Genomic DNA, 144,179 nt, shown 5'->3' with positions numbered 1-144,179 from the left:
CACGCTACTGCTTCCATGTTTCCAACAAACAACGGTATTTATTTGACTTCGATTTTTCCGCATCTATGGGACAGCACTTACAATTAAATTATCTTTATTGCTCGAATCTCCCAGCTGGAGCAAAATCAATCTTTTGCTCAAGTGCTAGATTTCTAACCAATCAGATTTAAGGCAGGTGGATCTCCGGTCCTGCTGTCTCATTTATCAATTTCCGGATGCCATTATTTCATCGGTTTTACTCGGTAAAGACCGCCTGTCTTCCCTTCAGATTGGTTTCACGAACTGAAGTAGTCTTGTTTTTAAACAATTTTTTGCATTGAAAATCGATATCTAAGAGATGATATATCTGCTCTGGCTATAAATGTATCGGCACCTTAGAAACAGAAGCTAATTGAATCCGGTAATCAAGACAGTGCATTGGCGCGTCCACGGGGTATCTTTCAGTAGAGATCATATACCGATACATGGTCTGTCTCTGTGAGCTCAATAGCCTTTTAACTACATTAATTGAATTCTGTATCATAGCAATAGAGTGTGCATTGTAGAACATTGTCCTGACATTGGGTGTCTGGGGATATGTTTGTGGGGAGTGTAATAACGTATTGTATACTACCCATGAGAGGAAATCATCGTTGTCCAACAGCAACTTCCTTCACGTGTTACAAGAGTTTACTGACGACCATGCACTGTGTTAACACTATCTACATCTTGAGTGAAAGGTCCTTTAAAATAAGGCACATAATTACCCCTCTTGCTAAAACAGGATGGGTGAGTGAGTGAGTTGGGTTTAACGCCGCTTTTAACATTATTCCAGTTATATCACGGCGTGTCAGCTTAATGTGGGAGGAAATCCCGAAGTGATGCAGGTCTCAGAGTGAGTTGGGTTTAACGCCGCTTTAAATATTATTCCAGTTATATCACGGCGTGTCAGCTTAATGTGGGTCAATCATAGGTGTCTGGCGTGTTCAAGGGACGCTTCTCTGCACAGCGAATCGCGGCGCTTTAGACGACTGGGCCACCCGTGCCCCCAAAACAGGATGGGGGTACATTAGTATATACTGTGGGCTGTTTGGATATGATTTTCCTTTGTTGTGTTCTTTCTTCAATCACAAGAACATGATATGATGTTCCCTCCCAGCTGTTGGATGCTGCAACAGTGAAATGCTCGTACCATAAAATGAATCTGTTGCCGTTATAGAAATATAATAGATGTTATCTCTCGAGAGTTTCGGTGGGCATGCCACGCCTTTGTTTTCAAACACGTCACAAACTGTGATGCTATATTGTTTGCATCTTCCCGTGACAGGGGAGTTACATGACTATGGAGGTCCAGTTTCCACCTTTGACGAACTAGACTGGAATTTCTGGGCTCGATCATAGCGCCACCAGTGGCTATTATGAGTTATGTCCCTTCTATGTCCCTCCTATCACTTGCATTTGCTTCAAACAAAATAGCGGCGCCCAGTCAAGATGATCTGATCGACAGTCAATAATAAAACGGTTCTTACTTCGCGAAGTGCAGCAAATCATGTGAGCACCTTGATTAAAAACATTAAAAGATGTGGGAAATATCTGTTGACGCCCAATTGGCGGTACGCATACGTTGCAAATCCTGCAATCGACCGAAATCTGCACGACAGTTTAGGAACCGGATGTCGATTTCGTTACGAGATTTTGATTGGACTGTGCATAGACTCGTTAGTCCAGCCAAACTTTAACTCTTGAATTCCAGCCTAGTTCGGCAAGGGTGGTCAGTTAACACCCTTGTCTCGGGAAGATGTATCTGTTGAAATACTGTAGACACAGTCATACGATATGCACAAACCCATATTGTGTCAACATTATCACGTTTTCTTGTTAAATACTAAGTAAACTGGGACTGGCGTTGCTTCGTTGCTGTTGTGTCTCTGTGTTGATGAGCTGTGTTCCAACTTCACACGTTGAAGGCAAGGTGTTCTGAGATACATGTAGTTTGGAACGCCCAAGACTGTGTGTCACTTGTTGAGGATTGTTTCTTTATCTCTGGTCCATCAAATATTATACTGGCTCCAGCTTTCAAAGAGGCAGACACTGACTGTTCGTGGCAGTCAGAAGAAAGGATCCCATTAAAGTTTTTTTCAACCTGAAAACATCTCTGCGGATAATTGTTGCTGCCCTAGATAGCATTTATGACTCCAAATCATTATTATGACTTTATGCTTGTTTCACTGTTGGTCCAATATCTTAATCAAGTTCAAATATGAGAACGTCATCCTGTTTGTGAGCTCTCAGATATGGAACTGCGGACAGGATTCGATACTTTTGTCGTTTTGTGTGTACAGTTACATAATTTAAACCAAATCCAAACTAAAACATTACTTGGAATTGATTTAAGCCAAATTTATTTGAAATGATTGAAATCCAACATCTTGGCGGCCATGTTGGATTTTCGTCCCCACCAGCCGGCTCCATACCAGATTCGAATTATACATAGTATTGTTGCAATACATCCTGCATAAATTATTACGTCTGACCAGATCATCATGACATAGTGAGTATAGATTAGCATTAACAGAGATTTCAACCACGTTGGCAGCCATCTTGGATTTTCTACCACCAGGGGCGCTGCTGGACTGGATCCATATCGAGAAATGTTCGGAATGGTTCAATGTATACGTGTGCCCCGCTTGGTGATTTTAACCCAAAGAGCAAAATTTTGACAAATTCCGGCCTTCACCGCCCCGCTAATGTGAACTGAATTATACTGAAATATATTGAATACGCATATTCTTATTTTTGTAATATTTGCCAAAATGGACATAAAAATCAAACTGTTGTTCGAAAGTTGTTCTCTGTATTTGTGCATGAGGTAATCAGACACAACAATGTCAACTTTTGGGTTCGAATCTCATTCGCTGTGTGTCGAGATGGAGCACAAACAGACGTCACGTCTGATGCTTGAACACATGATTGTGCAGATCAGCAGAAATGTAGCCATTATGAAAATAAGCATCACAATGACATTTTGAAAATATGATGCCTTATCTTGTAAAATATGATATTTATACAGCGAAAATTGATGATCATATTTTTCGTGTAGAAATTACTAATCCATTAATTGACGTCAATGCGTACTTTAAGATCGTATGGTTTTCTTTAATAAGTGTGCAAAACACTTCTAAACGGGAAAGTACTCTTATATATCAAGGAAAATCTATACTCTGTCTGAAAACAAATGTCAAGTTTTCAAATTTCTTCACGTGATGTTGATTGACTGTTAACAAAGTATTCTTGTTTCGCAATACATTTTTTTCCAAACTGACTGTGCTGCCGTTCCACTGCGACCGTAGTGCTAAAATCGGTGAAACTCTCTTACTTTAACATAGACTTACAATCGACATAGCGCTAAGATCGCTTTGTGGAAAGGGGCCCTGGGTGTGGAGGATTCGTAGGTTACAGATCTTAAAAGTCAACTTGTTTCTTAATATTTAACAGTTGACATATTTTGGCCATTTCCTGCTGATCGAAGGATGACCATAAGCTCGAAGCCACATTTTTATTGCAAGTCCGACAAGACACAAAGAACGGCCTAATGTTTGCAACCTGTCGGAATCCCGTGCAGAAACGACATTCGACTCGAACAAGTTTCTTTAAGAGGGGCGGTCGGGTAGCCTAGTGGTTAAAACGTTCGCTCGTCACGGGTTCGATTCCCGACATGGGTACAATGTGTGAAGCCCACTTCTGGTGTCCCCCGACGTGATATTGCTGGAATATTGCTAAAAAGTGACGTAAAACCATACACAAGAACACTCCAAAGTACCACATGATTCGCTTTGCAAGTTGGAAGTATAGTTGCACAATTCGGCCAAAGCTCTTTAAACAGGAGCAGAAATATCAGCTGGAAAGATCGTCTACATAGAATATGTACTTCATTAAATATTATATGATATTAATGTAAACTATTCTGAAAATGATAGCTAAATTATGTAAACACTGTCGTGAACCAACTCCAATTTACAGTTATGTCAAATTGTGTATGGGCGGTAAAAGAACTAATGTGTGCTAAATGTCTCTTGTTAATCCCCACGGACCAGGAACGGACTAATCGTAATTCTATTGTCTATACTTGATCTATGTTCAGACATAAGTAATTAATAAAACAAGTGTCATTTAACCCGTAACTCACACGAGACTATTTTCCAAGTAGAAATAATTGCTTCGACCATTGACCATCAAGAACCAGATTATGTTGACCATCAAATACTATGAAATACGCTATCCAGCTATAAAATGGATTGACATATAAACAATACTTCACTGGGAGATATCTTCTTGAAGGCATCCCATAGAATACCAATCACGTAATGGCAGTCACGGCTGCTGTCCATACATCGTTCAGAGTGAGTGAGTGAGTGAGTGAGCTGGGTTTAACGCCGCTTGTTCAGTATTATTGTTATACCAAGGGTTGTCAGCTTGATGCAATAGAATACTGTAAGAAATGTTTACAATTTCTATTTCTTAACATAATGAACTCGCGAGTATCAGTCATCATAACATTGGTCTGGTTGTGTATACATGTAGGTCTATGGCTGTGTTGTTCTGGATTAACGCCCGTTTGAACAGTTTTTCAGTTATACCATGGCGTGACCGGGGAATGTGGAGGAAAACCTGAAGTGATGCACTCGTACCACATTGGTGAAACCCACGAGCACGGGTAGGATGCAGACAAACCTAGAAACACAAATTTCGGATGCGAACCCACGATCATAGGTTTCTGACACGCCAAAGCGACGCTTCTCTGCCGTGTAAATTCCGGCGCCTTCGACGACTTGGCCACCCGCGCCTATATTTACACAATAATCAATTATACTTTGGCGCCATGAAATTCAGTACCCAATGTATGACCAATATCATCTTCATTATAGGGCTATTTCATATTATACTATAAGACCCTGTCAGTAGTACACGCTCCAAGCTGTACATTTTTCTGAGATTTTTCAGTCTTCTACGTCAGTATTGAAAAGAAAAACACAAAAAATTCCACACGCATTCACTGTTTATTTAACAAGTTTTATTCAGAGACCTCAGAATGTCGCCTCTACAACGCCAATGACCGTAATTTGATGCTGCTAAACCCCCATGGAAACATTCCGAATATCGAACCATTTCCGAATCAGCGCCATCCACGACGTCAAGCAACATCTGTGAATCTGTCGCAACAATTAACGCCAAATGGAATTTGCTCAACTCAACCACCTGACGAGCAGATTAAAAGTGTCGAGAAAAAGAAAAATGCATTTTTTGCATAATTATATTAATTCCCACATCTTGGCATACAGCACAAAAGCACACTTGCAGCAGTGGTATTTGGGTAGCACAACTGGAGAAAGAAGAAAAACCGTCATAAAATTGCAGTATTTGTCTCTATCACATCTGCTGCCTAGCTATAAATATTCTGGGAACACACTTTTCATTTTAGATGCACGACAAGCTTGAGCAATAAAGTCAAGCATGCCAGTTGCAAAATAGCTTCCCTGTTGGCAAGATTGTAACGCCACGACTTTTTAAATGTTTATGAATTTATGCATTCGCACTTACTTGCTCTTTGAACTTTCTATTTCGGTCATCCTGTTTAGTCCTTTAAATATGATAGATGAAATCGTTTTTGAAACATTCCTTCTTCGACGCTGTTAGTCTGTGTTTTAAGCAGGAGTGATTGTTATAAATGAGAGTGAATGGGGTTTAACGCAGAGTTTCTCGGGTAGTTCATGGCGTGTCAGCTTGATGTTGGAGGAACGACTGATACGCAGTTCTTAAACGTGTACCACTTTGGTGAAAGGTTCACTTGTAAGCTGCTGACAAAACTAGCAATATTATCACGGCGAAACGGGAATCGAACTCTTGAAATTTGGAGTCTGACACGCATAGGGACACAATAATGCTCAGCGAATTGTGGCGCCCCGTACTCTTTGAAATAAAGAGTGAGTGAGTGGGTATGGTTTTACGCAGCTTTTAACAATAGTCCAGCAATATCACGGCGGGGGACACCATAAATGGCCTTCACACATTGTACCCATGTGGGGAATCGAACCCGGGTCTTCGGCGTGACGGGCGAACGCTTTAACCACAAGAATCCCCAACCTCCCCTTTTATATAATGATTTCAGATCATTTTATTATCCACGAAATCTAGTGTAAGTGGGTGAGTGAGTGTGTCAATTAGTGAGTCAATCAGTCAGTCAGTCAGTCAGTGCGTCAGTCAGTCAGTCAGTCAGTCAGTCAGTCAGTCAGTCAGTCAGTCAGTCAGTCAATTAGTGAGTCAATCAGTCAGTCAGTCAGTCAGTCAATCAGTCAGTCAGTCAGTCAGTCAGTCAGTCAGTCAGTCAGTCAGTCAGTCAATCAGTCAGTCAGTCAGTCAGTCAGTCAGTCAGTCAATTAGTGAGTCAGTCAGTCAGTCAGTCAGTCAGTCAGTCAGTCAGTCAATCAGTCAGTCAGTCAGTCAGTCAGTCAGTCAGTCAATTAGTGAGTCAATCAGTCAGTCAGTCAGTCAGTCAATCAGTCAGTCAGTCAGTCAGTCAGTCAGTCAGTCAGTCAGTCAGTGCGTCAGTCAGTGCGTCAGTCAGTCAGTCAGTCAGTCAGTCAGTCAGTCAGTCAGTCAGTCAGTGCGTCAGTATCAATGAGTCATGTCCTTGACGTTTACAACTTTGATAGCCCTGCACCATGACTTTGAATACATGTATTTTATGAAAACAAAACTAATCTAGATACATGTATATATAAAAGCAAGTCTAGCCAGCTCTATTCCATAAAATCAGCATCAGGAAAATTATTTCAGGAAAATTATTTGTTTTAAGTTTGGAAGAGAGAAATGCATTGTGTAATAAAAGATTTCACAGACTATATGTAAGTCTACAACTTCGATGAAACCCACAACTACAGTTACGTACTGACAACCAAAGTATCTGGTCGAACCCCGTCCAGCGGATCCTGAAACGCCAAAGGGACACAACTCCACATAGCGTGCCTATCCTGTTCACATCTGGACTGTGACAGCCATCATACAAATAAACATACTAACCGCATAATGATGGAGTAGTATTAAACTTTATTAATAAAGCTAGATGTATGAAATCCCGATACATTCCGCCTAGACACCAGCTGACCAAGGCCAATGTACTGCATGCTTACCAGTTACCGCCGACACCTCGGCATTTACTCCAGGAAACTGCTGGGGGCGGTTTGCATCGACCGGGGTGCGGACAGTTGTCGTAGACGATGGTTATTTTGGGGTTTAGCCGACAGCGTTGTCGGACGTCTTGTGAGGAGCAGCTGTTCGTGAACGTACGAACGTGAATTGTTGGCTGGAGAACTGAAGTAGGGGGAAATTGAAATTTAGGGGAGTGTTATATTCTTAGAAAATCGAGACGTATTTTCCCGACCAAATGTTTCGTCCTTACCTTGTCCTTATATTTTATGCAAGCCGACTTTGTGTGGTTTGTTCCTGCTATGTTGATACCATTGGCTGAAGGACTTAAAATTCCATCAAAGCATTTATTTCCTCTACATCAATAATCTTGTACAGTTAATACAAATCGGGACCGACACACACACAAATTTAAATAAAAAAATTGAATGAATCATACAAATGTTAAAATGCTGAAAACGACGACGTCGACAATGATGATGTTGATAATGGTGACATTAATATTTATAAGAACATATAGAGAATAGACTGGATTGCCTAATACACATATTTACATAACACATTGTATGCACCTTGTTACTTAATAGGAGGCTGTGTCAGTGTTTCCACTGTATAACCTTTTCAAGAAGCACCAATATAAGTGAATCTGTAAGCTTGCAGCTTCGAAAATTTTGTAAACGCAAATCCTTGGCAAATCAATATGGACAGAATAATTAGAAATGAAATATTCTGCAGTCTGAAGAAAATCGTTTGTGAAAATTGATAGCAAGCATCGTTTATTCATCATTATCGTTTGCCCCAGATCTGTCATAACAAACATATTTATGCCCTGGACAAACACTCCCTGCCTTCCATCACTGTGAAGAGCTGTGCAGCACGCACCACTGATGCCATGGTTTCTGGAAGTCTGCGAATGGTTCACATCATCCGGCGCCGCTTGCTCTTCCTCAGGGAATGGGATTTGATGAGTCTTTTGAAAACGTATTTATTTACATATTGTCTCTAACAATCTTCAACGTAGAATCAGGGTAGTGGTCCTAGGTAGTTAAGGAGGTGTTCTGGACAGTCAGGGTAGTTGTCCTAGGTAGTGAAGGAGGAGTTCTGGACATTCAGGGTAGTCGTCCTAGGTAGTGAAGGTGTTCTGGACAGTCAGGGTAGTTGTCCTAGGTAGTGAAGGGGGAGATCTGAACAGTCAGGGTAGTTGTCCTAGGTAGTGAAGGGGGTGTTCTGGACAGTCGGGGTAGTGGTCCTAGGTCGTGAAGGGGGTGTTCTGGACAGTCAGGGTAGTTGTCCTTGGTAGTGAAGGAGGTGTTCTTGACAGTCAGGGTAGTGGTCCTTGGTAGTGAAGGGGGAGATCTGAACAGTCAGGGTAGTTGTCCTAGGTAGTGAAGGGGGAGATCTGAACAGTCAGGGTAGTTGTCCTAGGTAGTGAAGGAGGTGTTCTGTACAGTCGGGGTAGTGGTCCTAGGTAGTGAAGGGGGAGTTCTGGACAGTCAGGGTAGTTGTCCTTGGTAGTGAAGGGGGTGTTTTTGACAATCAGGGTAGTGGTCCTAGGTAGTGAAGGGGGTGTTCTGGACAGTCAGGGTAGTGGTCCTAGGTAGTGAAGGAGGTGTTCTGGACAGTCAGGGTAGTTGTCCTAAGTAGTGAAGGAGGAGTTCTGGACAGTCAGGGTAGTTGTCCTAGGTAGTGAAGGAGGTGTTCTGGACAGTCAGAGTTGTTGTCCTTGGTAGTGAAGGTGTTCTGGACAGTGAAGGTGGAAATGCTATCAGTAACATATAATCAGTGAGCTGCTCTCCATCTCAAAACACAACTGTAATTTGAAACCGTTCTTACATGTCATTGATGAAACAAACAAATACAACATTGTAAAAACATCGTTTCCCTGAAATAATGAGACGCAAACGAAAGTGACGAATTTCTTCAACAAATACGACCGTGTCGTTACGAGTCATGGTCACGGTCATAATCATAAAGTTTTGATACAAGTATGTGACCCAATGCTATCTTTTATCATTTTGAAGCGACCTAGCCTATCCATTTATATCCTGGCACGCGCCTGACAATGAAATAAAATTAACCTTCACGGCATTGTTTTCTTTCACAGACTTAAACCCACATTTCAAAATTACTCTCTCTCCCAACCCCTCCCCTCCCCCGCCCGATTCCTTCTCCCACTCCCAACCCGACCCCCACCCCACTGTTACAAACCCATTCCTTATAAAACCGTGCAAAGCAATCAATATGAAAGACCAACGCTCTGCATGTGTAACAGAAATAATTATAGTAAATAATAATAGTATAATTAGAGTAAATAATAATATTCTTTAAGGCATTAATATTAACTTAGTTATTATAGAACATATCAGGAAAATAGCATTGTACAAACACTTTTTTCCTCCACATAAAACAACTTTATCAGATTCAACTGCCTTGTTTTACACGTAATGATTCGCACCTGCACACGGCTCCGTTTCAAAATTATATTTCAAATTAATAACCGGCTGGTGTGTTATCTGGACATCTTGCATATATCCCATATTTGTTTAAAGCTTTATTTCGCTCCCCAGACCTGATTCTGTAGTTCAAAATTCAAGGCAATCACTCAAGTTCGAGTTTTCAATTAGCCGATTCTATCTTTTGTTGGCGACAGATTTAATTACCCTTCCTAACTGACAATGGCCTTTGTCGGAGGCTGGATGCATATGCACACCTGGACAGAGCCACCAGAAGACAAAACCAAAAGTAACGCACGTGACCTTATGGGGTTATTCGCCATGGTTTGGAAATCTCTCACAAAAGCACGCGCGAGGCTCTTTGCAATGCACATGCGCGCTTCATTTCGTTCGCCATGCACCTGGTATTTTGACAACGCCACGCGCACAGTTGGGCGGGGAGGGTGGAGTGGAGGGGTGGAGTTAGGAGGGGTTGGTTGAAGGGGGTCAGGTCTCTCGTAGTAGAATAGGAACCTGTACTGATGGATTTGTACGAATGCAACGTTTTATTCCAAAGTTCAATATCCATATGTGCCAGATGTTATTAACATGGTTACTTGTGTTGGTTGCGCTTGTCTTCATGCGCAAGGGTTAACATTTGTCGTAAACGCGGCCAAACGGAAAATGTGAAAAGTCTTCGGTTGCTGTGACAGATTGACAAAATCGATGTTAACATATTGTAGACGCGGTGTCATATATACAACGATAACATACTGCTCGCAAGTCTCACAAGGATGATGTGTCAACGGAGATTCTTCAAAGCGTGTAATCAATACCTCCATCGTAAATAGGAGAACAAGAAACTAGAGTTTCGAAAATTATTGGAATTAAATGTTCACGATTAATTAAACACGGCGAGAAGGGTACATGAGAACTAGACCCAGCTGGATCGGCATCAATAATGATGACGTTTTGTTCGTGCTCGGTGGTATGAATTTGTTTCCACAACTATACGAGTAGGTCCATTTCATTCAATGGTGTACATTTTCTGACAAATTTGCGATTAATGTTGTAATCAACCAACGAAAACGAAGTTTCTTAAATATGCAACTGTTAATGATGAATTTATAACACGTCATAAGATTTCCTGATATATATTACAAATACTCGTAGACACAGTCTTAATGAAAACACGTTTCTTTTTAAAAAGACACATCCGCTTTAAAAACTATCATCTCAGTATATAACGAACGTTAGGGGTTGTACAAAATCCGTTCGTAAGATCCGAACTTCGCGATTTACATGAACAAAACTAGACATTTGTGGACACTTGGGATATATTTACCCAGATACGCTCGTTTCGGTTTAATATTCTGCAATTCATTTTTAGTATTACCCGTTTGCCTTGCCCGGCCCGACCTGTCCTGGCTTGACTTTTAAGGTAATCCCCTTGTACAATGACACATATGGATCTCTGCTCTGACATTACAACTGAATTTTGTACTTTGAGTGTCATGCTGTTGTGTCCTCAAATGCGTCACAGAGGACCACTTAATACAAAACTAGTCAGTAGAGTGACTGTACATATATATTTATATATATATACCTTCCCCAAATATACATCGTTCAATGGTCGACAATATATCACACAAAACAATCCTCCCAATCATCAAAAAGTAGTAACAGTTGCCGAACCAATTTACGACCGACCGTACAGTAATAATAATGTCGATTTCGTCACTTAACAAGCAGTAATTGTGAGTAATGCTATATGTCTAGATGCCATGTTCCGGGATCACGTGAATATGAACATCTGTGTCATGGAAACTGGAATGGGGGGGTAAGGTGGGGGGGGGGGGGGGGGGGGGGGGGTAAGGTGGGGGGGGGGGGGGGGGGGACGGGCGTAATCACACATTATGATTAATTACCTGTGCGGTTTCAGGCTGGTTCACAGGCAGATGGCCATGATGTCAGCTTGCGGGGCGCCGGGGGCGCGAGGTACTATACTTGGGTATTACATGTAAAAGGCGACTAACGGGATCAGGTGATCAGGCTCGCTGACTTGGTTGACGCATGTCATCGCTTCCCAATTGCGTAGATTGATGATCAATCACTGGATTGTCTGGTCCTGAATCGATTATTTACAGACCGCCGTCATATAGTTGAAATATTGCTGAGTTCGACGTTGAAAAAAAAAAAAAAAAGTGCCGTGCTCATCTAATCGGGCTTTAAACAAAGCCATAGAAGCTGTGGCCAGGGTTCTCATCAGTAGCACGGAGATATTATTCACTGGATAATCGAGGGTACTACGACCGGAGAACAGGAAATAGTTTCAACTGACTTGTGAAAAATGAAACTTATTTATTCTAGTGACAATTTCTTATAGATTTTTTACAATCTAATCAAACAACACTTGTTTGCTTGTAAGCTAGCAAATATTTGTATCAAGCAGCAATTGGCAAAAATAACAAAATATTTGATGTCTATTGTTACGGTATTGTTTTATATATTTACATTTAAACCCAGCCTATTCAGCTTTAAAAAAATGCATGTAATCGAATTTCAACTTCAACATGATTTCGTGGTCTAAATTTGATATTACGTTTCAAAGAGTTATCCAGAAAATATAGGCAATCGATATAACTACGTATCCAATAGCAACGAATCCGGCTTTTTTCAACCCAAACTGTCACATACAAGTACTTGCAATTTAAACACAATTTTGATCTCAGAAATATTTAATTCAGTTATGTGTCGGCTTACATGTATATCATTCGGTTATCACGCTCAAGTAAAAACAAAAAAAACATCAACTAGAGTACACATATGCAAAACAGTAACCGACAGTAATGCGTCATAATGACGCATCACCATTTGAAAGCTCTGAATAATTTATCAACCAGTTTAATACACCAAGTCACATGAAGAAGAATGACTTCTACATGTCTGCTTCGATTATAATCAATTTCAAACATAGATATCTCGTATGTGCGAAACTGTATTGGCAGCCGCTCTCTGGTCGCTCTCAAACAGATCGATCTGTTTTATCTGGGCTGATGGTTGAAGTCTGTAACATGGCTTATGTCAGTCATAATTGATCGACATATTGAAATATACATCGCACGTGTGAATGGGTGATATCTGGTTCGCGTACATTTCTGGTACTTGGCAGATTGCCAGATACTAGGCAGATATTTGTACCGGATAGACAGGTGGCTGGATGTGTAGACAGAAGGATATACATGGCGATGTGTAGACAGAAGGATGTACATGGCGATATGTAGACAGAAGGATATACTAGTAAATAGCGATATGTAGGCAGAAGGGGATATACATTTTCTTTTATTAATCATAGTGATATGTAGGCAAAAGAATATACATGGCGATATGTAGAAAGAAGGATATACATGGCGATATGTAGACAGAAGGATATACATGGCGATATGTAGGCAAAAGAATATACATGGCGATATGTAGAAAGAAGGATATAAATGGCGATATGTAGAAAGAAGGATATACATGGCGATATGTAGACAGAAGGATATACATGGCGATATGTAGGCAAAAGAATTTACATGGCGATATGTAGAAAGAAGGATATACATGGCGATATGTAGACAGAAGGATATACATGGCGATATGGAGACAGAAGGATATACATTGCGGAATAACAGAGAATCACAAAATCACAATCACAAACATAGCTATAGACAGACATAGACAGAGCTATAGACAGACATAGACAGTGCCAAAGACAGACAGAGCTATAGACAGACATAGACAAAGCTATAGACAGACATAGAAAGAGCTATAGACTGACACAGACAGAGCTATAGACAGATCAATGGGCAGACATAGACAGAGTTATAGAAAGGCACAGACAGAGCTATAGACAGACACAGACAGAGCTACAGACAGACATAGACAGTGCTATAGACAGACAGAGCTATAGACAGACATAGACAAAGCTATAGACAGACATAGACAGAGCTATAGACTGACACAGACAGAGCTATAGACAGACATAGACAGATCAATGGGCAGACATAGGCAGAGCTATAGACAGACACAGACAGAGCTATAGACAGACACAGGCAGAGCTATAGACAGACATAGACAGAGCTATAGACAGACACATGCAGAGATATAGACAGAAAAGACAGATCAATGGGCAGACATAGACAGAGCTATAGACTGACATAGACAGAGCTATATACAGACATAGACAGATCAATGGGCAGACACAGACAGAGCTACAGACAGACACAGACAGAGCTATAGACAAACATAGGCAGAGCTATAGACAGACACAGGCAGAGCTATAGACAGAAAAAGACAGATCAATGGGCAGACATAAACAGAGCTATAGACAGACACAGACAGAGCTATAGACAGACACTGACAGAGCTATAAACAGACACAGGCAGAGCTATAGACAGAAAAAGACAGAGCTATAGACAGACATAGACAGAGCTATTGACAGAAATATAGAGTGAGTAAGAAGGTGTTTACGCCGCTTTTAGAAATGTTAGTCCGATTGACGGCGGGGAGCAAACTATAAAGACAGCCGTGCACAACTTATGTCCATCTCATGTTTGGTCTAGACGTTGTTATTAGCGCCACAGGAACGGAGACAGTGTCTCTGTATAATGAGCGTAATCGTGAACTGCTTGATTGACAAACATCACACAGTGTCAGGTAGCAGATACAAAGAGTGCTGTTTGAGGGACTTGACTTAAATTTACTAGAACGGCCATTTTGTCCGAGCCAAGTCCTCCTTCAATGACAACTCTAAAGCTCTTGGTAGATGTATAGCATCATAGGTAAATAGATAGAGATATAAACAGGGCGGCGTGTAGAATCGTAGATTGATTAAGAGAAGAAAAGATTTAAAGATTGATAGATTGTAGACATCTGTCAGTCAGTCTGAGTCTATCTCGTTACCAGCTTTCGGTCGTGTGTGATATAACGGCACTGTGATTATCTGGGCGAGCTGCACGTGCTGAAATAGAGAGGTAATTACTGCGGTGCGCGAATCGCGGCTGAGACAATAGGAGGCACTAGAACTCCTCCGTCATAAATGGATGCTTATGTCCGTTGGCAGGTTGTGTGATCGGAGAGCCACTTGCCTCACTCCGGCCGACACAAGAATCAATGGACATCTATAGAACCACAGTCTGCTGCCAGCAACCGCCAATTCCAAAATGGCGGCGGGTCGATGGTTTTACCGCCAGGTGGCTGTGTACAAGTGGAACTAGCGCGTTAAACCTTGCAATTGATTACAGAATGTATGCAAATAACAGCCCTGTGTTGAGGCGAGTAGAGATGAAACTCAGGACGCACGGCATGGGAAAGTAAACACGAAACGTTGTGCAACACGGGCGAGGGACGTCGACCTCCGCAACCAAACCCGTATGCTCAGCTGCTCTCAGAAATGAAACATCGACCAGCATTCTCGAGTGGCCGAGGCCAGTGTAGCGTTCCCAGACGGCGACATATCGAAAATGAGACCTGATTGAAAGGGCCAACCATAGAGGGCATCGTTGGGGGCTGTCTCTTCTCTCTGAATGCCGCGGAAATGGTCCTCATCAAAACGCCATTGATCAGACGAGCATGGCGGACAACGCGTGCTGGTTTCATCGAAACGTCAATTTGCGTCAACGGGCCAACATGACGAGACTAATGCAGAACAGTTTTTACCACTTTTGTGAAGTCTGTATAGACCTTTGTAACAGATAGCGGTCCTTCGATCATATCTTCAGCGCTGCCAAGCCAGCATTGGGCATGAAGAATCCTTCTGTGGCCGGAAATATTGATCACTCGGCCTAGGCTGTATTGAACAAACCTAAACAAGAACCCGTCAAGGCAAGAAGCGTACAAATTTCAACTCTGATGCAATGTGCTCCTCATTTCCATGTGTTCAATGGAGTGGTGATACACATGAATTTATTGCCTCGGTCTTAAGAATAGGCTTTCCTTCACAAAGCTGTCGCTCCATTACCTTTACTCAAGACACTGAGATTTCAATACGTTTATATTAGAGTAACGTACACGTAAGATATACAATTGGCAGAACATCGATTCCCTGGCATGAACACTCTATACAGGCATTGATCTTTCCTCGAGAAATGGTCAGGCTATGTTTGTACCGAAAGAGAAAACGTCTTTATAGGCTTAACTATTTTATTGGTATTGGTGATGGGGGATATTGAAATTATTTCTCCCCTTGGTTATCTCTGTATAATCGGTAAGTCGGAAACCAATGAAGCTGATTATTATTCGGCGGTGTCTGTATTGTATTGCGACTGCAGAGTTGGCAAATGGGGGACACAATCCCTGGTCTACCCTTAGTGATTAAGAACTCTAGCTGATAAGACCCCTCAACAGGATCCCAAGTGCACAGGATCCATTGCAGATATAGCTCTCAGTGGATAAAACCCCTAATGGACACCACCCTCAATTTACAAGGTCCCACGTGGACAAGGCCTCTAGCCGATAAGAGCCCTAGTGAGCAAGACCCGACGTGGACAAAACACCATGTGGACAAGACCCCGTGTGGATAAGGGTCGAAATGGACAAGACCCACAGTGGACAAGTCCCAAAAGGACCCAACCCTAATGGGAAAGGCCCCGGCTGACAAGTCCCAAGAGGACACAACCCCTAGTGGACCCAACCCCAATGGATAAGGCCCCGGAGGACAAGTCCCAAGAGGACCCAACCCTAATGGATAGGGCCCCGGCTGACAAGTCCCAAGAGGACACAACCCCTAGTGGACCCAACCCCAATGGATAAGGCCCCGGAGGACAAGTCCCAAGAGGACCCAACCCTAATGGATAGGGCCCCGGCTGACAAGTCCCAAGAGGACACAACCCCTAGTGGACCCAACCCCAATGGATAAGGCCTCGGTTGACAAGTTCCAAGAGAACCCAACCCTAATGGATAAGGCCTCGGTTGACAAGTCCCAAGAGGACACAACCCTAATGGATAAGGCCCCGGCTGACAAGTCCCAAGAGGACACAACCCCTAGTGGACCCAACACCAATGGATAAGGCCCCGGCTGACAAGTCCCAAGAGGACACAACCCCTAGTGGACCCAACCCCAATGGATAAGGCCTCGGTTGACAAGTCCCAAGAGGACCCAACCCCAATGGATAAGGCCCCGGCTGACATGTCCCAAGAGGACACAACCCCTAGTGGACCCAACCCCAATGGATAAGGCCTCGGTTGACAAGTCCCAAGAGGACCCAACCCCAAATGGATAAGGCCCCGGCTGACATGTCCCAAGAGGACCCAACCCCTAGTGGACCCAACCTCAATGGATAAGGCCTCGGTTGACAAGTCCCAAGAGGACACACCCCCAATGGATAAGGCCCCAGCTGACAAGTCCCAAGAGGACACAACCCCTACTGGACCCAACCCCAATGGATAAGGCCCCGGCTGACAAGTCCAAAGAGGACTCAACCCCTAGTGGACCCAACCCCAATGGATAAGGCCCCGGCTGACAAGTCCCAAGAGGACACAACCCCTAGTGGACACAACCCCAATAGATAAGGCCCCGGTTGACAAGTCCCAAGAGGACACAACCCCTAGTGGACACACCTCCAATGGATAAGGCCTTGGTTGACAAGTCCCAAGAGGACACAACCCCTAGTGGACACCCCCCCAATGGATAAGGCCCCGGTTGACAAGTCCCAAGAGGACACAACCCCTAGTGGACACACCCCCAATGGATAAGGCCCCGGTTGACAAGTCCCAAGAGGACACAACCCCTAGTGGACCCAACCCCAATGGATAAGGCCCCGGTTGACAAGTCCCAAGAGGACACAACCCCAATGGATAAGGCCCCGGTTGACAAGTCCCAAGAGGACACAACCCCTAGTGGCAAGCACCTCTGGTGGAACCGGTCCAAAGTGGGAAGACTCAAGAGGACACCACTCCCACTGGACAAGGCCCAAAATGGGCCGCTGACCAGCAGTTCGAATCCCAAATCCAACCTAGTTATGACTCTTCCTCTGTTAGCTAAAACACATTTTCAACATGTCAGGTAGTACTGTAACTGAAGTACTCACTCACTCCACCATGACAGGTAGTACTGTAACAGAAGTACTCACTCACTCAACCATGACAGGTAGTACTGTAACTGAAGTACTCACTCACTCCACCTTGACAGGTAGTACTGTAACTGAAGTACTCACTCACTCCACCGTGACAGGTAGTACTGTAACTGAAGTACTCACTCCACCATGACAGGTAGTACTGTAACTGAAGTACTCACTCACTCCACCGTGACAGGTAGTACTGTAACTGAAGTACTCACTCACTCCACCATGACAGGTAGTACTGTAACAGAAGTACTCACTCACTCCACCGTGACAGGTAGTACTGTAACTGAAGTACTCACTCCACCATGACAGGTAGTACTGTAACTGAAGTGCTCACTCCACCGTGACAGGTAGTACTGTAACTGAAGTGCTCACTCCACCATGACAGGTAGTACTGTAACTGAAGTACTCACTCCACCATGACAGGTAGTACTGTAACTGAAGTACTCACTCCACCTTGACAGGTAGTACTGTAACTGAAGTACTCACTCACTCCACCGTGACAGGTAGTACTGTAACTGAAGTACTCACTCACTCCACCGTGACAGGTAGTACTGTAACTGAAGTACTCACTCACTCCACCATGACAGGTAGTACTGTAACTGAAGTACTCACTCACTCCACCTTGACAGGTAGTACTGTAACTGAAGTACTCACTCACTCAACCATGACAGGTAGTACTGTAACTGAAGTACTCACTCACTCCACCGTGACAGGTAGTACTGTAACTGAAGTACTCACTCCACCATTACAGGTAGTACTGTAACTGAAGTACTCACTCACTCCACCCTGACAGGTAGTACTGTAACTGAAGTACTCACTCACTCCACCCTGACAGGTAGTACTGTAACTGAAGTACTCACTCACTCCACCATGACAGGTAGTACTGTAACTGAAGTACTCACTCACTCCACCGTGACAGGTAGTACTGTAACTGAAGTACTCACTCACTCCACCATGCCAGGTAGTACTGTAACTGAAGTACTCACTCACTCAACCATGACAGGTAGTACTGTAACTGAAGTACTCACTCACTCCACCGTGACAGGTAGTACTGTAACTGAAGTACTCACTCCACCATGACAGGTAGTACTGTAACTGAAGTACTCACTCCACCATGACAGGTAGTACTGTAACTGAAGTACTCACTCCACCGTGACAGGTAGTACTGTAACTGAAGTACTCACTCCACCATGACAGGTAGTACTGTAACTGAAGTACTCACTCCACCATGACAGGTAGTACTGTAACTGAAGTACTCACTCCACCTTGACAGGTAGTACTGTAACTGAAGTACTCACTCACTCCACCGTGACAGGTAGTACTGTAACTGAAGTACTCACTCACTCCACCTTGACAGGTAGTACTGTAACTGAAGTACTCACTCACTCCACCGTGACAGGTAGTACTGTAACTGAAGTACTCACTCCACCATGACAGGTAGTACTGTAACTGAAGTACTCACTCCACCATGACAGGTAGTACTGTAACTGAAGTACTCACTCCACCATGACAGGTAGTACTGTAACTGAAGTACTCACTCACTCCACCGTGACAGGTAGTACTGTAACTGAAGTACTCACTCACTCCACCATGACAGGTAGTACTGTAACTGAAGTACTCACTCACTTCACCATGACAGGTAGTACTGTAACTGAAGTACTCACTCACTCCACCGTGACAGGTAGTACTGTAACAGAAGTACTCACTCACTCCACCGTGACAGGTAGTACTGTAACAGAAGTACTCACTCACTCCACCATCCCAGGTAGTACTGTAACAAAAGTACTCACTCACTCCACCATCCCAGGTAGTACTGTAACTGAAGTACTCACTCACTCCACCTTGACAGGTGGTATTGTAAATGAAGTACTATCCGAAGGGAAAGATTACTCAAACTCACTCACTCACACCCTCACTCCCAATCACGTCAAAGCTTCTGATGTCATCATCTAGCATAAAAGGAAATCGTTTTGATATATTGAATCACACATTCACCATTGTCAGTTCCCTACATCACGATGCTTCGAGAGCCTACAACAGAAGAGGTATTCACAGGTGTAACACTGTCTATAAACTGCCTTGGTTGACTCTCCCACGGACCCTTAAACATATATCTGAATACCCCCAGCAAGTATACAATACTTGGGAAAGTCAATTCCTGAACATGAAGACATGATATGGGCACTTTTCTATTATTTTTAAAAAGACGATCTAACATAAGAAAGGATATGTTCATGTCATAGATAAAAGTGCAACTGTACCCGCCCTGGCAGGTCACGTTCAAGATGTCAAGTCCTTTACTTTGTCTCTGAAATTAGCTAAACACTTTTTGATTCTGCACCTTCTCGCAGAGATAAATGTCCATATTAATGTCATCGTCAAAAATGATCACATTCTAACAGACGATTAAAATTACATAACTATCAAGTGACAAGATACACGTCTTGCTTTTCCAAAGGGTAGTCACATTTTAATGTTGGGCCTTACGGCTAAACGCAATGAGGAAAGGGCAAATTTTGCGCACTGATGAATATATATATATATATAGTTATATATATATATATATATATGCTTGACGCTCGGCATTAAGAGCCAATATAAAGAATAGGGCTGGGAGTCAGTATACTATGTCTGAGTGGGTTATTCGTCTAAGGCGCCACGATTCGCTGTGCAAAGTTGCGTACCTTGGGCACGCCAGGAACCTATGATTGTGGGTTCGAATCCCGGTTCGCCCCGATTATGTTTCTAGGTTTGTCAGCACCATACCCATGCTCGTGGGTTTCACCGAAGTGGTAAACGTCTGAGACCTGCTTCACTTCGGGCTTTCCTCCAAAATTAAGCTGACACGCCGTGATATAACTGGAATACTGTTAGAAGCGGCGTTAAACACAACTCACTCACTCACTATTCGTGTTACAACTTGCATGGTTTGTTTGTTTCTTTCTTTGTTTAACGCCGCACTCAGTAATACGCCAGCAATATGATGGCGGTATGTAAATCCAGTGATTGACATCATGAGCATCGATCCACGCAATGGGGATACGATGACATGCATCAACCAAGTCAGCGAGTCTGACCACCCGTTCCCACCAGTCCCACTTACAAGCATGGCTGCATGGGTAGTTCAAGACATATTCAAACCCGGATCTTCACGGTGGGATAGCACTATAAAACATGCAAAAGTCCGGACTACCAAACACACGCACGCACGCACGCACGCACGCACGCACGCACGCACGCATGCACGCATGTACCTGCACGTCACTATGTTAGTGCAATAACGCGACGTTAAACACCATTTCACCCAACCTCACCATAGCTTAGAACCTCAAATTGTAACAGAATTTGTCTTTCTCGTGAGAGTAGTTTCTCTAGATTTCAGTGTCGTGCTGTCCATGTTTGTCCTAAGAGGCGACTAACGGGATCGGGTGATCAGGCCCGCTGACTTGGTTGATGCATGTCATAACTTCCCAATTACGCAGGTCGACGCTCATGGTATCAATCATGGATTATTTACAGACCGCCGTCATATAGTTGGAATAGTGCTGAGTTCGGCGTTAAACAACAAACACGCTGTGCTAATCTAATCGGGCTCTAAACAGAGTTTTGGCAGATATTATGGCCGGGGTTCTCATCAATAGCACGGAGATATTATACACTGGATAATCGAGGGTACTACAACCGGAGAACAGGAAGTAGTTTCAATTGACTGACCACCCTAGGAAATGAGGAGTGAATGAGTGAGTTGGGTTTGACACCGTATTCAACAGTATCTCAATTGTCTCACGTCCCAGAAATAAACGTATCTTTTTTAAAATATTTGTTTACAAAAATATATATATATATATAAAACAACAAATGGAGCCAAGAACGATGCTTAATTTCAAGAGCTGAGGCAATTGAGACATGCCAAGTCATTCGCGACTTGAGTTGGATTTGGTTTTTAATTCTCAAGGGTCTTGGAGAGAGGCTAGTGTATAGTGTAAGAAACTATATTATCATAATTTGGATGTTTATGGGAACTAACAATATTGTGAGTGAGTTCGGTTTAACGCCGCGCTTTTAACAGTATTCCTGTTATATCACGGCGTGTCAGCTTAATGTGGGAGGAAAGCCAAAAGTGATGCAGGTCTCAGACGTTTACCACTTCGGTGAAACCCACGAGCAAGCGTATGGTGCTGACAAACCTAGAAACATAATCGGGGCGAACCGGGATTCGAACCCATAATCATAGGTTCCTGGCTTGCCGAAGGGACGCAACTCTTCACAGCGAATCGCGGCGCCTTAGACGACTGGGCCACACGTGCCCCAGTTAACAATAACGACAACAATTATCAAGAGAGAACGATAATCGTACTCATAAGTAAATATTCATAAGTATGTGTTTCAGAACTCTCCAAATTCCTCCTCCAAAATATATTTCTCATTATTCAAATAAAAGATACACGAGCTTTAATAAATGTGTTAAGCTCCCTCGCATCTTCTTCGGGGTCAGTCATCCAAATCTCTCAGGTGACGCTTCCAGCTGATATGCAGGTATTTTAAGGCCAGCATACCCTGCAGCTAATGAATTCTTGTTGAGGTGTGACATTTGTCAGGTGGCTGGTCTGACATGGGTAAGAAGGTGAGCAATAACGCGAGGGGGGACCTCCTCGTGTCCTGACACGGCTTCAAGGTGTGCACTGCATCAACCCCAGAACTGAATCTTGTAAATCTGCGTGCGAATCTCAGCGGTGAGGGCACGTCACAGATCAACCGGCTTACACAAAAGAATCCCGCCATTGTCATTTGTCGTCTGCTCCATTCAATCTTATCTTGTCCCGAGTGAAGCGTACTCATTGGAGCGATATGGGACACCTCGGCAGAATGAAATCTGGGAAAATCTGTCATAATTTACAACACCATCGGGTGTTGTTCATTGTCATGTTATAATAGACATAGGCATAGACTGGCGCCTGCCCGCCGGCGATGGAATGTTTGCTATTTTAATGTCTAAGCAGCCTCATTATACAGTTATAGAGTGCCATCTCAATCTTACACTCCCTGCTGAAACTCATAGAAACGGATTTGCGGTCGCCTCGGGCCTTTCTGTAGCAGTCCCGGGGTCCTATCCCATCCGACAAGTGTCCATTCAGAAGATTCCCTTACTGTCCCCATTGACTAGCGGTATAGCGAGGTGGTTGTAACGACGCAATCTGCACAGGTGGATCTTGGAGGACACCGGTATTCGTATGTTACCTGCTGGCCAGGTGTTTGTCACCCACCTTGTCATTAAAAGCACAATAGCCCACCTGGCTGTCTCGCTCTCACGCAGTGAACAGTATCTCATATCGGCTGGGGATGACATCTATAGGAGACCGCTCACGGTTGTCTCCCTTTGTCATGTAAGTTTACTGGTTCTTGGATAAGTTGTAAAGATTGTATTTTTTTTTAAAAAAACGTCAGATTTACACAGTGTTGCAGGCTTGTATTATTTGTATCATAACTCAAATTGTGTGATGTGCTGGTATATTGCCATTGCAGTTAATCATTACACGGGGACAATGTCACAGTTCCGCGCAGCGGAGTATATCAAGACACAACGTGGCAATATGCACTCGACTATGAAACATCTGATGCTTTTACAATAACATTGTTGTAGCTAAATACTGAAATAGAATCCTATTAAATCTTTCACCTCAACAGGTATGAATGAAAGACTTCTGTTTGTTGTTTTACGTCGCACCAGCTTTAACTCGCCCGCCTAGAAATTATCGCGTCTGGGCCATACAATCTAGTGACTGATATTACGAGCAACACCCCACGACGTCGGGGTACGTCTTTGAACCCAGTACGGTGTTCAACCGTGTCTGACCACCCCATCCAATAAATCGCCTCTTATGCCAATAAGCACTGGTTGTTCGGTACCTTCACAAGGGGTATGATTAATTGTAAGCAATATATGCTTCTATCAAAGAGGTATTAGAGTGGTCCCATGGTTGTAGGGTTCGCTCGTCACTCAGATAATCGGGGTTCGACCCTTTACAGGGTTCCAACATGTGAAGCCTATTTATAGTACCCGGTCTAAGCACTGGTTGTTCGGTACCCTCACAAGGGGTTTGATTAATTGTAAGCAATATACGCTACTATCAAAGAGGTATTAGAGTGGTCCCATGGTTGTAGTGTTCTCTCGTCACTCAGACAATCGGGGTTCGATCCTCACTCACTCCCCCTGTTGTGTCTGGAATAATGTCATTAGTGACAACGCGTATAATCCCGGGACAAGCCGAATGTTGCAGATTACGGAAAGGGGCGAGTGCTGACGAATGCAATAATCTGTAAGATCTGAAATTCCGGACACCTCACACACACACCTTCGACGCAACTGAATTGAAAGCGTGTTTCATACAGTTTTGGGTGAGATATGAAGCGATAACTTATTCACGCCTCGGACATAAAACCCCAAAGCTGGCTTCACCGCACACCTTTATCACGGTGATTTACAGGGATCTCTTCCTCCAATTGGCAGTAGGTCGGATCTGTTTGTTTAATTGCACCGACACTTACCGCGCACACCGGTGGCCATTATTAAAAGGTGAATGAAGTTCTCGTCTGAAGAGTCAGGAGCAATAGCGTTGGAGGACCTCTTGACGATAGCACTGGATCGCCTAACAAAACTAATATAAAGGAATGGGTGGCGGGGTGGGACGGGGTGGACCGGTTTGGATGGGAGATAGCAGCGAGGGGGTCAGAGATAGGATGCATACAGACTTTATGGCACTGGGAATGAAGAACAGAAGAAAACAGGTACTCAAGAGGGGGAGCGTCTGTCGCAGATAATTCGGCAAAAATTCTTCTCTAAATTATATTTTGTACAATTTTAAATAAAATGATACTATTAATGAAGTCTAGATTCTCTTGATGTCAGAGCTGAAGAATAGATGGGAAAGTTAATGGGAATTTTCTGCAAGAGAGGATTGGGGACAGAACGAGTGGGTGAGTTGGATTTAAGGCATATTGCAACAGTGTGGATTATTATCACTGCGTGTCAGCATAAGTGTGTTTGTGTGTTTGTGTGTGTGTGTGTGTGGGGGGGGGGGGGGGGGGGGGGGGGGGTGAGACTCATATCTAGTCTCTCAAATGAAATATTTACACAAAAACAAATATCTACACAAAAACAAATATTTACACAAAAAACAGTTGTTAAATTGTCTTTGAATATATAATATAGACTTTCTCCATGTTTTGAAATTGCAGTAATCTTGCCAAATATGATAGACTTGAGGACTGTATGGGATATATTTGTTTCAAGATAGAGGTTGTGGGGTGGGGTTGAGGTGGTGGGGGGTAGTATAGTGACATAGAGACACAGCAAGTGGCAGAGAGACAGGGAGATACATTAAAAGTGAGACAGACATATATATATAGTATAAAGTGACCGTGAGTACGTGACAGAGAGCTACAGCAAGAAGCAGACATACAGTACGTAACACGGAGTTTGTAAGTTACAATTTAAAGTGCGAGAGAGAGAGAGAGAGAGAGAGACAGTGACAGAGAGCTACAGCAAGAAGCAGAGACATACGTGAGACAGAGTGAGTTCAAATTGATTTAAAGTGCCACAGAGAGAGACACAGAACGTGACAGAGAGAGAGACGCAGAGAGACATCCAGGAGAATGAAGTGTGTGGAGGAGGTCTAAGGGCGCTGAGAAAAATTGAAGGATTCGGACCCTAGTTGATGTGGGAAGCGGGCAGGGTTCACAGTTGAAGCCTTGAGGTCAAGTCGGACGGACTGGACACAGTCAGCGAGGGGGCGGGGCTGAGAGGACTTGAGACGAAAAGTAACAACTACATGCATCGTGGGGGTCAGAGCAGATACACAGCTGACAATGCTATGACATGGAACAAACGTGTACCTGCAGGGGCAACAGGGAGCGATTGAGCGTTAACTAACCCTCGCCCCCTTCTACTTGTCGTGGACATCTGGTACGCGGGCTAGGTTAATTGTACATTGCCTCGTACCCCCTTTCACGTCAGGTCAAAGTTCATATGCACTTGACACAGCCCAGCACTTACCCGTGAGTCAGAGAGAGTGGAGACGGCTTGTTGATGATGGTGGTGATAATGGTGATGATGACGATGGCGATGATCCAAAACCCCATAACCATTTACTATCACCAACTGACAGTGATCACAATGCTGATCGGGGGTGCGGGTGGCCACAATTCGCTGTGAAGAGTTGCGGCCCTTAGTCACACCAGAAACTGATGAACCTGGGTTGAATCCCTGTTCGCCCCGATTATCGTATTCGACGTAATAAGCGCCCAGGGCTCTCCCAAAATTAGAAATAGGGGTGTCTTATTAGAATATTATTTTGGTGAAAAAAACAGAGCTGAAAGATAAATTTCGTGGTTTATGCTAACAGCCTGAATTGTTTATATACGAGAGATACATTTTTACAGAATTTATATGCCCATAATTAAGGGTGCATATAACACACGAGTACGTATTATACCCGAATATATAAGTGTTGTGTACATTGATCAATCGGAAGGGGTGCTAATTTGTATTGTTCACTAGCCAATATATTAGCAAATATCGCCGTGGGCGCTTATTAGAGCAGGGCGCTTAATACGTCGAATACGGTATATTTCTGTAGGCTAGTTTCACCGAAGTGGTATACGTGTGAGACCGGCATCATGTCGTGTTCAAAGCGACGTTAAACCAAACTCACTCATTCACTCACTCTCTCACTCACTCACTCATTCACTCACTCACTCACTTACAGTGCTGATCATTATTGCCATCATGAAATCATCAGCAAGATCAAAATTATAGATTATGACAATCGAACTGGCAAGTATAAGTGACCAGATTTAAAAATAATATGTCCTGATAATAAACTAACAATATTGATTACAGTCTCTCATACAGATGTATGATATATGATATTATGTATAATAATATCATCAAATATGTAATATTGATTGTTTTGTTTTTGTATGTGTCTACAGGAATGTAAATTATGTATGTCTGTATATATGTATATATGAATCATAATGTCTTATCTTTTAAAATTGCATCTGTCCCGTAATGGAACGTTTCTGCAATAAATATTATCTTATCTATCTTATCTTATCTTACAGAACCTTAAAATATCGCAGGATACTTTGGCAAGACGACCGCCTCCGTGGTCTAGTGGTAGAGAGCGGAATGTCATGGGTTCGATCACCGGCCTCGTCATACCAACAGACGTTAAAAGATGGTGCTTGTTGTTGCCCTGTCTGGCACTCGGCATTAAGGGGCTAAAACAAGGACTGGTCAGTATACTGTGTGGTATTCATGTTCAACTGCAGCATTGTATTTCAGTGGACTAGCACTAGCATCAGTCCGGACTAGTACAAGCAGCCACACATTCACACATGCATGCACGTCGCTATATAAGTGCAATAATCTTGGACGTGACGTTAAACCCCATTTCGCCTCACCTTTAGCAAGACTAGATTGCTTCAGTCTCAGAAAATAAGGCAATTCTCAGGGTTTCTTTCTATTATATGTTAAAACACAATTTACGAAAAACAATCAGTCAATTTATTAGACATTTCTGAGATTAAATGCATATACATATACAATGACTGTGGAACCTCTAATACTAATATTACCATAAACTGCATTCTAATTAGCCATGATTATCATTACTCGAAGAAGACATCCGAAATAAGCATCGTTCTATCCACCATCGATTATCCAATGTGTCATATCTCCATTTTATTAAGATAAATATAGTCTATTATGGAGATATGATACACTGGATAATCGATATCTTAATAAAATGGAGATATAACACACTGGATAATTGAGGACGCGTTCCATCTCTTGCGAGACGACTTGGACAATCAGTAACAGAATGTCAGACCAGAAAGTCTTGACTAAAACAACGCACTCGTTGATGTATTTCGTGGCCATTAGATGCTCAAAGAAACAAAGCATAAAGGGAGAAAAAATTGTGAAATCCTGGTCGTGAAATCTAGATTGGATCCAGCAATATACACTGCTCCCATCCCATACATCACTCCCTAGCTGCATTATATGGTACTGGGCGAACTCGGCGCTGGGAAGTCAGCAGGTTTTAACGATCCGTCCTGCTTATCAGCTTAAAGGTTAGTATTGGCCATGTGGGCCATGTTTTAGTGACATACCGCGTTCCGAGCTGAGTGGGTTGAGGTGCTCAAGAGAAGGTTTAGTGCTGGTTTAACACGAGGCAGGTTGTAAGGCTGATGCAAAATCAATACTGGTATCCCCCAGCGATCAACACGTGCAATGAACGCCAGCAGACACCAAGCTATGTGCATCATCAATCAACCGACGCGTTTAGCAGCATCTCGCCGAGTGATGAAACCACATTGATCCTACTCCAAGTTTTGACACAAATGTCGATACCCGCTTTTTGCTTCCATTGATTTCTGGGCGTGCTTTTCAAGAGATATTTGTAAGAAAAATAGTTGGATTGTGCGCAAAGTGAGCAAATTGCTAAAATTTTAACCTCAAATGTTCTAACCTCGGGTTGATAATAGCATGGTCAAACAGTAGTGGTTAATCCTTTTTGTATGGTGCCGTTCAGCCTTATCGCATTTGAATCTACAGTGCCGTGAAGCAATATCAAAATGTGATTTTATAATTAATTCAAAACTATTAAGGAAAAGTGGTTTGTCAGAGGGGGGAGGGGGGTTCTGGGTTCCACAGCGGTTGATGCCATGATGATCTAGGGATGTTAATAAAACGCATATAGAAGGCTAAAATGTATATGACAAATCTTTCTGTTTCATTACATATCATATCAATGCTATTTACATAACGTGCAGGATCTGAAACACTTTCTTTCTCTTCTTCGATGACTAGGTCAGACCTAGACTAAAATCTAGTCTCTGAAATGAACATATCGTACAGAAAAAGCAGTCGTTCAGTTATCTTAATAAAAATATAATAAAAGGGAGCCCAGTGTCTCTCTTCATGTTCAGATTCTGATACTGCAGTAATCTAGACTTGCCAAACATTATAAACTTGCATGGGCTGTATTTGATATACATTTGTATCAGGGTCTGTAAGACAGACTATAGGTCAGATCGTGATAAGGTTGAATCGGATGTGTCGAGCCTCGGATGTGTCGACCTATTTTTCTGGTCCCAAGGAGTTCGAGACAACGAGTATCTGTAAAATGCCCCTCAAATATAATGATACATTAGGTGAAGAACAATGTGGAAAAAAACGCTTTCTTGATGCACATGGAAAAACTTACCAAAGGTGTTGTCGCAAGATTAAACATAAAACATAGATATAAGTCATGACCAGTTGAGAGGAACAAAGTAATCACAAATTTGCAACAATAATTCTTATTAGAACGAGTTCCTTTAATCATAGCTAGTGCGCATCTGTGGGGGAAATGGATGACCGGATGTTACGTCACATACACCGCCATGTCATATGAATGGCAATTCGGTAGTTTCGAATTTATAATCAAGAGAAAAAATAATCCTAGATTTATGTTCTGCATTTATGATATTTTTATGCTCGCTCACGGGATCTCTTAGATCTATTTTACATGCTGCACGCCCCAAGCGCCCATAAAACAAAGATACATAGAGCATTACCAGTATCGATAGGCACCCGTGTATTTATTTACATATACGTCAATCTCCCATCAGACAAAACCGGCCTGGGTATTTATTTGGGATGCTGAAACTCCATCTTTGGTCGACAACCTTGATCCATCGTATGATTGGAAGAAATAATATTAATTCAAGAGCGGGTTGTTAGGTGCCTATCTTCCCCCGCCACGTGGAATTTAGACGATACGGCACAAATGAGACGGAACACCTATACCCTGTAACGTGTTTATATATAGGTTACATCATCAATTATGCTGTCACTCGAGTTATCTCTCATCTCCAGCGTTGCACTTGCTGCCCCCCTCTCCCGATACGCGCCCCTGGTGGTGATAGAATAACACCAGGCGTTTACTCCACCCCTTGCATCTGGAGAAATACACGGGAATAACATTCCAGCTCAATTTCACGTCAACAAATTTCTTTACAGCTTTATCTGTTTTTGCCGACGTTTTATCAAATATCTCCCTGCAGTCGGCGAAGACTGAAGCAGTGTTCTCCGCAATCTTGCTCTGTGCAGTAAATTCCTGTTCGTCCCGGACGCCGTTTTTATGACGTATGATAGTGTAAAACAGATGGCTGCGATTGGTTCGAATTAGCGAAAAAGTAAAGTCAATGTGATATAGAAGGCAGTGTGGCAGAGGCCACCAGGGGTCGTTGGTGTCTTGTCGGAGGGCGCGGGAACAAGGTGGTGGCACAGCGGCCCAGGTCAGAGGTCATGGTGCCAGATGGCACATAATGGCTGCAACACAGTGGAATTCCAGAGGGGGATGTAAGCTAAGAATCAATGTTACTGAAGAATGCAGATACCGCGAATGTTGGGTGTTCTCGTGAGATCTTGGCTGCCGAATGTGCAAGGTCTCGCCTTTGGGGATTGTCGGAGATAAGTGTGTGCGTGTCACGTGACGGTGCGAGACACATGTGCAGGGTATTGTCCTGGTATGTTTTACTCCATTAGCATCAGATAAACTGTTTATATTGTTCCCCACACTGCAATGACATTTAATATATAATTACACGCCACGCCCGTGAAACCTAGTCTTTATGGAGGTGAAAGAGGCATAAACAGGTTAATACATATCCCCCACCTGCTGATGTGACATATCGGAGTCTCTCACCCCGTGGGTAATGTCCCGGGGGAGGGGGGAGGGGCGGTAGACATTAGTGGTGTTGGGAAGAAGTAGGGCTGAAGAAAGGTTCTAGTTGATTTGAGAAAAGTATGAGTGAGCGAGAATAAGATGTATGTATGTATGTATGTATGTATGTATGTATGTATGTATGTATGTATGTATGATTTCCATACTTAGTATGTAGACCCGTGAAGATCCGGGGTAGAATAGGCCTTCACTAACCCATGCTTGTCGTAAGAGGCGACTAACGGGATTGGGTGGTCAGGCTCGCTGACTTGGTTGATACATGTCATCGTATCCCAATTGCGTCGATCGATGTTCATGATAAATCACTGGATTGTCTGGTCCAGACTCGATTATTTACAGACAGCCGTCATTTAGCTGGAATATTGCGGAGTGCGGCGTTATACAACAAACAAGACAAACTTAATTTGTACGCAATGAATAGAAACAAACATATAGAAAAGTAACCATTATAAAAATAAAATACACTACTTTATATGCAAAGTACTATTTCTCCTTTCAAGAGTTCATCACAACTTTACGATGACATAAACTCTACAACTCTACACGCTTACCGAGAGGGTAAGAAGTAGCCCTGAAACGTCCTTGCAAAGAATAGACTTGGATATTATTCATCGTGTATTCATGTTCTTCCAACTTCCATATGCCTATCAAAGACTGGATTGAACCCACGGCTGAGAACGGCGAGAACGGTCATTCACCTGTATAATATATATGTCAAGCTAGGGTGCCAAACTATAGGATCCAGTCGACTAAGACGTCAGACTTCGTTGTGCAGAGTTGTGTCCCTTAGAGTTGCCACAAACCTATGATCGTGGGGTCGAATCCCGGTTCGCTCTGATTATGTTCCTCCAACGTCAAGCTCACACCCGTGATAGGACTGAACAACTGTTCAAAGCGACATTGTGACAAAGTGAGTGAGTGAGAGGTCGAGTTTAACGCCGCTTTTAACAATGTTCCAGTTATATCGCGGCGTGTCAACTTAATGTGGGAGGAAAGCCCGAAGTGATGCAGGTCTCAGACGTTCACCACTTCGGTGAAACCCACGAGCACGGGTATGGTGCTGACAAACGTAGAAACATAATCGGGGCGAACCGGGATTCGAACCCACAATCATAGGTTCCTGGCGTGCCCAAGGGACGCAACTCTGCACAGCGATTTGCGAAAGCGACATTGAACCCAACTCACTCACTCATTTCACATATACCAATGTAAGAAAGTGTACGTTTTCCAAGCAGGAACTCCCCATAGGGAGTCCAGGGTAAAAGAGACTGAAGCACCAATTCCTGGTAAGAACGGGTGAACGGGTCATTATTATATGCACCCGGGCTAATTGTGTTTCATTGTACGCTTTGCTTGTTGTTTAACGCCGCACTCAGCAATATTCCAGCTATATGACGACGGTCTGTAAATAATCGACTTTTGATGAGACAATCCAGTGATAGACATCGAGCATCGATCTGCGCAATTGAGATATGATGACATGCATCATGCAAGTCAGCGAGCCTGACCACCCGATCATGTTAGTCGCCTCCTACGACATGCATAGTCGCCTCTTAAGACAAGCATGGGTTGCTGAAGGCCTATTCTACCTCGGATCTTAATGGGTTCCAAGTCATTGAGGCTGAATACTTGATTCATTTAGTCTCCTTTTAGGACAAGCATAGGTTGCTGCGGACCTATATAATTATTTCCACGAATCCACACGGGTTTAGCGTACGCCGATACCGTCGAGCGCTTTTGGGATCCGATGGCAGAATACTTAGGGTTGATGTTCATGCTGTCGACCACTTGTTGTTGGCCTGGCCCAGACTCGATTATTCACAGGCAATATACTACTACTCCACTTTTGATTGGGATATTTTTATTCATATCTAATCATGTTGAGTGGTATATCACTGACTGACTAGGTTAAGTCGCATGACATATAGTCGTAACTATACGCATCTGTGATGCCTGGGCATGCGTGAAAGCAGCCTTGATGTTTGTCCGATCACCTGGGTGGTCGAAAGTAACGTTATTTTGTGGCATGGTATTACTCAAACATTCTAGCTGGAACTACCCAGGACAACTAGCAGACAACTAGCAGACATTCCTTGTTTTTAATGCTATAATGCCTTAGTAGGAAATATGCCTCCTGCATGACAAAATTGCAGACATTTGAAATGATATATCACATGTGGCCGCCATTATCACCAATCCTGTACATTTATTCAATGTGTCCTGTGGCGAGCTGAAGGCAACGAGTTTGTTCTGTTGAAAAAATCTATTCCAGTCTAAGACGTTTTTGCTGGTTCTATGACACATAAAATTATGTTCTAGGGATTTTGTAAAAAAAATATGTAATTCTTTGTTAATTGACAACATTATTTGAAGCCTGAAATATATAAGCTTCCAACTCTGGTGACTGTGTATCTATGGTTATTTCTAATCTATCTGAGATAGTTTTCCCCGCCTCTGGTGAGCTAAATCAGACTTTGACTTGGTGCACTACGTTTTTCCACAACAAGCAAGATTAAGAAAGATATCATTTCTTTTCCTACTAAAATATTACAGTAACTATTAAAAATAGAAAGAATTGAGGAGGCTGTTCGAAATAAGTTGTTCAGTCCCTTAACAGAAACTAGATTTCACAGTAAGGCGAGCATCAAACAGTCTTATTGATACGTTTGTTTGTTGTTTAACGCCGCAGACAGCAATATTCCAGCTATATGACAGGGGTCTGTCAATATTCGAATCTGGACCAGACAATCCAGTGATTGGCATCATGAGCATCGATCCTGGCAATTGGGATACGATGACATGCATCAACCAAGTCAGCGAGCCTGACCACCCGATCCCGATAGTCGCCTCTTACGACAAACATAGTCGCCTCTTACGGCAAGCATGGGTTGCTGAAGGCCTATTCCCTACCCGGATCTTCGCGGGTGTCATATTCATACGGAACCGGTCAATACATCATTCACCATACAAGACTCGAATATAGAAATAGTGTTTTCAGTTACGACTTGCTGATGTTTGAACATTATCGATATGATGATAATCATAGAAATTAATTACTTGTATAGTAGTTGATGTACTAATTTATAAATACGTAGGTCTTATCTTTTTATAAAAATACCACCGTATTTAACCTGTATATTGCAGGAACCATTCTTAAGGGGGATGTAGTTTCTCTCTAACCCCTTAATGGCTCTGTTGTCTATTTTAGCTCGATATGAAAATATAATTATAATTGATGTTAATACTTTTTTGTAGAGATCAACAGATCATGAGAATCTGTATCCTATCTTGTAATATTTACAGCAAAGATAAGGCAATGTCGTGTGTGCCCCGTCTATGAAATGAAGCCATTTCTAGTGTTTTACCCATAAGGGGCCACTTAGGTTCTGGAAAATATCTTAAAAATATAATTTGGGCTCAGATTTTACTAAACATGGCAAATAAGTGTTAACAATTCTTTTTGCAAACAGAAGTGTTTACTTTCCTTTCATAGAAAAACAATGTATGCCTGAAGATATAGAACTGGAAGTCTTGAAGCATGAACAGTGGGCCCTCTGTTCCCCATACGTGTCGTAGCGTTTATTTAACGAGTAACGGATGGTAACAATGTGTGACTTGGCCGAGTATCAATCAGTGTGGCCTGACGGCGTGGATGAATATTCATGCCGTTATCCAGTGGTTTGCCTGGCCCACACCAAGGTGTATTCACAGTAAGTCGCGATGAAGCGGCAGTTCCTACAACAAAGAACCAAGCTGGCAGTTGGTATGTGGTAGAGACATGGACGGCGTTTTCTCATCCATGTCAGGTCTCGAGTATTTACGGGCTGCCGAGATATATAGCTGGAATATTACTGACTGCGGCGTAAACACAACATTCACTCACTCACACAGATGTCGAGTAAATCGATTCCTCATCCACCCTGGCCATGCATACGCTCTTCTGACATCTGAAGCCACACTTCCCTGCAAATCAAGGAAATGCAGGTTCATGTTTTAGCATTTGAACGAGACATAGCCAGGGGGCTGTATCTTGTCCTCAGTCGTTGACGTGGTCAGTGTAATCAGTGCTCACTGAGGCAATCAGATTGACCTTCAGCCGTAACGACAGGCCCGATGGTATGGCCGTCGTCTGCTGCCAAATGCAATCACAGTAAGGGGAGATAATCGCGTCTCCTCAATGTCGTAATCAGTGCACACAAATAAAATGTACACTAACTGGTCCCCATCACCGCTTTACATTTTGATGGAATTTGTTTTAATGCATGAGACGACTGTCTCAGGGGACCTATCATTGCAATCTGTTGAACATCGGTTTCATTAGTGGTATGCAAGGCGGTTAGCTCCTGGTTTGGGTTGAGCAAGCAAGCGTGATGTTGGACGTCGCTTGGGAATTGTGTTTAAAGGTTCAATTTCAATTCACTTATTGGCACAATGTGATCAAAACGTTCAAGCGAAACGTGAAAATTGTACAAAATGGTGAAGAAATGTGGAAACGACGGAAATGTGGAAACTTAACAAAGTGGTACAAAAACTGTGGAACTGTACAGAAAGTGGAAACTGTACATTGAGGTAAAGACAAGAAGAAACTGTACACAAATATGGAAACTGACCAAAGCGGTACAGAAATGTGGAATCTGACCAATGCGGTACAGGAATGTGGAATCTGTCCAATGCGGTACAGAAATGTGGAATCTGTCCAGTGCGGTACAGAAATGTTGAATCTGTCCAATGCGGTACAGAAATGTGGAATCTGACCAATGCGGTACAGATATGTGGAATCTGACCAATGCGATACAGAAATGTGGAACCTGTCCAAAGCGGTACAGAAATGTGGAATCTGACCAATACGGTACAGAAATGTGGAATCTGTCCAGGGCGGTACAGAAAAATGGAATCTGTCCAGTGCGGTACAGAAATGTGGAATCTGACCAATGCGGTACAGGAATGTGGAATCTGTCCAATGCGGTACAGAAATGTGGAATCTGTCCAATGCGGTACAGAAATGTGGAATCTGTCCAGTGCGGTACAGAAATGTGGAATATGTCCAGTGCGGTACATAAATGTGGAATCTGACCAATGCGGTACAGAAATGTGGAATCTGACCAATGCGGTACAGAAATGTGGAATCTGTCCAATGCGGTACAGAAATGTGGAATCTGACCAATGCGGTACAGAAATGTGGAATCTGTCCAATGCGGTACAGAAATGTGGAATCTGACCAATGCGGTACATTCTGTACAAAGTGGTACAGAAATGGGAAAACTACATGTTCAGAGGTGTACAGAAATGGGAAAACTACATGTTCAGAGGTGTACAGAAATGGGAAAACTACATGTTCAGAGGTGTACAGAAATGGGAAAATTCATGTTCAGAGTTGTACAGAAATGGGAAAATTCATGTTCAGAGGTGTACAGAAATGGGAAAACTACATGTTCAGAGGTGTACAGAAATGGGAAAATTCATGTTCAGAGGTGTACAGAAATGGGAAAACTACATGTTCAGAGGTGTACAGAAATGGAAAAACTACATGTTCAGAGGTGTACAGAAATGGGAAAACTACATGTTCAGAGGTGTACAGAAATGGGAAAACTACATGTTCAGAGGTGTACAGAAATGGAAAACTACATGTTCAGAGGTGTACATAAATGGGAAAACTACATGTTCAGAGGTGTACAGAAATGGGAAAACTACATGTTCAGAGGTGTACAGAAATGGGAAACTACATGTTCAGAGGTGTACATAAATGGGAAAACTACATGTTCAGGGGTGTACATAAATGGGAAAACTACATGTTCAGAGGTGTACATAAATGGGAAAACTACATGTTCAGAGGTGTACAGAAATGGGAAAACTACATGTTCAGAGGTGTACAGAAATGGGAAAACTACATGTTCAGAGGTGTACATAAATGGGAAAACTACATGTTCAGAGGTGTACATAAATGGGAAAACTACATGTTCAGGGATGTACAGAAATGAGAAAACTACATGTTCAGAGGTGTACAGAAATGGGAAAACTGTCAAATGAAAGGAAATAGAAATGTTGAAACTGTACACACTGTACAACACAGAAATACACGAATTTTAATACAGGACTGATTGGCACTAATATGAAAGAACCGCACTGCACAAAACCTTCAAATTCAGTTCGTTATGTCCGAAGTTAATCATGAACATATATTACCATTCCTAGTGGAGTAGCAATGGGTTCGGTATAATGGACAATATCAGCGTCATCACACTTAGTAACATCCACCACCCTGGTCGATCCCTAGCCGCGTCATACCAAATTACGTTAAAAGATGGTACTTGTTGTTACACTGGCGAACGCTCGGCATTAGGGGATAAAACAAGGACTGGTCGGCTCGGAGTCAGTAAAATAATACTGTGTCTGAGTTGGGTATTAATGTTTAGCTGCGCATGGTATCTCAGTGTGCTAGCACTATCAAATCGGCATAATTCCGAACACGTACAAGCAGCCACGCACGCACGCACGCACGCGCGCGCAATCACATCGCTATGCAAGTACAATAATGTTGAACGCGACGTTAAAACCCATTTCACATAACCTCACCTCGTCATATTCGGAATTAACTGTACATAACTTGAAATATTTGCCAAATCCTTTGTTTTATCATCTGTTCAACTACAGCATGTCTGAGTCATTGTCAGTCAGCTGCACCTTGGGACGTGTTAGGGTCAACCAAGCACCCAGGAACATGGTCGTCTATCGAGATTAATGAAAATCTGAAGTCTTTACCAATTGGAAAAACTCCTCAAATTGTTTGTTTAGACCTGAGTCAACAAGGTTAGCCTGTTCCTGGAGTTACCGTTGGTCCGCTATGTTGAACATTCTCGTTACAAATAAATCCCTCACGGGACTGCCGATGAACACTCGTGAAATAGCGAGATCAACTATCATTTTACGTTAGCTTCACTAATAACATTCAACGATCCGACTGCACAGTCGCGTAATTATTTTATAGAAGGCTGCAAGAGTTAATTCCCCTATCTACGTATTCCTGTATCCCGATCTCTCTCTCTGAGATAAGAACTTTTGATATCAGGCACGGACGTATTTAAGCCGAGGGCCTAAACTCGGGCTTCATCACCATTTCGGACCGGATATTGTATCCAAAATTAAGCGCTTGGCTTCAAAACGTAAATAAAATGAGAAAATTTGCGTTCATATGAGCTAAATATACGGAGGGGCTTGAATACGTGCATTCCTGACCCGTGAAGATCCGGGTAGAGAATAGATATTCAGCAATCCATGCTTGCCATACAAAGACAACTATGTTTATTGTAAGAGGTGACTAACCGGATCGGGTGGTCAGGCTCGCTGACTGAGTTGATGCATGTCATTGTATCCCAACTGCGTGGATCGATGCTCGTGATATTAATCACTGGATTGTCTGGTCCAGACTCGATTATTCACAGACCGCCGTCATATAGCTGGAACATTGCTGAGTGTGGTGTTACAAACCAACAAACAAAACAATACGTGCGTTCCTGCCAACATCACAGGATAATTATAACTAAAGTAATGAAAGCACGACTATTTACGGGTGACGCTTTTTCTCTACAAACAAACACATGTACGCCTAACAGTATCATTGGGAGGCAACGGGAAATAATGGCACCCACGATCATACGAATAGGTTTCTTGCACAGAGGAACACAACTCACAGCTTGGTGCGGCGCCTTGCACGACTGGGCTTCCGTACCGCAGAATACAAAATTCCAAACCAGACTGGCTCTTTTTAGATTTAAATTTACTGACGCTTTGGTGACTTTAATTATCATTAGATTAAAATAAAATATAAAACGTATCTGATGTTCACTGATTGCCTGGCTATCAAACCACATTTTTGAGTAACTGATAATAGCCACTAGGGCTGGGACGGGTAACTCGGGTACCCGGTTCGGGTGGTACTGAGTAGGACCCGGGTACCGACAGGACTATCCGGACCCGTCGTTAGTCAAGTGATATATTGTTTAATGACAAAAATTATCTAGAACTCTATGGTTACACTACAAGTCACTAATGTTCGCATTTCTTTCTGACTATGCACCCATTCCTTCTGAATTTTCATATGGTTGAATAAAGATACAACTTAATTCAGCTTCAGTGTATGAATGATCAGATTGTTTAATACATGTATCTAAATACGTTTTGCCAGGGCTATGTTCAAAATGTTCTCAATCGGACATCTTGAGACATCTCCTGAGACCTACAGTGGGTACCCGGGTAGGGTCGGGTAATAGGGGAGTGGGTACCCGGATAGTAAAATTGGACTCGTTCCAGCCCTAAAAGACAGATTCCATCTTCGACGTTTCAAGTTATGACCTGGAAATCACAGTCAGGCTACATTTTACTAGTGATCTTCAGCCTCCTTCATATATACCCTTAAAAAAGGTAGGGGATCATGAACTATAAATGTTTAAACCAAGTATTATAACAAAGATAACTGTTGACGACAAAGGCCCTAGGCAAGAATGTTTATGTCTGTAGAACCAGAGACCATATAATAGATATTATATGGTCTCTGGTAGAACTAACACCAAAATACATCCCGTAGTTTGCATTTGCCTCCAGCAGTAGCTCCACACACGAGCGTGTGGTGTCATTCCGGAGTTGAACACTTTCAAGGAAGGTCGATTAATCCCCGTGGAACATTATTTCTGTCAATCTTATTGATTCTGCTTATCATACAGTTGTGGTTACTTGGTTTCATTCCTTGTTTGTGTAAGAACGAGCGAAGCGGCGTCTGTAACTCGCGGAGCTGTCCAAGGACCACTGGCATGCGGGAAACTGTTGGGAATCCGAGTGCAGTGGCCAATACGTGCAATGTGTCCCGGTCTGTTATTAGCAGACAATGCAACAGGTACCAACAGACCAAAAACGTTGACGATCGATCCGGTTCAGGGATTCCCGGGTTAAGGACATGAGTAAAGGATCGATTGATCCGAAATCAGGCTCTACGAAATCGAGCTCAAACGGCGAATCAAACTGCTGCAAACTTTCATCACTGAGTACGAGTTACTGGTCAGACGATTAGAAATCGTCCACATGCAGCTCATCTCCATGCTCGACTCCCACGTAGTGTGCCGACCCTCACAAATCGCCATATTGCCAACAGTCGTCAATGGTGTACACAGCTTCGAAACTTGGGTAAGCGTCGCTGGTCACGTCATGTTTTCAAAAGAGTCCCACCCGATTCACTTTGCACTTCTTTGATAGGCGTGGTCGAGTCTTGGTACGTCGAAATAAATGTCAAGCCATTGTCATCCCGAGACATGGCGGTTGTTCGGTTATGGTAAGGGGTGGCATCATTGTGACTCAGCGAACCCCACTCCATTTAAATCCTTGAAATTACCCACTTCAAGTACTATGTTGATACAGTAGGCTTCACCTTGAAATTATCCCCTTCATGTACTATGTTGATACAGTAGGCTTCACCTTGAAAATACCCTCTACAGGTTGTACTATGCTGGTACAGAAGGCTTCACCTTGAAAATACCCTCTACAGGTTGTACTATGCTGGTACAGTAGGCTTTACCTTGAAATTACCCCTTACAAGTTCTACTATGCTGGTACAGTAGGCTTCACCTTGAAATTACCCTCTACAGGTTGTACTATGCTGGTACAGTAGGCTTCACCTTGAAATTACCCCCTTCATTTTATAATATGCAAATAGAAGATGGTTCATGTAAATCTCTTAACTGATAGAAAATTTACTTGAAATGCCAACACAAAAACATTGGTAAGAAGAGTGAGAAATATTTATTGTGTCAGTTTCTAGATCCCTGCAAACCAGGTATAAGCAGAGAGTTCAATGTTACTGATCTGATACTCATGAAACACATTCCTGTAACAAAGAAGTTGTTTCCAGGGTACAAATCAAACTTCTGGTAACTTGTCTTGAAGCATTATACAAAATGAACATTTCTGGCATAAGTTTGCAAAGAACATGCGGGAGATCTAACAGCTGCTTCCATTATACAATATACAGCAGCACAAGATTAGTGGTTGTACAAAAATATATTTTCAAAATAAAAATACCATTTTCTTTGGCTATAACACAGTTTGGTTCTATAGTTTTGATTCCAGAATGATGTTCCTACAGAAAACATACTGTTGTAAAATGCCTACACAACAATCAAATGCTGAGATACTCAACTTAAATACAAATGCTGATAAATATCTCAAGATAAGTATTAAAGCTTAAAACTCTTTTGACTTCATCAGTAGTGTTATAATGCTGATATAAACAATTCATCGACCTACTGGTATGCTGCATCACACATTACTGAGGGCGCCAATCCTCTCTAGACATCCGGCATACCACTTTATTTATCTTGGCATTGAGTTCTTCAGTCATACCAGCGTACACAGCTGGTACAAGTAGATTAGACTGGGATTTTCACACAGAATGCATGACCGTGAATGCTCATAACCTTAGGGCTAAAAATATACTACACAACATTTGCTAAGGACCAACAGTCATCTTTACAGGTGTGATCCTTAGCAAATGTTGAGTAGCATATATTATTGATTTGTAACTCTTTGCAAGACAGAAAGTCGAAAAAATTATTTCAAGATTGAAATATTGGCACCCTTGTACCAGATAAACATTCTGTGGCATCCGGAATACAACTTAACAGGAAATAGGGTTGGCACCCTCATTATTTTAATACCCATGTTGAAATAAAACAAAATGTCAGACCTGAAAAGATATGTTGTGGTTCCTATTTTATACCGTCCCTTTAATGATTTGTTTTCAAGTCTAATGTGTCATAACTTATCTTTGGTGGTGGTTGTTTTTTTCATTGATATCTTTTGAATTAAAGGTGTGTATTGCCATCACACAAAAATGAGCTCCGAGTCATCAACCCTTGTGTTCAAACTTCCAGGACAAAATGCCGAAATAAAGTACCGGTAACTCAATACACTTCCTGGACCTAATGGAATTAGATACTATGGCCATTTATTCCACAAAAATGGCTATAAAATGTATAGTGTCAGTTCAAACAAAAAGGGGCAGGACATTGGTGCCACAAGATCTTTTCAGCTTCATCTTTGCAGATCATCTGATGCTGATTAAAACAATTGAAATGCATGAAATTAGTTTCACCTCAGAAATAAGCATGCATATAAGTCACTATGACAGCAAGTGCAACATGCCAGGCCAGAGTACTTTCCACACACATGGCAGTTTCCCACTGTCAGCAAGGTAAACAAATGACAAGGATATTTGCAAAAACAACATAACAGTACCTCAAACCCTGTATGGACCAGAATGTCAGGCCAATCTAATGTCTTGTTTTACATATGTCCTTGGTCAGGATTCACATGGGGTTAATGTCCTTTAAAACAACCAAACTCTTTTGATATTTCTTTTTGACAAATGTACAAACTTGAAGACGTAAAAAAAGCATAGTTTTTGGAAACAACAGTTTTTTTTTAATTACCGTATTCGACGTAATAAGCGCCCCGCTCTAATAAGCGCCCACGGCGATATTTTTCAATATATCGGCTAGTGAACAATCCCAATTAGCACCCTTCCGACTGATCAATGTACACAATTCGTGTACATTTATTCGTGTATAATACACACTCGTGTGTTATATGCACCCTTAATTACGGGCAATTAAATTCTGGAAAAATATATCTGTCGTGTATAATACGCACCGACTTTTCTTTTGTATCATTTCAGGCTGTATCATTTACGATCTTTTGACTCTTTCACCAAAATTATATTCTAATAAGAGCCCCCTATTTGTAATTTTGAGAGCGCCCTGGGCGCTTATTACGTCGAATACGGTATTTGTGAAAAAAGGTAGGCTTGTTTGTAAAACTAGACAATAAATTAATCTGGATTATACAGTATAACCATGCAGCAGTTTGTCACTTACAAAAGCAGCTCAATGAAATTAATGCAGGCCAAAATACACTGATTCACTCCAAACCAAAGAAGAACTTCATGAACTCTTTCAAACAGATAATCAGTGTTGGGTGTGCATATAATCTCTTTCGTTTACTTCAAACTCTCAGTTTTGTAATGTTTATATGGAGGGTTTGTCAGATGTTTATGAAAAAAGGTTTTTGAATCAGAATAAACGATCTGATTGTAATGTGGTTAGTAAATGCTAACATCTTCACAGTTTGGACATGTCTACATGGCTACTGAAAAGAATCATTGATCATAATCATGATCATTTTCCCAAACCTTTGTACCAGTTTCATAGTCTATCAATTCTCACACTCAAACAAATACATATATGTAAACTAGACATCTCACACACATGTATTAAACCTGGTCCATTCGGCGCAATCAAGACAATTTTAAGAGATGATCATATCTCACATTAATACCTACGAGAGCAAACATAAAAATCATATGTGCGCTAGGGTCATTTATCATCCAAAACTGTCTTCCACAGGAGATATCGCTTGGATGAGATCAAGCAATATCTACACTGTAGATATCGCTGCAATGAAATGACATCACTAATGGCTCTGCTACTGAAGCTGTTAGCAGTACTTTTTTCACTAAAGACACTGCTAATTACTCTCTACAAATTGAAAAAGTTGGAAGAATGATGTTGGATGATAAATAAAATCTCACCCTCGTGTCTTTTGATATCAAATATATCAACACTCGTTGATAAAAGTGGCAAAAAACCTCGGCAAGCCTCAGAATTTTTCCACTTTTATCAACTCGTGTTGATATATTTGATATCAAAAGACACTTGGGTGAGATTCTCTATATCACATCATGAGACAACAGTGTATTGTTTCAGCCATCTGGACTGCATTGTTGACGTCATTCGAATCTTATTGTGACGTGAGGTGGGAATGATGTCACCCTAGAAACGATGTCACAGCTGAAGATTGTTGACGTTATTCAATAAATTGTGGTTCCATGCTCATATGAACACTCATTAATATCCTCTATTAACTGGTACATTACGACTGGGTTGATCTCCAAACGTATCTCAGTGGTGGTGATGACTGTAGTCTTGGTTGATGTATTGTGTTTCTTCTTCTGTTGTAATGATTATTTAGGTCTAACCTAGGATCTAAGGCTAAACAAATATTCATTGTTCTCGGGCACTGGTGCAGCCAATCTTCCACATGAGGCCTAATAAAAATAATTTTGTAGTTTTGATGATTAAAAATAAAAAAAGGTAGGTAGGTAAAACAACCCTGCAACATGGTTGATGAACTACTGTAAAGTTAGCAATGTTTGATATATATTTCATGTGTGCTCTTCGTCATGAACAGTGAGTACCACTGGCATCTGCACCGACATTGGGGCGACTTGGGTAATTCTAACACAGTGCAGACCACTTTCTCCTCCCCCTCACCCTCCATAAACAAGAAGACCACCCCACCCCACATGTTTGTATTTCAAGTCATTAGTAATTATTTAGACTTAGTTCTATCCAAGTAAGCACATACAAAACCCATCATGTACACGGCTGATAATAGATATGATATGCAATAGTATCACAGTCTCTGGTTGCATAGTGGCCAGTTCCTATCACATGTCTTTTTGTCCATATATACAATACACTAGAGATACAAACAAATAAACTAACTCTGTAATGGGACATAAAACAACACAAGAGGTGAAACAGATTCAGTGATGACTCTGACTTGACTACTCTGCAGCCTCATCCCAAGCAAGACAAGCTCATACCATGGCGGCCCATCTCTGTCATCTCTGATCTTCAGTCATGAATATTGATATTCTCAAAGTTTCCAACAGGACATATTAAAAAAAATATCATTTGTATGTTGTGGGCTGACAAAAATCAACAAATGACTTCATCTGATCAAAAAAGTGACTTAAAATATCTGGTTATAAGAATCAGTACAAAAGCTCAAAACATAATGCATAAAAGGGACAATGGGTAAACAAAATATTGTCTGACCAAAAGATTATCACAGAAACATTTGTACATGTCTTTCTTTTGGCACAGGTCATCCAACTTGACCTTTCTTGGTCTTAAAAATTCAAAACCAGATATACTCAGAAATATGAAGGAAAACAGAGAGAAACAAATAGCAATGGAAACAAGTAATAATACTGTCAGGAATATCAAACTCAAGAAACACTATATCATAGCTGAATATAAACAGATTGCACATATCATAGCAACAAAAGAATAAGGTAACAGAACAAAACATGAAATAGATAAATACTAATGATTACGATACCTGCCATTGCATACAAGTTGAATACTGTTTGAAAACACACGCAGTAGTATCATTTTCATGATCACACTTCACTACAACTAACTGTCACTCAGGTTGTATATTGCATGTACATTTCACGAGTCCGCCTTGATTACGAGTATGTCCTTTATTGCAGTAGATCTTCTACGACTGGAATATTCCACACTGACCAAGTATTCATGGAGCCATCAAAAATAAAAAATGATTAACATCTTAAATAAACAGCTAAAAAAAATATTCAATTAAGTTTTCATCAGATCAAGATTTACAAAACATATGCCGAAATTACCCTCATAAAGCTTTTCATCCTTTTATGAAAAAAATTGATGATTATTTTCCTGTTACTATATCAAAATTCCTAAAAATCAAAATATTTTTCCATATTAAAACTAAAATATTGCAATAGACTCATAGTCTTAGCATAGCAGAAGGGTGCTACCATTGATCAAATGCATCATAGCAAACCAGATGATGATTTAATAACTTACATAGTATGTTTCCTATCTACACACTGACAGCACAAGATACATCCCTGATATTTAACCCTCTGTCTGTTCCTCTATCATATCAGGTGTAGGAACATCAACCCGGATAGCTTCAGACTCCACAGTTATCTGCCCTTGAACTGTTGGGCCGCCATCTTGTAGCATTGGGTCCTCTTGGCAGGGCGTTGTTCTGGATGACTCCAAGCCTGACTGCCCAGCTGACGTTGGTTGGGTAGATTGTGGCCTTGATGGAACTCGCCCTGAGACAGGTCTGGGAGATGCTGATGCTCGGGCTGACATTGGCCGTCCTCTCATGCTAGTGGGAGGGGTGGGAGATCCTCTGACAGGGTCAGTTTCCAGCCCAGGTATTTTACGCAGCGTTCTTGGGGTTGCAGGTGATATAGGGGCGACCTGTAGTCACAAATGTGTTCGTGTTATACACCAATATTAGTTAACGTTAGGCAGACACGAATCAAAACACTACAAGAATGAGATATTCCAGGCAAGTCTTAGATTAACAGCAGACAAAATGTAAGAGCTAGGGTAGAAAGTCACAGTTCACAAATATACTGCAACCTACAATAGTGCACAGACAAACATTGGACAGAATATTGTTACTATTTGATCATAATAACCATAATTCAAGCAGTGATGTATACATGTATGCATAGAACGTAATTATAGAAGTTATTAAAACATGAAATTCATTGCCAAGGATCGTCATTGAGAGATGTCTTCTTACTTATATCAAATAAATTCCTACAAGTGATTATATGACAGACTAGTCTTCTGTCTAAAGCAATTGGATGGCACAAATAGGTTATACTACTGGTACATACTGCATGGAAGATTGTTGTTGTTTGTTTGTTGTTTAAACGCCACACTCAGCAATATTTCAGCTTTATGACAGCGGTCTGTAAATAATTGAGCCTGGACCAGACAATCCAGTGATAGATATCATGAGCATCGATCCACACAATTGGGATCGATGACATGCATCAACCAAGTCAGCGAGCCTGACCACCCAATACGGTTAGTTGCCTCTTACGACAAGCAGTCGCCTTTTAAGCATAGGTTGCTGAAGACCTATTCTATTCATAGGTCCTGCATGAAAGAAAACTCAAATATTGTAATATATGCATTATATTAGTTCAAGACTCTACCTGATTGGACTGTTGTGGTGAAATCTTGGATGGCATCTTAGCCTCAATCTGCATCCGCTCTACTCGGCCACGGTAGATGTGACCGTCCACTCCCTGCACATCCACTTCCTCCCTAGAAACACAGAGCTTGACGTGACACTCAGTACACACACATAAAGCCATCATATAGCTGGCATACTGCTGAGTGCACAGTTAAACAACATATCAATAAAACAATCCTTACACAAGTAAGGCGACAAGTTATGAGTTGCTGCTGAAGTAAGCAGTAACAGTTTTAGAGTTGGAAAACAAGATGGTCTATGGACTGTCCTTTGGAAGTGCCTGTCACAAATCATGTACCGTACCCCCAAAATCTGCAAGTGTTTAGTCACACTGGTGACAATGCAGCATATACAAGGATGCCACGCACACTTAACTATGATAAAATCATTGACAAATTTGCTTCAAGCAAACATGGAAAGCTGGCCCCTCTTGTTCAAGAGTGATAATCTGAAAGTTGACAGAATGACACGTGACATATCCTGATGTAGGTTGGTTGGTTGGTTTGTTGTTTAACGCCACACTCAGCAATATTCCAGCTTTAAGACGGCGGTCTGTAAATAATTGAGCCTGGACCAGACAATCCAGTGATAGATATCATGAGCATCGATCCACGCAATTGGGATCGATGACATGCATCAACCAAGTCAGCGAGCCTGACCACCCGATACGGTTAGTTGCCTCTTACGACAAGCATATTCGCCTTTTACAGCAAGCATGGGTTGCTGAAGACCTATTCTACCCACGATCTCCTGATGTAAGATACTACAAAACCACTTCTTGCAGTGTATTCAGATATACTTCAAAATATGTTGGGATATGTCTGATTCACTGTGTCTGGTATGTCATAGTTGTAATGACAATATTGTACTTCCAGCATGATTTCAACAATTCATAGTTGACTGAAATTATCACTTTGTTTGAAAATTCTTAAAGTGTGGTAATATGTTGAAAGTAAACCCGATACCTTTACAACTTTCCACTTGGTGAACACTGCTTGACACAGCTTCCATCCCACATCTACCATACCCCAGCCTGATAACAATTAATTTGATTTTCATCCCTGCCTGCATTACATAATTCTATTGTCCCATGTACCTACAGACGAAGAAAGTCCCTAAGTTCCCTTCTCCTCTACTTGATGAAACAGACTATTAACATGGTCCTATCAAACATACATGCTTCATGTGAATCATATTTGTTGACAATTAATGTACACCAATGCCTTGAACAGATTGCTAAAAAAAAACAGAATAAGTTTACTCTTTAAAAGACAATAATAGAATGCCTCTCACCTCCATTTTCTTTGAAATGGGTGGAAATCTAATTCTCAGTTACGTGGCCTTAGAGCTAAGAATATACAACTCAAATAAGTCCTCACTTGGGATAGTATCAAAAATATGACAAGAAATACTGCTTATGATAATAAAATTCTGTTTCTTTGAAAGGAAAAGAAACTACAGAAAACTAGTAAAAGTAGGTAAAGAATTATACAGTAATGAAGTGAATATGTTGATACAAAGATACATATGCAGACACAAGATATGTAGAGAAAACTGCTGGTGTCAGATGCACCCACCCTTCTCCCATCCCTTCATGATTGTATCTGCACTAAAACCAACCATTATGCCGAGGAATCTCAGGGTGTGTGAGCACCTGGCTAAACTTACTTGTAGATAGGGTAGACTTGTGCCGGAGCAGTGTCGGCATCCTCCTTGAACAGATTGCTGAAAATACACAGGTGTGAGCCATCATGTTGTCTCACCAAAACCATACGACAGACTTGTGTTTGAGTTTGTTTGTTTGTTTGATATTTAACGCTGCACTCAGCAATATTCCAGCTATATGACAGCAGTCTATAAATAATCCAGTCTGGACCAGACAATCCAGTGATTGACATCATGAGCATAGATCCACGCAATTGGGATACGATGACATGCATCAACTAAGTCAGAGAGCCTGACCCCCCGATCCCATTAGTCGCAGACAGGTTAGAGGTTTCACAGTGCTTTAAGGCTGACAAGGAGGAGTCCAACAAGTGTTTGGACCCACAACACAGTATACTCTGAGAACATCCAGCATATCCTGTGAATAGTTGTTGTTGTTGTTGTTGTTTTAATAAACACCTGAGGAGAAATTTCTTTTTTCAAACATTTTCACGAACAGATTATTTTTTTCAAAAAAATAAATCCCAGGTCAATGTTTCCAATATTCTCTCAAAAACTATCTTCTACAAGTTGGCCACAACAAGCACACATATGTTCACTGGGGAGTAATTCATTTAAAAAAACAAATTAAATTTAAGTGTCATGTGGACACAATTGACAACTGACACAAATTTTGGAAAGGTATCCCACTTCACAATGTAAAGCCAAAATTACCATGTTTAGTTGAAAAGTCTTGTAATGAAATGAACACAGTGCCGAAAATGTCTTGAGAAAATCTACTGAATGAAAAAAAAATAATTCACTGGCCCAGAGCTACAGATAAGTTGCATATTTGCATTAAATAAAACCCAATTACTTTCAATTAACTTACGTACAAAAATGCACGAAGCTTTTTCAGCATGCATACAAAGGAGTCAATTTCCAAAACACAATTACGAGCTAGTTTACTTTCCAAGTCAAGGCTATATATTTAGAACAGTTATCATGATTATGTACATCTAAAACATTATTTCATGGGTTTTTTAAATCTGAAAATGTTCACTCTTTTGGGGAAATACCCAATAGAGTGATGAATAGATGAGAGAAAAAATATTGGTTACCCGATGAAAAATGTAATAACGCAATTAAAATAGAAACCCTAGAGTTAAAACTCAATTGCTCAAAACGTTATCAGGAACTCTGCTGGCCACGTTATACCTTGTCTACAACACCTCATAACCAGTCATACTGCAATGTACTATGGCTGTCAGATGGCGTTAAATGTGCATTTCAAAATTCATCTGCTCAAACTTACTTCATCTGCGTCATGCGAGATACCCTCTTGTGGGGGTAGGTTAGGGTGTGGTTCCCTCCGCACTGTCGTGATGTGGCGTAGTAGTCAGAGACATCCTGCTGGTTGAAACTGAGGAGGCAACAATTAGCTGGTATTTAATAGTTGCATCGCTCATAAAGAATGCAAGGCTTTTTGCTTGCATGTAAACTAAAAGAAACCAATCAATATTCACCAACAAGGAGTGGTTTAATTTGGGAGCATCATTAGATGAATATTACATATAAGAAAACTGTAGATACATATACTATTGAAAAACAGTTAAGGACCACCCGAACCTTTCATATTACTACAGTTAATCTGTCATGCCTATAGAAATATGAAAGAATCATGAGGTCCTTATGGCATGACAGATTAACTGTAGTATAATGAAGAATCAGGTGGCCCTTAGGGCCTGACAGATTAACTACAGTTATGTCACTAATATGAGTGAGTGGGTATGATTTTACTACGCCACTTTTAGCAATATTCCATCAATATCACGGCGGGGGACACCAGAAATGGGCATCACACATTTTACATGTCGGGTCTTCGGCGTGACGAGCGAATGTTTTAACCGCTAGACTACCTGACCGCCCATTCACTAATATGAAAGAATAGAGCAGTCTTTTACTTTTTTTAGTCATACATTAAGGCCAGATCAGCAGAAAAGACAAACAGCAGTGTTGAAAGTGAAAATTTCACCTCTCATACCTAGGTCTTGCCTAACTTGAAAAAGCAAAGTCAACAACATGAACATTTTGGAAAATAAACAAACAATGGAAACACATATTTATTCACATACAAACAAGCTTTAAAACAAAATACTTATATCTAGTTGACCATGTATATACCAGCATGTCCCAACTAACCAGGAATAATTAACAAAGCTGCCATAAACATTAAGGATGAGTTGATTATATCTGTTCCAAGATTCCATCATGTCTGAAATATTGCCAATGATGTGATAATCGACATTACTCGGTACTCATGATTCTTTAACCAGAAAATTTGTTATTCCGGATTAATGTTGGGGCACTGTATATATTCACAGACATACATCATAGACGACTTAATTCGCCTACTCTCTCAAGCAGGGCTGAATATTGTTTGTCATAATCAATGCAAAAAAACATCTGGTTAGTACCAAGGCAAACAAAAACTTGTTAGCACAACAATCTCCTCATGAAATGCAAAAACATAAAGAAGTGAAAGAACGGAATACGCTGGGAGCTCCAATAGGAGAGGTTCCCACCCTGACTTACATGCCGTGTTCTCTCCTCTGACTGCGAGTCACGGAGTCTATGTCATGGCCCAAATGAACAAGGTACGCCTTCAAGTCGACACGCCTCATCCTGGCCAGTGATTTTTCAGCAAGAGCACGCTCAAAATTCACCGTATTGGTGCCATGATACCCACTACATTTAGAACCGAGAAAGACAGAGAGACAGAAGAGTGAGTGAAGAACGAAGACATAAAACAGTACAGTGGAGCTGTCACCTTTCAAAGGGTAGACGCCCAGGGCGCTTAAAAAAAGACAGAAGGGGTGGGCGCTTATTGGGACCAATTCAGAGTAAAATTGGCGTAAATTCATCAGTAAGCCTTACCGTATTTTCTTGAGAATAGTGCGCACTTTTTTTCCCAAAAAACACAGCTGTGTAGAAGGGGGTGCGCATTATACACGAATTAAGGAGTTTTGATGTTTTTTCTCCCATGGAAAGACATTACTGTGAGCACGTAACACCGGAAATACCATGTCAACAAATCCATACTGAAGTTCGCAAATTATTCATGTAATTACACTGTCTGGCTATAAAAAGTGTTCTTTGTATATCTGGACTTTTGTTTGTAACTTATTTCATAAATCTTTTTCAAAATTCCTTTTAATTTTGTTTTAATTAATTTCGGCGAAATCGTGTGTGAAGCGATCGGAAGATCGCACAACTCACCGTTATTAACAGCAACCACGGTCAGATTACCGCTATTGACGCCTTGAAACGAACTTAGTTGACAGAGAATGGATACATATATCATAAATGCCATACTTTGATTCGTTAAAAGTCATGTTTGTTTTTGTTTCACGATTCTATGTCAACACGTAATTCTCGCGATCATGCGATCACGCGATCACGTGCACGGGAGCCTTGACGGTGACTGGTCAGACTGGTTCCATGTAAAAAATAATACCCGGCAATAGCGATCAGCTGCTTCGCTTAAGGTTATTATTATTTTAAATATGTATAGTAAAAGCTGCATCTAAATTAACAAGATATTGCAATATATTATACCTGATAAAAAAAAAGTTTCAGATACAACTTTTGCCGATCCTTGCATTTAAAATCCTGTAAAGTTATATCATTGGGTGTGTCTTGACCGAATCACCGGTAGATTCCAAGAAAACGTGTGTACAGCTGATTGCTGTGTCCGGCTTAGTTTATGAGAAAATGCACAAGGTAATCTTAATCCCTGGATATAAAACAATGCCTAGCTGAACAAAAAATACAATTTAAACGGTAAATCATCATGTCTGGTGATTTTTTTTATCTCAAATTTCGAATTTGTACTGACGAAGTTTCTCATCACCCGTTCGTTTGCCAGACATCGCTGAAGGGGTACGGTGTAATTTTTTTCGGCGCATAATATTCAAAGTCACAAATATCTAAAATAAACAGAATACAGTCATGTCCCGCTTATACGGACTTCAAATATCCGGAAACCTCGGTTCCCGGATGATTTTCATTTAAAACGAAATAATTACTGTATAAATTTTCGGAACCGGGAAGGGGGGGACGCTTATTGGGGGAGGGGCGCTTAATAGGTCGAATACGTTAATCATTATTTCGTTCAAACTTGGGATTTCTTTTGAAGTGTATGTTTTTTCTATAAAATTCAGAGGTATTTTAACATTGCTTATAAACCTCCCGTGACGTCCTCCTATTGTTCTCCAGTCGTGTTAAATCTCATAAACAGGGACATTGTAATGTCCCTGGGATTTTATATTATATCCCCAGGATTTTATAGGATATTCAAGTCATATCTGCTATATAATGTGTTATAATATCCCAGGGATTTTATATAATGTCCTGGGTATTTTATTAATATATCTTCCGTTCAGATTGTAACATGTAATGAAATGTAAAATCAAATGACAAATGTTATTTTTATATCAACCTTAAACTTCATATCTGTAGCCAAGTGAGTGAGTGTACTACTAGGCTACAGAGGCGCTGATAAGGCACACTGCTTTTTAGAATGTTCTTTTCAAGATCTGTACGCCAGCAACAGATATTTTACGCCCGATTCCTAAGGTTCATGGAAAGGATGTTCGAAACATAAAAATGTTGATAAATGTTGTTTTAAGTTTCTTTTCTTGGTTCATAAGTTAGATAAAACACTTCCCCTCAGGTTGTTATGATATTTAAAACCCTTTCCCTCGGGATGCAGGTTTTAAAAATCATAACAACCCTCAGACGTGTTTTATCCCATACATACAATTCAATAGCATAAAACAAATCATTAGGCATCTTCCCATTATTAGTCCTGTCATCAGTTAAGTACATGTCATGCCTACAAAACCATCTAATTACTTGTAACTATTTTCACAAGAAGTGAGAAATATTTAGTTCCAATTTGGACATTTGTTGCAGACTTGGGGCTGAATATCAGTTTCTGACCAGGCCTAGAAAAAATCATGGGAAATCTGAGACAAGAATAAATATTATTTGGTCTACTTAATTTTGTCCAAATATTAATAGTGAAAAAGTTGTGAAAGCGACCGCCTTTCATTTGTTACACTACCGCCTTACCTCCTACCCTGGTAAATTCAGTTTATTTATGGAAAAACAGTCCCCAGTTCAATATGAATTTATTACAGTTAAAGGATGTATCTTGTCAGTTTAATAATTTTAACCAGTTTCAAAGATCACACGGATACATTTTCAGAAATTAAGTAAGAAATATTTGGCTAAATAAGACTTGATTCAGATTTGGTACTTCAATTTCAATTTGAAACAAAACAAGCCAAGTGTTCATAATTAACATGATTCATTATGGAAAATTAAAGGAGATTGGTACCCCTTCTTTTGCATTTATCATTAAATTGCATTAATATCAACATGTTTCCACGCAGCCACGTACAATTTCAACACATCAGTAAGTTTATCGCTAATTATATACCTAAAAGTTTGAGTGAGATAATTAACACACACATAGATTTTCCCTCTGATTTCTCTAACACAATTCTCCTTCAAATATTAGAAATATGCAACTATCAGTCCTCACAGTCATTAAACAACCCTTTCAAACCATGCAGTTCAAGGATTGAATACATATTGTGCCAACCGTTAGTGCCATGGTGCAAGAGACGAGTGGACAATGGTGCCAGCGTATGTACTGTGAATTAGGAGTGATGTCTACCATGCTGAATGAAGTGCTCATGACATGCAATCTCAAACCGAACCAAAATCTGGGAGAATTTACCGAAACTGATGTGAAGAATGCTGTTTGTCAACTACCCCTTGGTAAATTCTAATGAAGAAAAACATTTGATGAAGGTGGGCCAGAGCCATTACACAAGCACACGACTGCCATGCAAAGCCAAGCAACATAAATAGTGTGTCTACACAAATAAACAATGATAAGACGCAGATTACAAAATGTTGTGAACGAGTGGGTTTTGTCCCCTAGTCAACAATTACCAAGCTGTTTCATGACATGTTTAATGTTTCATGTAGGCTGGTATGTATGAAGGCACACTGCAGCAAGAAAAGCAGTGAGGTGGATAATGTGAGCATAAATCCACGTCGCCATGGTTACGGGGTACAATGATATACTAAATCTTTCAAGGTCATGTATCTTCTAAATTAAGTTCAACATGAATTTGGGGTTTGAATCTTCTAGCAAAGAATGAATGAATGGGTCATGAATGGGTTTGAATAAATGCTATCATAAATGACAGCAAGCTGTCATCCACAACACATTTTTGCAGTGATGCATGAAGCTTGAAGCAATCTACAGATGTATGTATAAAACGAGAAGCAGCTATGTACTAGGTGCTATGTATATGGAAATGGCAATCTGCCACTCACCTCTTGGCATTCTGTCGAATCTGATCCAGCTCATACGTGGTGTAAGGTCGGGGTGACCTAGTGGGTGGGAGACCGTTCTGACTTGGCAGTGATGGAACTGGACTGTTGGGATGAGAATGCAAGTATTGACAGTAACACCAAACAATAAAAGTCCTATGTGCATTATCTGTGATCTAAAGCATACATTTGCCATTGAAATGATGACTGTTTCTGGTCCATGAAGTCACAGGGGGGCACGGGTGGCCCAGTCGTCTAAGGTGTTTCTAGGTTTGTCAGCACCATACCCGTGCTCGTGGGTTTCACCGAAGTGGTAAACATGAGACATGAATCTCTTCATGCTTTCCTTCCACATTAGGCTGACATGCCGCGATATAACTGGAATACTGTTAAAAGCGGCGTTAAACCAAACTCACTCACTCACTCACTCCATGAAGTCACACTGCCAAACTTACATCCATAATTTTCAAATACCTTTATATTATCTTTCATTATATCTGGCTGTGTATTCTAAACACAACTAAAATACACTATACTCTGAAAACTTTTCCTGCTTATATGCAGCACTTACAAAAATGCAGTAAATTGAAATGCTGCACATTGACGCAAGCACGCATACAATATACTTATCATGATACATATTGAGTGAAAAATGACAACTCCAAAACAACGAGACCCAGATAAAGTATTGTGCTGAACTGTAAAATGGTCAAATTATTGAAAACGTTGAAAATAACATAAATCACAGAATTTGGCAACAGAAATTGTGGACTTTTATGAAAATCAAACCAGAAGACTCGTATCACTGTAATTGTTTGAAATACATGTAGTTACAGTAAAAACAGTTCAACTTTCTTACCCAGTTGGCATGAGGTCTACAGGTCGGTCACATGACAAGCAGTTGAATCTCTGCAGCAGTTGTCTGGAAAAAAACATGATGCATGTTAGTGTTACAGATTATACAGATCATGCAGAGAAAAATGAAGCAAACAGAAATAACAACAGCTACCTACATCCATGAATTCAAGAAACTATCAAAAAGGTTAAAAAAATATACCACAAAACAAACCACTTTTCATGTCAATGGGTACATCCATGTAGACACTATGTCTTATTCAGTAATACACAGTTCAAGTCCTTTATGAACAAATCAACCTGGGGTCCGTTCCACAATCGTAACTCCCATACTTTAACATGGGCTCATGCCAGTCAGAGCACTAAAATTGCTTTGTTGAACTGAGCCCTGAATCATAAGCAAATATCACACTGATGGTCTGGGCTCGATTCCCCACATTGGTACAATGTGTGAAGCCCATTTCTGGTGTCCGATGTGAAATTGCTGGAATATTGCAAAAAATGGGGTAAAACCCAACTAACTCACTCACTCATTCACTCATCAAATAACAAGAATGAAGACAGTCTTACTTCCTCAGTCCAGCAGCATCGTCATCTGACCATTCATTGCCAGCGTTGGCCATGATCTTCTTGTTGAGAGCCTTGAGGCGGGACTCTAGCCATTCCTTGAGTGGATCTAACTCCAGCCGGTCAAGCTTGCCCTCAAGTTCGTCAGCCAACTGGGCAATGGCGTCTTTCCAGGAACTCTCCTGGAGACAGGCAAGGTAACAAATGTAACTCCTACAGACTATAGCATGAATAACAATCAGGGAAGTCACAGGTGAGAGTTACCATCCTCAGCCAGAAATTACCTAGACTGGGCTCTGTCTAAACTGGAGTTATGTGATACTGCAGAATACTCTCGAAGGGTGTCTATGATCAATATTATCCAATAAGTTATTTCTGATTCCTTGCAGCAGCAAACTGACAGATACTTCACATCAATAACAACATTTCAGACAGCATACAATTGTATACAGACTAGTAAACCTGTTCTTTCTGGTAAGATCAGCTAATATGCCTTATAAGAACACTAAAATTCACTGGAAATGCTGCTAGTGGACTCAAAAGGTTAGGGCACAGATTAAGATTGCAATGATGAGGTACTAACATTTCCATCCAACTTGTCCAGGATCTCCTTGATGATCTTGTTGATCTCGCCTGTGGTAGTGTCAAACAGGCTGCGGTTCACCTTGTTGTCCAGCTGACGCTTGTCGGCTTTCTGTCAAGGCACATCAAGCAAATACCGTAATCAACGTAATAAGCGCCCTGCTCTAATAAGCGACCACAGTGATATTTGCTGATATATATTGGCTAGTGAACAATCCCAATTAGCACCCTTACGATTGATCAATGTACACAAGACTTATTTATTTGTGTATAATACGCCCTCGTGTGTTATATACACCCTTAATTATGGGCAATTAAATTCTGGAAAAATATACCTGGCGTTTGTAAACATTTCAGGCTGTTAGTATAAACCATGAAACTTACCATCTTTCACCAAAATAATATTCCAATAAGGCCCCCTTATTCTAATTTTGAGAGCGCCCTGGGCGCTTTTTACGTCGAATACGGTACTTTAATTCTATACTCTCATCTGATTTAAACACTCAGGTGACACTACACAAATATAGTTGACATTAATCATAGATGGTTGTAATTTGCATGTGATCATTTTCTGCTTATCTCAAGTCAACTTAGACCTGGTTGGTTGATGTCTGAAAGCCATTTATTCATCTATAGGTACATGAATGCTATGAGCTGTCCAGTCTAAGACACAGATGAAGCTGGTGCCAACACTCACCACATCCACCTCCATGGCAACATATTCTTTGTCTGCCTTCTTGTCCTGGAGAGTATCACAGTAGGCTAGCAGGTTCTGCAACAGCACAGTTCATACAAAACTAAATCCACCATATCTAAGGCCTTTTTTATAGGTTACGATCAAACTTTTACAGGCAGTCATCATACTATTACATGCAATAATCACACTTTTCAGGCAATGATCACACAACTTTTAAAGGCAATTTTCACACTTTTACAGGCAATGATCTAACTTTTCAGGCAATCATCACACAACTTTAAAGGCGATCTTCACACTTTTAAGGTAATGATCACACTTTTACAGGCATTGATCTCACTTTTCAGGCAATCATCACACAACTTTAAAGGCAATCTTCACACTTTTAAGGTAATGATCACTCTTTCACAGGCAATGATCACATTTTTACAGTCAACGATCACATTTTTACAGGCCATGATCATACTTTTAAAAGCAATGACCACACTTTTAAAGGCTTAAAGTAAAATCCATGTGTGTCAAACAGATTCCAAGAACATTGTTACTTTATTCTACTGTCACAATGGCACCATGCGCACGTCCACCAAATACACAACATAAAATATTTGAGTCCAGTAAACACCAGTTTGAGTGACAGACTTATCTTTTGTCACATGATGTTTTAACACATTACTAGAGAAATAATATATTTAACAGCATAGGTAACCATGGTTGCCAAATTCAAGACAAATACAATTTTAAGATCTTTTTATGCCAGATTAAAGTTTTCTTCTGGTGTGAAAACCACAAACATTGCAGGGTCAGAAATTTATCATATTTTCACTAGTTACAAAGTTGCTATCTACTTAATGGTAACTAAATGGAAATGCCACTGGGGCATCCTGAAGTATACCAGTCTAGCGTTCTGATAATAATTTTGACCACTGGACATATTAAAGGGATCATGTGTTGCAAGAGCAGTTAGTGTGTGTTGTTTCCCACCTCAATCTGTGTGGAGCGGTGCTTGTTTTCCTCCACAATGTTCTGTGTGATATTGTTCAGTCGCTCTAGTTCAGCCTGCAGCTGCAAAATTGCCTTCTGAGCTCTGCTCAGAGCGTCCGTGTCCTTAAACACAATACATGCTATGTAAGACCACTCTGGAATCTGGTGTCACGACTCTTTCTTTGATACTTTTCAATTTTTAAAAAGAATTTAAACCACTTATTTTATAAATTATGAAATATATCAAATTTTACATAATCTTTATCTACAATTACAAAGTTATCATATTTAGAAAATATCCCATTTTAATTTAATCATGATGCTGTTACAATAGATAAAAGAGTTCAATGTTATGCATCACAAATAATATGAAATAATACCAAAAAAGGTGAACTGTAAACAAATCTGCATATAACATTAACAAAAACGTGGCAACATAAAACAAAAGCATGAAATAACAAGGTCCAGTTTCACAAAGCAATCGCAGCACTACGACTGTCCTAAGCCTCTGTACAGAAATCATAACAGTCATAGAGCAAAGATGGCTTTGTGGAATGGACCAATTCTGAAAAATAAGTCATATGTTAAAAACAAAGACATGTTATACAATAAAAAAAAAGGAAATCAGGAGCACTTGAACTCTGAATGTTGAAATAAAATCATCAAAGCAATCCAAAACAAACTGAGGTTGTCTTGCTGAAGTAAACCAGCAGAAAGCAGTGACATATTAATGGAACAACAGGATCAAGAGCATCAGATATGTGAGTACAAAAGCGCTGGTCCTGGGGCAAAGTTGTCTGTGCTTACGTAGTCGTCATCAGGAAGCCGAGATTGAATTTTTTTGATAATTTCTTCAAGGCTCTGTTGCATCGTCAATAAGCTCTATTTAGAAAAAGGTTGCTTCAGTTACAAATCTACCACAGAATGACATTTAAAACTTCATAAGCATCAATCACATACATAGAGATTATCATGAGCATGTGTGTCATACTGATTTTACAGAACGAGGGTCAGAATTCTTGTATTTCTAACGCGAGAGTGAGAATACATGAATTCTTACACGTTTTGTATAATCAGTATGACACACATGCGAGTGTAATAAATTCGTTATTACCCATTATTCTTAATTCTTTTGAGCTCCCCTCAAAAAAAAGTATATAGGTATATATACTTATTAACAACTATGTTTTTACAGTAAATTGATTGATGGACACAGAGAGCTGACTAAGATGATTGGAAGCCAGGTAATGCCTAATGGGACAGGGTAAAACTCGATACTGTAAAAACATTAATGTTAATAAGTATATATACCTATGTTGTTCAGCACTATCCATCACTTGCTCCATAAAGGTGTTAGGATCGATACTGAAACGTCGCACTAATTGTAATAAAGAAGTTGTTCCATCCATAGAACTTGTCTTTCTTCTTAACCAAATCAAAGCTCCCATTTATAGAACACTGCTACCCATACATGTCTATACTTGTGGTGACAGACTGGGAAACAAGCACATGTACATTAATCTGTGTTCCCACACAACACACAGGGCTACACTTTCCAGGGCCTGGCACAATGCAGTGTCGCAAGTAGTGCGTGTTGGATGGATGACAGCATGGCTCGAGGCATGACAACGCTTAAAGTGCAGCTGCGCCAGTCAATACAGTGCAAAGGGATATGGAACTGCACTGACAATTGACTCAGCAGAACAAAGAGTCATTCAATACAGAATGTTTGCAGTAGTTATGCAACATCGGTGTCACAATGTATCTGACAAACACAAGGACGGCACTGAGTATGGGGAAAATTTGTAGCAGCAAGAGACTACATCATGAAATGCAACTGATTTTAAATATATGTTGGATGTATATTGGAGCTGTAACAGTTCTAGTGCGTGGGATCCCTTTTCAGGTCAAAGCTATCATTAAACATTGAATATTTTTGTTTGCTTACGCCCATGATTCCTATCCCTTAATTTGGGATTTGGGTTGATAGGTAGCAGTTGTGTTTTTAATTATTGATTACTTGAATATCCATCCTTTCAAAATGTTGCTATACTTTGAGTATTGGATCATATGGGTGAGGTAGGGTGACATGGTGTTTAACATTACGATCATGATTACTGCTGCTTGTACTAGCCTGAAATAATGTCAATTTTATAGTGCTAGCCCACTGAGATACCATGCCTACTTTTAAAAGCAATGACCACACTTTTAAAGGCTTAAAGTAAAATCCATGTGTGTCAAACAGATTCCAAGAACATTGTTACTTTATTCTACTGTCACAATGGCACCATGCGCACGTCCACCAAATACATAACATAAAATATTTGAGTCCAGTAAACACCAGTTTGAGTGACAGACTTATCTTTTGTCACATGATGTTTTAACACATTACTAGAGAAATAATATATTTAACAGCATAGGTAACCATGGTTGCCAAATTCAAGACAAATACAAATATTTTAAGATCTTTTTAAGCCAGATTAAAGTTTTCTTCTGGTGTGAAAACCACAAACATTGCAGGGTCAGAAATTTATTATATTTTAACTAGTTACAGAGTTGCTATCTACTTAATGGTAACTAAATGGAAATGCCACTGGGGCATCCTGAAGTTTACTAGTCTAGCGTTCTGATAATAATTTCGACAACTGGACATATTAAAGGAATCATGTGTTGCAAGAGCAGTTCATGTGTGTTGTTTCCCACCTCAATCTGTTCGGAGTGGTGCTTGTTTTCTTCCACAAGTCGCTCTAGTTCTGCCTGCAGCTGCAGAATTGCCTCCTGAGCTCTGCTTAGAGCATCCGTGTCCTTAAACATTGAACACTCTACCAGTAGGCCATGGAGGCGGTCCAGATCATTTTGGGAATAACAAGCAGTAAGAATAAGGTACAACAATAGTTTCTAGCCAGGCTGTTTGGGGCAGGTTGGACAAATATTCCTTTACCTTGCTAAACATTTTTGGATCAAAGAGCATACTGTTTCCAAAGATTACAAGAGTTTGCCACTAAGGTGGCTATATCCCCGGCCCCTGTTGCAGAATTTATGACATAATTAAATCTAAACAAACCATAACCTTTTTTAACCGAGGTGGAACTTGTCATGGAAATTGTAAAAAAAAAGAAGAGTCTGGAACCTAAGTCCATCTTGTTGCCACCAGTTCAGCTTGTACCTGGCAAACCTGCAAAGTTTCATGAAAAAATATTGAATGGTTTATGAGTTATGCTCCGGAAACGAACCCTACCCGCACAGAACCTAAGTCCATCTTGTTGCCATGGAAACGAAAAAAATTAAAATTTCTAAAATTTCTAAATAGCAAAAGGCACCAGTTCAGCATGTACTTGACAGACCTGCAAAGTTTCATGAAAAAATATTGAACGGTTTTTGAGTTATGCTCCGGAAATGAAACGTGACGGATGGACGGAGCCCGTTTCTAAATATCAAATAACTTCCTGAAACCTTCAAAGAAATACATTTAGGATTAGAGCATAAAATTGTCACACAAAGGACAGTGAAGATGATGTTGTTAGTAAGTCAAAAACATGCATGATCAAATGCAACCAACTTCAAATATTAGTATAATTGTGGCTGTTGCTGTTGTTCCTGTACCTCCTGTAAGTCTGTGATGAAGTGTGGGAGTTGCAGCAGTAAATCTAGACCACATGGAACAAACAAGGCAAAAAGCCCAAAAGGGGAACTGGCATCCTTGGTTTGGTGATACTGACCATGTTCGACAATCCTTTTACCCGTGATTGCATGAGGGCAAGCTCCACACCCTTTGCCATCCGTTTCAGGTCGTGATCCAGTGCAAATATTTTATTCCTGACCTCTCCCATCTGGTCATCCAAAGCACATCTGAGATGCTTCAACTTTTCGTTTGTGCTGTTCAACTCAGACCCCAAGTTAAGGTTATAAGCATTCAATTCATCCTCTGTTGAATCAGATAACGAACTTAAGTGATGGTCAACCTTTCCTTCCTCTGGTATTTCACCAATATCATGCCCTTTCTTCAAACTTCCCTTCTTCTGTCCCTTGCTCTCGCCCTCACTTGCAGGGTCGGTGACATTACTGGATACAGGAGACAACACAACAATCTTTTCATCCATGTCGGAGAAGCATGACGGCAGGTCACCAAAGGGCTCACTGGAGAAGCCGCTGTCCTCAATTGCCCTTGGATTCAGGATAGCCTGCTGCAGGTTTTTGAAATTATCCTCGAGGTTTCCAAGACGAGAAATCAATTCCTGAAAGGCTTCAGAGTCCGACACACATGATGGCAGGATGGCTAGCAGTTCCTGACTGGACTGGTTATGGGATAATGATGGTCCTTCTGATGCAGAGATGGTGCCAGTGTCTGATGACTTTCCATCACTAGGAGGCTGAGAGGTGTGTATCTTCCCAGTGCTATCTGTAGACATGTGTTTGTTACCAACAGACCCAGAGGTTGATATAGTGGTGGGCAACTGTTGGGAGCCAACAATTGCCACTGGATTCAGGATAGCCTGCTGCAGGTTTTTGAAATTGTCCTCAAGGTTTCCAACACGAGAAATCAATTCCTCAAAGGCTTCAGAGTCCGACACACGTGATCGGAGGATGGCTAGCAGTTCCTGACTGGACTGGTCATGGGATAATGATGGTCCTTCTGATGCAGAGATGGTGCCAGTGTCTGATGACTCTCCATCACTAGGAGGCTGAGAGGTGTGTATCTTCCCAATGCCATCCGTAGACATGTGTTTGTTACCAACAGACCCAGAGGTTGATATAGTGGTGGGCAACTGTTGGGAGTGCCATGAGCATCAGGTGCAGAGTGTTAGAGTGATGAGAGTGACAGAGTAAAGTGCAAAGCCAGGGTGAAATGTGATCAGATGGTTGAAAGAAAGAAGGAGAGGATAGGTATTAGAGTGAGTGAGTATAGTTTTACGTCATATTCCAGCAATATCACAGCAGGGGACACTTGAAATGGGCTTTGCATATTGTACCCATATGGGCTAAGTAATCAACATGCAGTTATGAAACATGCAGGAATTCATAAAACCAAATTTACAGTTAAATGGTGCACAGGAAAATGAAAACTTGTAAAGGAAAGTTCCAGCTAAGTAATAAGTAATAACCGCATACTTAATTGAGTTAAAGGGCTAAGGGTACCCCAAACAAATTGGAACAATAACAAGTAGTTAGAAGCTAACAGAAGAGTTAATTGACTCAAACATAAAATATTTGTTTCACATTCTGTCAAAACTAAACATGCTGATACTATCTATGACATAGCGTATGTGTTTATGTAAATAAAAGAGAAATGAATAACTTTAACTGCTGATACATCTATCAAGCAGTTTCTTGTCTACCTATCACTACAACCACCCTATAGCTCACCTTATCTCTCATGGACTGCAGGGCATCAAGCTCCTCCTTCAGCTTGTTCAGTTGCTCCATCAGGTCCCCTGCGATGTCTGTATCAAGAACAACACCAGTCATGAACAATATCAATCATGAAAATCTATTGTCAACAATATCCGTCATGAACATCAGTCATGAACAACACAACACATGAACATTCGACATGAACAGCATCAATCATGATCATTGATCAGAACAACATTGTTCATGACCAACATCAGTCATGAACAACACCAGTCAACAACATTGGTCATAACATTGATTACGAACACCACCATTCATGAACAACATCAGACATGAACATAATCAATCATGAACAAAATCGGTCCTGAACAAAAACTAATACTGTTAATACTGCATGACACATTAGTCTGTTGATGAATTGTTTCTTAACTCTCAACATAACAATGCCAAGAGCATCTATAGAACTAACCTTAAATAATAGCAGAATTTCTGTTAACAAATTGTCTATCTACTATTGCTGACATATTTGTCTTTGAGACAGAACATAAGGAATAAATTTTATCCTAAAAATAAGAGACTACAAATGAAAAAGTTCAGATAATTACACAAATTACAGTCATGTTAATACATTTCATGCGTGCGAAACCATTTTCAAGAAAAAGTCTTAAAATATGAGTGTATTTATAGTCTAAGTCACTAAGTCATTATTGCTACTCTGCTTCTACAGATTCTAAGACTGTAGAAAATATAAGGCATATGTTACTCAGCATCAAATTAACCATGTTAACAATGGATGTTAGAAACAAAAACATCTGAAATATTCTGTTAGATTCTAGTTGCATAATTCTCAACTTCAGTTCCTAATTGAAGAACAAATGCATCTCTGAAACTAGGAATAGATTAATTATATCAACATGTGCAAGTGGCAAATGTCATACAAAAAAACCTTGTTTTTCATTGTCAGCTCATGAGACTGCTATAGAACAATGGTTAGTACTGATATTTTCAAGGTTTAAGTTATTCTACCAAGAATCCTACAACACAACAAAGGTAAGCTCGGAGAGTTCTATTCGAAAGTCTATAGCTACAATCTCCATTGCTATACAAATATATATACCCGGTCCAGGCATGTGTATGATAACTGGTTCAGGTTGTGCTGGAGGTGGTGAGACCGGTTTGATGGAAGTGACCTCAACTGGTTTGGGTTCAGGCTTAACTGGTTCTGGTTCCTGGACAGATTCAACTTGAACAGGGATGACTGTCACAGGTTCATTTTCCGGTTCAGAGGAGGAGATAACTATTTCTACATCAGATTCTATTACTGGAGGAGGGGAAGGAGATTTAACTGGTTCTGGAGTTTCAACAATGGTTACAAGTTTAGGGGAGTCAGGTTTGGGCTCAGGGGAGGTTTGAGACAATGTTGAGATCACTTCCGACCTCTCAATCTGAGCAGGCAATGTCACCACCAGCGGTTCTTGGTTTTCCTGTTTCTCAGAAAGATTTGCAAGTTGTTGCACTGTGGGAACAAAATAACATCAAGTTCTGAAATACTGGCCTTCAAATATGCTGCAAGATTTAATCCAATTTGGATGGAATAGTTGTGAAAACAATACAGAAAGCACTGGCAGATCCAGGGTGGGAGTGTGTAGCAGGGGTGGGGTAGGGGTGTGCACCCCCGCCTTGTTTTAACAGCAACTCAGGCCAAGACACTTCATGTGACTTGGGTTTTAAGTGCACTCCCCCTCTTTCAAAATCCTTGGTCTGCCTCCACAAACGTTCTCTCCCAATTGTTAAAATAGACTTAAGCATGATATTCTGTTTAAAAAAATTGACTTATTTGCATCGTAGCTCTGTTTAACCCAAAAACCATAATGCCATGATCATGATGATTATTTGAAGTCCAATGAAGTTCAGTTCAGGGAGTTAGCAACACATTATGGCAGGGGTCTCACTGGATGATACAATGATTGCACCACACCTACTGGTAGCTAAAATGCTGACTGTAGCAAGCCGCATATGGTTTTTTAAATCGGTGATAAAAAAGAAGTCTGCATGAGTGACTTAAAACATTTAAGACGTACCAGATATTTTTCAGCACCTTGTATTAGCAATCTCTGGGCATGAAGTAATACCGGATCATTGGAAACGTTTTGATAAAAAGAGGATTTAATGGACAAAATGACACTGGCAATGTGCCATAACATGTATGTCAAAAATGAAATCTAATTAACCCATTATTTTAACCTAGAACTTCACGCAGGGATGATGGCAAGGACATCTTTAGCAATGTAACTGAAAGCTGGGGACACCTTGTGCTATGATTCACACAAAAGACAAACATCATTCAAATCTATTGAAACTGAACATAATAGGGTGCCCAGGCGCCAATGGTTTAATTTGTCACAATTCATTATGCAGTGTTGACTTCCTTAGATATGCAGGCATCTGCTGGTTGTGTTGGATATGCAAAAATCTGCTAGTCCAAGGCTAGTTAAATTCAGGCAGGACTTGTGACATTTTCTTATTGATTACCATTTTACCATTGGGTAGATCAATGTAGATGGTGAAAAATGTTCTTGCTGACTCATGAATACAAAAGTGAATTTCTAACCCTGCCGTGGGTTTGATTCCCAGTCTTGGTCAGATTATTATCCATGGTTTGTCAGCACCACAGCCAAATCAGCCATGCCTGTGGGTATTCAAGTTGGAAACGGTATGATCTGCATCACTTGGACTTTCATCCCAAATTCAGGTAACTTGTTTCACTTAACCAAACTTAGTTACAGTTCGAAGAACGTTAAACTCAAGTCATTCCTTCACTCACTGAAGTAGATAAGTGTGGTTACTTACTCAGTCCTTCGAGTTTATTCTTCAACTGTTCCTGTAATAGAGGTGAAAAGCACGGTTGAATTTAGGAAAAGTATTTGGCAGAACTTTGGGAAATTTGAGAATTGTATTACAGTGATGGAATGGGTATGACAATGAAGAGCAATCTTTTAGGGATATTGTGCTGGCCTTCCTAATGTTGGTAGTATGGAGGCAGGTCTGTGGCGCAACACAGTACATCAGAGGACACACTACCACGGACCCATTCCACAAAGCAGTCTCAGGGCTAAGATGATCGTAACTCCCATACTTTATCATAAACTTATGATAGTCGTAGTGATAGGAGCGCTTTGTTGAATGGGGCCCATGTTAATTTAGTCTGTGATAACAACAGTTCGTTGTCTGAAGCCAAATTCAGTTCGGTCTATATAGTTTCTCTAAATACTTCTGAAAATGATGCTGAGATTCAAGATAGGGCATGTATAGGGAAAACTATGCTTATAACGAACTCAAAGGGACCACTAATTTTAGTTCATTATAATCGTAGTTCGTTATAAGCATATATACAGCATATACTGCAAATGGCAGGGACAACAAAAAAGTTTGTTATATCTGTCAGTTCGCTATAAGCGTGTTCGTTATAAACGTAGTTTACTGTTAGTGTATTCAACAGGCTTTCTGATTACTTGCTTTCAAGCGGCAAATTGTTCCATTTAATAGCTGCTGCATATTGAGCAGATCTCTTTCCAAAATTAAAGGATTAAATGTAAGGTGTCCGGAGAAGCATCTTGTCTTGAGATCTGACTGATGTTGAGATCTGGTGAGATGTGATCAAAACTTTTGGTTCTTGTGACAATTTCAGCCGCAGTGGCATCCATCCATATTATGTACCCTTATCTTAGATTCTTCTAACAAAATGAAAATTGTGGGTGGGATCATTTTTACCTTATGCATAGATTGAAAAAGTAAAGGGACAACTATTTAAACTTCTGGGGGATGAGCCTTGTTATTTACATATTTTTACGTCCTTGCTTCTGCAATCTCATTAAAATCAGATCTTAGTTCTCGCTGCTGCTAAACAAAGATCTGAGGAGATCCCATTACGGATCACATCAGACTGACCTTGCGCGAACTTTGACCGACCAATAGAATGACCAATCAGAAGGCAGCTTTCTCGTGCTTTCAACACTAATTTCAAATTGGCGACTACGCTTCAAGACATATTGTGACAAATTCTCGATTACAAATTTGAAACCTAAACGATGCTCTGATTGGTCGGATGAAAGGTCGGTCTGACGTGACCCCTAATGGGGATGTCTTCATATCTTTGTTTAGCGGTAGCGAGAACTAAGGTCTGACTTTAATGAGATTGTTGCTTCTGAAAAGTTATTTGCACGAAATGGATTCATAATTAAGACTTTAACATACAGATCTGTGTTCTCTGAATGTTTGTTATTTAACGCCACCCTCCAGCAATATGAGTGTCCTGTCAATACTCAAGTCTGGCCCAGACATCAAGTGATTGATATTACAACAAGAAGCCATGCCATCGGGGTACAGTGACACACTGTCAACCAAGTCCTTGTCACACCCAAATGTTAAATGTTAAACATTCATGAGGTCCATTGATTCAAACACTACCTCAGGAGCCCCCATTAATTTCAAACACATGCAGACTTTAATGTTTAATGGTCTCGAATAGACCTTAAGCATGAATATCAGATTTATAAGAACTTCGGTCTTCATCTTCCTCCGGTTTGGAGGTCCAATTCTATAAATATTGAATCACAGCCTATCAGGACAAGCCTGATTTCACAACATCTGTACTTTAACAGGCAGATAACTGCACCAAATGCACTATGCATAAAATAGCACTTTCCCTCGTCACTGACGACCTTGTTAATGAGACATGGCTTCCTCTCCGTGTCGTGCAGGTGTTGAAGCATGCGAATCTATGTCTTAATCAATAGTCAATCAATAACAAACAAAGCATGTTTATAGTCCGATTCCGACGTGATTACTGCCACTCAACTGGACGTCTGTACACTCAATTACTTCGTAAAAGGTACATGGCTAGGATTTGCTACAGAATGAGTTGTTATTCTCATATTCGGTGTATTTAATGCCATGCAGAGGCATAAAAAAACGCAAAGCGACAAAGACATGTATTTTGAGTGACTGATAATTACAGTAATCAATAGATGTTCATTGCAACCATTTATTTGCAAATCTATAATTTGCAAAAATAGACATATATTCTGTCAAAATCACAAATGATCATTGAAGGCTGATGAAAAACTAATGGAATTTTTTTTAAAATGACAGTTATTAAGATAATTGTTAGCTACACCAGACCTAAATGGACAATTTTCTTGTTGGGAACTGCAAGATTAACCAGATTAATATGATTAATACACACATCATGTGGTTTCATCATTTTCATTAACAATTATATAAATAAGGAATGAATTCATGCCAGTCTACCAAAACCTTGAAATACACATTTCATAATAACATCTAACAAAATTCTATTTTCTAGAATTTTATAAACTATTTTGCCTTAAAATAAAACAAGAAACTTATTCAGACATGTTCATGTATTTTATAACAAGAAATGATTTTGTGTCCAATAAATAATTGTTTTATTTTTACAAGACTCAATTCAAATGAAGATCTAACGGATATATGTCATAAATGAAAGCAAACTATCAATAACCTGAAAAGCTGTGATCAATTTTAAGGTCGTTTGTTGTTTCGGGAATTACATGAGTCAATCTTCATGAGTTTTTCAATCATGAATACCATGATAACTTAAACAGTCTAACAGCTGGAAGCAGTCAATAACGTGAGTCATTTGTCATTCTGTGATCAAGGCAAAGGTGATTAGGAAATATGTGCTTTAGACATTAATCAGGAGTAGTTGAAGGGGCGTCATACTCAATAGTCAGCAGTATCAAGACTTTATTACATAACTAGCATCAAGCAGGTCGAGATTCATTAATCAGGAAAACAAATACAGTATTTGACATAATAAGCGCCCAGGGCGATATTTGCTAATATTTGGCTAGTGAACAATCCCAATCAGCACCCCTTCCGATTGATCAATGTACACACGACTTATTTATTCGTGTATAATACGCACTCGTGTGTTATGTGCATCCTTAATTATGGGCAATTGAATTCTGGAAAATATACTTGTCGTATGTAAACATTTCAGGCAGTCAGCATAAACCACGAAATTTACGATCTTTCAACTCTGTTTTTTCTCTCATCAAAATAATATTCTAATAAGAGCCCCTATTTCTAATTTTGAGAGCGCCCTGGGCACTTATTACGTTGAATATGGTACCCTAAATCAGCTCAGTGACAATATCCGATATTACCAGTTTATCATTGAGTAAAAGATGTTTAGTCCCCAAATCAGCAACATTTCAACTAAATCACAGCAGTCAAGGTAGATTAGGAGTCGGTGACAGCATGAGCAGCACGCCATATTGTTAGGGTACAATTAGGAGATAGACCTACTGTGTTTTGAAATTTGAGGTAGTCTGACTGTAGATTAGATTAGATTAGATACCTGTTGTTCATACATTTGAAATCACGCGCTTTAGCTTTATAGAAACATTGACAGAAAAAGCCGAACTAATTTACCCTAAAAAAACTTTTCAATTTTCAGCATTTTAGATATACAGGATTCCTGCACATGTGAATCGCCATGCAATATGATGTCCCATGGAACTCTATGACATCATCAGATCATAAAAGGTGTCATGTGTTTTTAGGTTTGACAATTTAAAGAGTTCATGTAAATCCAGACTTTAGAAGTAGTGACCTAAAAATGTTATGTTTAATGATAGAATATTCATACTACCTTGTCTAAACTATGTTCATACACAAGGTATAGAATACTAAACTCGCTCCCGTGTAATACCAATTTTATGAAACGATTTAATAGTCCTGGTATCTGACAAGCCATAGCGAGTTTCATAAAATGGGTATTTTACAGGAGCAAGATATATATTTTATTTATTACTTGCTGTTAATAACTTTTTCATAATTTCACTGTCGTGTGTGAATAGGCAGACATCTATGCGATCCACTGCATAATTCAATTGAGTTTAACAGAATAATACTTCAAACACGTCAAAAGTTGATACATATTAATTTAATACGAGTACCTTACAACGGCCCACCTTTATAATTCAGGGGTCCATTCCACAAAGCTATCAAAGCGCTTAGGTTATCGTAACTCCCATATACATAGACGCACAACTGTCACTGCTCTACTATCGCCTTGAGGAACGGGGTCCTGCACCACAAAGTTTACAATCACATCACAATACCCTCTAACGAAATTTGTGAAATATTGTTGCAAGATCCACCAGGGAAACAGTGACATCATCCTGGCAACAGGGTTGATGGGGTCATCAAGTGTGCATAGTGCTTTGACTTGCAGAATCCCATATTAGCACAGACTATATGACTCTGTGTGTGTGTGTGGTGTGTGTGTGTGTGTGTGTGTGTGTGTGTGTGTGTGTGTGTGTGTGTGTGATTATAAACATGATAAAACCACAAAACATTATCCTACCTCCAGCTCCTCCACACGTTTAGTGAGGGCATAGTGGGATTCAGACAACTTCCCGATTCTCTCCAGGGCGTCCAGCAGGTCATTTGTGGGACCTGAACTGCTTGAGCTCAGACGTGACATTGGGCGTGATGATGTGGGGCGTGACGAGGAGGGGCGTGATGGCTGCAACACAACATCAACATCAAACTACTTTCTAATCTATGTCATGCAAACTCCATGGACTATGAGAAAAACATATTTAAGGGTAATGGGGTCAAAATAATATAAACATAAACAATGATTAGCAATATTAGCAAACAACCAGTGTTCAAATTAAGCATGAAAGTCACAGGGTCCCTGTGATAATGCTAATGTTCAAAGTTTACAATTATGGGGTTCCAAGATTCAAATACTACACCAGCAAACCTCATTGACCCTGAGACCCCACTTTAGAGATTTCAAACACTTCCAACTGATTTTCAAATCTGCAGATATGGAGAAAACTCTCACCACTGATACCTCCTGGCTTGCAATATAATGGATACAAGTTAACCAAGGTCTTTGTTCAATCAAACAGTATTATTCTTCCATTACCTTAGGATTGAAGAAACAGTTAATCACTTTTAACACAGACCAGGGTCATGTTACAAAAAGCAATCTTAGCGCTATGACGACCGTAACTCCCATACTACAACAATGACTTTGCAAGTGAGCCTTGCAAACATCCTTAAGATGTTTACAGATATAAATGTGGATTTGGAAGCATGGTAACAGGTCATATGTGCCTTCATCATCATTATATCTATGTCATGCAAACAGTACATGAAACTAAGCAATGTGGCAGAATCTAGCTGCAAGAGCATGAAGAAGTAAGACAATCCATGTATTTGATAATCATGCATAAGTCAGGACATGTTTCGTTTGACAAAATCCTGAAATGCTGGAAAATTATCTTTCAATTTGTGACAAGACTTTCAAAAAATGAGTTTTTATTGAGATAATAATACGGTAACCATTATTAGACATTTGAAGTTATAAAAAATCTAATTTCATATTAAATATTTCTCTTTCTAAAAACAGAACTACAGACAAATCATACCGGTATATGAAATGGAGGAATTGGTCAATGCAATCAGAAATATTTTATTTGAATAAAATATATTTCTGGTCATATTGTTGTGAACAATTCTTTAAAAATATAAACGTAGCGCATAACAATATTACGTATACAGCATGGTTAAAATGAACACCCACATAAAACATACTAACAGTTTATAACAAAGAATTTCAAGTCCTGACAGATGTACTATCTATAATCACATAATATTCATGCAAGTAACAAACACTGCACAGAATTTATCACTACAGTGAACTGACTTTTCCTGCCAGAGACCTACAAATATTATAAAGTTTTCTTCCTTAACCCTCATGGTGCCTGGACGTCAGTCAGCCTGCAAACCGCTCAGTGCCGCACTGTGCTGACGTCGCGGTTACAAAAACGTATACATTGTATTAAAAGTGTTGCAACGTCTTTATTTCTTCACACAGTGTTACCAAATTGTATAACATGCAACTCGAGTTGATTGTCTTTCCAACAGTATCTAAAGTCACCAAATCCAAAAGATCTATGCACTGCCCAGCCATCGATAAAAGTGCTGGTATTATAAGTTTCCTAATTTTCCACATTAATCGTAATATGGACGCACCCGAATATGGCAAGCAAAGTCAAGTAAGCGCCCTTGTTTGAAATCTAAATGACCAATAATTCATATCTTTGGCAAGTACATGTCCTAACAGTGATAGACATATGATATTTATGTTGAAGCACACATTCACTGAGAATTTTCCGTGAGTTATATTTACCGATAATAAATCCCGATGAAATTGTGCGTGTTTTTGACATAAAAACAAAATTGACGGAAGTGGTCGTAATTAATGATCATACGCAGACTGTTTCAAAGATTATGTCCCAAAACGAATGACAGTTTGGAATGTATATCTTGAAGAAATCCCGGTTACGTCCATGTATGTTTCAGTGACCGTGCTCTTATATTAGTTATAAAAACAACTTCGGGGTAACTGACATCGTACATTTTCAAAGGACAAAATATGAAAGATCGCTAAACAGCCCTAACAATACTCAAATTGACATCGCTCAATATCGGGCATCATTATTATTTCTTAATAATTAACAAGATTATACTAACGTTACACAACCCAAGAGTAAGTACATGTAGATTCAATCAAAATTGTTGAAACGTTTTCATGGGCAGCAAATCTATTCAACAAAACTATTTTCGATCACTCGCAACTCAGGCGCCATATGTCATTGTTTCACTATGGCCACCAGAAAACATACATCCTCGTATCAGCTCGTATTTCGCACTTGGCTGCCTAACTTTGACCTTTGTTCAAAATATACTTGTATGGCCAGTCCATGAAATACCACTTTTTCTTTCATTTATTCATTTGATTTATAAATACGACTTTAGAAGTGTATTTACACCTAGCCAGGTATATATGTACATGTACATTTAAGGACATACGTGATAGTTTATTTCCACTAGTTTCCCATTCCATCCCATTCTACTAAAGGAAAAGTTTGAAATAGATAATGATCGATCGTAGGTCAATGAAAGTAATGGAATTATTTGTCATAAAAGGAAAAATATATTCTTGGTATTGAACTTCGAAAATTTAACCAGCAAAATCTTTAATAAAAATGGTTTATTATTAATTTTGGCCTAGCTAAATTACAGCTTGGAGGGAATTTTATACAAATTAAAATGGTGAAAAAAAAACCCACAAGAATGCATTGATTTTGCTCTTAGACAAATATTTATTTAATTTTTTTTATCTATTTCATACTTAGGATACAAAACAAAGTGGAATCTAATTACTACTATGTCACCGGTCGAAGTATTTGGTAATTTAGATAATGCAAAGTGAAAAAAAAGACATAAATATAACTATATAAAACATCAAAACGAAATCACATTTACACTGAAAACTTTTTGTCTTTCAGAAATTGATTATCTAAATATTGTGAGTAGATCTAATTACTTTTACTGTTTATGTTATAAATTTAACCATTCGAGATTCCAATAGATGAAGCTAAAATGTTAAAAATCTAGGTTGTTTAATATTGGATCCATTTTGACAGCTTTCTCACTGTACTCAACTAAATGCACATTATATTTTTGGAATATCAAGCATTCAAACAGATATGAAAAGCACATGTCAACATACCAAAATTAGAAAACTGCACCAAATATTCGAACACTGTTCGTCAAATGATATGCGGTCTCATTCACTCGGTCGCCGTAGACATTTTCCAATCGTGATGTTCTAGATATGCTGTCTAGTTCAGTCAAAGAGAATATTGTTATTTGGAAAATGAAACCACGTGTATCCATTATACTACCACAACATTAGATCAGCTGTTTCATGTGACGTCATCCACGTCACAACACGCGAGGTCAAATCACGCGCACCTGTCCAGACGACAAATTCACAGCGGCGGGAAATCACCGACCGTCTATTAGCCTATTTGAATAAAATTGCAGATTGTAACGAAATAAAATAAATTTTAATCATTGCTGACATTTCTGATGACATATCAAATAAGAGTTGAAGACTTGCAATTGATTATCATACGTTAATCGAGAGTACAGTGTACATAAATAATTTGTAAATCTAATATCAATTTTTGATCTAATATCCATGGCAGAATGTTTGAAAACGAGCTATAATATATTCCATTTTCTGAAGAGATTAGTAATGTGTATTTGATGATATATATGCATACACAATTGGTTATCAATTATCTCCTACAATCACAGCATGTACCATGTACATTAGACACATGGAAAATACTATTTCAGCAAACCAATCACAGCGCCATTATCACAGTTTCAATGAAAGGAAAAACAGATCGAAATCGAACTTTACAACACATCGTATCCATAAGCGGTTAACCCAAATGCAAAAAGGTATTGCTGGCATCATTGTAGAAGTTATGTTGATGTTTTCAGTAGTTGCATTAGGTTTGTACGCGTGTACCATCGACAGAAACGGGGGCCGAGCTACCACATGTGGAACCGACCTTGACACAATTTGTTAACAATATGGCGTCGACTCACGTTAGATGTCGTGGCCACACTTTTAAAATCTCCATTTGCGACAAAATGTGAAACAGTTAGGGCAAGTCACTCACACGGTCAGCTAGTTTGAGCAATCACACATGACTCTTAGTCATTTCATATGAGAAAAGTAGCAGTAATTTGTCTGAACGGGCGAGTATGTAGGACAACCGGTAAACAAGAAATCGCGGCACTGCTATGATGCGAACGTGTACTGTTCATCACTTCGGGCTTGGCCATTCAATGTTTAGGTTTTGATCATGAACCTCCTGCCCATAAATATACACTATACCAACTTAATATAAACGATTATATCTATCTTTCCGTATCTTTGATTTGAATATTTTCTGTAAATCAGCATCATAAACAAAAAGACAATCTGCACTGTCGGTTGGTATGTAGCGCCGTGCTAAATCGCCATGACACACAGTCGATAAACATATGCAATACTTGGAACAAAAAACTACCGTGGCCGACTAAACGTTAGTACTCTTACGCCAATAACTACAGTGGGGACAAGTAAATCATTTCTGATGAGTCCGATCAGATTTCTTTTTCAAATTGGCTGTCTGATATAATAATAGTTACGTGTATGTGACATGGGTGCATAATAAACATTGCCTTCATTCGCTTGGTGTTCAAACATGGCAGAAAAAGATCGAGAAGCGCGGTAACCACATTACTAATCTCGCCATATTTCGCAATCCGTAGCACTGCATAAAATATGATTTACACGATATTAAAGTTGAGATGATTAGGGTGATGATGGTTATAAATTCATTCAATGTACGTCATAAATGTAATGGAAATATACACTGTCGTTTTCTCATGTGTACCGACCATTCCGCCATTACCGATATTGATAAAAATATACAAAACGTGTAAATAAACTTGTTCATAAAGGAGTGAACAGAATATTGTATTTACGTGAATAAGTATACAGTTGGGAAAAATATGTCTTTCTGATCACTCAGGTCATATTTGTTCTTATGAACAAGGATTTTATCTGAAAATATTGACACGTATGTGACACTGGTGCATAATCAAAATTCGCCGTCGTTCGCTTGGTGTTCAAACATGGCAGAAAAGGCCGAGAAGAGCGGTAGCCACTTTACTAATCTCGCCATATTTCGCAATCCGTAGCATTGTATAAAGTATGAGTTACACGATGTTAAAGCTAAGATGATTGGGGTGATGATGGTTATAGTTTTGACTTTGCGCACTCCGTGTTAAATATCAAAATTCACAGTTTAAAAAGGGCATTTTCTCGGGACCATATATGGTCCCCTGGCACTATGCGGGTGTGAAAAGTGAGGGACCATATATGGTCCCGTGGCACCAAGAGGGTTAAGTGATGAACTGGTCCACCTTGATCAATATCAGTAACAATCCATGGTGACTCAAACAACGTGCATGAAATTATTATCCCATTATCACTAGCGTACACAGGTAGATTAGTGAACTTCAATCAGCCTCAATTACAATCAGCAGTCAATCAATACTCACACCAGTCAGCAGCACATCGCATTGTAACAACTTATTGTTGCATGCCTTGCAAATCAGCATTTAATATACCCAGTATCTATGTTTGATTAGAATTTTTTTCTAATCACCAGTTCATTCCTGATAACTAAAACTATTTTGACATTATCAACTGTCATCTCATCTGCCGAAGTGGGCAACGAACAATCTGACTTAGCAAGGCAACTATCAAATTTTGACAAAAGTTTCACTGCAATGGCCAGAAGGTGACCGAAGCATTTCCCTCGTATTTGTCATAAAACTTTCCAAAATCTTTCTATGGAATTTGAGCACTGCACATATTTATTTTATATAGCAGATGAAATTCTGAGCATTTACTTAAAAGGAGAAATTGATATGAGTAAAAAATACTTCCATGATGTCTAACACACGTTAATTTGAAAGGTTATTCACATTTTTGGGTTAAAATACATTAAACATGTCAACATAAAACTTATAAGCCATAATAGGGTGGTCAGGTAGCCTAGTGGTTAAAGCGTTTGCTCGTCACGCCGAAGACCCAGGTTCGATTCCCGACATGGGTACAATGTGTGAAGCCCATTTCTGGTGTCCCCGCTGTGATATTGCTGGAATATTGCTAAAAGTGGCGTAAAACCATACTCACTCACTAACTCACTCACTATAAGCCATAATATTATATTTTTCTATAAAGATGACATGCTACACAGAATAGGGAATTCTAACCCTCATACAACATGCACTGAACCCTTCACTAATTTGACATTACAAAACTGGTGACAAGCACGTGCATGTGACAACAAGTCATGTGAGATGATAATTGGCCCTGCATTTACTATGACCTCTTGCATAACAAAAGGTTCACACTTCTAAATTTTGTGTTCCAAACCCACTTCTAACAATGGCTGCAACAACTGGAGTAATATGAGACCATTGATGCCATAGGAATGTTGCCAGTCACACATTGTCTCCTCACTACAGCATGGCGTAAATAGCCACGTTCATTACACACTTGTGACAAACCATCTATTCTGGTCTCATGCCGCTAATGTGACAATTACACGGGTCTCGGGTTACACACAGCGGAGAGGGTCGGAGGGTGAGAGGGTCGGAGGGTGAGAGGGTCGGAGGGTGAGAGGGTCGGAGGGTGAGAGGGTCGGAGGGTGAGAGGGTCGGAGGGCTAGTTGTGACTCATGAATGAAAAGCAAACGTGTAGGTCACACTATCACGGAAGTACGTTGCAAAATGATGACAAAAGATAATTGATTGTTTCATTTGTTAGAAGAAAGAATTTAAAACATATTATTTATTCACTCACCATTTCTTACAGACAGTGGTGATAAAATTTTCATTTCAGCTAATTATAAAACAGAATTGGCCCAAACTAAATCATTTGTTTTTCTTTCCAAATTCATGTAAATTCTCATAAGTCAACAAAAAATATATACGGCAAGGGAAACAATATCTACATTTGCTACAAAACATGGATTCTTTTCTCATAATGCAAAATAATTCCCATACAAGAAGACTATCATTTGAAATCTTGAATTACTCCAGAATATCATCCACAAAGCTGCTAAATTTTCCAATTTGACAAATAGGCACAACAAAAAACTGCTTAATCCAAATACAGAGATTTCAAGGGACAGTGAGTGGGTGCATATTTTTGGCATGTTTCTTCCTACTATTTAAAAGTAATTTCTGGGAAAATAGATAGAAATGAATCAAAACTACCAGCTCAAATAATAATTTCTTAACAGCCCCCCAAATTCATAGTCCTTAGGATTTCTTTAAGATTAAACCAGCTAGCATGTTGTGTTGTCTTGTATTCAATTAAAAAAAAGGCCACTAACATATAAATGTAGGCACCGAACAGAAAGAATTTAATTAGAAATGGAAACCACAGCAATCATGTGGTTGGCCTGCTTGTATATACACAAGACAGTGAATCTGTTCTGATCAGCATTTTTTTAAAAAAAATTTGTATGTCCAGGAAAATAATATGAAAAGATTTTATTTCCAATCGGTTCATTCACTGACCAGCAAGATGTACCAGAATCACTTAAATGTTACACCAGAAATACTGAATCAATGAGATTTTTATGGCGCCATCTAATGCTAAATACAATATCAAAAACGTAATGGGATTTCACAGACCGATCAGCAGTTAATTCCATAGTTCCACATGCTAAGCTTAGAAGCCAATTTACAACCTGGTGACACCTGGGAAGATTAAATTAGTCTCATTCTAATCAGATATTGTTACCTATCACAATACCTCTTTTGTGAGGGTGTTAGGATTTCATGTGTAACAAAGCTGTGTGAGCATGTCGCCATCAGTACAACACCCCAGGGGGCTAGCAGGTGTAACGACTCTCCCTGACTCTCTACAATGCTAGTACAGGAACTACAGTCTGTTGTGTACTAGGGCCTCATGGTGCTGGCTTTATCCCCTCTTTCTGTTCAGCCAATTAGTAAACCTTGAAACAAGATCTGTGTACACATTCCAATATGTTCCCTGGGGCCAAGATATTGGTTTCCAAGAAACACTGTAGTTCCTCTTCAAAATAATTTGTGTTAAACTTGGAAATTATTTGTTTAATGATAAGATATGAACCATGTCATAATGATATTCAGTGTTAGAATTTAATGAGGGTGCTGGGCCCTATAAGGTTTTACTTTAGTATTTTGTATCTAGGAGCCCTACTTGTTAAGTTTTTAACATTAGGGTTATGACACGGGTCCATTTCTTTTAGTTTGAAGTCAGTGTTACGATATTGTGGAGTTTGAATTCAGTTAAAGAATTTTTTTAACATTTTGGATAAAAAAATGAACTACTTGTTATGAGAATTGTTCATAATTTTTAGGGGAAATCTGGTAGTTGAGATGTCAGCTCTAGGGCTAGTTTTAAGGACAATATGATATGGTAACAGTAAAGCTGATAAGAATTATTTCTGGTAAGCTGCAGTAATCTACTCATAGCTTACACTAATACTATAGACATAAACCGACTAACTGTAACACTGGTAAGTACCTGTAGTCAAGATCAAGTACCTAGAGCTGATTATGTTGTAAACTGCAGTAATTTTGATTGTATTGTTAAAGGGATGCTAGTTTTATTTAATATTTGTTCCTTCTGTTTATGTCTTTTGAAATAATGGTGATAGAAGTCAGATAGGTCAATTGTGCATATGGTTATTTATCCTGAAGATTTCTCCATAGTTGGAAGGTCATTCCACATGTTTAGGAGTGTACTAACATCCATGGAACTTATTCCATCATTCAGTCCAAAAATCAGTCCAACAGCATGAACATCATGAGTATATTAAACATTTTCTCACCCCTGAAACATTCCGATTATTTTTATTAACCTTTGCAGGTGCTCAATATGAACACAAAAGGTTGTTTCAGTGCATATGCTCAGTGTGCAAAGAAGAGTGTCATCACTCGATGCTAATGCAACATTATGTTCCATGGGTAATCATCACATCACCAAGAACAGTGGACTACTGAAAAATGATTATGAAACTGTCTTACTCCATGAAAAACTAATGAAATTGTTTCTCTACATTCCCCCACTGAAGTCATAGAAGCATTAGTTCAACTTATCCTATGTAATTGTTCAGCTGGGATTCCAAGGTATAGTTTCAAAAACATGAAGGCCAGACAAAGAGTATTTCTTGTTAAGCAGATTTATTATCTATGACCAAAATGCAGAATGCAAAAAAAAAAGGGGTTGAAGGGTTTTCAGCTAAACATCAAGCTGATATTCCAAGAATGAAGGATATTATTACTGAATATAATCTTTCAAGGTAAACCATATGTAAAATATCTTGAAATAAAAGTTAAAACAAAGTTGAAACTTTACTTTGAAAGACAAGCATCTGAGGCAGGCATGTCAATAAAACATAAACTTAATAATGACCAATGGCTTGCCTTGGTATATTTCAATTTGCATGAACAAGAAATATTACAGAATGTATTCCTTGTTTAGCTCCCAAGATCCATTCTATTAAAAGACACAAAACCTGTAAATACATTTTGATTGCTTACCATTCTATTATCTGTCTGGCTGCCAGTCTCAATGACAACCTTCTCTTGCACAGGTACCTGAAGCTGCTCCAGGTCCTTCCTCACCCCCTTCAGGGCATCCTCTAGGAGCGGCCAGGTCACAAACTGGGCAAAGTCATCAGCGGTCGGCAGTGTGCTGAACTTGTTATTCAAATCATTCTGTAAAATACACAGTCTTTGACTTCACCACTAGCCCAAAGCCTGAGTCTCGTAAAACATCCTTCCTTCTAGTCACCACTAATCCATACGTAGGCCATAGATTAACACTATTACACTCGACAAAAATAACATCCTTTGGTTAAGTGGTTAGCAAAGTCTTTGGCACAGCAACACCTATACTATTAACAGTTATCAGATTTTCAACATACAGTTCAAGTTGAAGGAACATGATGAAAGCACACACTAACATGCCACCTATCACATAAATCATATTTGTTTATAAAATAAAAATACTCACCGTAACCTTTTCCAAATGTGCTAATTTCTTGTTCAGCTCATCAATATTCAACTACAAAGAAAAGAAATAATCTCAACACACATACTTTTGACAATATAATTTAATCATGATAATTATAACATTAGTATACTAGTGAGAAACTATTCTACCTATCTATTACTGTGAACCATTTTTCACATCACTTCAACATTATATAACCATGATGACCATATCCATCAGAAATTCAGAAATGTCAGGGTTTCGAACATGCAACATTTGTACAAATTCAATGTGCTTGAAAATTAAGTAGTATTATGAAGATCCTATCAAAATTGCTTGGATCGATGATCTTCTGTATTTTCAGGTAATGAAGTTTAGTTCTGAATTCCAAGTATGAAGAAGACATGAAACTTTTTATGGGGAACTTCTTTATGCTATGTATTGATGTTTCAGGGCTACTTATTGCCCCTTTAATGGGAGAACGATTCCAACTTCCAAATGCCTACCAAAGAATCCAAGCTCGATACTTCAGGAAACAGAATTGACTGCACAGGGCTCCCGTGAGAGACCCAAGCACAGTTGAGTTTCTCTCACTTGTGCATGATTTTAACGAACTAAACCTGAAGTTCAATACTTATTTACACTTACACCGTTGATTCGGTCCAGCAGATTGGAGTTTGTGTCTCGCAACGTCTGCATCTCCTTCATCAGGTCCTCCACAAGGGACATCAACTGCAACATTCATGGCTGTCTAAGAGGTGGCTCAAGGTCATTTTATTGCTGTCTATTATTGATAATGATCAAACAGTAACACATCACACTGGTACAGTTTGCCTGCAAACATTATATATCTATGGACTACAGTTTTGTCAATTTGTGTCATTGCCAATAAGTGAGTGAGTGAGTGAGTGAGTTGGGTTAAACGCCGCTTTTACCAGTATTCCAGTTATATCGCGGCATGTCAGCTTAATGTGGGAGGAAAGCCTGAAGTGATGCAGGTCTAGAACATTTCCACTTCGATGAAACCCACAGAGGGGTATGGTGCTGACAAACCTAGAAACATAATCGTGGCAACCGGGATTAGACATTGCCAAAGAGAGTCCACTGACGCCACAGATTACTGTAATCTCCTCAGTGAAATATCCACTTCCACTATCTCATACTATAGAGTGTGTTTTTATGTTATTTTCCTTGTTACCTAACCATGCATTGAAAGAATTAGTAATCTGTTCTAATGAATCTATTTCTAGCCACCATCCTTGTTGAGGCAGTCGATTTGCTTAAACTTTAAAAATAGCTATTTATACCCACTGATATTGCCGGAGACAAATGTCATTAGGACAGTTTCATGATTGTATCAACGGCTGACTTTTTTATTCTTCTATATTATTACTAAATTAGAAAAATATTGCAAGGGCATTTTGGATGACTATGAAGACAATCACTCAACGTCCTCAAAATTGAACCAACCTAACAGTGCAGAGAAAGAAATGTCTTATTTTGTATCTGTTTAGTCATATCAACTAGTACATGGGAACCCTTAACACCCCTACTGACCATCTGATTTTGTACTTTTAACATATTACCATGAACACTGAACACATCAATTGTAAGTAGAATCCATTTATCAGAAATACACTACAAAGTCAAAGTGTTCAAAATCAAGGTTTGAAATGAACATAAATCCATAAGTCCAAGTCTAGTAAATTCCAGGAAGGTCTGGTGACATTTCCTTGTGGACATCACTTTTACCATTTGGTAAATGGCAATTCTGAAGCAGATCATTTTTCAGGACTAGTGAGGATGGAACTCAAGGGATCCACCACCTAGCATAATACATGCCTGCCATGATAACACTGTAATAGGTCTAAATGCAAATAAAATCATATTTATTTACTTACTCAATCTCTGATCATTATCAGTCAGTGTTAACAATGGTTAAAATGATGAAAAATTATTGGTTGTATCTAGATTAAAATACAATACAATACCCCATTTAATTCCTAACGCTGCCAGAGTTGAGTGCAGCGGCTGCAGCCCCGCTTTTCTTCAAACATCTTACATGTTAACTGGGCCCTTGCGCATGTTGAGACTCCGGTATTATGTGCAACCCCTTTAATATTTCAAAATCCTGGATCTGCATCTGTCAAGGATAGACATGGACACCACACTGCCATATCACAGTGTGACTGCCAATATTTCACACTAGTGTTCACCGCAGCTATGTTTCGGCCCATCAATTTCCATACCCACCATATCAATACATGAGTCAATACATGCAGCATAAAAATATTAATACCTGTCTGAATTAACCACAAGCAGCACCTAGCCAAACAAGCTGTCAAGCACGATTGATTATCAAACCATAATTACTATAACTTGATCGATCAGATTTATGTATTACGACTAAGCATTTTGTAGTTAACTTGGAGTGAGTGAGTGAGTATGGTTTTACGCCACTTTTAGCAATATTCCAGCAATATCACGGAGGGGGACACCAGAAATGAGCTCCACACATTGTACCCATGTCGGGAATCGAACCCGGGTCTTCTGCGTGACGAGCGAACGCTTTAACCACTAGGCTACCCGACCGCCCCAGTTAACTAGGAACAGGACAACACAAGCTTAACTAGAAAGTGTCCATGTCAGCCAAATGATGATCCATGTTTCTGTACATAAGTTACCACTAAGATCCCTATTTAAAAAAAAGTAATACAACTGCCATAACTAAGAGTAACAGACTGACGGTCATAGCTATGGGAACAACACTGGTTTGTGGAAAAACCCAATTTTCAGAATCTTGACAATGTATTCCATATTAGAGTATAGCTTAAACAGGCACCCCAACATTTTGAAAACAAAATTCAAGTAAAAGACAAGCAGAATTTTCCTTTTCATCCTTAGTTTTCATTATTTATGTAAATTAAATCAAAATGAAATAATCAGGAACTTAATATGCTCAAGCTAGTTGAAAATTAAGTGAAACAGGCAGTTCCTTTTATTCCAGTTATTTACGGACCGCCGTCATATAGCTGGAATATTGATGTGTGTAGTGTTAAACAATAAACAAAACAACAACAAAAAAATGTACTTCACTTGAGTGAAACACCGATTTTATATTTTTTAACCAATTTTTTTTATAATGACAACTTTTAAGGCTTTGATCAAACTATCTTTCCCTACACAACTGTATCAAGTAGTACATTATCTGCTTGACTTGTGTCAAAGATGTCTGAGTGCTTGCTCCGAGTACTTCAAGCATTGCATGTGTGCGTGTGGTAGCAAATAAAACCTATCGTAAGTCATTTTCTGTCATACGTATCACCACACCCGTCCTGTGACCTCAGACTGTGTGTCACTATACAGAGATCACTTGTCAAATGCCTGATCTAATGTGACATACATGTCTTACAATTGTATAAAATGTTTACTCCAATAGAAAGTCACTAGAGCAGGCAGCCTGTTTGCAAGGGAAGTACAAACTGTGATCGTTCTTACAGATAACTAGTATTTGCCAGTTAATCAATCTGAGATTATCAGAAGATAAAACCACTGTCTGCGATTTTAGCCACTAATCCAAAGCCTGAGTCTAGTAAAGTTGCTTCTTTAAACTGAGACTAAACTCTACTGAAAATTATGCCTAAATACAAGTTAAGAGTAGTAGATTCAAATGTATGTAGCATAACGGTAGACTGAAACCAGTGTTCGAAAACTAAAGCAGATCCTGGGGTCCAGGAATTTTGCTCCTAAACTATAAGAATCTATGGATCCCCATTTGTTTTCACATTTTAACTATAGGATTATATTTAGGACCCCCTAAAAATTTGTGCTTAAATTAAACTTTTTTGATTATCAAATACTGCTAATCATGAAATTAATATGAGTATGAAATTAGTGTGAAAAAAGCAAATGCCTTTGAGCACATTGATAAAGTGACATATTTATATCTGGACATATTGGAGTTTATAGTCATGTCAGGTTCACTGCTCAAGGGCGGAAACAATGACATACAGATATATAACAAACAATTTAATTGGGCACAAGATATAGTGCTTCTCGGGTCATCAAACAGTTTTGTGTCACTATGGGTGTACGACAGTGTCTTTGTTCTTGGTAATCTGTCGAATAATCTTATAAAAACAAGCAAAACACTGCTGCTGGGCTGGTAAATGTTTCAGTGTAATTTCCATGGCTGTTATACAATGAATGATAATGCTAGCTGAACAATGTGATGATATCAAAAGATAGAAGATTTATTTTAGGACTAAATCAGGAACATTGTCAGCTAAATGTTTAAACCGCAATACTGGCACATCAGATATGTGGAATTCCAAAGAACCAAAGACCATCATACAGAACACAGTAATTGTCATGGAACATTCCTCAGGTCCATCAGCGCCATTTCCCAGTGGAGCATGATTTTTCAAATGGCATGGAAACTACATATGTTACTTGTGGTGATATATTCTTTATTTTGTAAAGACTGAAAGAGGGATTTACCATGTCATCAAGTTGCGAGCGCATATTCAAATCTCCAGAAATGACATCATGATAGAACAATGTCTTATCGTGAAATAAACAATGTTTCATTCTTCATTGTTCCTTGTGGTTTATCTCATAGCTATCATATATGTACTTATAAGATTGACTTTGATAATCTTTCGCCTTTATAGAGGTATAATATATATATGTGTAGCACCCAAGCAATGATCTAGCAATTGGACCTTCACCAGTATTCAAAGGACCTGAGAAGATTTATTACAGTTAACTATTACCCATCATAAATTATCATCAGCTGATCATTCAATATACATAAAGGTTTACAATCTGTTCATATTCAAAGACTGAAAGAGCATACCAAAATATCAGACTGTAATTTAAAATATTGAAGAGGACTTTCAAATTTCTTTCTCACACATGAAAGTTATCAATGATCTTTTTAATAGCTTATCATTTTCGCTCCTGTTAATTCAGTCCTCGTAAACATACCGGTGAAAAAAGTTGGAATAGTCACAATGCCATTTGACATAACTTGTACGCACATGTAGATAACTTATAAGTTCTCCAGTGTTTTCGGTCACCTTTATTTGTGACCCAGTTACAAACATAACTGGTAGTTAATCTTTTTAATATAGGATAGCTACGCGATAAAGAACAATTAAGAACCATACATGGTTTTTTTCGCAATAAAACAATGTTCCATCATGACATCATTTCTAGAGATTCGAACATGCACTCACAACTTGATGACGCTGTACATTGGACGATGGTATTTTTGAGAGTGAAGTGTCTAGTAAGATGATCCCCATAGCCTTAGCGGGGCATTGCAGATGAACACATGACCAAACAATCGCATTCAAAAGTGGGAGAGAGATGACAATCTGTATTTGGGAGAATAGGTACATAGAATGGACATGAAAATTATGAAAATATCCGGGCAATACTAACGTAACCCCCTGTTAATAAAATGGACACACTGCCGAGGTCGGATTGTATTAAGGGAGTCATCATCATTTAAATATGGGAAAATATTTATGAAGCTTGTACATTCTAGTTAACAGCATTAAAGAGGCTGTACAAAGTGTTGATATCTCTGCGCCCCTCATAGTTTATTCTCCCTGCAGCTTTTTATGGTGTGATAAACAACTCCCACTCGTTGTGTATTTCTTAAATATACAGCACCAGTATGTCAAATGTCTGCTTCATCTGCAGCTATGTGCCTATCTTCCTTCATCATATAGGTCTGGAAACTCTCACATCATCCATTCCAGCAGTTTCTTAATATCATATTAAGTGCTAATATATCAGCAGTTATGTAGTTGTTTGTTTGTTTTGTTTAACGCCTACTCAGCAATATTCCAGCTATATGACGGCGGTCTGTAAATAATCGAGTCTGGACCAGACAATCCAGTGATTGACATCATGAGCATCAATCCACGCAATTGGGATGACATGCATCAAACAAGTCAGCGAGCCTGACCACCCGATCCCGTTGTGTAAGTAATGGTATCACAATAAAATTAAAAGTTAAATGCCAAAAGAAGTATTAGCTTTTTGGCTGTAGGCCTAATAGTTAACTTCAAATTAAAATCGTAAGCAAAACATAACTCGCTCATTATGCTAATGTTACGGCTTTAATTTGATTTTGTTGATAAGTAAGGTTAATGTTCTGACACCAAGTTACTTACATAATAGGTATATTATATAATTATATTGCAATGTTAATAACAAGTCACCAAACAAGATATTGAATATGAGCCCCCAACTCAAACTATTATATGATACTTGTCCCAGTCATAGTCATAGGAGACTCTAAATACTTAGAAACAAACTTCTAATAAAATCAAGCCAGCAAATTGTATTATTATTCATGAGAAATTCAGCAGCTACGCCCTTTATCAAGTATAAAACCAACCTAGAGCGATAAACGTGAAAGTAATCACACTACTTTGCACCTATTGGAAAGTTTTTCACTCTAGGGTAGACCCCATAATGGAAGGAATGTGTCACAAAGAGCCATGTCAGAATATACCATATCCTTCAAGATCTCTAAGACCCCCATGAAAGAAGTCCAATTCAACAAAACATGCCCCAAGCACAGGCCCTGTTCATGAATATACCAGTATGAGTTTAGTAACACAGTTGACACGAATGTATAGGCCAGAATAACAGTATAACGGTATTGGCCTATGTCAAGTGGCACAATAGAAGTGAATAAAATGTCTGAGCGTGTGCAATGAAGCATTGCTGATCAGTGAAAAGGACTTGGGAACTCTAGACGACACAAATTACAGCAAGGTGTTAGAATGCGTGGGCTGTGAGCGTCCACTGTCACTTATCTGTGGTCAATCAATCTTATCTATACTCTCTTCTTGTTGGTCTGTTACTGTAACAATGTCATGAATTGACTTACGTTAGCAGTGAGATGACCTCAGACAACAAGATGTGTATGATAACAATGATGATGTTTGTTCATTTCTTGTGTAACACTGTACTCAGCAGTATTCCAGCTTAATGACAGAGTCTCGTAAATAAACGAGCCTGGGCTAAACAAACCAGTGATTGATATTATGAACGCCCCCACACCATCAGGGTACAAGGACACATAATCAACCAAGACATTAAGCCTGACAACCTGATCAGTTGACCCCACTTACAAGGGCAAGACCGCCTCCGTGGTCTAGTGGTAAAGAGTCCGCCCGGAGAGCGGAAGGTCCGGGGTTCGATCCCCGGCCGCATCATACCAAAAGACGTTAAAAGATGGTACTTGTTCTTACCCAGTCTGGCGCTCGGCATTAAAGGGCTAAAACAAGGACTGGTCGGCTCGGAATCAGTATACTGTGTCTGAGTGGGGTGTTCATGTTAAACTGCGGTATGGTATCTCAGTGTGCCAGCACTATAAATCGGCATCAGTCCGGACAAGTACAAGCAGCCACATGCACACACATGCATGCACGTCGCTATATAAGCGCAATAATCTTGGACGCGACGTTAAACCCAATTTCACCTTCACCTTACAAGGACAAGCGTCTAGGAATCACTTATAACCCTAAGTCTGAGCGAATGCTGCCTTTACAGCAAAGTCATCAAGTTCAGCTACATCCCTGCAGCCTGTAAATATGATAAGAGGTAGAGCCAGGCAAATCAGTGGTATACTACCTGAGCAACAATGTGAGAAGCCCATTTGTGCTGTCCCCAACCGTGATATTGCTGGAATATTGATAAAAGCGGCGTAAAACCTCACTCACTCACTCACATGAGCAAACATCCATGACATCTGGGCTTGTTTGTTGTTAAAATTGAGTCAGATCTTACAATAGGAGTGAATGTACCTTAAGTAATCTAGAATTTACAAGACAATGTTCGAAATTACACCTGAAATCAAGAGGTCCTCATCACAGCACTTACATTAAAACTTAAACATTGGGATCAAGGGGGGAGGGGTGGGGCGTGTTCCTAGATTCAACGACTCCCAGACCCCCAGAATCGTTTAACACTCATGTGTGTTTGTCCAAATTGAAATGTTTGTTGGGTAGGCTTGTAACTCATCTTTTTCTCAGTTGCTGAAATATATTTAGGCATGTCGATAGTACTTAATGAATCACACACACACACACACACACGAGATGTGGGAGATTTCAGCCAATATGATGCAATTCTTTATATGGACCCTAGTGAAATGATACATGAAAACAATTTCGGAATAAAACAGTAAATCTTGAAATTAACGCAAGCGTGAATTAAATGCAAAAAATGCGAGTGGTCTTTGCTCGCATTATTAAACATCGCATTTATATGAACAATAAGACATTTTGTATAGCAGAAATACCAACTTAGACATACGCTGAAAACAAACAACTATGTATTCCACGCTGGCGTCAAGACAAGCGTTCTACTCACTTATGTCATCACTGATCACACCTGGAAGTTCAGACAGACGCCACCCACCCAACACAGTGGTTTTGTTCTTTGCGACTGCATCAAAGGCCGACACGAGCCAGCGTGCATGTATTGTTTTAGCGGAAGTACTCTACTCAGCGCTAATAAGCGGTGCTACTTGGTGTGTGATTGGATTAATGTAAGGTTGGATCAAGGCGAGGATTCTCCTGTAAACCTGACAGAGGACATTTTGTTTAGATATAAATCCACTGATGCTTGAGAGGAGGGGGTGTCGCATTCATATTGAGTCACATTTTTGGCTAGGGGCCACCGGTCGCATTCTTTTGGAGACACATTAATTTCACGTTTTACAGTATAAAAAGATTTTGTCAAACGACATAACTTTTCAATGCCTGACATCTACATCAAAATTATCAAAATGAAAGGTGGTTTTATCAAATTGTACTCATACACAGCTCAGTTTTATGGTGCTGATAAGGATTATGATGATTTTAGATACTCAAGACATACATATTATAGTAATATTTACATAAGAGTAGAAATTTCCCAGCAGATTCTATTAACTATGTTTGGACAAGACAATGTTCACGTTGTCTGATGTAATCTGCAGATAACCACAAGGACTGTGTACATCAATATTTGTCATCACTGTCTCACTGGTTCATAAGTGACCATAAGATGTGTGTACAGACTGACATCACATTCCCTTGGTCAACATGAAACTGACCATGAACTGAACCTTGAACTCCACTGTCACACTTATGAAAATTAGCATGGGACCAGTGCTCTCCTCTAGCAATTTGAAAGCATGGTAGAGGTTTGTCACTTGAAGATAAGTAACATGTTTTATATTTGTGGGTGGTTTTGAGCATTCAATATTTGATGCCCTGCATTAGCAGCAACATTATCCTTCTGTGATTTTCAATTTAAAAAATTACATTTTCTCAGAAAAAAAAGGATCTTGGCTAAAAAATAATAATTTTAAATTACCTATAAGCTAAGTGGAATTATGGGTATTTTCCATGACTAATCTTACAGGAAAAACATTATCACCAAGGCTTGGAACTTACAGCATTAATTTACCAGGGATGGAAATTAGCACTTGTCCACTAGCTCTGCCAATATAATTATGTTAGTGTTAAAGGTAAGTATTTTAGGGGGTATAATCCGTTATTCCTCATAGCTCATAGGTCAGCTCTTAGCATACTGCGTATAAATGAAGAACTTATGTGTCAGGTACCCACAGGACTACCCGGACCCACATGATATATATCTTAATGACAAAACTTATCTAGAACTCTATGGTTACACTTTAAGTAACTAATGTTTGCATTTCTTTCTGACTTTGCACGCAATCCTCCTGACTTTATATGTTTGAATAAAGATTTAACTTCAGTCAACTTCAGTTTATGAAGCATTAGAAATTGGCACAAGTCCTGTAGTCCTTGCCAAATTGCCCAATGTCTAAGGTATCACAAGGACTAGTAGAAATTTGCTATTTTATGGGTTTTGCTATCTGTTATCATTATAAGGGCGAGTGGACTAAAAATTTGGTCTCGTCCCTAGCCGACAACATACTACATCCAGATCCCCCCTTTGGATCTGCCGATGTTGTTCATAAAGTTCCCCGACCCCACCACACTCACACCCATTCATTCATGAGTGAGTTTGGTTTAATGCCGCTTATAACTGTATTCCAGTTATATCGCATGCGTGTCAGCTTAATGTGGGAGGAAAGCCCCAAGTGATACAGGTCTTAGACCACTTCGGTGAAACCCCCGAGCACGGGTGTAGTGCTGACAAACCTATAAACATAATCTGGGCGAACTTGGATTTGAAACCACAATCGCAACTCTGTACAGCGAATCGCGGCGCCTTAGACGACTACGCAACCCATGCCCCCCACCCATTCATGAGCATTATCAGTTGATTTATGTCACTGAAACCAGTCACATATTGTTATCCGCCCTTACCATTAATATGCTCTGAAATGTCGTATATCATTGTCAGTTTGACAATATATTTTAACAGAACATTCTGAGATATTTCAATTCAATATTGAATAGGTCTATATATTTGAGACAAGATATTCTTTATGTAGATCTACATTTTTAATGAGAAACATATTTACCTTTCCAACGCCTTCTTCATTTGCATCCACACGTTTCTTCAGTTGCATGTACTGCCACATATCAGCTATTGGTCTTTCTCCATCACCTTTAGCTTTGGCTCTTTCAAACAGATCCGAATTTGTAGGCAACGCATTTAAATTTTCTAATTGCTCAGCAAGTTTTTCTACCCGTAGTTCAAGATGATGGTACGGGACTGATCTTTTCAACTTGTGTTTGGCTGAGGAGGCAGGGGAGTCTAGTTCACTAGAATCTCGTATTTCACTTAATGCATCCTCCGAATCTTCCCCTTTGCCACTGTCAATATCACTAAGGGCTGTCATCACTCTTTGGGTTTTGGTCGACGAAAGGAAATCACGATCACTTTCATTGATGTCGGCTTTGACATCTGTTATGTTTAGTTTAGAGATCATCGCATGGAGTAAAGTGTGTAAAACATTGAAATTGACAGCCCCCACCTCAGGTGTCCCAAGGGCTAGGTCCACCAATTTCGACAAAGGCAAAGTTGTCGGCATCTTGAGAGATACTCGACACTTACCTGATGTCTACCGGTTATATGAAATCAGCGTCGATTTCAATGAACACAGCTAAAATAATCTATTACAGTAAACTGTGATTACCTTTAACATGACAGTAACATGCTTCTACCGCAAGCAGACAGTTGAATGGCGATATTCTTCCGCGGTTTGATTTGTGGTCAATGATTCCACCAACAACAAGCACTACAAAGTAGTTTAATAAATCCCCATATATGTGTTTTTCACGAAACTAAACACTAAACACATCCAAATATTTACTTCCAGGTGTAAAATACTTTCATCCCAGGGACTAGTTACTCACAGCGATGTGATCAAGTACGCCTGTATGAACTGCGATGTCGCCCATAGCAACATGAAGCGACCCGAAGCCACGTGACAGCAGAACGTAAACACAGCTTCGCGAGAACATAACTGTACCGCCAGGCGCTGTGGAGGTTTGACCCATTAATGAGACCGTAACCGAAACAATCAATCAGGATACATTTGTAAACTGATAATAGGGGCATTACCGTTACTTGCATGATTTAAACAATTGGGCGTTGATGTTAATGATAATAACAAATCCGATTATCAATATTATGTGACTCAGTATATTAATACACCAAACACTGAGGTTTGAGGTATTCTTGAGGTATTTGAGTAAATATTGTGTTGGGGGGTATTTTTCTTCAAAACAAAAAAATATTATAAACACGTACTTATATAAATGGGTACAAACGCATCTGTGAGGCAAAATCTGAGAGATATGTGTTGGCCCTTATAGCTAAAAATCCAAATTACAAAACCCAATTAATGAAACATGTAATTATATACAACACAAATATCATGCTTTGGAGATGATATGGAGTTATAATTATAATGTTAATGATAGATCTTGATAAGAATCTGAATTAGTGTCTACTGTTAATTAAACATAATTACAATGATTATGAAATATGCTTTAGACCAAATACACGTACGTTATTCTGTAATATGTCTTTGAGTGGCATTTAGAAGTTGGAAAGGTAACTAAGACAAAATTGTTATCGATGAGCAACTTCTTTATTACAATTGGGCATAAAGAATTGGCCCAATTGTAATAAAGAAGTTGCTCATCCATAACAATTTTGTCTTAATATGTCTCTTTCTTAAAAAAAGCACGTGCAAATTTTTTTTTCTCCCAAACTCAGAGTGTCTTTCCTGTGCCGCGTGTCATTGCGCCAGTTTCAAATATTTCAAGTATAGTTATAAACATGAGAGCTGGAGTATGCTATGACACGTTTAGCGACAGCCATGCGTGTCAGAAGTGTTTATGTCGCTATGAGCAAACAGTTGCGTTCACTTAAAGTACAAGAGTGTTAGTTTGTTTGTGGTTAAAAAACCGTAGGCATCACGGAAGTCTCATCGAGCCAGATATTACGTTCTTTGTGTTCATCCTTTCTCTGTTTTATTTGAAAAAGGCTGAAATAAATCGATCAATGATATATTTACGAGAATGAAAACGCATGAACGATCTATGAATGAAGTGCCTGTTAAAAGAAGCAATACTTTGTGACGTATTTATTGTTTTACCTTTCAAGTCAATCCTATCTAATCACATGATCAATGCCCTAGAAACGAGTAATAAACCTGTTGTGCATATATGTATCTACAAATATAATTTGGATTTCAGGATGCCGGTAAGAGGCGACTAAATGGATTGGGTGGTCAGTCCCGGTGACTTGGTTGATGTATGTCGTCGTATCTCAATTGCATGGATCGATGCTCATGATATCAATCACTGGATTGTCTGGTCTAGACTTGATTATTTACAGGTCGCCCTCATATTATTGAAATATTGATGAGTGAGGCGTTAAACAACAACAAACAAACAAACACACTTCAGATTATGGATTTGTTTCGCGATGTATTACTTGTTTTACCCTGTGTAGGCATATCGTCGGATCATAGGTTATGGGGATTACCCGCCCTATAACGAGGATGTAGTAGAACATAGACATTGTAAATACTCCGATGATGGCTTTTTTAAGAGAAAGTGGTCTTTTAAAATTGAATGAGATGTTTACAGTTGTACATATGAATAGAGAGAAAACTACGGATGTTTCCTAAGCGTCCGAAAACCCATAAAACGGGGATATACATGTATGACTCATCTATCTATATCAATATCTATATCTCTCTCTCTCACATTTCTGGTGTCCCCTGCTGTGCTATTGCTGGAATATTGCTAAAAGCGGCGTAAAACCACACTCACTCACTCACTCACTCTCTCTCCACCCCCCCCCCCCCCCCCCCCCCCTCTCTCTCTCTCTCGCTCTCTCTCTATCTCTATCTCTCTCTATATATATATATACAAAAATGAGGTAAATGTTCACTCGGTGTACATGTAATATATAATAAAATAATAAAGTCCACGTTAGTCCATCATCTTCTTTATATCAGTTTCATACATAGTACTTTCGGTGTCTCATGACAGCTCTTCAGTGTAACTGACATTGACATATATCAATGTATGAGTATGTCAATGTCAGTTACACTGAAGAGCTGTCATGAGACAGCGAAAGTACAATGTATGAAACTGATATAAAGAAGATGATGGACTAACGTGGACTTTATTATTTTATTATATATATATATATATATACGCATGTGGAGGCATGGTGACGTAAGTGATTTAAAGGTTAACGTTTGGTTGTCAATATCACAGTCATTTAGTAGTCAATTATGCTTTCGTGAAAAAACTGTTAACATGTATAGTTAGACAGAAAGGTATAGATATCACAGAGTCTATATAAAAAGAACTCAATAGCTGAAAGTGGTTAAAGGTTTCGATTCTCCACATGGGTGAAAACCTACTATTGGTGTCACCCACTGTGGCATGATAAGGGTAATGCTTAACGTGGTGTAAAAGAAACAAATCAACCACATACTTTCTCATTATTTATCTACCTATACTTATTTCTTTCATTTAGTGACAAAGATCGAAGACACTCAATCAATTAAATCCCGGATTTGCACATTGAGTATCTGTTCCACAATTGTGTTCCTTAGTGTTCCTTAGTGTTTGTATATAAAATAGTAACGTCCACCGGAATAGTGGAATTTGCTCTTGCTCAGACAACCTATTAGCCGGTGTTTCGAAGCGAGCCCCAGTGTCTATAGGTCGGGGATTAGGGTATATCTACTGCTGCCGAGAGCTCGTGACACAAACCATCCGATCACCTCAATATATCGACCTTAAAGCGTCTCACGATAAGGTGGGCGTGTTGAAGTGATAAGAGATCGGGAGAGCTCTACCCAGATTGAATCAGACTCTGTTTTATAACATTGAATCGTATCAACGTCTCATAATATCCAAAGAAACATAACCAACATTATTAACATTTCATGTGCTTCACGTAAACACTCCGTGTTGGAGGAGTGAGTGAGTTTGATTTTACGCCGCTTTTAGCAATATTCCAGCAATATCACGGCGGGGGACACCAGAAATGGGCTTCACACATTGTACCCATGTCGGGAATCGAACCCGTGTCTTCGGCGTGACGAGTGAACGACATCCACCACCCCTGCTTGTACTAGTCCGGAAGATCGCCTCCGTGGTCTAGTGGTAGAGCGTCCGCCTGGAGAGCTGAAGGTCCGGGGTTCGATCCCCGGCCGCGTCATATCAAACGACGTTAAAAGATGGTACTTGTTCTTACCCTGTCTGGCGCTCGGCATTAAGGGGCTAAAACAAGGACTGGTCGGCTCGGAGTCAGTATACTGTGTCTGAGTGGGGTATTTATGTTAAACTACGGCATGGTATCTCAGTGAGCTAGCACTATAAATCGGCATCAGTCCGGACTAGTACAAGCAGCCACACAAACACACACACGTACACGCGCGTCGCTATATAAGTGCAATAATCTTGGACGCGACGTTAAACCCCATTTCACCTCACCTTCACCACTAGTCCGGAAAAATGCCGGTTTTATCGTGCTTGTCCACCGAGATACCACACTGCTTTAACGCATGGATACCCTTCTCAGATACATGCAGTACACTGACTCCGAGCTGTCCATGCAGTCCATGTCTTGTCCCCTACAGGGGGCACGGGGGGCACGGGTGGCCCAGTCGTCTAAGGCGCCGCGATTCGCTGTGCAGAGTTGCGTCCCTTGGGCACGCCAGAAACCTATGGTTGGTTCGAATCCCGATTCGCCCCGATTATGTTTCTAGGTTTGTCAGCACCTTACCCGTGCTCGTGGGTTTCACCGAAGCGATATATGTCTAAGACCTGCATCACTTCGGGCTTTCCCCCCACATTAAGCTGACACGCCGCGATATAACTGGAATACTGTTAAAAGCGGCGTTAAACCCAACTCACTCACTCACTCACTTGTCCCCTACATGCTGACCCGACAGGGTAACAACAAGTACCTTCTTTCAACTTCTTTTGGTATGACTCGACCGCGGATCGAACTACCTACCTTTCCCTCTCCAGACAAACATGCTGTCCAACATGGAGGCGGATTGTAGACAAAGCAAACCCGCATTGAAGATGCAGAGCCAAAATAGAGCAGAAAAGATACAGGATTAAGCAAAACAAAAATGAAACAATCTGAGCCGAGATATAAAGTTCTTTACATTTGAACAGGGATCTCCTTTGGCTAAAATCTAGTCTCTGAAATGAACATATTTCACAGATAAAAACAGTTGTTAAATTATAGTCATAAAAATATAATAAAAAAAGGAGCCCAGTGACTCCATGATACTGCAGTAATCTAGACTTGCCAAATATTGTAGACTTGTATGGGCTGTATTGGATATAATAGTTTCAGGGTGTGTATGACAGACTAGGTTACACCGTGAGTATTATGGGAATCTGTCTATACATATAGCACCAGTCGAGGGGTACAACAACACACGTGTCCCCGCGTTCTTACTTGTTATTTTGAGTGAGTTTGGTTTAACGCCGCTTTTAACAGTATTCCAGTTATTTCACGGCGTGTCAGCTTAATGTGGGACGAAAGCCCCAAGTGATGCAGGGCTCACGTTAACCACTTCGGTGAAACCCACGAGCACGGGTACTGACAAACATAGAAACATAATCGGGGCGAACCGGGATTCGAACACACAATCATAGGTTTCTGGCGTGCCCAGTGGACGCAACTCTGCACAGCGAATCGCGGCGCCTTAGACGACTGGGCCACCATCGGCCCCCAACAAGAGGAGGCATATGTGAATGGACATATTCATGAATGAAGTGACTGTCAAGATATTGTTTTCACTTGATTGAACTGGTATTTTACATTTACCACTTTGTTAAAACCCAAGAGCACGGGTATGGTGCTGACAAACCTAGAAACATAATCGGGGCGAACCGCACATGCCCAAGGGACGCAACTCTGTAAGGCGAATTGCAGCGCCATAGACGGCTGGGCCACCGTGCCCCCTTGTTAGTTGGAAAGAATGCGAGGATCACTGATGAGTGGGTCATTTCAAGTGTAGATCGTAATGTATTGGCATTTATATGGATTTCTGGATTACGTTACGATCGAAAAAGTAAGAGCAGTATTTATTAAACCCTCCAGGCTGTGCAGAAGTAGTGCCAACCTGCCAAGGCAGAATAACTATTAAGAAAGTAGACACGCACCTCCCCTATATCCAACGTATCGGTATAACATAATCGCACTTCAATGAGAGTGTTAGACTCTTCTCAGAATACCAGGGTGAGATTATTCCTGGTAAAACAATTGGCTTGTTATTTTTAAATTGTCAGTGTCTTGAGTGTAAAAAGTACTGCTTCTGTAGCGGACAGATTAATGATGTCATTTGATTGTGACGCAATGTAACCGATGACGTCACAAGGGGCTGCTAAAGCGATATCTCCATTCGTCACTACTCCCCCCTTTCCGTAACATGCAAGACCATTCGGCATGTTCCGGAATAACACGAGTTGGTCACGAATATAACCAGTTTGGGATGATAAATCCCACTGACACGTTGTGATACACCTGACGTACCGATCAAGGTCAGGCAATAAACCCAAACCGCATCACAAGCTTGGTTAGGATGCTGCACGCCAGGTGTACGACACTCATGTCAGATTTACAATGCAATATGTCAGGCCATGGATCTAGTATGTCAGGTGTATGATTCAATGTGTCAGTTTAAGACACAGTATGTCAGGTTTCACGCTAAATGTCAGGTTTAAGACACATTATGTTAGGTTTAAGGCACACTATGTCAGGTTTAGGGCACATATTGTCAGGTTTAAGGCACAATATATCAGGTTTAAGGCACAATATATCAGGTTTAAGGCATAATATATCAGGTTTCAGGCACAATGTCAGGTTTAAGGCACAATATGTCAGATTTAAGGCACAATATCAGACAATCCAGTGACTGACATCATGAGCATCGGTCTACGCAACCGAGATACGATGACATGAATCAACCGAGTCAGCGAGCCTGACCACCCGATCCCGTAAGTCGCCTCTCAGGGACCAACTACTAGTATTAGATATAGCTTCATACGGTTGAGTGAAATTGCTTGCAACAAACAATCCATTGTTGAAAGGTGATTTCTTACCAACAGGAATTCAGGTTCATAGCTTTCAATAAAATAATATCTAGTTTTGTAGGTGTAGCTGATAAACTAAACTAATATCGATAAAAAATGCCAGATATTCTAACCCGGATCGTCAGGTCAGGATCTTGAAACAATGTCAGGTTACTGATGCATTGTGTCAGGTTTGCAACATAATATGACATGATATGTTTATGTCAGGGTGACATAATTATGCCAGGCTTACCTCACAATGTGACAAGTCAATGACGCAATATGACGTGTTTACGACACATTAGCCTTGAGAGGTCATGAACTAAACGTTTCAGTGGAACCTGCACCACATGTCAGACTTTGCAATAACGAACCGTTTATTACCCATGTCGACAGCGCCGGATAAAATAGTGTAGTATACCCAAGGCATCATATCTCTTAAGTCCCATGCAGCCGGATGATTTCTCCACATGAGTTTTGGCTACATAACTGAAATATCAATATAGAAATATAGAACATCAACGCCAGAGAATAACCAGTCTCGATTATCCGCCGAAACAAATAACATTTGAAGTAAAAGGTAAAATAGCGGTGAAAAGTATATGAAAGAACCACTGTAAGTAAGCGGCGACACCAGGTGTTCACGAAAAGGGTAAACATGTCTTGTCCTGCCGGTTGCACCTACCATACACACAGTTTGCTTTAAAAGGTAAGTGTTTGTTTGTTTGTTGCCAGACGTCGCACAGCAGTAATCCAGCTATGCAGCACGTAACCATATATCTTTACAATTCTTGACAGGCAAGTCGTACGAGTTTACTGATCCCGTACTTTTCTCTCGGTGTACAAAATCCAGGTCTGTCCCATAGTATACACATGTAGTAAAGCCCATACCACAAGTCGACCTGGGTATTCGTAAAACAGGGGGCATGGGTGGCCCAGTCGTCTAAGGCGCCGCGATTCGCTGTCCCTTGGGCACGCCCAGTAACCTATGATTGTGGGTTCGGATCCCGGTTCGACCTGATTATATTTCTAGGTTTGTCAGCACTATACCCGTGCTCGTGGGTTTCATCGAAGTGGTAAATGTCTGAGACCTGCATCACTTGGCTTTCCTCCCAAATTAAGCTGACACGCCGCGATACAACTGGAATACTGTTAAAAGCGGCGTTTAACCAAACTCACTCACTCATAAAACACAATTGTACTTGTTAAAGCGTGTATGGATCATGTTCATTCGACTGTGAAGTTTTCTTTGAAGACACATTTCGAGGAACCCGTATATGCCGTTAATATTACATGTGTACAGTACCTCGGAATCTTGAATAAATACATATATTTCCAAACTGGTCTTGAAAATAAGTTGTTGATTTACCCCCGTCCCATCGTTCATATTAAGGACGCAAGCCGAAATTTTAGTTCCTCATCATATTGTTATTTACGAAAGAATAATACAGACATTCCCAGTAAAAAGTTACTACTTTTATCATGTTGGTTTTCGGAGTGACAATTGTTTCATTTTTTTAAGAATAAATGTAACATCGTCGAGTCGCATATCCCTGCGTTCAAACAACGTTATATGCCCCTATCGAATTCTTGCGGAGAACGGTGAGGTAAAACGAGCGACAAATATTTGCCGTCTTTATGTACATACTCGGCCAGACCAAACATGGCGACAGCAAAACAATACATATCAATGGTCACCCACAATGGTCAACCACGCTCCATGTTGTGACGTCCGATCCGATTTCTTTCCAGTATGGTCAGATGACGCTGTTCAATGGCATTACTTCCGGAAATCGAAAATCGACCGTAAAAACCGCTCGTGTGATTGTTTAAAATATTTATCGTAAGCGTTTGAGAGAGACTTGTCTTCATGCTATATGTCGATACTTGAAACGTGAGTAATTATACTGAGACCACACCGTCTGTATGACACGATCTGGAGGACTGAGGGGGACAAGATCTTTGGGAGACACTGGATGTTGACTTCTGATACTGTCGCGTTGCATCATGGATATATACTAGTATTATACTGGTGGAAAGATGTAAAAGGACAAGGATAAATGGGGTTTTCATTTTGACCTGGCATACCCTTAAATATCTTGAGTTTGATTGATAATGCGTGAGCGAGTAATGGATTTAAAACAAATTAATGTTTTGGCAATAATACAATATCATTAAATCAGATCTTATACTCCGATACGCCCCCTCTATTCGTGAAGATCTGAGGAAATGTCTAAGGAGGTCGCGTCAGATAAACGTTCTATATAGCGTCGAGGCTTTTATATTTGATTTCTGGATCTCGAAAACAAATTTAATCGGCCTGTTCAAAATGCGTCATTATATTGTTGTGGATATTTTATACACGCTGTCGTTTCTGAAAGCCATGGCCTGTACACCCAATAGATAGTACCATCGATGGAATATTTGACGTCTGTGGCGGTTTTCTTTTGTTAAACTGACATTTCCGAATATAGGTCATAAAGAAAAGGGGCCGTATCGCTTCAGAAAGCTGACGTCTGATTTGCTTACGAACCCAAGCATCCTTCAAAGCTCCGGGTGTTCTCAGATCTTCTCGTAGGGGGACAATAATACAATCACACCATGGTAAGATTGGGCTCCAGTCCCGTGCAGATCCTGGGTTGAATAGTTCTTCAGCAACCCATTCTTGCCGTAAAAGGCGACTATGCTTGTCGTAAGAGGCGACTAACGGGATCGGGTGGTCAGGCTCTCTGACTTAGTTGATGCATGTCATCGTATCCCAACTGCGTGGATCGATGCTCATGATGTCAGTCACTGGATTGTCTGGTCCAGATTTGATTATTTACAGACATATAGCTGGAATATTGCTGAGTGCGGCGTTAAACATCAAACAAAACAACAACAAAAGAAGAAGAAAAACGAATGGGCTTTATGGAGAAACGAACACGGGCATACTGCGTATATAGACACCCCTTTACGACCAATCAATGACACTTTGTTGTTTAGCGCCACGTCTGGCAATATTACGCTATATGACGATGATAAATAATCGAGAAGCTGTTACCAGATCATAAATACACTTCTGTGACGTCATTCTATTTTTTTAACATTCCATTATTTTTTTCAGGAATGGACAGTTGGTTGTCAGTTATTCATTATCTGGAACCAACATTTCAATTAATTTACACTTCAGAAAGACGGAGATGGGTTTTTTTCACATTCAAGTGATTTATTTCAGGTTTGGTCGGAAAACATAATGTCGGTGTCGATGACGCCACAAGCATTCAGACCAAGGCTATATCGCTTGATCTCACCCTAGTGATATCTCCCGTGGAAGACTGTTTTGGATGATAAATACTATATCATGCCCCTAAAGTGCATTTGTTTACATTGAATACAAGATAACGCACGTCTCTAACTTGTACCTATATATATATATACAAATATTTATATACAAAAATGAGGTAAATGTTCACTCGGTGTACATGTAATATATAATAAAATAATAAAGTCTGAATAAATTTAAAATTATAAAAAGTACAAGGCAACCAAAAAATCTCAAGCAAATTCTTTGTCCATCCAAATATTCTTGTACAGAGAGTGTACCATGTGTAAGTAGATGTAACACACCAAGATGCGGCACGTGTAACATCATAGGAGAAGGTACTACTTTCCTTTTTGCAAATGGCAAGGGTTTCAATGTGAAAGCCGACATGAACTGCCGCAGCAAAGATGTGGTGTATGTTATGAGATGTTCGGGATGCGGCGAAAACTACATCGGTGAAACCGGCATGGAATTAAAAGATAGAGTCACTGTACACAAACAGCAGATTAGAGACCCTAATGTTCGATGCTTAGGTGTCAGCAAACACATTGATGATTGCGGAAACGGGAAATTTACTATTTTTCCGTTTTATAAATTGTATACAAGTAACAAGCAGCTGAGACTGGAAAAAGAACAAATGTTTATCCAATTGATGAAACCAAAATTGAACTCTAGAATGTATTAATAGATTTGTCATTTCAATCGTAATTGTTGCACTGTTACTTTACAAATACTGTATATTTAATTCAAAGGTCTCCCTACAATTGTTAAATTACTTGGTGTCGTCGCTGGAGTGTGTAAATACATTATGACGTCACAGTTGTAATTTATGACGTAATCATAAGTATGACGTCATTATATGTCAATGTCAGTTACACTGAAGAGCTGTCATGAGACAGCGAAAGTACTATGTATATGAAACTGATATAAAGAAGATGATGGACTAACGTGGACTTTATTATTTTATTATATATATATATATATATAGAATCTCACAGAGTGTCTTTTGAAATTAAATATATCAATAGAATAAACGTTTAGAACTTGTTTGACGAGTGTCGATGTATTTGATATAAAAATATCACATATTCCAACTATTCAAATCATGTGTGTGTATATAGAATACTAAACGAGCTCCCGTGTCACGAACTTCATAAAATTGGCATTACACTGGAGTGAATTTAGTATTGTATTATATTTATTACTTGCCATTAAGGGCTTTTTTAGAATTTCACTTTCGTGTGTGAATAGGCAGACATCTACGAGATCCACAGCATAATCCAATGTTGTTAAACAGAATAATACTTCAAACACGTCAAAAGTAACGTCATAAGCTCCTCTCTTGAGTATTCTTGATAACGGTGTTAGAACCTACGCCGAAACGTCGCTCTTAATTGTAATAAAGAAGTTGGTCATCCATAAATTCTTATCCTTACTTAGTACTCCAACTTCTCAATGCCTATCAAAGAAGTTACTCCTCTCAGTGATCTATCTGTCGTTGAATAGGCCAAGGGATGTTGAGAGTTTTCAATATTTGTTCGAGAAACTTGTTCCCGCAGTACATAAGCACGCGCTGTGGTACTAAACAAAATAATAAACAATAAACACTTTGCGCGGTCATTATTCAGAAGGAAATATCATAATGTTAAATGAATGTATTACCAAGTGTATTTAAGCTTTGAACTGCCAGGTGTACATGTCGAAAATCAACACGATGCATATGGTATATTTTACGAGTGCTTCGTTGTGTTGGTTTTGCGCCCGAGTTTGCATGATTAGAAAACACATTCCGACTGTCACTTTCATGATCTGGGCCCCGTTCCACAAAGCCATCTTAGCGCTAAGGTGATCGTAACTCCCATACTTTAACACTGGTTTACGACAATCATAGCGCTAAAATCGCTTTGTGGAACGGTGCCCAGGTAAGAGACGCTTTGATTGGTCGGATGAAAGGCCGTTCTGACGTGACCCGTAATGGGATATCCTCAGATCTTTGTTTATCGATAGCGAGAACTAAGATCTGATTTTAATGAGATTGTGTTGCCCCAGGTTTCACGCTCAGCTAAATACGGAACTCGGAATTATATATAAGGTCTAAATAAAATACAGCAAATATATCAATTTTCGTTGTCAGTAAGTGATTGAGTTTGGGTTTGCGCAGCTTTTAGCGATATTACCGTTATATCATGGCGGAGAACACCGGAAATGGGCTTTACAGCGTAAACGCTATGAATAATAGAACCCAGCGAAATGAGGCAACCTTGTAACCACTGGGCTACTTAATCATCCCTTCTCGTTGTTAATTCTACAATTTGTGTTATCCCACCTTACATTAAAATACTAGCTTCTGATTGGTTAAGGAGCGGGTAATTATCTTCCATTGGTGGAGAAATCAATCGGAACACACCTTAGGTAACATAATAATATCTCGCATAAGTGTAGTTTATCCGAATGCATTGGGTAAAGGGAAGCAACTCGGTTCGTTTGCGTCGTCTGCTAGCTGTCAAAATAGCTGAATGAAAGCGCTTTACTCGGTGAAGCATCGGACATATATTCCGGGTTTGTATGAATGAATATCATTAATAAATGATGGCTCGGTTACGCTCACACACCATGTACACCTCGAGATCGGTTTGTAACTTATACAGAACATATGCATGAATTCAGCTCAAGATCATAATTTTTGAAACTCCTCTCTTAAAATACTTTGACCACCAGATTTGGTCTTTTCACCACAGGTGAAACTATTTAATTGTCACTTCAGAGTATAAAGACTGTCTGTGCACCTGAAAGACGGTTATTGTCATTGTTCCATTGTATCATATATGGCCGGACCCGCAAGGATCCCGGTCAGAAGAGATCTTCAGCAACCCATGCTTGTAAGGCGACTATGCTTGTCGTAAGAGGCGACTAACGGGATCGGGTGCTCAGGCTCGCCGACTTGGTTGATGCATATCATCGTATCCCAATTGTCTGGATCGATGCTCATGATGTCAACAACTGGATTGTCTGGTCCAGACTCGATTATTTACGTATCTCAGTGAGAGATAAAGGTATTAATACACGTCCACGTATGTTGTTTGTTGTTTAACGCCGCAATGAGCAATATTCCAGCTATATGACGGAGGTCTGTAAAATAATCGAGTCTGGACAATACAATCTAGTGGCCAATATCATGATCATCGGTCTACGCAGTTGGGATACGATGACATGCATCAACCAAGTCAGCGAGCCTGACCCTCCGATCCCGTCAGTCGCCTCTTACGACAGGCATAGTTGCATTTTACGGCAAGCATGGGTTGATGAAGACCTATTCTACCCCGTATCTTCACGGGTACAGCACATTTAAAAATCTTAAACTGAGTAACACTAAGAATTTGGCTGATCAAAGAGAAGTAAGTACGAAATTAAGTTTTAATGCAGATATTTAACACGAATAAATTCACTTATAAATAGGTGCAATAATAGCAATATTTACATACCTCTGTCATATATGTTCATAGCCCCTTGAATGCTCTTTTATGTCATGACCTGTGCAATGAAAGCACATTTGGCGGCCAAATGATACGTACATGTCAAACTATGGTCAAATGGGCCTCGGAAGACACGTTGATTTCCTAACATGCATAAATTTGGGAAACACCATCCTTTCGTGTGGTGGTGGCACAATCAGCATCGTGTTCTAATGTTAGATCAAAATGGCTGCCTCCATTGAGTCGTAGAAAGACCGTAGGTATCCTCCTTATCATTTTGAAAATATTCAATAACTAGATTGTGTTCTCAATTACCTTACTAGTTATTGATTGTTTTTTTTCTTTAGTTGTTGCTTCACACACTCTTTTGCGAATGAATCACGTGTATAATAACAACAATGTCATTAAAATCACATCCGATTTTAATTACATTGATTTCATAATATGATGGAGATTATATGTTACAGTGAATGGTTAAGAATGTAATAATCTCTTTATCATCCATATTATCATCCATCCGTGACGGTCCGGGTTAGAATAGCAACCCATGTTTGTCGTAAGCGGCTGTAGCGACCAGAACTGGGATAAACACCGTAGAGAATTATATCTCTGGCATGCAACTATGTGTTTGATTGACAAACATTTAATAAGAGCAAAATCATCTGCACTTCTTGTGTTTTGTATTTTTACTCCGTTCTGCAAAGTGCGCCAATGGCAATGCTACTGACTCGATGTCCGACATTTGCAGCTAAATATAGCAGTGTATAAAAGTGGTAATGCGGAACTAAAGCGGAATACAATTTCTTCTTTTTATGCATATCGCTCATGACAAAATGCAATTCCTATAAAAATGGTCGTGTTGCTTATTATCTGTAATTACTGCCCATTGCCATGTTTAATTTCTAACCATGATATCACTCCCAAATGTATTATTTAATTGTCTATCATATGATAACCTTTGTGAGGTGGTGACATGTTTAATAACAGAGTAAATTTTCTGTTAAATAGCTATCTTGGCCACTTCTGAACACAGTGTTTCCTACAAAATAGCAAAAGCCAAATGAAAATAAAATTATTCTCTAATTTATGTATTTTAAAGTTGTTATGCCACTCATTGGTGGGGATACAAGCGTAATAATTCAAGTTCCTAGGATGTTTGTGTTATGCAATTTTGCAAGAGTTATGAGAGTTGGACATATTTCTTCTCATACACAGTAAAACAGCAGGTAAATGTCTAGGAATAAATACTCATGACATCGTACAATATGCCATGATGTTTACAAAATATATGTGGGAGGGTATGTACATCAATATAATAATATTAATTATTTTGAATATAACTAAGTGTGTCATTAAACATCAAACAATGAATACTCAACATGTCAGAGTTGAAAGGGGTACAGTTAAATTTGTACTGTTCAAGGGATTTCTAAGCAACAACACCTCACAGCCCTCTGGCAACTGATGTGTGTATTTTTGTTCGAATTCTCAAGTCCAAAGTCATTTTTTGTAAATATTACTATCATTATCATGTTAGATTTTAGTGGTAACAATTATTAAAAATCACTCCATTTGATTATTGTGTACATGATGATAAAAGCAACTATTTTCTTATATTAATGGAGGAGGTACATGTAACTGCTTCCAGGCATAGCAGATGCAGGATGTGAGAAAGTTTGTGCTTCATCTTATCAAAGGAACATTAAAAAATAAAAGAAACTAATTACATATAGAAATATTAGAGTAGAAATTGTTGAAAAAGATTTCTCTTGTTAAAAAAAGATTTCTTTAATGTTGCTTTGATTCAACCACCACCCTATTCTTTTTCTCATTGTTTTAAAGGAAAAAATACATACATGCATATGTAATACCCGGTATGACAAAATCTCCTTCCTGGTCAGTATTAAAATAACTGGGAAACTCATTGAACCATTCCTGGTAGCTTATTGACATAAAAACGTTGAAGCTTTCATAACCGTTTTGCCAGCAAAATGTCCTCATATTTCTGGGGAGACCATATGGAATCTAAATGATATTATTTAATAGGATTGAAATATTTAGAAAGGTTTCAAAATTACCAACTTAAGACAGATAACATATATTTAATAAACCCATTACTAATAGAGAACTGAACTTGTTATCTCATGCTCTGTCATCATTGACATTAAAATTTGCAAGACAAAGCAACAGTAAGAGTTATCCTCCCTTTACAACTTGATCAAAATGGTCGTCTGGTCCTTGCTGTTGAAGGCCAAGTGGCTGAAGTTTCTAAAATAATATTTCTTTGAAAGACGAGAATGTGTAGGTAAGTCATTATACCTTTACTTTTCACCTTTTTTCTGTGGTTTCTATCAAGGCAGGTACAGACCTAGCACAATGTCATGCATTGTGCAGTCAGTCCCTCCATGATGATCAATTAGCCTATTACAGCTGTGAAGGGGACGAAGCTTTTTTTAAAACTATGTAGTTTCATATGCACAGCTTATTGTCAATGTACATGTTTCTCAAAGGTTGTAAATGTGAATGACAATGTTCAGAAAACAGATTCCTTTCATTCTTGAAAGCATAACATTTATGCCACTTCTGGTTGAGGGGATGTGAGTAATAATATAGTCAACAATCTCTTAACATTAGCAATTTTGACCCATAGCATTCAGATTCTCCTCACAAGTTTGAAATGTTATTTACTATCGTCAGCCAAGAAGAAATCTTAAGATTTCATTAATAGTAGATTTTAAAGGTGTTATCCTATTTCTGGTCAAGGTTATATGAATAATAATATACCGGTAGTAATAAAAATCTTTTAAAATTAGAAATCTTGACTCAAAGTGTTGAGGCTTTGCTCACATCTTTGAAATGTTATTTACTATCATCAGCCAAGAAGAAATCTTAAGATTTCATGAATTGTAGATTTTAAAGATGTTATCCCATTTCTGGTCGGGGTGATATGAATGATAATATAGTAAAAAAAATCTTTTTCAGATTAGAAATCTTGACTCATAGTGTTGAGGCTTTGCTCACAGGTTTGAAATGTTATTTACTGTCATCAGCCAAGAAGAAATCTTAAGATTTCATTAATTGTAGATTTTAAAGGTGTTATCCCATTTCTGGTCAAAGTTATATGAATAATAATAATATAATTAAAAAAATCTCTTAAAATTAGAAATCTTGACTCAAAGTGTTGAGGCTTTACTCACAGGTTTGAAATGTTATTTACTATCATCAGCCAAGAAGAAATCTTAAGATTTCATTAATTGTAGATTTTAAAGGTGTTATCCCATTTCTGGTCAAGGGCAGATGAGTGATGATATAGTAAAAAATCTCTTAAAATTAGAGGGGGCACAGGTGGCCGTGTCGTCTAAGGCCCCGCGATTCACTGTGCAGAGTTGCGTCCCTTGGATCCGCCAGCAACCTATGATGGTTGGTTCAAATCCCGGTTCACCCCAATAATGCTTCTAGGTTTGTCAGCACCATCACTTCGGGCTTTCCTCCCACATTAAGCTGACACACCGTGATATAACTGGAATAATGTTAAAAGCGGTGTTAAACCCAACTCACTTAAAAATTAGAAATATTGACCCATTGCATTCAGATTCTGCTCACAAGCTAGAAATGTGCTTTGCTATCAGCAGCCAAGAGAAAATCTTAAGATTCCATTAATTGTAGATTTTAAAGGCGTTATCCCATTTCTGGTCAAGGTTATATGAATAATAATATGGTAGAAAATCTCTTAGAATTAGAAATATTGACCCATTGATTTCAGATTCTGCTCACAAGTTACAAATGTTATTTACTATCAGTAGTCATGAAGAAATCTTCAGATTCTGTTAACTGAAGATTTTATAGGTGTTATCTCATTTCTGGTCTAGGGGATATGAGTAATAAAACAGCAAAAAATCTTTTAAAATTAAAAATATTGGTCAATAGCATTCAGATTCTGCTCACAAGTTAGAAATGTGATTTACCATCAGTAGCCAAAAGAAAATCTTAAGATTACCTTAATTGTAGAGTTTAAAGGTGTTATCCCATTTCTGGTCAAGGCAAGATAAGTAAGGATATAGTCAAAAATCTCTTAAAATTAGAAATATTGACCCAAAGCACTCAAATTCTGCTCACAAGTTTGAAATATGATTTACTATCATCAGCCAAAAGAAAATCTTAAGATTCTATTATTTGTCTAGTTTGTAGGTTTTATCCCATTTCCGGTCAAGGTTATATGAATGATAATATAAATTTTAGTAAAAAAAATCTCTTAAAATTAGAAATCTTGACTCATAGCCTTCAGGCTTTGCTCACAGGTTTGAAATGTGATTTACTATCATCAGCCAAGAAGAAACCTTAAGATTCCATTAAGTGTAGATTTTATAGGTGTTATCCCATTTCTGGTCAAGGTGATATGAGTATTAATATAGTAGAAAATCTCTTAAAATTAGAAACACTGACCCATTACATTAAGATTCTGTCCACAAGTGTGAAATATTATCAACTATCATCAACCAAGAAGAAATCTTAAGATTCCATTAATTGTAGATTTTAAAGGCATTATCCCACTTCTGTCAAGGTGATATGAGTCATAAAATAGTCAAAAATCTCTTACAATTAGAAATATTGACCTATTAAATTAAGATTCAGTCCACAAGTGTGAAATATTATTTACTATCATCAACCGACAAGAAATCTTAAGATTCCATTAATTGTAGATTTTAAAGGCATTATCCCACTTCTGGTCAAGGTGATATAAGTCATAAAATAGTCAAAAATCTCTTAAAGTTAGAAATATTGGCCTATTACATTAAGATTCTGTCCACAAGTATGAAATATTATTTACTATCATCAACCGACAAGAAATCTTTAGATTCCATTAATTGTAGATTTTAAAGGCATTATCCCACTTCTGGTCAAGGTGATATGAGTCATGATATAGTCAAAAATCTCTTAAAATTAGAAATATTGACCCATTACATAAAGATTCTGCTCACAAGTGTGAAATGTTATTTACTATCATCAACCGACAAGAAATCTTAAGATTCCATTAATTGTAGATTTTAAAGGCATTATCCCACTTCTTGTCAAGGTGATATGAGTCATAAAATAGTCAAAAATCTCTTAAAGTTAGAAATATTGGCCTATTACATTAAGATTCTGTCCACAAGTGTGAAATATGATTTACTATCATCAACCAAGAAGAAATCTTTAGATTTCATTAATTGTAGATTTTAAAGGCATTATCCCACTTCTGGTCAAGGTGATATGAGTCATAATATAGTCAAAAATCTCTTAAAATTAGAAATATTGACCCATTACATTAAGATTCTGTCCACAAGTGTGAAATATTATCAACTATCATCAACCAAGAAGAAATCTTAAGATTCCATTAATTGTAGATTTTAAAGGCATTATCCCACTTCTGTCAAGGTGATACGAGTCATAAAATAGTCAAGAATCTCTTACAATTAGAAATATTGACCTATTACATTAAGATTCAGTCCACAAGTGTGAAATATTATTTACTATCATCAACCGACAAGAAATCTTAAGATTCCATTAATTGTAGATTTTAAAGGCATTATCCCACTTCTGGTCAAGGTGATATGAGTCATAAAATAGTCAAAAATCTCTTAAAGTTAGAAATATTGGCCTATTACATTAAGATTCTGCTCACAAGTTACAAATGTTATTTACTATCAGTAGTCATGAAGAAATCTTCAGATTCTGTTAACTGAAGATTTTATAGGTGTTATCTCATTTCTGGTCTAGGGGATATGAGTAATAAAACAGCAAAAAATCTTTTAAAATTAAAAATATTGGTCAATAGCATTCAGATTCTGCTCACAAGTTAGAAATGTGATTTACCATCAGTAGCCAAAAGAAAATCTTAAGATTACCTTAATTGTAGAGTTTAAAGGTGTTATCCCATTTCTGGTCAAGGCAAGATAAGTAAGGATATAGTCAAAAATCTCTTAAAATTAGAAATATTGACCCAAAGCACTCAAATTCTGCTCACAAGTTTGAAATATGATTTACTATCATCAGCCAAAAGAAAATCTTAAGATTCTATTATTTGTCTAGTTTGTAGGTTTTATCCCATTTCCGGTCAAGGTTATATGAATGATAATATAAATTTTAGTAAAAAAAATCTCTTAAAATTAGAAATCTTGACTCATAGCCTTCAGGCTTTGCTCACAGGTTTGAAATGTGATTTACTATCATCAGCCAAGAAGAAACCTTAAGATTCCATTAAGTGTAGATTTTATAGGTGTTATCCCATTTCTGGTCAAGGTGATATGAGTATTAATATAGTAGAAAATCTCTTAAAATTAGAAACACTGACCCATTACATTAAGATTCTGTCCACAAGTGTGAAATATTATCAACTATCATCAACCAAGAAGAAATCTTAAGATTCCATTAATTGTAGATTTTAAAGGCATTATCCCACTTCTGTCAAGGTGATATGAGTCATAAAATAGTCAAAAATCTCTTACAATTAGAAATATTGACCTATTAAATTAAGATTCAGTCCACAAGTGTGAAATATTATTTACTATCATCAACCGACAAGAAATCTTAAGATTCCATTAATTGTAGATTTTAAAGGCATTATCCCACTTCTGGTCAAGGTGATATAAGTCATAAAATAGTCAAAAATCTCTTAAAGTTAGAAATATTGGCCTATTACATTAAGATTCTGTCCACAAGTATGAAATATTATTTACTATCATCAACCGACAAGAAATCTTTAGATTCCATTAATTGTAGATTTTAAAGGCATTATCCCACTTCTGTCAAGGTGATACGAGTCATAAAATAGTCAAGAATCTCTTACAATTAGAAATATTGACCTATTACATTAAGATTCAGTCCACAAGTGTGAAATATTATTTACTATCATCAACCGACAAGAAATCTTAAGATTCCATTAATTGTAGATTTTAAAGGCATTATCCCACTTCTGGTCAAGGTGATATGAGTCATAAAATAGTCAAAAATCTCTTAAAGTTAGAAATATTGGCCTATTACATTAAGATTCTGTCCACAAGTGTGAAATATTATTTACTATCATCAACCGACAAGAAATCTTTAGATTCCATTAATTGTAGATTTTAAAGGCATTATCCCACTTCTGGTCAAGGTGATATGAGTCATAATATAGTCAAAAATCTCTTAAAATTAGAAATATTGACCCATTACATAAAGATTCTGCTCACAAGTGTGAAATGTTATTTACTATCATCAACCGACAAGAAATCTTAAGATTCCATTAATTGTAGATTTTAAAGGCATTATCCCACTTCTGGTCAAGGTGATATGAGTCATAAAATAGTCAAAAATCTCTTAAAGTTAGAAATATTGGCCTATTACATTAAGATTCTGTCCACAAGTGTGAAATATGATTTACTATCATCAACCAAGAAGAAATCTTTAGATTCCATTAATTGTAGATTTTAAAGGCATTATCCCACTTCTGGTCAAGGTGATATGAGTCATAATATAGTCAAAAATCTCTTAAAATTAGAAATATTGACCCATTACATAAAGATTCTGCTCACAAGTGTGAAATGTTATTTACTATCATCAACCGACAAGAAATCTTAAGATTCCATTAATTGTAGATTTTAAAGGCATTATCCCACTTCTGGTCAAGGTGATATGAGTCATAAAATAGTCAAAAATCTCTTAAAATTAGAAATACTGACCCATTACATTTAGACCTTTGTTAATAGGTTTGAAATGTTATTTACTATCATCAACCAACAAGAAATTAGAAATCTTGACTCAAAGTATTCAGGCTTTGCTCACAGGCTAGAAATGTTATTTACTATCACCAGCCAAGAAGAAATATTAAGATTCCATTATTTGTCAACTTTATAGACTATAAAAATCTCTTAAACTTAGAAATATTAACCCATAGCATTCAGAATCTCCTCACAAGATAGAAATGTGATTTACTATCCGCAGCCAAAAGAAAATCTTCAGATTCCGTTAACTGTAGATTTTAAAGGCATTATCCCACTTCTGGTCAAGGTGATATGAGTCATGATATAGTCAAAAATCTCTTAAAATTAGAAATATTGACCCATTACATAAAGATTCTGCTCACAAGTGTGAAATGTTATTTACTATCATCAACCGACAAGAAATCTTAAGATTCCATTAATTGTAGATTTTAAAGGCATTATCCCACTTCTTGTCAAGGTGATATGAGTCATAAAATAGTCAAAAATCTCTTAAAGTTAGAAATATTGGCCTATTACATTAAGATTCTGTCCACAAGTGTGAAATATGATTTACTATCATCAACCAAGAAGAAATCTTTAGATTTCATTAATTGTAGATTTTAAAGGCATTATCCCACTTCTGGTCAAGGTGATATGAGTCATAATATAGTCAAAAATCTCTTAAAATTAGAAATATTGACCCATTACATTAAGATTCTGTCCACAAGTGTGAAATATTATCAACTATCATCAACCAAGAAGAAATCTTAAGATTCCATTAATTGTAGATTTTAAAGGCATTATCCCACTTCTGTCAAGGTGATACGAGTCATAAAATAGTCAAGAATCTCTTACAATTAGAAATATTGACCTATTACATTAAGATTCAGTCCACAAGTGTGAAATATTATTTACTATCATCAACCGACAAGAAATCTTAAGATTCCATTAATTGTAGATTTTAAAGGCATTATCCCACTTCTGGTCAAGGTGATATGAGTCATAAAATAGTCAAAAATCTCTTAAAGTTAGAAATATTGGCCTATTACATTAAGATTCTGTCCACAAGTGTGAAATATTATTTACTATCATCAACCGACAAGAAATCTTTAGATTCCATTAATTGTAGATTTTAAAGGCATTATCCCACTTCTGGTCAAGGTGATATGAGTCATAATATAGTCAAAAATCTCTTAAAATTAGAAATATTGACCCATTACATAAAGATTCTGCTCACAAGTGTGAAATGTTATTTACTATCATCAACCGACAAGAAATCTTAAGATTCCATTAATTGTAGATTTTAAAGGCATTATCCCACTTCTGGTCAAGGTGATATGAGTCATAAAATAGTCAAAAATCTCTTAAAGTTAGAAATATTGGCCTATTACATTAAGATTCTGTCCACAAGTGTGAAATATGATTTACTATCATCAACCAAGAAGAAATCTTTAGATTCCATTAATTGTAGATTTTAAAGGCATTATCCCACTTCTGGTCAAGGTGATATGAGTCATAATATAGTCAAAAATCTCTTAAAATTAGAAATATTGACCCATTACATAAAGATTCTGCTCACAAGTGTGAAATGTTATTTACTATCATCAACCGACAAGAAATCTTAAGATTCCATTAATTGTAGATTTTAAAGGCATTATCCCACTTCTGGTCAAGGTGATATGAGTCATAAAATAGTCAAAAATCTCTTAAAATTAGAAATACTGACCCATTACATTTAGACCTTTGTTAATAGGTTTGAAATGTTATTTACTATCATCAACCAACAAGAAATTAGAAATCTTGACTCAAAGTATTCAGGCTTTGCTCACAGGCTAGAAATGTTATTTACTATCACCAGCCAAGAAGAAATATTAAGATTCCATTATTTGTCAACTTTATAGACTATAAAAATCTCTTAAACTTAGAAATATTAACCCATAGCATTCAGAATCTCCTCACAAGATAGAAATGTGATTTACTATCCGCAGCCAAAAGAAAATCTTCAGATTCCGTTAACTGTAGATTTTATAGGTGTTATCCCATTTCTGGTCGAGGGGATATGAGTAATAAAATAGCAAAAAATCTCTTAAAATTAGAAATATTGACCCATAACACTCAGGTTCTGCTCACAAGTTTGAAATGTGATTTACTATCATCAGCCAAGAAGAAATCTTAACATTCCATTAAGTGTAGATTGTATGATGATATTGTGTATAAAATGTCCTAGGTTGATTATGACCTGTGAACATCTGTATAGATTGATGTATTACCACCTTCCATCGAAATGTGTATTTGTCTATTTCTAGACTTGCTAAAGCCAAACTGGGGAAAGTGGAAATTGATAGTTTATACTGAAGGGTTCATTGGTCTGTTGAGGGCTCAAACAACTGAATACAGGCGAGCTACTGCTAGCACTGACCTGACACACTAGCCATAAACATTTCACAAGATGATTCCCTAATTACTACTGACTAGTTGTCTGTTCAGATCTCTTACTGCTCAGGAGATTGTTGATACTTGAATTCCAAGGAGGAACTATCTCTATGAAGGGTGTGAGAACCTCAGTGTAAATTTAAGCAAGGTCATAAGCTCATATTGTTAATGTTGTAGCAGAAAAAATTAATTTTACTTTACTGGAATTATTTGAATTATACCTTGCTTCAAACCATCCATTCTGTCATTAGCCTTAGATATGTACGAACCCATGTAATCCTGTGACACATTAAAAGCTGCTTCTTCAGCTCTCATTCTGTTTGATAAGAAATTGATATGTTGTCGTATTATGTTCACGTCACTGTCAGGGCGGCACCAAATAAATTGTGTGAGAATTCACCAATAAAAGGTAGCAATGCTCTCTTGGAGCGAGTTTGAGAACCAACAATTTGACCTTGAAGAATAATGTTTCTGATCAAAGTAACCCCTCCTAACATGTCTTTGAAAGTGTCGTCATGTACGCGATAAGTTAAATTCAATATAGCACTCATATTTTCATCACAGGACATATGATTCGCCTGAAGACTAATTCTTACTAATACTTTGTGCACCATGTCTGAACTCCTGAAGCAAAGACAAAAAGAAACTATTCTGCCTGACATAGATTATCAATATGTACATTTTACCTCAACATTCAAGTAGATCTCTACATTAACTATGGTAATAAGTCTTCCATGAGACGAAGACGTGTTGCTTGCATTTGCAGCCAGAGGTGGACACACACACTATTGATTTGTAAATTGACATTTTGGCATGTTCATGTTTTTTATGAAATCACACATTTTCTGAAGTCAATCAATCAATCTTTATTGTATGAAAGGCCATTGGCCCATATACACATACAGATAAACAATATCATTTACAGCTGTACAGCGCATTATATAATTATTGGATAACTAATATGATGCTTGACATGTAATAGAGGTATTGTAATAACAGTGGTAATAACCACAGTGGCAGCAGTAGTAGTATAAAATACAAAAGGAATGGAATGGAAATATGAAGTTTTACGTCGCAAAGGCTTGCAGCCATAGCACGACGTTCAATACAAAAGGATCTATCAGTAATATACTCATCATGTCATGACAATTTGACAATTTAAATGTATATGCATTTCTAGTAGAAACAAACAGACAAAATTGAAATGTAGATACTCCTGATCTAGATGCGAAATTTTCAAAACAACTAATTATTTCTGGACATATCGGATTTACTAAGTAATTTACTACGCACTCGTAGACTTTGATAGATGTATTGTAATATCTTAGTTAATCTTTGACTAGGGATACCATTAAAAGATAATATTTTGTTCATGGAATAGTGGTTCTTAGTGATATCAGGCATATATTTCAATCTTAGGTTGTCGTAAATTGGACATATAAACAAAAAGTGTAATTTGTTTTCAATATGGTTTTCGCAGAATGGACAAAAACGCATATCCTTAGGAATAGAGGAGAAGCGACCCCTGTTGCACATAAAATCATTTAACCCTAGCGAGTTTAATAAATGTGTCTCTAATTTTTCTCTCTGTTATAGTATGCAGGTAAACCTCTGGTGTTAGACAATATTTAAAGGTTTTATAGACGTCGTAGCGTGTACTGTTATCTAGTGACGACATCCAGTTTTGAGTAAACATATCAATTGCTACCTGCTTAAAAGAGCTAAGAAAATACATTTTGTCTCCAACGCTTTGATTTAGCCAAACATATCCAAATCCGTGAGAGAAGAGTAAATGCTTAATGTTTGATGCCCAGGTTACGTAACCAACACTATCACGATAGACAAGCATTTCGTAGCATTTTCTTGGGATTCGTTCCCGCGACATCTCTGTTATTTTAAGCCAGTATCTGAGTAAACATAAATATGAACAAATATATAACGGGTATCTACCACATTCGCCATAGACCATATGACTTGGAGCTGATTCAGAAACATTTAGAATGACAAATTAAACCATTTGAACATTTACAGGAGTCTTTTATCTGTTGCAAACAGAAATTGTTTCAGATTTGGTAAAAAACATAACTTTGCATTAAATCTTATTTAATGTCACAGGAACTTTTGTTGTTCAGTATATATCATTACTTATATGGCCTCGACCAGAAAAAGGGAGAACACCTGTAAAATCTACAGTTAATGGAATCTTTAGATTTTCTTTCAGCTGATGATAGTAAATAACATTTCAAACTTGTGGACAGAATCTGAATGTAATGGGTCAATATTTCTAATTTTATGAGATTTTATACTGTATTATCATATAATGGGTAGGTTTCTCAGCAGAATAAAGCCAGTGGATAAAAACGATATCCGTTGGGGTCATATGCGGATAGAGATGCAAATATCAAAGGTCAAGTTGGGACTACTTTCACTGTTTATAAACAAACATGGCATCGCCCTTGTCATTCGGCGATCAAGTCAGAATTAACCATCGGGAATCTGGAGAAATATCAATTACTATGTATTTAACAAGCCAAGGCTCGCTAAATACAATGTTTATTCCTAATACAGGATATTTACCATCCCAAAACACACTCGCGTGATAACCTCTATTTATCACTCATATCACCTCAACCAAAAGGGGGGGCGGTCGGGTAGCCAAGTGGTTAAAACATTGGCTCGTGACGCCGAATACCTGGGTTGATTCCCAATATGGGTACAATGAGTGAAGCCCATTTCTGGTGTCCCCCAGTGATATTGCTGGAATATTGCTAAAAGCAGCATAAAACCATAGTAACTTACTCGCTCAACCATAAATGGAATAACACCTTTAAAATCTACAGTTGGAATCTTAAGATTTGTTCTCGGCTGATGATAATAAATAACATTTCGCACTTGTGAGTAGAATGTGAATGCAATGGGTTAATACTGTTAATTTTACAAGATTTTTGACTATATTAAGACTCATATTGCCTCGACCATAAATGGAATAATGCCATTAAAATCTACAATTAATGGAATCTTAAGATTTCTTCAGGACTACTGATAGTAAATTCTTGTGAGCAGAATCTGAATGCAATGGGTCAATATTTCTAATTTTAAGAGATTTTTGACTATTTTATGACTCATATCACCTTGACCAGAAGTGGGATAATGCCTTTAAAATCTACAGTTAATGGAATCTTAAGATTTCTTGTTAGTTGATGATAGTAAATAACATTTCACACTTGTGAGCAGAATCTGAATGCAATGGGTCAATATTTCTAATTTTAAGAGATTTTTTACTATAAAATGACTCGTATCACCTTGACCAGAAGTGGGATAATGCCTTTAAAATCTACAATTAATGGAATCTAAAGATTTCTTGTCGGTTGATGGTAGTAAATAATATTTTGCTCTTGTGGACAGAATCTTAATGTAATGGGTCAATATTTCTAATTTTAAGAGATTTTTGACTATATTATGACTCATATCACCTTGACAAGAAGTGGGATAATGCCTTTAAAATCTACAATTAATGGAATCTTAAGATTTCTTGTCGGTTGATGATAGTAAATAACATTTCAAACCTATGAACAAAGGTCTAAATGTAATGGGTCAGTATTTCTAATTTTAATTGATTTTTTACTATATTATGACTCATATCACCTTGACAAGAAGTGGGATAATGCCTTTAAAATCTACAATTAATGGAATCTTAAGATTTCTTGTCGGTTGATGATAGTAAATATCATTTCAAACCTATGAACAAAGGTCTAAATGTAATGGGTCAGTATTTCTAATTTTAAGAGATTTTTGACTATATTATGACTCATATCACCTTGACAAGAAGTGGGATAATGCCTTTAAAATCTACAATTAATGGAATCTTAAGATTTCTTGTCGGTTGATGATAGTAAATAACATTTCAAACCTATGAACAAAGGTGTAAATGTAATGGGTCAGTATTTCTAATTTTAAGAGATTTTTGACTATTTTATGACTCATATCACCTTGACCAGAAGTGGGATAATGCCTTTAAAATCTACAATTAATGGAATCTTAAGATTTCTTGTCGGTTGATGATAGTAAAGAATATTTCACACTTGTGGTCAGAATCTTAATGTAATAGGCCAATATTTCTAACTTTAAGAGATTTTTGACTATTTTATGACTCATATCACCTTGACCAGAAGTGGGATAATGCCTTTAAAATCTACAATTAATGGAATCTTAAGATTTCTTGTCGGTTGATGATAGTAAATAACATTTCACACTTGTGAGCAGAATCTTTATGTAATGGGTCAGTATTTCTAATTTTAAGAGATTTTTGACTATATCATGACTCATATCACCTTGACCAGAAGTGGGATAATGCCTTTAAAATCTACAATTAATGGAATCTAAAGATTTCTTGTCGGTTGATGATAGTAAATAATATTTCACACTTGTGGACAGAATCTTAATGTAATAGGCCAATATTTCCAACTTTAAGAGATTCTTTACTATTTTATGACTCATATCACCTTGACCAGAAGTGGGAAAATGCCTTTAAAATCTACAATTAATGGAATCTTAAGATTTCTTGTCGGTTGATGATAGTAAATAATATTTCACACTTGTGAGCAGAATCTTTATGTAATGGGTCAATATTTCTAATTTTAAGAGATTTTTGACTATATCATGACTCATATCACCTTGACCAGAAGTGGGATAATGCCTTTAAAATCTACAATTAATGGAATCTTAAGATTTCTTGTCGGTTGATGATAGTTGATAATATTTCACACTTGTGGACAGAATCTTAATGTAATGGGTCAATATTTCTAATTTTAAGAGATTTTTGACTATATTATGACTCATATCACCTTGACCAGAAGTGGGATAATGCCTTTAAAATCTACAATTAATGGAATCTTAAGATTTCTTGTCGGTTGATGATAGTAAATAACATTTCACACTTGTGAGCCGAATCTTAATGTAATGGGTCAATACTACTAATTTTAAGAGATTTTTGACTATTTTATGACTCATATCACCTTGACCAGAAGTGGGATAATGCCTTTAAAATCTACAATTAATGGAATCTTAAGATTTCTTGTCGGTTGATGATAGTAAATAACATTTCACACTTGTGAGCAGAATCTTTATGTAATGGGTCAGTATTTCTAATTTTAAGAGATTTTTGACTATATCATGACTCATATCACCTTGACCAGAAGTGGGATAATGCCTTTAAAATCTACAATTAATGGAATCTAAAGATTTCTTGTCGGTTGATGATAGTAAATAATATTTCACACTTGTGGACAGAATCTTAATGTAATAGGCCAATATTTCTAACTTTAAGAGATTCTTTACTATTTTATGACTCATATCACCTTGACCAGAAGTGGGAAAATGCCTTTAAAATCTACAATTAATGGAATCTTAAGATTTCTTGTCGGTTGATGATAGTAAATAACATTTCACACTTGTGAGCAGAATCTTTATGTAATGGGTCAATATTTCTAATTTTAAGAGATTTTTTACTATATCATGACTCATATCACCTTGACCAGAAGTGGGATAATGCCTTTAAAATCTACAATTAATGGAATCTAAAGATTTCTTGTCGGTTGATGATAGTAAATAATATTTCACACTTGTGGACAGAATCTTAATGTAATAGGCCAATATTTCTAACTTTAAGAGATTTTTGACTATTTTATGACTCATATCACCTTGACCAGAAGTGGGATAATGCCTTTAAAATCTACAATTAATGGAATCTTACGATTTCTTGTCGGTTGATGATAGTAAATAACATTTCACACTTGTGGACTGAATCTTAATGTAATAGGTCAATATTTCTAATTGTAAGAGATTTTTTACTATTTTATGACTCGTATCACCTTGACAAGAAGTGGGATAATGCCTTTGAAATCTACAATTAATGGAATCTTAAGATTTCTTGTCGGTTGATGATAGTTGATAATATTTCACACTTGTGGACAGAATCTTAATGTAATGGGTCAATATTTCTAATTTTAAGAGATTTTTGACTATATTATGACTCATATCACCTTGACCAGAAGTGGGATAATGCCTTTAAAATCTACAATTAATGGAATCTTAAGATTTCTTGTCGGTTGATGATAGTAAATAACATTTCACACTTGTGAGCCGAATCTTAATGTAATGGGTCAATACTACTAATTTTAAGAGATTTTTGACTATATTATGACTCATATCACCTTGACCAGAAGTGGGATAATGCCTTTAAAATCTACAATTAATGGAATCTAAAGATTTCTTCTTGGTTGATGATAGTAAATAATATTTCACACTTGTGGACAGAATCTTAATGTAATAGGCCAATATTTCTAACTTTAAGAGATTTTTGACTATTTTATGACTCATATCACCTTGACCAGAAGTGGGATAATGCCTTTAAAATCTACAACTAATGGAATCTTAAGATTTCTTGTCGGTTGATGATAGTAAATAACATTTCACACTTGTGAGCAGAATCTTTATGTAATGGGTCAGAAGTGGGATAATGCCTTTAAAATCTACAATTAATGGAATCTAAAGATTTCTTAGAATAGTAGAATAGGGGTAGAATAGGTCTTTTCAGCAATCCATGCTTGCCCTAAAAGGCGACTATGCTTCTCGTAAAAGGCAACTAACGGGATCGGGTGGTCTGGCTCACTGACTTGGTTGATGCATGTCATCGTATCCCAAATGCATGGATCGATGTTCATGATGTCTATCACTGGATTGTCCGTGTTGTCTGGTCCAGACTCGATTATTTACAGACCGCCGTCATATAGCTGGAATATTGCTGAGTGCGGCGTTAAAAAGGGGCACTGATCTAACGCCATTCCCCGGACTGGTTGTTGCCTTTGTTATTGTTTTTTCCCCCGTGAGTACCCGGATGATACGCAACGCAACTGAGCGTGACCAGAGACTGGGCTACCGTCTGCAAGGACAGCTAAATAAACTTGGAGGCAATATTTGTTTTACGCATTTTTGCATAAACACTGATTGGTTAACTGTGATCTATAAAGATTCGACAAAGGGCGCATGTTAAAAAATTTCTTCAGCCTAAACAAACAGACAAAAAGAACGGCGGAGCTCATCGGAAGTCGTCATTTGGAAAAAACCCAGATGGTTATAGTTTAATACTAAAAAAAGTATCCATGCAGTGAAAGCATTTTCGGATTTCGGATTGTGAAATACGATTACTACTCACTTGTTGTCATACACGTTTTCTCGTATAACCCTACACTTGTGTATTTGTCGTCATTCACTTGATGCTCAGTTAATGAATTTATTACAGGTACAATTAGTGGTAGCACCACTTAGATTACCTGACAAAGGTTCTCATTTGGCATTTATTGTGTCTGGGGTAATTATTCAATCTAAATCCAGGTTTTAAGTGAGGTTATGTAACATGCACGTGGCAGCCCAGCAAGAGATGAATGATCAGTTGATTTACTTTTTTTTGTAAATCAACGGATCGTTCCTAGTCATCAAAGGATTAACAGAAAATACGTTGATTGATTAATCACTGTTATCTTGCACAGTGGATATGTCAAAAGTGAGTGTTTACATGTCTAGGTTTACTAAAACAAAGGGAATACACTCATATCATGGCGTGAAGTGCCGATGTAAAAACAACATACAATTTGTTCAAAGGGTTAACTGATAATGCGTTGATTGGTTGCTCATTGTTATCAAACTCAATGGATTTTTTAGGAACCGTCCACGTAATGAAAATAGTTGTCACGTGGCCTTTCTCAGCCGACCCTTGAGACTTGACACCCGAAACGATATATATCTTTTAGAATATTTGATAGTTACAGAGACACGTGACATCGAATAAGTTATTCTGTATAGCTGCAGACGAGTGGGATATTATTCCTTTTTGTGGATATTCACGGATACATTCCTCGAATAAGGAAGCTGCCTATTTATAAACATAAATTTGGTAAGTTGTAATTATGGTATTTGCATTTTGTTTTCCTTCATTTGAACCGATTCATTCTTGTTTTTCTACGTCTTGGTTGGGAAATTCTTCAATACGCGATAGACGTTGTTTTCACAGGTCATTTCCTTTGTAAGCGTGTATAGATTACCGTCAATTTGTAAAATGTGATTCTCTCAGGCAATTTTTAAAATGTGTAAATATTTCAGTCATTTTGACTAAAAAATCTGTCCAGATTGATTAAGACGATCAAAAGGGCCTACAAACATCACAACAGATTATTATGTAGGATTAGAAGCCAAACAACATAGAAATGTACTTTCAACGTAACATTTTCAGTCTCTTGGTGATGACGTTAAACATCAAAATGTTTGGAATTCGTTATCATAATAATACAGATGGAAATGTTTTTCAGTCACTTTGTAAAATAACTGAATATTTAGACATTTAATAAATATGTTACACATTTTGACAGTAAAAAAATATACACACTATAAAAAAAGCAATGCTCAGGTGAAATATTTACTTTGTGTTGCAAGTCAAAATAGTGTAAACGAAAATCGCAAAATTACCAAGCAAGTGACTTATCAAAACTTCGTCACGATTACCGATGCTACCCACAAAGATGCCTACATTTCCTTATTATCTCGAAAACTGTATTTCATTTTGTTGATCAATGTGACCATACGCTCTTATTACTACCGGTATCCATAAAGTGACTAATGCGCTTACGAATGGCACAACAGAGGTCGCGAGCTAGTCTAGATTTCTGCTCTACATCCGGGTACTCACTGGGAAAAAACAATAACAAAGGCAACAACCAGTCCCGGGGAATTGCGTTAGATCAGTGCCCCTTTAAACAACCAGCCAACCGTCGATTGTCGCCTAACATGACAAGCGAAGCGGTGGGTATATTTTAAGCAATGCCCAACATAGACATACACAATGCACTGTCCATGGATCATCGTGATTTTAGGCTAGATATATAAATATATTATTTCGACTTGCTTCAATATATCTTTCCTTTATTTCAAATTGAAGCTGCCTGGTTCCTAAAACACTATGGAGAAACTTTATAGTCCTTTCTGTTAGGTCTGGTTTACCGGTGCATGCATCCATGATGAGTCATATCCGTCTTACCGCTTATATCTGTTAGTTATACATTTATATTTATACATTTATTATAAATTTGCACACCAAACTTCTGAGCTTGCATTACCTGCATCATGTATATGTGATAGGGTTAAGTTAAGGAGGTATTTGAGGTTACCACTAACTTGTATATGTGGGTAGAATGCCATTCTGAAACAATCGTCAATATCCAGCTTGGATACTTCTTAGCATGGTTCAAAGCTTACATTGGTCTGCATCTACAGCATTCTGAAGTATGTAAAATATAATACATCCGATACAAACCCTCTATCGTTATCTATCGTTCTGAGTGATGTATAGTTTATATCCGATATACATACTCCCCCGCGTCTTTCATTTATAATGATGTCTATTACATGTCTGATATACAACACCCCGCGTTTCATTCTGAGTAATGTATATTTTATGTCCGATGTACCTGTGTACTTCCCCGTAACTTTGTAAAGAAGAATTATAAAACACTTTCATCTTGTGTAATTTTCGCCTCAATCTTCTGGCAAACCATATACAATTAACCCATCGAACTAATTAAAAGAAGTGGAAAGAGCCTGTCTAAATACAGAGGCAAGTGAAATAATTGTTTTGAAATTATATAAATATGATTTCTCACATCTACTCATGTGTGAATTACAAGGATTCCCTTCAGCACAGTTACATTAAATAAATTAATGAGGATACATATTGTGCATTTCTATTCAGATCGTGGGATTGGAGGAGACCGCACGTTAAATTGGGCCACAAACAACAGAATACGGAAAATTGTTTACAGTTACATACAAAACAAAATCTAAATGGAATGCATAATGTGTCGGGGCTCTTTTATTTAACGGCCACAATCCGGAATATTTCAGAAACCCCTCGAGTTACCGCTTTTACTTTTGTAATATGGCCGATTCCATTACATTCTATACACTATTGTGACCACAATGTGATGTAGAAACACATCCTTGATTCTAATTATTGATCTAATTATAACATAATTTGTTAAAAGACAACTGTGACATTTGTGCATAAATTTGAATTACCGCACAGAAAGGCGTGTGAATATTTGTCAAGTACAAAATAACAAAAAAATAATAATAAGTAAAGATGTTTCCAATTTATTGTGAAGAATTTAATGTGCGTTATTTATTTGGAATGGGACATGGAAATATACAAAAGATCATATTCAGTACGGTCCCCCCAAAAATATAAATTAAATCATATTCCGCATATATATCGCCATGTGTTTTAGAGCTAACCGAAAGCATTACCGCAGTAAATGGGGTTTTGCGAAATTGTGGACTGTTTATCCCAGTTCTGGTCGTATCCCAGTTCTGGTCGCTACAAGCGGCGACAAATTCCCGTGAAATGCCGTCGCCGGAGGTCGAAGATGTCGAAGGAAGCAGGATCTGAGACGATCAGGAGACTGTCTGCGACGAAATAGTATCCAACAATATATGGCGCCATGACTATGGTAGAGCCATAACTAAACCTTCTGATCGGCTAAAAAGTGTGTTAAACCATTAATCCCGAATTGAGCCCTCGGACTCGAATGGGAGTAATTTAACAGTAGGCGTATTTAGGGAGCATCCATTTGATTTGTATGTTTGTTTGTTGTTTAACAACACTATAACAACACAATGACGGCGGTCTGTAAATAAAAGAGGCGGGACCAGACAATCCACTGATTGACATCATGAGCATCGATCCACGCAATTGGGATCGATGACATGCATCAACCAAGTCAGCGAGCCAGACCACCCGATCCCGTTAGTCGCCAGTTACGACAAGCATAGCCGACTTTTACGGCAAGTATGGGTTGTTGAAGAGCTATTCTAACCCGGATCTTCACGGTGCTTGATTTGTATGAGGGGGGTGGGAATGTTTGGAGAACAATCAATTTTTTTCCCCAGCTACCTTCAACAAACTATTCATTTACTGAGCACCATAAAAAAATTATATATAATTCATTTTCACTTTTTACACAAAACTATATGTGACGTTTGGGTATTTTCTACAAAACAAACTATTCATTTTCCCCCACTGCAAACAAACTGTTCATTTTGGGCAAGTTTCAGAACAAACTAGTCATTTGAAAATTTTCGCAAGAAAGAGTTTACGGTGCTAGTTTCAAAATGGCGATTTTCATTCCAGACAATGCTTTGAAAAATATAATGAAAAAGTGCTAGATTCAAAATTTTAAAATTGAACGAAAGAAAATTCTTTAAAATGTCTTTTCGACCTATAAAATTCTCTTCCATTTCAAAGGTTATCCCATTGGAGCAATGAATATAGTTCGGAATGCCCCGTTTTATCATTTTCGAGGTTGCATTATTTGAAAACACACTAGGACTTTCACTTTCGCGATCTAGTTGATCAGATGAAATGTTTGTTTGCTTGTAATTTGTCGCCACACTCGGCAATATCCCAGCTATAACATGGCGGTCTGTAAATAATCGAGTCCTGACCAGATAATCCCGTGATTGACATCATGAGCATCGATCTACGCAAATGGGATACGATGACATGCATCAAGTCAACGAGCCTGACCACCGGATCCCGTTAGTCGTCTCTTGCAACAATCATAATCGCCTGCATGTATTATTGAGAAGTATGTGCAGTATTTAAGGTCACTTTGTTTTTGTGTGAATATTTTTTACTCTGCTGCGACCTTCGCCTTCACATGCCAATGTATATTCCTGACCTCCCAGGTACTTTCTTCGTTGTTTAACGCCGCCCTTAGCTATATAAAAGCTAGATGACGGCGGTCTGAAAATAATTGAGTCTGAACCAGACAATCCAGTGGTTGACATCATGAGCATCGATCCACGCAATTGGGATACGATGACATGTATCATCCAGGTCAGCGAGCCTTTAATGGCAAAGGTACATACAATACCCCTTTAAACCCCATGCATTACTGGGCGACTTCCGTGTTTGCTCAAATTTGACCTTTATCCTCTCAATTGATTTATGATTGGATAACATTAAGCGTGAATGGCCATGGCCAGAAGAAACCAGTATTTACAACATGTTACAGTGACTTTCCATTTATAAAATCACATTTGCTTGCAATTTGAAAATGTACTGAAGGTCAAGGTTATTAGACCAGAAGTGCAAATAGTTTGTTAGGTAGCTAGTGGCATTTGACCAATTTAAAACAAAATCCAAAAAGTAAAAGGGGTGTCATTCAAATGGAAAGGGGGGCACGGGTGGCCCAGTCGTCTAAGGCGCCGCGATTCGCTGTGCAGAGTTGCGTCCCTTGGGTACGCCAGAAACCTATGATTGTGTGTTCGAATCCCGGTTCGCCTTAATCATGTTTCTAGGTTTGTCAGCACCATACCCGTGCTCGTGGGTTTCACCGAAGTGGTAAACGTCTGAGACCTGCATCACTTCGGGCTTTTCTCCCACATTAAGATGACACGCCGTGATATAACTGGAATATTGTTAAAAGCGGCGTTAAACCCAACTCACTCACTCACTCATTCACTCAAGTGGAAAGCCGCATAACTTTGTTATTAATTAAATAACAAGACAATAAAAATGAAATCATTAGTTTGGTTTTAGTATAAGATTTAACTGTTTACGTTTCAGAAATTGGATCATTCCAAAATTAAGTAAATCGGTTCGCACGTTGTTGTCCTTGGTACACAATGGACACGACGCCTCTGTTGTCAGAACCTGATGATGGGTCCATGCAAGGATCCCCATATCACCTTCCACAGCCTCTTCGGGGTCCATCTCTGGATGAATTAGCTGGATGTGGCGTTGAGGTAAGAAACCATGGTGACGACATCACAGCGACGGGCATCGACTTCAGGAACGTCACGTCTCTCAGCACGAATGTCCTGCTCGACAGGTTAAAGGAACACGAAGGGGAACAGGACCCAACTGTGAGAAAAGTCGTTTGTTCATCTAATCTGACGAATGATGATGCAGTTACAGTGGACATGACACGACGGAGCCCCATTCATTCAACACCAACTTACAGTGATCAGACTCGCAGTGACCATAGCGCCTTATCTGCTCACCCTCGCCACAATGGCAACCACACCTATACGAGCGTGGCAGACAGTCGCTCGGGGTCTGTTCCTCCTCTTACAAAAGGTAAAAAAGACGACATATTTGCCGTTGTTCTTGCATACATGTCATAGGCATTTGTGTAGACAACATTTTTTACAATGCGTTTTGATAAATTAGGACAACAAAAACCATTTCCATAATCATAGAAATCTCTTCAAAAAATAGAGTTCATTGTACGATTCCGACAACATCATAAGCATGTGTTTATGAATAACTATCAAATGGCGATGGTACCGCAGGTGTTCTTGAAAAGGGGAACGTATATCATGCCTAAAAGTTGGTACCCGAAACAAACACATGCAAGGGCAAGTCAATTGTTCCCCTGAAAAATCACGGAAACAAAATAGGGAATTACATACGGCATCATATTTGTCACTGATGCGTCAAATTTGAAAAGGTGATCCACATGTCTATACCATAATATGTTTTGAAAACTTTACAGATTCATTGAATGTTGTAACAACGCGATTTTGACTAGCAATAATAACCAAGGGTTCCATGATACAGTCCCTGTGAGATTAATTTGCTCAGTAACTTCTTGTCCTTATGTAACTTGTATGTATACCCTTGTACAATAAATTCCGTTTAGGTAGAAAGACATCGTCAGTGAGAAAGGGTTTACATCACATATCTTAATTCATTTTCTTTCAAGATCGTGTAGATGGCGGTACCGGAGTTGTGTCGCTTAGCCATGTCAAAAGACCTATGATCGTGGGTTCGAATCCCATATTCGGCCCGATTTCTACGTTTGTCAGCACCATACACCTGCTGGAATATTGCTAAGAGCGGCGTTAAGAAACAAACTTACTGTCACCACCAAAGTGGTAAACGTCTAAGTCCTGCATGACCGCGGGGTCTCCTCCCACGTTAAGCTGACGCCGTGATATAACTGAAATACTGCTCGATGCGGCATCAGACCTAACTAAAGGGGCATTCACACGGTACAACTAGTTGTATACCACTAGTTGTACCGTGTGAATGCCCCTTAACTGATCACTCTTTTCAAACTGACCACCTCACTAACTTCACAGCCTCAAGAGACGTGACCACCCGGCCTCGATGTGGTGAGATTATACACTCGTATGAATCTGCACACCCTGTTGCGATCGCAGTGGAAGCCCGTTCACCACCATGTACGAGCGTTGCCCCTCCGCTCTCAGAGGGAAAGAAGTACCACGTCTTCTTTTCCTATGAAATCACCGACAGGGAGTGGGTGGAGGAGGTAACCAAACAGCTAGAGTCGCCAGACCTCGGCTTCAAATGCAGCATGCACGAGAGAGACTTTCATGGCGGCAAGCGCATCATTGAAAACATCACTGAACACATCCGACTGTCGGAGAAGACGGTGTTAGTGCTGTCTCCAGACTTCATCCAGAGTCACTGGTGCATGTTTGAGGTAGAGATGGGGATGATCCTGAGCATGGAGGAGAGTCAGCTTCTGGTTGTGCCAGTCATGGTGGAGCAGTGCCGTGTTCCTGACAGTATCAAGACTCTCACCTACATCGACGCAACTCCCGGCCATGAGTGGTGCCAGCGGTTCATTGACGCCATAGTTTCTAAAGGTGAGTGTACTTATTCTAAAACACTACGCTCCCAAGTTGATTATGAAGGAACTTATTGATCTGAATGATTAAACTCCATTCATCTTTCCGATACTACAATAACTATTTATATCGAATTATTAATTACACATATGTTTATGTCCACATCGGCTCACATAATAAGGAAAGCAGATTCATATGACAACAAACTTAATTCTCACAGTTGAAATCATTTCTGCATATATATACGAAAGAGTTTTGTCGGTTCAGAACACTGAAATAATATACTGCCTGGAAAAATAAAGTATACTTGAAACTTGGATTTGACCAAAAAATTACAAACGTTTTTAAAACACTGCGAATAGGTCCAAAACACAACTATGATACCCTTATCAAATACGTCACCATCGAATAACCATTTCTTGTGTGTTTAATATTGAGCCACCTTCAATCATGGGTTTCTACTTTCTTTTGCCCGGCCGTTTAGTTTTCAAGGAATATGTCGCGATATTACTTGAAACTACTTATTTTAACAAAAATGGAACCATACGATTTCAGATGACCTTCTCGGTAATCTAACGGGTACAAAGGACCTAAGAATCGAACCCCGACACGGTGAGACTGGTATCACTTGAATTGCGCCGCCCAGCTGTTCCCTCCATGTCAGATGTCCTTACTGTCTGCGTATCAGTGAATAACAATGTTGATATAATGTTTATTATGCATAAAACAACATTAACTTGGTAAAAAAAAGAAATATATGCATTCGAGTATGTGAACGTATTGTGCAGTTTCCAATTTAAAGAAAGAATTCAAAGAATGTAAGGTGATGTTGATGCTGACGGTGCGAGTCTTAAAAACACAAACAGTAACACATTGCAAGATCACCAAACTACTTGCTACTTTATACTCATGTGCATGATTGTATTCCCGTCTTAAGGAAACATGGATTTGTTGACGGAGCTATCTTCCGACTACAAGTGTCTCTTTGGAGAACAAATGAGGGTTCCTTATATACCTGAGACGTTACTGAGGCCGGGTATCGAGGTATGTTTTTTAATACATTTTTCAGGTAGCTACGTTTGTGTTTGTTACTGATACCAGATAGCCCGGTATGATTGTTACTGATACCAGATAGCCCGGTATGATTGTTACTGATACCAGATAGCCCGGTATGATTGTTACTGATACCAGATAGCCCGGTATGATTGTTAATGATACCAGATAGCCCGGTGAGTGTGTTACTGATGCCAGGTATCTACGTGTGTTTGTTACTGTGATTAATTATCCATGTGTGTTTGGTTCTGAGATCGGGTATCTAGGTATGTGTTACTGAGATCGGGTATCTAGCTGTGTGTTTGGTACTGATACCAAGTATCCAAGTGTGTGTTTGGAACTGAGATCGAGTATCCAAGTGTGTGTTTGGTACTGAGATCGAGTATCCAAGTGTTTGATTGGTACTGAGATCGAGTATCCAAGTGTTTGTTTGGTACTGAGATCGAGTATCCAAGTGTTTGTTTGGTACTGAGATCGAGTATCCAAGTGTTTGTTTGGTACTGAGATCGAGTATCCAAGTGTTTGTTTGGTACTGAGATCGAGTATCCAAGTGTTTGTTTGGTACTGAGATCGAGTATCCAAGTGCGTGTTTGGTACTGAGATAGAGTATCCAGGTGTTTGTTTGGTACTGAGATCGAGTATCAAGTGTTTGTTTGGTACTGAGATCGAGTATCCAAGTGCGTGTTTGGTACTGAGATTGAGTATCCAAATCGTGTTTGGAACTGAGATCGAGTATCCAGGTGTTTGTTTGGTACTGAGATCGAGTATCCAAGTGTTTGTTTGGTACTGAGATCGAGTATCCAAGTGTTTGTTTGGTACTGAGATCGAGTATCAAGTGTTTGTTTGGTACTAAGAGAGAATCCAAGTGCGTGTTTGGTACTGAGATCGAGTATCCAAGTGTTTGTTTGGAACTGAGATCGAGTATCCAGGTGTTTGTTTGGTACTGAGATCGAGTATCCAAGTGTTTGTTTGGTACTGAGATCGAGTATCCAAGTGTTTGTTTGGTACTGAGACCGAGTATCCAGGTGTTTGTTTGGTACTGAGATCGAGTATCCAAGTGTTTGTTTGGTACTGAGATCGAGTATCAAGTGTTTGTTTGGTACTGAGATCGAGTATCCAAGTGCGTGTTTGGTACTGAGATCGAGTATCCAAGTGCGTGTTTGGTACTGAGATCGAGTATCAAGTGTTTGTTTGGTGCTGAGATCGAGTATCCAGGTGTGTGTTTGGTACTGTGATCGGGTATCCAAGTGTTTGTTTGGTGCTGAGATCGAGTATCCAGGTGTGTGTTTGGTACTGTGATCGGGTATCTAGGTATGTGTTTGTTACTTCGAAACAAATTCAGATCCATTGCTTCAATGTTGTTATTCCGAACCACACTAATATATTCTGCTTTAATCAATTTGTATGCGAAACACTAGATACAGATTATGCACGTAGGACTATTAAGAAGAAATACCAGTTCAATCAAGTGAAAACAATATCTTGACAGTCACTTCATTCATGAATATGTCCATTCATATATGCCTCCTCATGTTAGGGGCCGATGGTGGCCCAGTCGTCTAAGGCGCCGCGATTCGCTGTGCAGAGTTGCGTCCATTGGGCACGCCAGAAACCTATGATTGTGTGTTCGAATCCCGGTTCGCCCCGATTATGTTTCTAGGTTTGTCAGTACCATACCCGTGTTCGTGGGTTTCACCGAAGTGGTTAACGTCTGAGACCTGCATCACTTCGGGCTTTCCTCCCACATTAGCTGACACGCCGTGATATGACTTGAATACTGTTACAGCTGCGTTAAACCCAACTCACTCACCCACTCCTCTTGTTGCCTGCGCAGGTTCCAACTGATGAGTTTCAGCGGGCGATGGACATCATTCGTTCTGCATCGTGCTTCTGTCGACTGTTTTGTGACCTCGGACCTTGCTGTGTGCCAGTCTTTGCGTGCCTACTCGTTTTAGGAATCATGTTCATTGTAGTTTTCTTCGCAACAGGATACCAAGCGCCCACACTCTGTTGGTCTCTATCGCTGCCTTGGTCATCCATCGCTATAACATTTTATATTCAGAGAAGGATGGTAAGTAAATTGTCAGAAATGTCACTGATGTTTTTTGACGAGTATGTCTAACATTCCACACACTTTATTAATTTAATTCGGCAATGATGTTTTGTCAATGTATCCTTTCGCATTTTGCATTTTACCAGACCCCTACCCGCCATGTTTGTGTGCGGTTACGGTATGGCTGCACGCGACAATGTTAGTACATTTATAGTGTATTAATTATATAGGGCGATAAAACTCAATATAGGCAAAATATATTACCGAGTTTGTATTGGATTAAACCTCGACATTTTATATCAAAGTAATACATAAACACCTAAAATTAACATCAGTGATTAACTTTACTAAGTATTTTAAATGAGCTCGTGCGCATTCCTTTCCAAAATTGCGGAAGGTGTCTGTAAAGTGTTTTCTTGCCATGTTGCAAGCTATAGGTATTGGAGGCCAGTAGGCAGTGTGTTTCGGATCCTCATGGGTGCATCTTCCCGAGGCAGGAGTGTCCACTTGCCAATATCAAAGTCCAGTTCTCACCCTTGCAATTTCAAGCCTTGGCCCGATCGTGGCGCCACCCCATAGAGAAGACGAGTTCTGTCCCTTGTGATGAATACGCGATATCCAATCACATCGCTGTTCTTATTTTGAGTGGCTTCACAAAAACGTTCTGGTCGACCAGGCAACGAAATGATTCGAGATTTCATCCCTGATAGACACACACAATGATAGATTACCACAGTAAAATACTTAGTGCTGCCTCATTTCGCTTATATAATAATATAGCTATACAAACTACACAGTATCAAGTAACACTGCACATCGTAGTGACATGAAACATTCAGCATGGGGTCGTCGAGAATTAGCCCTGCATCTCAGTCACTGCGATTGAGCTGACACTCAAATACTAGTACATAAAGTAATTGGGCGAGTTGACTGAAATCTTTGAACCAATTCAAAAATAATTGTCTTCGCTTAATTTTGGGAAGAATTTCGGAGCAAATTCGACGGTCAATGGCTGAGGCCATAGCACCGCCCATGTTTTGGAATCCGGATCATTCGTCACCACTCGCCCCTTTCCGTAACCTGCATTCGGCCATTCGTGACCAACTTGTGTTATTCCGGGACAGGTTACGGAAAGGGGCGAGTGGTGACGAATGGCATTCGGCTTGTCCCGGGAAAAAATGAGTTGGTCAGGATGAATCCGGATGTTGATTTTCTTTAAAGGGGCACTGATCTAACGCAATTCCCCGGGACTGGTTGTTGCCTTTGTTATTGTTTTTTCCCAGTGAGTACCCGGATGTAGGGCAGAAATCTAGACTAGCTCGCGACCTCTGTTGCGCCATTCGTAAGCGCATTAGTCACTTTTATGGATACCGGTAGTAATAAGAGCGTATGGTCACATTGATCAACAAAATGAAATACAGTTTTCGAGATAATAAGGAAATGTAGGTATTTTTGTGGGTAGCATCGGTAATGGTGACGAAGTTTTGATAAGTCACTTGCTTGGTAATTTTGCGATTTTCGTTTACACTATTTTGACTTGCAACACAAAGTAAATATTTCATCTGAGCATTGCTTTTTTTATAGTGTGTATATTTTTTTACTGTCAAAATGTGTAACATATTTATTAAACGTATAAATATTCAGTTATTTTACAAAGTGACTGAAAAACATTTCCATCTGTATTATTATGATAACGAATTCCAAACATTTTGATGTTTAATGTCATCACCAAGAGACTGAAAATGTTACGTTGAAAAGTACATTTCTATGTTGTTTGGCTTCTAATCCTACATAATAATCTGTTGTGATGTTTGTAGGCCCTTTTGATCGTCTTAATCAATCTGGACAGATCTTTTAGTCAAAATGACTGAAATATTTACACATTTTATAAATTGCCTGAGAGAATCACATTTTACAAATTGACGGTAATCTATACACGCTTACAAAGGAAATGACCTGTGAAAACAACGTCTATCGCGCATTGAAGAATGTCCCAACCAAGACGTAGAGAAACAAGAACGAATCGGTTCAAATGAAGGAAAACAAAATGCAAATACCATAATTACAACTTACCAAATTTATGTGTATAAATAGGCAGCTTCCTTGTTCGAGGAATGTATCCGTGAATATCCACACAAAGGAATAATGTCCCACTCATCTGCAGCTATACAAAATAACTTATTCGATGTCACGTGTCTCTGTAACTATCAAATATTCTAAAAGATATATATCGTTTCGGGATATTATAACCAGTGTTCGTTTCTCAACTGATCACTTGGATTGTTTCAGGTGTTTCACATAGGTGTCAAGTCTCAAGGGTTGGCTGAGAAAGGCCACGTGACAACTATTTTCATAACGTCCACGGTTCCTAAAAAATCCACTGAGTTTGATAACAATGAGCAACCAATCAACGTATTATCAGTTAACCCTTTGAACAAAGTATGTTGTTTTTACATCGGCACTTCACGCCATGATATGAGTGTATTCCCTTTGTTTTAGTAAACCTAGACATGTAAACACTCACTTTTGACATATCCACTGTGCAAGATAACAGTGATTAATCAATCAACGTATTTTCTGTTAATCCTTTGATGACTAGGAACGATCCGTTGATTTACCTAAAAAAGTAAATCAACTGATCATTCATCTCTTGCTGGACTGCCACGTGCATATTACATAACGCACATTTCACCTCACTTCAAACCTGGATATAGATTGAATAATTACCCCAGACACAATAAATGCCAAATGAGAACCTTTGTCAGGTAATCTAAGTGGTGCTACCACTAATTGTACCTGTAATAAATTCATTAACTGAGCATCAAGTGAATGACGACAAATACACAAGTGTAGGGTTATACGAGAAAACGTTGATGACAACAAGGGAGTAGTAATCGTATTATCGACGCAATCCGAAATCCGAAAATGCTTTCACTGCATGGATACCTTTTTTTTAGTATTAAACTATAACCATCTGGGGTATTTCCAAATGACGACTTCCGATGAGCTCCGCCGTTCTTTTTGTCTGTTTGTTTAGGCTGAAGAAATTAATTAACATGCGCCCTTTGTCGAATCTTTATAGATCACATTTAACTAATCAGTGTTTATTCAAAAATGCGTAAAACAAATATTGCCTCCAGCCTCCAAGTTTATTTAGCTGTCCTTGCAGACGGTAGCCCAGTCTCTGGTCACGCTCAGTTGCGTTGCGTATCATCCGGGTACTCACAGGGGAAAAAACAATAACAAAGGCAACAACCAATCCGGGAAATGGCGTTAGATCAGTGCCCCTTTAAACATTCTCTGACTGTTCTATCGATATGTGCGACAGTCCTCTCATATTTTAGCACAGAAAATTAGGCTTGAAATGGCAAGGGTAGACTTTGATATAGGCTTGCCTCAGAAAGATGTAATGGGTGCAACAAATAAGCAATCATTACATGTGCGTCGGAATCAATGCGTATGCCATGCTTTGGAAGCATGTATTCCTCGAAAGAAATTAATAAGTTATAATGTAAAAATTTAAACCTTTCGCAAAATATTACTAAAAGCAATTATTATGCAAGGCACTGGAGTGGTTAACATTAGGCTTGCAATTTCGTATTTATCCATTATTCATGACGTTTATTTATTCGCTTATTTTAATATGCATCTCCGAGGCCGGCGGGGTAGCCTAGTGGTCTAAGCCGTTTGCTCATGACAACAAAGCCCTGGTTCGATTCCCCGATTTGACTGAAGTAATGCTAAGCGTGGTTTAGAACACCCCTCACTCCCCCGCCCATAGGAATCGAATTTCGGCGTCTCCATACAATTCTCTTTATAAAGTCTGTTCTCAGCCAATATGAGCAACACTTGACCTGAGTATCGTGAAAAAAAGTATAAATGATTATGACCTTCTGAATAATACCTGATTAATCTTTTTCCTTATTTCGCCTTCTCCAAAATGGCCAAGCTGAAATATAAGTGTATTTTACTATTGTTTTCGCTTCAGAGATGGTGCCTACTCCGCAAAGCAGTTGATGAAGTCAACGCAATATTTCTGAAGTACAACGTAATCGTGGGATTTAAGTTACAAGCGGGCGGTTGCATTCTCTCCCGGACCTTTGTCAGTACACGTAACGTTAAACACTTGTAAAATCAAAGATGTGACTCCAGAACATAAAATACAAAGTTTCATAAATGTCATCACACCCTTGGTGGCCCGTGAAGATATGGGGTAGAATAGATCTTCAGCAACCCATGCGGTCGTCAGAGGCGACTAGCGATCGGGCGATCATCGATGCTCATGATGTCAATCACTGGATTGTCTGGTCCAGACTCGATTATATACAGACCGCCGTCATGTAGCTGGAATATTGCTGAGTGCGGCGTTAAACAACCAAACAACAACAGAAAACACCATTGGTATCTTGGAAGCACGCGTGCCCCAGTCGTCTAAGTGACGTAATTCGCTCTACAGAGTTGTGTGCCAATTAGCCCTGATTGTGTTTTAAGGCGTGTAAGCATCATACGTGTGCTAGTTAGGTTCATAAAAGTGGTAAATAACTTAGACCTGCATCCAAGGCCGTAGTTTGTACAAGTATCACTTCATCCCCCCCCCCCCCCCCGCCCACACGGCTGGCTACGGCACTGGGATCACTATGGAATATCCTCCAACATCAAGCTGACACGTCTTGATATAACTGAAATACTGTTTAAAGCGTCGTTAAACTAAAATCACTCACTTACTCAGTATTTGGTATCCAACCCGAACATTAACGAAGAGGTATAACGATATTTCGGTTTACCTTTGACTAGCATCCTTCATTCAAAGCATATATTACTTTAACCATATGTGTCTATAACTGACATCGTTTGTTTTCAGCTCCAATTTTGGTTTTATGATCCAACAGAATGCAAGGTATGTACAAAACAATTCATGCGATGAATTATTTTCATTTTGCCCTTAACTTAAAATGTCATATCGGCAATATGTTAATTGTCATTGTTCAGTTTTTGCATATTTGTAAATTCCTCTAAAATGCAAGTGTTAGGTATTCTTACGAAAGACAATAACTTTATTTACTGTGTGAAATGTGTCAATTAATTGAGATTATATTAAATCGTATCTGATTCTTTCGATGATATTTTCTTGAGAAAAGTGTATATTGACATAGTCATGGTTGAGCAATAGTACTGTTTTTTTCCGGAAAAGACATGCGAGAGGTTTCATCGTGGTCTGATGGCCTGGACCCTTGCTCATAATATCAATCACCGGATTGTCTTGTCTATACTCGATTATTTACAGGCTGTCTTAGAGCTGGTTTATAGCGTTAAACGGGAAACAAATCTTGTGATATCTGCACAGCAGAAGTAATTCATATTTAATTCATCGTTTGTAATTCAACAAAAAACAGTAAATGTGGTTTCGTGTCACTGAATTATAGGGTCCATCACTTGTATGGTCAAGACTCGATTGTTTACAAAACGCCGTCGCTTAGCCGGAGCACTCCTATGCGTCGACAGGCAACAAACAAACACTAACTTTTTTAAAGCAAATTGTGTGAATGGCGGGTGCTGCCAGTTGGGCAGGACATGCTTACCCTTTTCGAGAACACCTGGTGTCAACACTGATTTTCGGTGATCCATTCATACAATTTCACAGTTATTTTTCCTTCCACGTCCAATCGAATCTGCTTCCGGGGATAATCGAGACTGATTAGTCTATTTTATTATATTTATCTCGCGTGTGTAATAAATCTCGACAACTTACACATTAAATCATAACAAACTCATGATATGAGCTTACGGTTTATGATTAACATGTATGTTTTGACTTACTTTCAGAAATTCTTGGAAACCTTTCTTGAAGACAGGGATCTCGAAATGGGTTTAACTACATCAAAGGTTAGCTGACACACTCGACTTTTTAGAATGACTCCAATAACAAAATAAATATAACATTAATGGGTTTTTTAATATTATAAATGTATATGTACCACACCTTCCTTATATGTTCACATAGAAGACTGAAAGCGCAGTACTAGTCTAGTCACGAGCGCGAACATTCGGCAGATCAGAAGCAGTAGAACTTGCCGATCACTAAAATTAATCTGTTTGTGACTGCAACTGACATTCAACCCTAAATCTAGGAGTCTTAGAGCCAAGATACATTAAGAAAAGTAATAGGGTTTGGTTCGGTGATGCAGGCAGTAGGGGTCTGGTCGGTGATGCAGGCAGTAGGGGTCTGGTCGGTGATGCAGGCAGTATGGGTCTGGTCGGTGATGCAGGCAGCAGGGGTTGGGTCGGTGATGCAGGCAGTATGGGTCTGGTCGGTGATGCAGGCAGTAGGGGTTGGGTCAGTGATGCAGGCAGTAGGAGTGGGGTCGGTGATGCAGGCAGTAGGGGTCTGGTCGGTGATGCAGGCAGTAGGGGTCTGGTCGGTGATACAGGCAGTAGGAGTGGGGTTGGTGATGCAGGCAGTAGGGGTTGGGTCAGTGATGCAGGCAGTAGGGGTCTGGTCGGTGATGCAGGCAGTAGGGGTCTGGTCGGTGATGCAGGCAGTAGGGGTCTGGTCAGTGATGCAGGCAGTAGGGGTCTGGTCAGTGATGCAGGCAGTAGGAGTGGGGTTGGTGATGCAGGCAGTAGGGGTTGGGTCAGTGATGCAGGCAGTAGGGGTCTGGTCAGTGATACAGGTAGTAGGAGTGGGGTTGGTGATGCAGGCAGTAGGGGTTGGGTCAGTGATGCAGGCAGTAGGGGTCTGGTCAGTGATGCAGGCAGTAGGGGTCTGGTCGGTGATGCAGGCAGTAGGGGTAGAGTAAAATTTCACTCTCAATTGTATTCGTAACCTCGAATTACAATATGTCAACTTGTCTTCACAGGCATCACTGCTGATTCAACACCACTGTGGTGACTATACTTCCGCCTACAACGAAGGTCGGCTCAAGGGCAAACATGGCGCCAGGCACGTCCGCACCGCTATCTGCCTTTGTCAGTTTCTTGAGGACATGTACTCTGAGGGCACACATCTTCCCCACGGCGGGGGACACCAGAAATGGGCTTCACACATTGTACCCATGTCGGGAATCGAACCCGGGCCTTCGGCGTGACGAGCGAACGCTTTAACCACCAGGCTACCCGACCCCCCCCCCCCCCCCCCCCCCCCCCCCCCCACGAGATGAAGTAAATAACCTCTTACACTGGGGATGAAGTAAATAACCTCTTACTATCAAGATGAAGTAAATCACTACCTTATTATTTATGGTCCAATTTAACATAGATGTGTAAGATAGCAACACAGACAATGCTTCGTGTCAATAACATATATATATATATATATATATATATATATATATATTTGTTCGTTTCTTTGCCATGTACCCCTACCCGTGAAGATCCGGGGTAGAATAGGTCTTCAGCAACCCATGCTTGCCGTAAAAAGGCGACTATGCTTGTCGTAAGAGGCGACTAACGGGATCGTGTGGTCATGCTCACTGACTTGGTTGATGCATGTCATCGTATCCCAATAGCGTGGATCAGTGCTCATGTTATCAATCACTTAATTGTCTGGTCCAGACTCGATTATTTACAGACCGCCGTCGTATAGCTGGGATATTGCTGAGTGCGGCGTTAAACAACAGAGACGAGAGGGCCAGGTAGCAGTTTGCATGCAAGTTTTCACTTATTGTGAGTGAGAAAATTTGTTTTAAAACAGCTTTGAACAATATTCCCGTTATATGCCTGCCGTGATAAGACGTTTACCAACTTTGCTACAACCTATAAGAGCACTGGTATAATGCAGTCAAACCATGAAACATAAACACAGGGAATCTGGGTTCTATAACCCTCAATCATTGATGTCTGTTGAGACTAAGGGACGTAACTCTGCAGAGCGAATTATTGCTCCTCAGTTTACTGGGCTTTCATCAATCTAGGTTATTTTGGTTCCCAAAGCATTCAGCTTCCATCGAGCTCAGTGCCGAGCATGTGCGTACATGCACTGGTACGTGTCATGCAGAATATCTACTGGTCGAAGACCTCAAATTCGCCGAGCAGATTTGCGTTCCTAGCCCAGATTTGCTCAGACTCTGATTGCCGTACTATTCTATTCAATTGCTAATTTGTCTCGTTATTGGATGTCACTGATTTTTTTCACCTCCGGACATATCAATATATATTATCATGTACAAAAATAGTCTCCAATAAATCGCTTGATCTTAAATGTTTATACATGATAAAAATGTAATTTACTGAATGTAATATTTAAGAGTGAGACTTTAATAAACACTTCTGTCTGTCTGTCTGACTGACTATCCCTCTGCAGAGAGTCTCCACTAAACCGGAGGTCAGACATCCTGAACCCTGCCTTCCAGACACTCCCTGAAAACGGAACATATTGCTCATGTATCCGGTTATCGGACTCCTACGGTTATATTTGGGACTAGCAAGGTTAGATATACACTACACTTGGTCAATTATGGGACAAACAAACTATGTTACACAGTGTGTTTACGCAATATCCTATGAATAATATATCGGGTAATATCCTATGAATAATATGGCGGGAGACACTAGAAATGGGCTTCACACATCATTAGCAATCATGTGTGGAATCAAACCTGGGTCTTCGACGTGATGAACTAGGGCTTTAACCACTGGGCCAGTCGCTACCCCACCACCCTGTCCCCCGTGAATGAACACGTGCAGTAATGCACTTGCTTAAAGAAAAAACAGGGGCGTACAGGATCGACCAATTACATTCCTGTCTCTTGTTGTGCAAAGCACCTGTGAGATTCATGGTGGTTTCCGACCGCCTCCGTGGTGTGTAGTGGATAGAGCGTCTGCCCGGAGAGCGGAAGGTCGGGTTTGCGATCCCCGGCCACATCAAACCAATAAAAGATGGTTTTTATTGTTACCCTGCCTGGCTCTCGGCATTAAGGAGCTAAAACAAGCACTGGTCGGATTTGGAGCCAGTATACTGTCTCTGAGTCGGGTATTCATATTTAACAGCGGCATGGTGTTCCAGACGGCCGACTGACACTATAACACCGGCATTAGTCTGGATTAGTACAAGCAGACACAAGTACACACACACACACACACACACTCGTGTGCACGTCGCATTATAATCTCAATAAAGACTAACACTGCGTTACACGTCATTTCACCTCACCTGGGGATTGTTTGCCTCCAAGACTTATAACGCCATAGTGTAGTCCTTCAGACACAATGGTACAGCAACTCATATTTACTGGATAATTATTATAATACTCTATCAACACAAGCAGGTTGTGTAGCTTTAACACGACCTGCATCAATATGTAGGGTTCCGGGTTCGAATAGGTCCCTAGTAACCTGTGTTTGTCATAGGAGGCGACTTCATGGGTCGGGCGGTCACCTCTGTGACTTGGTGTAATGCGTGTCATCGTACACCGACGGTGTGTGATGTTACTCATACTATCAACCACTGGTTTCGCAGTGTAATCTCCACGTGATACAAGATAACTTTGATCCAGAGTATGAACACGGCGCAAAAGACATTTTGTAGCATATCTACCTTTGATGCAAGTACTTATACTTTCATAATTCGCGTAGCTCAGAAGATAAAACAAAAATTGTAATTTGCATGTGGTACCTTCAGAATCAGGAATGAGAACATGGCACATTTCAGTTTCAATACTTATGTAATATGAAAGTAGAAAATAAATATATTATGAAAACAAAACCAGTAATATGTTTTCACAAAAGTGGCTTCCAGAAAGATGTTACATTATTTTCAAGGACCATGGGGTACTAAGTTGACAAATAGTGGTATGCATGATACTGTTGACATTGATATTTCTACAGAGGTAAAGTTATTAATACATTTACATAATTAAAGTAATAGCTACTATAAGGGTAACGCTATTTTTCAGGGCATTATCATTTGCAGAAGCCCGAGGTCTTCCAATAACTGCCCGACGAGGGAGGGCAGTTGAAAAGACCGAGGGCTTCTGCAAATGATAATGCCCTGAAAAATAGCGTTACCGTTATTATAGCTAAAATGGATGGAATTTGTTATCAAATAAAAAGAAACAACAATATCGGTTGTGAAACATTTACTGTAATCGACACCAATGTCACCTTCCAACTTTTACAAATATGGAAACGTCAAAGAACAAACCAGATGACGTCACTATTGAACGTGACGTCACCTATCCCTATCCTATGACGTCACCTAACAACGGGCGTGATAATGGCCCGTCGTCATGCAATATGAGGGCATTATCAAGTTACAGTGGCCCGCTCATTTCTGATAACATGCGGGCGGTTTAATGATAATTCTATCCATTTTGGCTATAAAATGTTTTATCATCCAAAACTGGCTCCCACAGGAGATATGCTTGGGTGAGATCAAGCGATATCTACATTGTAGATATCACTGCAGGAAAATTGCATCACAATGCTTTGCAGACCATTGTGACGTCATTGGTTACCACGACGTCACAACCAAATGATATCACTAATCGCACTGCCACGCTGCTGTTAGCAGTACTTGTAACACGTAAAACACTGCTTATGACTGTCTACAAACTGAAAAAGTTGGAAGAATGATGTTGGATGATAAATAAAATCTCCCCCTCGTATCTCAAATACTATATCAACACTCGTTGATAAAAGTGGAAAAACTCCTCGGTGAGCTTCCGAGTCTTTCCACTATTAACTCGTGTTGATATATTTGATATCAAAAGACACTCGGTTGAGATTCTCTATGTAATATTATTTCATTATGAAATAGATCTGCGCATGGAGA

At 39.1% G+C, this 144,179-nt stretch overlaps 2 protein-coding genes across 3 annotated transcripts; one reads left to right on the top strand and one right to left on the bottom strand.

Moving 5' to 3' along the window:
- Positions 1-43,219: 43,219 nt before the first annotated feature.
- Positions 43,220-92,184, bottom strand: LOC139468815 (glutamine-rich protein 2-like). Its single transcript, XM_071250957.1, has 18 exons — positions 91,615-92,184; positions 81,732-81,815; positions 81,105-81,155; positions 80,630-80,806; positions 70,956-71,117; positions 66,392-66,422; positions 64,659-65,057; positions 63,554-63,630; positions 58,190-58,312; positions 57,212-57,286; positions 56,516-56,626; positions 55,936-56,114; positions 55,370-55,432; positions 54,514-54,615; positions 49,412-49,519; positions 48,121-48,177; positions 46,412-46,523; positions 43,220-45,659 (listed from the first exon to the last, which is right to left on the bottom strand). Exons 1-18 carry the CDS (start codon positions 92,125-92,127, stop codon positions 45,303-45,305), a joined length of 2,781 nt encoding a protein of 926 aa, XP_071107058.1. The 5' UTR covers positions 92,128-92,184; the 3' UTR covers positions 43,220-45,302.
- A 13,482-nt stretch (positions 92,185-105,666) lies between these two features.
- Positions 105,667-140,524, top strand: LOC139468814 (uncharacterized). 2 transcript variants are annotated; one of them, XM_071250954.1, is made up of 10 exons: positions 105,667-105,701; positions 128,273-128,785; positions 129,793-130,323; positions 130,861-130,917; positions 131,243-131,349; positions 133,193-133,429; positions 137,400-137,513; positions 138,273-138,308; positions 139,235-139,294; positions 140,269-140,524. In XM_071250954.1, exons 2-10 carry the CDS (start codon positions 128,332-128,334, stop codon positions 140,494-140,496), a joined length of 1,824 nt encoding a protein of 607 aa, XP_071107055.1. In that variant the 5' UTR covers positions 105,667-105,701; positions 128,273-128,331; the 3' UTR covers positions 140,497-140,524. The 2 variants fall into 2 exon arrangements, with proteins under 2 accessions (XP_071107055.1, XP_071107057.1); XM_071250956.1 differs by lacking the exon at positions 105,667-105,701 and adding an exon at positions 127,491-127,564.
- The last annotated feature ends 3,655 nt before the right edge of the window (positions 140,525-144,179 follow it).

This window comes from Haliotis cracherodii, unplaced genomic scaffold (genome assembly GCF_022045235.1).
Source record: "Haliotis cracherodii isolate W230 unplaced genomic scaffold, xgHalCrac1.p SCAF_2, whole genome shotgun sequence".
NCBI lineage: Eukaryota > Metazoa > Mollusca > Gastropoda > Lepetellida > Haliotidae > Haliotis > Haliotis cracherodii.
The sequence above is the reverse complement of the archived record's forward strand: the minus strand, read 5'-3'. Positions and strand labels throughout refer to the sequence as shown.

Bases quoted from the DNA above. Each gene is read 5' to 3' on its own strand.
- LOC139468815 (XM_071250957.1), bottom strand. From the start codon at position 92,127: ATGCCGACAACTTTGCCTTTGTCGAAATTGGTGGACCTAGCCCTTGGG. The intron at 58,313-63,553 runs GTGAGCTATAGG...ATTGTGTTTAAG, and splicing joins TGCAGTCCATGAGAGATAAG to GACACGGACGCTCTGAGCAG. The intron at 46,524-48,120 runs GTAAGTTTAGCC...CTGTGTTTCTAG, and splicing joins CAAGTCTACCCTATCTACAA to GGAGGAAGTGGATGTGCAGG.
- LOC139468814 (XM_071250954.1), top strand. From the start codon at position 128,332: ATGGACACGACGCCTCTGTTGTCAGAACCTGATGATGGGTCCATGCAA. The intron at 128,786-129,792 runs GTAAAAAAGACG...CTAACTTCACAG, and splicing joins TGTTCCTCCTCTTACAAAAG to CCTCAAGAGACGTGACCACC. The intron at 130,324-130,860 runs GTGAGTGTACTT...ATACGATTTCAG, and splicing joins TGACGCCATAGTTTCTAAAG to ATGACCTTCTCGGTAATCTA.